Genomic DNA, 128,255 nt, shown 5'->3' with positions numbered 1-128,255 from the left:
CCGTATATAGGTAGGTATGGTGGACTCGTATGGAACAATTTTGGGTTTTATGGGATCGGATGCACAAGCAGTATTCCCGCTTAGTACAGGTGAAGGCTAGCAAAAGACTGGGAAGCGACCAGCTAGAGAGTGACAGCAGTCATGAACATGCATTAAAATTAATCAACACTGAATGCAAGCATGAGTAGGATATAATCCACCATGAACATAAATATCGTGAAGGCTATGTTGATTTTGTTTCAACTACATGCGTGAAAATGTGGCAAGTCAAGTCACTTAAATCATTCAGAGGAGGATACCACCCTATCATACCACATCACAACCATTTTAATAGCATGTTGGCATGCAAGGTAAACCATTATAAGCTCCTAGCTAATCAAGCATGGCACAAGAAACTATGATCTCTAGTTGTCATTGCAAACATGTTTATTCATAATAGGCTGAATCAGGAACGATGAACTAATCATATTTACAGAAATAAGAGAGGTCGAGTTCATACCAGCTTTTCTCATCTCAATCATTCCATCATATATCATCATAATTGCCTTTCACTTGCACGACCGAACGATGTGAATAATAATAGTAGTGCACGTGCATTGGACTAAGCTGGAATCTGCAAGCATTCAATTAACAGGAGAAGACAAGGCAATATGGGCTCTTTTGTCAGATCAGCAATAATGCATATGAGAGCCACTTCAACAATTTAATCATGGTCTTCTCCTATCGACCCCCAAAGAAAAGAAAAGAAATAAAACTATTTACACGGGAAAGAACCCAACAAGTAAAAGAAGAACAAGAAATATTTTTGGGTTTTCTTTTTTACTTACTACTACAAGCATGGAAATTAAAACTAGCTAAAAGCTACAACTAATTTTTTTGGTTTTTCTTAAGGTTTATTAAACACACAAGAAGAAAGCATAAAAAGAAAATAAACTAGCATGGATGATACAATGAAAAAGTATGAGCACCGACATCTAGCAATGAGTGTGTGAACATGAATGTAATGTCGGTGGGAAATACGTACTCCCCCAAGCTTAGGCTTTTGGCCTAAGTTGGTCTATGGCCACGGCTGCCCTGGCGGATATCCATAGTAATAGCTTGGGTCGTACTGAGATGCAGCGGCTATCGCCTCCTGAGCTGCAGCGTGGCGACGAGCGGCCTCCGCCCTCCTCTCGTACTCATCTGCCTCCTCTCTGGTAATAACATATCTTCCTTTTGCTTGTTAATCAAAGAAGCCAGGAGCAGAGAGTAATACGGACAGCACGACGTCTGTCAAAGATTAAGCGATATTAGAGAGGTGATTCATTCCTCTCGACAAACTGATGGTGAACCATAGCCTCATAATCCAAATAAGCAGGAGGCAACTCAATATCATCTTCACGTATGGCTATACCAAGAAAATTAGCTATGCGGGTTGCATAAATTCCACCAAAGAAATCTCCATTAAATCTATTAAGATGCAACCTATGTGCAACAATGGCTCCCAAATTATAAGATTTATCTCCTAACACAGCACTCCTAAGAATACTGAGGTCAGGGACACACATGTGACATGCCTCATCTTTACCATTAATGCATCTACCTATGAAGAGAGCAAAATAATGTATAGCAGGAAACTGAATGCTCCCCATGGTAGCTTGTGTTATATCTCTAGATTCCCCCACAGTTATACTAGCAAGAAAATCTCTAAATTCAGATTTGCGAGGTTCCCTGACACTACCCCATTGTGGAAGCTTGCAAGCAGTGGTAAAACCCTCTAAGTCCATAGTGTAAGAATTTTCATAAAGATCAAACAGGACAGTTGGAGAATTATGTGAAGATGAAAATTCAAACCTCCTCACAAAGGAACTAGTGAGATAGTGATACTGGCGGCACTTTTCTTCCTCGAAGCTCACAAGATCAGCGTTACGCAAATATGCGTTGAATTCTTCCTTAATTCCCGCTCGATCCATAAAGTTTTCCGGAGGCCATTCACAAGGACGCACTGGAGCGTCTCTTGGTGGCTCATCATCAGCATCACACATTGCAAGCCTGGGCTCTTGTTTCCTTGAAGAGCCACCTTGGTACATTTTCCTAAACATATTTCTTCCTCTGAAAAATTTCTAAAATTTTTAGTAACTTCAAATAAAAGTGAACCAAACTCAATAAAATTGATAGCAACTACTCCTACAAGTGCCTAGAGCCTATATTATGCATCAAAACTACCTTTGACCATATAAATTTGACATGCAAGCTGAAGAACAGGGTCACCTAAGCAGCAAAAATTTGCAATGAATAAAGCACTAGAACAAAAACTAATTGGACCAATGGAGGAGTCACATACCAAGGAACAATCTCCCCAAGCAGTTTTGTGAGAGGTGCTTTGAGCAAGGAGATCAAAAATGGCAGCAAAATGAGCTAGAACTCATGCTTGAGCTGGATATTCGTGTTTGTGGGAGGAAGAAGAAGTGTGTGGGTGCAGGAATAAGTGGAGGGGGGCCACCGTGGGCCCACGAGGCAGGGGGCGCCCAGGGGGTAGGGCGCGCCCTCCACCCTCGTGGCTAGGTGGATGCCCCCCGTGATGTGTTCTCGGTTCCAAATATTCTCAAATATTCCAGAAAAAATCATATTTAAATTTCAGGGCATTTGGAGAACTTTTATTTTTGGGGTATTTTTATATTGCACGGATAAATCAGATAACAGACATAAAATACTTATTTTTATTTTATTTAATATAAATAACAGAAAGTAGAAAGAGGGTACAGAGAGTTGTGTTTTCTAAATTCATCCATCTCATGATCATCAAAAGGAATCCACTAACAAGGTTGATTGCTACCTCTTGAGAACTGCATTGGTTTTCCCCGAATAGGAAGGGATGATGCAGCAAAGTAGCATAAGTATTTCCCTCAGTTTCTGAGAACCAAGGTATCAATCCAGTAGGAGGCTACGCGCGAGTCCCTCGCACCTGCACAAAACAAATAAATCCTCGCAACCAACGCGATAAGGGGTTGTTAATCCCTACACAGCCACTTACGAGAGTGAGATCTGATAGATATGATAAGATAATATTTTTGGTATTTTTATGATAAAGATGCAAAGTAAAATAAAAGCAAAGTAAAAAAGCAAAGGAAATTACTAAGTATTGAAAGATTAATATGATGAAGATAGACCCGGGGGCCATAGGTTTCACTAGTGGCTTCTCTCAACTGCATAGGTATTCTACGGTGGGTGAACAAATTACTTTTGAGCAATTGACAGAATTGAGCATAGTTATGAGAATATCTAGGTATGATCATGTATATAGGCATCACGTCCGAGACAAGTAGACCGACTCCTGCCTGCATCTACTACTATTACTCCACTCATCGACCGCTATCCAGCATGCATCTAGAGTATTAAGTTCATGAAAACAAAGTAACGCCTTAAGCAAGATGACATGATGTAGAGGGATAAACTCATGCAATATGATGAAAAAACCCCATCTTGTTATCCTCGATGGCAACAATACAATACGTGCCTTGCTACCCCTACTATCACTGGGAAAGGACACCGCAAGATTGAACCCAAAGCTAAGCACTTCTCCCGTTGGAAGAAAGATCAATCTAGTAGGCCAAACCAAACTGATAATTCGAAGAGACTTGCAAAGATAACCAATCATACATAAAAGAATTCAGAGAAGATTCAAATATTGTTCATAGATAGACTTGATCATAAACCCACAATTCATCGGTCTCAACAAACACACCGCAAAAAATAAGATTACATCAAATAGATCTCCACAAGAGAGGGGGGGAACATTGTATTGAGATCCAAAAGAGAGAAGAAGCCATCTAGCTAATAACTATGGACCCGAAGGTCTGAGGCAAACTACTCACACTTCATCGGAGGGGCTATGGTGATGATGTAGAAGCCCTCCGTGATCGATGCCCCCCCCCCCCGGCGGAGCTCCGGAACAGGCCCCAAGATGGGATCTCATGGATACAGAAAGTTGCGGAGGTGGAATTAGGGTTTTGGCTCCGTATCTGATCGTTCAGGGGTACGTAGGTATATATAGGAGGAAGGAGTACGTCAGTGGAGCAACAGGGGGCCCACGAGGGTGGAGGGCGCGCCTGGGGGGTAGGCGCGCCCCCTACCTTGTGGCCTCCTCCTTTGTTTCTTGACGTAGGGTCCAAGTCTCCTGGATCATGTTCGGTGAGAAAATCACGTTGCCGAAGGTTTCATTCCGTTTGGACTCCGTTTGATATTCCTTTTCTTCGAAACCCTAAAATAGGCAAAAAAAATAGCAATTCTGGGTTGGGCCTCCGGTTAATAGGTTAGTCCCAAAAATCATATAAAAGTAGATAATAAAGCCCAATAATGTCCAAAACAGTAGATAATATAGCATGGATCAATCAAAAATTATAGATACGTTGGAGACTATCATTGATCAAGTCTTGTTAACGAACTCATTCTGAATAACATGGAACTGGAGAAATTTCGAATAATACTATGTTACCTCAACGGGGATATGCACATCCCCAATAATAAGAATATCATATTTCTTCTTGACAGTAGGAAGAGGAAATTCAAAACCTCCAAATATAATCGATGGAATTTTTCCAATAGAGTTGATACTATGAACTTCAGGTTGTTTCCTTGGAAAGTGTACCATATGCTCATTACCATTAACATGAAAAGTGACATTGCCTTTAGTGCAATCAATAATAGCCCCTGCAGTATTCAAAAAGGGTCTTCTAAGAATAATAGACATACAATCGTCCTCGGGAATATCAAGAATAACAAAGTCCGTTAAAATAGTATCGTTTGCAACTACAACAGGAACATCCTCACAAATACCGACATGTATAGCAGTTGATTTATCAGCCATTTGCAAAGATATTTCAGTAGGTGTCAACTTATTCAAATCAAGTCTACGATATAAAGAGAGAGGCATAACACTAACACTGGCTCCAAGATCACATAAAGCGGTTTTAACATAGTTTCTTTTAATGGAGCATGGTATAGTGGGTACTCCTGGATCTCCAAGTTTCTTTGGTATTCCACCCTTAAAAGTATAATTAGCAAGCATGGTGGAAATTTCAGCTTCCGGTATCTTTCTCTTATTTGTAACAGTTTCTTTCATATACTTAGCATAAGGATTCATTTTAAGCATATCAGTTAATCGCATACGCAAAAAGATAGGTCTAATCATTTCAGCAAAGCGCTCAAAATCCTCATCATCCTTTTTCTTGGATGGTTTAGGAGGGAAAGGCATGGGTTTCTGAACCCAAGGCTCTCTTTCCTTTCCGTGTTTCCTAGCAACAAATTCTTCCTTATCATAACGTTGATTCTTTGATTGTGGGTTATCAAGATCAATAGCAGGTTCAATTTCTGTATCATTATCATTACTAGGTTGAGCATCATCATGAACATTATCATTAATATTATAACTAGTTTCAGGTTCATTACCAGATTGTGTTTCAGCATCAGAAATAGAAATATCATTTGGATTCTCAGGTGGTTGAGCAATATGTTCACTAGAGTCATGCAAAGTCCTATCATTTTTCTTTTTCTGCCTTTTAGAAGGACTAGGTGCATCTATATTATTTCTCTGAGAATCTTGCTCAATTCTCTTAGGATGGCCTTCAGGATACAGAGGTTCCTGAGTCATTCCACCAGTTCTAGTAGCCACTCTAACAGCATAATCATTATTCTTACTATTCAATTCATTGAGCAAATCATTTTGAGCTTTAAGTACTTGTTCTACTTGAGTGGTAACCATAGAAGCATGTTTACTAATAAGTTTAAGTTCACCTTTAACATTAGGCATATAATCACCCAAGTGTTCAAGCATATTTGAATTGTATTTCAATTGTCTACCGAAATAAGCATTAAAATCTTCTTGCTTAACCATAAATTTATCAAACTCATCTAATCATGGGTTAGCAAACTTAGTAAATGGGATTTCAGCTTTATCATATCTATAGAGAGAATTTACCGTTACTACCTGTGTCGGGTTATCAAGACCATGCATTTCTTCAATAGGTAAGGGATTAAGATCATGTGTTTCTTCAACACGTGGTAAATTAAGACCGTGTATTTCTTCAATAGGAGGTAAATTCTTAAAATCTTCGGCTTTAATACCTTTTTCTTTCATAGATTTCTTTGCCTCTTGCATATCTTCAGGACTGAGAAATAGAACACCTCTTTTCTTCGGAGTTGGTTTAGGAATAGGCTCAGGAAGTATCCAATTATTTTCATTTGTCAACATATTATTCAATAGAATTTCAGCTTCATCCGGTGTTCTTTCCCTGAAAACAGAACCAACACAACTATCCAGGTAATCTCTGGAAGCATCGGTTAGTCCATTATAAAAGATATTAAGTATTTCATTTTTCTTAAGAGGATGATCAGGCAAAGCATTAAGTAATTGGAGAAGCCTCCCCCAAGATTGTGGGAGACTCTCTTCTTCAATTTGCATAAAATTATGTATATCTCTTAAGGCAGCTTGTTTCTTATGAGCAGTGAAATATTTAGCTGAGAAGTAATAAATCATATCCTGGGGACTACGCACACAACCAGGATCAAGAGAATTAAACTATATCTTAGCATCACCCTTTAATGAGAACAAAAATATTTTAAGGATATAAAAGTAACGAGTTCTCTCATCATTAGTGAACAGGGTAGCTATATCATTTAATTTAGTATCAGATTCATAGCCATGAAAAGTATCAGATTCATAGCCATGAAAAGTATCAGATTCAACCAAAGTAATTATATCAGGATCAACAGAGAATTCATAATCCTTATCAGTTACACAGATAGGTGAAGTAGAAAAAGCAGGGTCAGGTTTCATTCTAGCATTAAGAGCTTGCTGCTTCCATTTAGCTAATAACCTCTTGAGCTTGTATCTATCTTTGCAAGCTAAAATAGCTAAAACAGCTTCCTTTTCATAAACATAACCCTCAGGAATAACAGGTGATTCATTATTAGAGGAAGAGTCTTCATCATCACTTTCATCAATATTATAAGTTTCAATAATTTCATTCTCTCTAACCCTAGCAAGTTGTCCATCAAGAAATTCACCAAGTGGCACAGTAGTATCAAGCATAAAAGTAGTTTCATCATAAGTATCATGCATAGCAGAAGTGGCATCATCAATAACATGCGACATATCAGAACGAATAGCAGAAGCAGGTTTAGGTGTCGCAAGCTTACTCAAAACAGAAGATGAATCAAGTGCAGAGCTAGATGGTAGTTCCTTACCTCCCCTCGTAGTTGAGGGATAAATCCTGGTTTTTGGATCTCTCAAGTTCTTCATAATAATAAGCAGATATAAATCCCAAGTGACTCAAAGAATAGAGCTATGCTCCCCGGCAACGACGCCAGAAAATAGTCTTGATAACCTACAAGTATAGGGGATCGCAACAGTTTTCGAGGGTAGAGTATTCAACCCAAATTTATTGATCCGACACAAGGGGAGCCAAAGAATATTCTCAAGTATTAGCAGCTGAGTTGTCAATTCAACCACACCTGGAAACTTAGTATCTGCAGCAAAGTGTTTAGTAGCAAAGTAATATGATAGTAGTGGTAACGATAACAAAAGGTAACGATAGCAAAAGTAATGTTTTTGGTATTTTGTAGTGATGATAGCAATATCAACGAAAAAGTAAATAAGCGAAGAACAATATATGGAAAGCTCGTAGGCAATGGATCGGTGATAGAGAATTATGCTGGATGTGGTTCATCATGTAACAGTCATAACCTAGGGTGACACAGAACTAGCTCCAATTCATCAATGTAATGTAGGCATGTATTCCAAATATAGTCATACGTGCTTATGGAAAAGAACTTGCATGACATCTTTTGTCCTACCCTCCCGTGGCAGCGGGGTCCTAGCAGAAACTAAGGGATATTAAGGCCTCCTTTTAATAGAGTATCGGCCAAAGAATTAACACATAGTGAATACATGAACTCCTCAAACTACGGTAATCACCGGTAAGTATCCCGATTATTGTCACTTCAGGGTTAACGGATCATAACACATAATAGGTGACTATAGACTTGCAAGATAGGATCAAGAACTCTCATATATTAATGAAAACATAATAGGTTCAGATCTGAAATCATGGCACTCGGGCCCTAATGACAAGCATTAAGCATAGCAAAGTCATAGCAACATCAACCTCAGAACATAGTGGATACTAGGGACCAAACCCTAACAAAACTAACTTGATTACATGATAAATCTCATCCAACCCATCACCGTCCAGCAAGCCTACGATGAGATTACTCACGCACGGCGGTGAGCATCATGAAATTGGTGATGGAGGATGGTTGATGATGACGATGGCGACGGATTCCCCTCTCTGGAACCCCGAACGGACTCCAAATCAGCCCTCCCGAGAGGTTTTAGGGCTTGGCGGCGGCTCTGTATCATAAAAACGCGATGAAACTTTCTCCTTTATTTTTTTCTCCCCGAAAGCAAATATATAGAGTTGGAGTCGAGGTCGGAGGAGATCCAGGGGGGCCACGAGGTAGGGGGGCAGGCGCGTCCCCACCCTTTTGGCTAGGGTGTGGCCTCCTGGTCTTCATCTTTTGCAAGGATTTTTTATTATTTCCGAAAAGATGTTCCATGAAGTTTCAGGTCATTCCGAGAACTTTTTTTTTCTGCACATAAATAAGACCATGGTAATTCTGCTGAAAACAGCGTCAGTCTGGATTAGTTCCATTCAAATCATGCAAGTTAGAGTTCAAAATAAGGGCAAAAGTGTTTGGAAAAGTAGATACGACGGAGACGTATCACCCTCCTTGAGCCAATATATTCTTGAGTCTTGACCTGTGAAGCCACATCATCTCCTCTTGGTATAATAAATCATTCATCTTATATGTTACTTTCCTTATATCTTGTCTATCCGCATTCATATTCATAAGCTCCTCTAGTTGAGATCGAAACTTGGCAAGCTCCCTCGTAATGTTGCCGAATTTTCTACTCCACGACCCAAGGCAGATCATGGTTTTTGATAGAGCATCTCTCAGCTGCGCGAAATTCTGAACCACACCTACCGCAGCCCGTGCCTCCTTTACGACTTCTGGTAGTGCTGAATCCCTTTCCCAAAAAACCTCATACCTCCTGCTCTTGGCACCTAAAGGCCCTGGGTGTAAGTACATCTAGTTGAGGGACTAATGTGTTTGTGAGAATTGCAGGATAACACAGGTAGAAGTCCCTCATTGATTCGGTTTTGCTACCAGAGATGACCCCTAAAAATGTATGAAGACATTGATGTCAAAGGTGGTATATGAAGATATTCACATTGAAGACTATGACAAGAGAGGACATTGCATGAAGCCTATGGAGCTCGAAGACTTAGATCTTTAGTAGTTCTTTTTCTTCTGTGTTGAGTCATAGGAACCACCGTACTGTTAAGTGGGGTCCAAGAGAACCAGTCAGAATGACTGAAGTGATGCCTAACCAAAACCTATGTCTTCGAGTGAAGACTATGAGAGCGAATCTTGTCCAGAGTCGGACAAGTCAGCTTTGCTTGTAGCCCAAGTAAAGTTGCCGTGTGAGTTTGAAATCTGACCGTTCTAACACGTGTCAGTTCCTTAGTGACCCAGGGTCATTTTGGACAAATCAGGTCGGGTTGCCTAGTGGCTATAAATAGCCCACCCCATACAACCATAAAGGGGTGGCTGCTCAGAGTTAGTGTACGGCTTTTGTCGTTTGAGAGCAACCCACCTCGAAGCCTTTGAGAGAGAATTCCTTGCGAGGATAAAGCCCTAACCACCTAGAGCCAAAGAGAATTAGGCATCACTTAAGTCTTCTTGTCTGTGTGATCTGAAGACTTATTACACTTGAGGATTGTGAATCCTCCAGCCGATTAGGCGTCGCGTTCTGAGCATCCAAGAGACATTGTGGATCGCTGGTGAACAAAGTCTGTGAAGGTTTGGGAGTCTACCTTGAAGACTTACCAGAGTGATTGGGCGAGGTCTGTGTGACCTTAGCTCAAGGGGAATACGGTGAGGATTGGGTGTCTTGAGCTGCGTTTTCAGGACTGGGTGTCCGGGACTTTGTGTCCTCAGGTTTAAATACCTAGCCGCCCTAACCAGACGTACAATTGTCACAGCAACTGGAACTGGTCCAACAAATCATTGTCTTCAACGAGTCATTGGTTTCATCCTTCCCTTCCCTCTACTTACTGTTACTCCTTGTGAAGTCATTGTATGATTGCACTATCTTTTGTCTTCACTGAGTGACTGCGTGTTCTATTTGGCTTCATAATATCTTCCTACCTAGCCTTACTACATTGCTGCTATTAGTCATTGTGCTCTCACTCCATTGAATACTTGACTATGGCTTGCCTAGTGTAGTCTACCTTCCGCTGCATGGTAATAGGTTTATTTCTATCGTTTGTCTTCGAAACTTCCACGTTTTGAAGACTTTCATAAAAATCGCCTATTCACCCCCCCTCTAGTCGATATAACGCACTTTCAATTGGTATCAGAGCAAGGTACTCCCTTGTTCTGTGTGATTCGGTTTAACCACCTGGAGTTTTAGCTATGTCGACTACAGGGATAATTAAAGTCTCCGCTGTGTGCCCCGTCTTCGATGGAATTGAATATCCCTACTGGACGAATAAGATGCGCATGCATCTTGAAGCCATTGACGTCGACCTATGGTATGTCGTCAAGAACGGCGTTCCCAAGGCTGGAGAAGGTGTCACTGTTGCTGATGTCAAGAAGTTCGTTCAAATGGACTCTACTACCAAGAATATCATCTGTGGTCATCTGACCAAAGGACAGTATGGCCGTGTGAGTGCTTTGGAAACATCTAAGCTGGTCTGGGACTGGCTCTCCAAGGTCAACGAAGGCGTCTCAACCCAGAGAGATCAGAGAATCAGTGTCCTTCGCAATCTCTTCAACCGCTTCAAGCGAAATGACAATGAGAATGTCCAGCTCACGTTTGATCGACTCACTGACATCAAATGAGCTTCAAGCCCTCGGCGCTACAGAGATCACCAAGCATGAAGTCATCAAGACACTACTGAGATCACTTGACAGTTCGTTTGACACCCTAGCCCTGATGATTCAAGAGCGACTTGATTTCAAGACACTCGATCCGTCCGACATACTTGAGAGGCTCAACACACATGAGTTTCAGCTTTCTAAGAAAAGAGATATCTGCGGTCCAAACTATGGGCGAACTCATGCCTTGAAGGAAAAAGCTGTCTCCTCATCTGAAGAAGAATCTGACAGCAGTTCTGATGATCCTGAAGACATTGGAAAGGAACTTGCTATGCTTGTGAAGAAGTTCCAAAAATTCACCAAGAAGAAAGGCTTCAGAAAGTCTTCACGATCAAGCTCAAGGAATGATGAAGCTTCTGCTCATGACTACAAGAAGAAAACATGCCACAAGTGCAAGAAAACTGGCCACTTCATCTCTGAGTGTCCACAGTGGGACAATGAGAACAGAAAGAAGAAGAAGAGCAAGGAATATGACTCTGACGACAAGAAGAAGAAGAAATACTCAAAGTCTTCTTCCAAGTCTTCCTCAAAGTCTTCATCACACAAGAAGAGCTCATCTGGCAAGGCACGTGCGTTTGTTGGCAAGGAAATGGATTCAGAGGAGGAGTCCGCTTCTGAGGAGGCGGAGGTGGAGTCTGAGGAGGAGTCCGATTCTGGCGTTGCAAGTCTGGCTACAGCATACGTTGCCAAGTCCATCTTCAACACTGAAGACAATGACTTCACCACCGACACCGATGCAAATGACAAGGACTACTCTGCTCCTACCTACTGCTTCATGGCACCCGGTGCCAAGGTAAACTCACGCACTACTCACTATCAAACATCTAGTGACGATGACTCTGATTGTGGTTCAAAACCTAGCTACAAAACACTTGCTAAAATTGCAACTGAACAACAGAAAGCCATGGAACATATTCAAAAACTGTTAGACAAAAGCGATGATCTATTAGGCGCTGAAATGACTCGATCTGAGTCCTTAATTGAAGACATAAAAAATCTTCACGTTAAGTATGAGGAACTTGAAAGTCGTCATGAAACGCTCTCAACAACTCATGAAAAGCTTTCCTATGATTAACTTCAAAGGAAGCAAGATCTTGAGAAATTGAGAGCGGCTCATGAAGATCTTCAAAAAGAAAATGAGTCACTTCGCGCCAAACAGATCAGTTGCGCTCAGGAAGGATTTGAACCACCATGTCTTAAATGCATTGAGCGTGAAAATGCTACTTCTGTTGCTGAATGTTCTACTACTGCTACTGTTGCAATATCTTCAACTGTTGATGTGGGAACTAACCCCTCTACTGAGGATACCACTGCTATTGCTGATGAGAATGCTAGGTTGAAGACATTGCTTGAAACAGGGATGTACAAAAGTCTCAAAGGGCATCAGACACTATGTGATGTCCTCAAAAGACAGATCCTAAACCGAAACCCTAGGAAAGAGGGTGTTGGGTTCGTAAGGAAAATGAATGCTGATGGCTCTTACTGGAAACCTGAGCAGTACCCCAAAACCACATGGGTTGCTGCAAAGGAACCTTCAGTAGATCCATCCAATCTATCTGGCTTCACTTGTGCTAACCCCATTGTCATTGATGAATCCTTTGATGCAAACTATAAACTGTTTAAGAATCAGAATGGTGAAGTGTTTGCCAGGTACATTGGTACTAACTGCAGGAATGGACCGCCTATGAAGAAGATCTGGGTGCCGAAAAAGTGTTTGGAAAATCTTCCTGTGAATGTCATCATGACACCACAGATGAAGAAGACAAACCCCAGACCACAGGCTTCATACGGCCCAAAGGCTTCATACAGACAGAGGACTCATCTGAGTCGCACTAACGCAAATGTTTTGCAGGGAAACCATACTCAGGCCTATGAATATGAGCGCGGTTTATCGAACCGCCATGTTCATAAGACCAAGAACTATTCTGCTTATTCTTATGAGTACTATTGTCCGCCTGCAAGACTTTTTGCTAGGGCTCCAAAGCCAAAGTTCTCAGACGCTGCACTTAGACTTATTGCTTCTAAGCCACCCTTGAAGATGTGGGTGGCTAAGAAAGCTTAACTCTCTTTTGCAGGGAAAGGTCTCCAGCAGAAAACCAAAATCGTCTGACGCTATTGCTGGGGACCTTGAACATCTTGTAGGGCGCAAGATCAAATGCCCGAATGGTCTTACTATGTACTTCGTTCCTGAATCGCTTGCTACTCTCCCTATTAGTCCTAATCTGGATCTAAGCTTTCATAACCCATTGGTTTGTCAAATGTTTTTGCTTCACAATTCTCTTCGTGAAGCCTATCCCCCTAACTGCACTATAGGGTACGACACCAGCATCTTCAGAATGGATTATTGATAGTGGGTGTACCAATCACATGACTGGCAAAAGAAGCCTTCTTATGGACTCAACCTTACATCCATCCGACAAGAGTCACATCACATTTGCTAACATTGGTAAAAGTAAGGTATTGGGTCTAGGTAGAGTTGCAATCTCAAAGGATCAACACATGGATAAAGTCATGTTTGTTGAATCCCTTGGCTTCAACTTAATGTCTGTCTCAATGCTTTGCGATTTGAACATGATCGTAATATTTGGAAAATACCACTGCCTTGTTCTAATGGAATCTGACAAGTCTCTAGTGTTTGAAGGGTATCGGAAAGATGACTTGTACGTGGTAGATTTCTCAGCAGGACCACAACTTGCCGTATGTCTTCTAGCAAAAGCTTCAGAATGCTGGCTCTGGCATCGGAGGCTAGGGCATGCTGGCATGATGAACCTTCACACTCTTGCAAAGAAGAAGCATGTCATAGGCATCGAGGGCGTCAAGTTCAAGAAAGATCACTTATGCGGTGCTTGTGAAGCAGGAAAGATGACGAGGGCCAAACATCCCTCGAAGACAATCATGACAACTACTCGACCCTTCGAACTGCTCCACATGGATCTTTTTGGTCCCACTCATTACTCAACTCTTACTACTACTGCTTGTCTCTATGGCTTTGTCATTGTTGATGATTATTCTAGATATACTTGGGTGCACATAATCCTCTACAAGACTGAAGTGCGGGATGTCTTCAGACGCTTCGCCAATCGAGCAATGAACAACTATGGCGCCAAGATAAAGCACATCAGAAGTGACAATGGCACTGAATTCAAGAACACTGGCCTTGATACATATCTTGATACCTTGGGCATCACACATGAATTCTCAGCCCTGTACACGCCACAGCAGAATGGCGTCGTCGAACGCAAGAACAGAACACTCATTGAGATGGACAGAACGATGCTAGATGAATACAAGACTCCAAGAAAATTCTGGCCTGAAGCCATTGATACTGCATGCCATACAATCAATCGTGTTTATCTTCACAAGCTTCTGAACAAGACATCTTATGAGCTCCTTACTGGCAAGAAGCCAAATGTCAGTTACTTCAGAGTATTTGGCACCAGGTGCTGGATCAAGGATCCACATCACACTTCAAAATTTGCACCAAAAGCACATGAGGGTTTTATGCTTGGATATGGAAAGGATTCGGACTCCTACAGAGTCTTCAATCTCTTTCATTATAAAGTGGTTGAAATAGTGGATGTGCGATTTGATGAGACTAATGGTTCACAAAGAGAACACCTGCCAAATGTGCTAGATGAAGTTCCATCCAGCGAATCAATCAAGCTGATGGGAACTGGAGAAATCATGCCCTCTGAAGCTCAACCTGAAGAGGAACTCATCATCTCCGCACCTGATCAACCTGAAGACAATCCCTCTAACAACGACAATGATTAGCAAGAGCAAAATCTTCGTCCTGTATATCCTCGCGTTGCCAGTGAAGTGCAGATTGAGAGAATAATTGATAGCATCAATGCACCCGGTCCGCTCACTCGTTCAAGGGCAACTCAGCTAGCAAATTTTTGTGGGCACTTCGCATTCGTCTCAATAACAGAACCCAAGAAAGTTGAAGAAGCCTTCATGGAACCTGAATGGATTCAAGCTATGCAAGAAGAGCTTCAACAGTTTGAGCTGAATAATGTATGGGAACTGGTTAAGCGTCCTGATCCTCGGAAGCACAACATAATAGGCACCAAATGGATATACCGCAACAAGCAAGATGAGCATGGTCAAGTTGTCAGAAACAAAGCTTGTCTCGTTGCTCAAGGATATACTCAAGTGGAAGGCATTGACTTTGACAAAACATTTTCTCCTGTGGCTAGACTTGAAGCCATACGCATACTGCTGGCCTATGCAAATCATCATAACATACTTCTATATCAAATGGATGTGAAGAGCGCCTTTCTCAATGGCAAAATTGAAGAAGAAGTGTATGTTGCACAACCGCCTGGCTTTGAAGATCCAAAACATCCTGACATGGTATACAAACTCAACAAGGCACTGTATGGCCTCAAACAAGCCCCTCGGGCCTGGTATGACACACTCAAATACTTCCTGAAGAGCAAAGGCTTCATACCTGGTTCCCTCGACCCCACTCTCTTCACGAAGACATATGATGGTGAACTGTTTGTGTGCCAAATATATGTGGATGACATTATCTTCGGCTGCACCAATCAGAAGTACAGTGAAGAGTTTGGATATATGATGCAAGAGCAATATCAGATGTCCATGATGGGAGAGTTGAAGTTCTTCCTCGGTCTTCAAATACGACAGCAATGCAACGGCTTCTTCATATCTCAAGAGAAGTATCTCAAAGATTGCCTGAAGAAGTTTGGTATGCAAGACTGCAAAGGCTTCACGACTCCAATGCCAGCCAAGCATCATCTGGGTCCTGACGACAATGGTAAAGAGTTCGATCAAAAGGTATACCGCTCCATGATTGGTTCTTTGCTTTATCTATGTGCATCTAGGCCAGATATTATGCTTAGTGTTTGCATGTGTGCTCGATTTCAAGCGGCACCAAAGGAGTCGCATCACTTAGCTGTGAAGCGAATCCTTCGATATTTGGCTCACACCCCAACTCTAGGATTATGGTATCCAAAGGGCTCAGAGTTTGATCTGGTTGGATTCTCGAATGCTAATTATGCTGGTGACAAAGTGGATCGCAAGTCTACATCAGGCACATGTCATTTTCTGGGACGATCACTTGTATGTTGGTCTTCAAAGAAGCAGAACTGTGCATCTCTCTCCACTGCTGAATCTGAATACATTGCTGCTGGATCTTGCTGCGCTCAGCTTCTATGGATGAAGCAAATACTCAAGGACTATGGCATTCATCGGAAGCAAGTGCCACTCTACTGCGACAACGAAAGCGCCATCAAGATTGCCAACAACCCAGTTCAGCACTCGAAGACAAAGCACATTGAAATTCGTCATCACTTTCTCAGAGATCATGTTGTGAAGGAAGATATTGATATCATACACGTCAACACTGAAGAGCAATTGGCAGATATCTTCACCAAGCCCTTGGATGAGAAGAGATTTTGCAAGTTACGGTGTGAGCTAAATATCTTGGAATCCTCAAATGTCCTGTGATCAGGCACACATCCTAACACTTATGCATATTGATGACTTAGATGTGCAACACACGAAGTAAAGTATATCTTCAATCAATGAAGACATACATTCTAAGTGTGAATACATTAATGTGGAATTTGACTTCGGAGCGCCATGATAATTGTGCGCCGTGTCTGGGTCTAATACTTCCTATACGGTGGGTAACGCCACCACCAAATGTTCTGTTTGAAGTGTTTCACTCATAGAGTTACATTTGCTATGTCCTCACATTTGGTTTGGCTTCAATTTCAACATGTCTTCATGATTATCTTCACTATGTTGATTATATATATATATATATATACTAGTGTTCTGTCCTCTACAGCATTCACTTATAGCTATGTCTGAAGGAAATATGCCCTAGAGGCAATAATAAAGTTATTATTTATTTCCTTATATCATGATAAATGTTTATTATTCATGCTAGAATTGTATTATCCGGAAACATAATACTTGTGTGAATACATAGACAAACCAAACGTCACTAGTATGCCTCTACTTGACTAGCTCGTTAATCGAAGATGGTTATGTTTCCTAACCATAGACATTTATTGTCATTTGATTAATGGGATCACATCATTAGGAGAATGATGTGATTGACATGACCCATTCCATTAGCTTAGCACCCGATCGTTTAGTATGTTGCTATTGCTTTCTTCATGACTTATACATGTTCCTATGACTATGAGATTATGCAACTCCCGTTTACCGGAGGAACACTTTGTGTGCTACCAAACGTCACAACGTAACTGCGTGATTATAAAGGAGCTCTACAGGTGTCTCCAAAGGTGAATGTTGGGTTGGCGTATTTCGAGATTAGGATTTGTCACTCCAATTGTCAGAGAGGTATCTCTGGGCCCTCTCGGTAATGCACATCACATAAGCCTTGCAAGCATTACAACTAATGAGTTAGTTGCAAGATGATGTATTACGAAATGAGTAAAGATACTTGCCAGTAACGAGATTGAACTAGGTATTGAGATACCGACGATCGAATCTCGGGCAAGTAACATACCGATGACAAAGGGAACAACGTATGTTGTTATGCGGCCTGACCGATAAAGATCTTCGTAGAATATGTAGGAGCCAATATGAGCATCCAGGTTCCGCTATTGGTTATTGACTGGAGACGTGTCTCGGTCATGTCTACATTGTTCTCGAACCCGTAGGGTCCGCACGCTTAAGGTTTCGATGACAGTTATATTATGAGTTTATGAGTTTTGATGTACCGAAGTTAGTTCGGAGTCCCGGATGTGATCACGGACATGACGAGGAGTCTCGAAATGGTCGAGACATAAAGATTGATATATTGGATGGCTATATTCGGACACCGGAAGTGTTCCGGGTGATTTCGGAGAAAACCGGAGAGCCGGAGGGTTACCGGAACCCCCCGGGAGAAGTAATGGGCCATATGGGCCTTAGTGGAGAGAAAGAGGGGCAGCCAAAGGTGGGCCGCGCGCCTCCTCCCCCCTGGTCCGAATTGTACTAGGAGAGGGGGGGCAGCGCCCCCCTTTCCTTCTCCCTCCCCACTTCTTTCCCCAGGAGTCCTACTCCTACTAGGAGGAGGACTCCTCCTTGGCGCGCCATAGGGGCCGGCCGGCCTCCTCCCCTTGATCCTTTATATACGGGGGTAGGGGGCACCCCTAGACACAGAAGTTGATCCACGTGATCATATTCTTAGCCATGTGCGGTGCCCCCTTCCACCATAATCCTCAACAATATTGTAGCGGTGCTTAGGCAAAGCCCTGCGACGGTAGTACATCAAGATCGTCACCACACCGTCGTGCTGACGGAACTCTTCCCCGACACTTTGCTGGATCGGAGTCCGGGGATCGTCATCGAGCTGAACGTGTGCTAAAACTCGGAGGTGCCGTAGTTTCGGTGCTTGATCGGTCGGGCCGTGAAGACGTACGACTACATCAACCGCGTTGTGCTAATGCTTCCGCTGTCGGTCTACAAGGGTACGTAGATCACACTCTCCCATCTCGTTGCTATGCATGATCTTGCGTGTGCGTAGGAATTTTTTTGAAATTACTACGTTCCCCAACAATGTCTACTTGTTGAATCTTTTGAACTAAGTGAATGTGATCGGACCCTAACCTCTCTATGCTTTCTATCTCAAACTCTATCTCTCCAAATCATATGCATTCTATTGAAACTGTCGAATGTCTTCTCTGCGTCCTTGTCAGCAGATGATACAGAGACAACCATTAAGTCCGTTTTCAATGCTCATTCCTTCACCTGAAACCCGGAGAAGTGGGAACGACCACCCGACAATCCAGGCGTGCATGGGACGTGGAACAACCCCCGATATGCTGCATGACAGCCACGTGTCCCTCAGATGTGAATCGCCAGGGGCACCTGTGTAATAACGCAGTGCTGCCCATGTACCTATAAATACACGCCTCGCAGCAGTCATTATCTCTTCTTCCACTCTCGCACGAACCCTAGTGCCACCGCTAGCCCTCGACGACGCCGGCGACGAAGCGCTTCGCTGCCGCAACCTCTCCGACGTCGTCTTCACGCCGACCGCGGACATCGTCCTCTCCACCGTCGCCGTAGGTGTCCTCCTACGCCAAGTTAGGGCACGGAAGATCGAACTGCTCGGCCTCCTCTTCCACTTCGTCTAGCAGTTCTTCGTGTGGTAAATAAAACTTCCTTTTTACGGCCCCTTTGATCCTATAGCGTTATCACTTTCTACCACAAACAGTTTCTATTCACACAAGTTGGATCTCTTTCATACTGCATCTCATAACATGCCTAGTATATTCACTTATGCTTCACAAGTAGTTAGATTCCTCACTTGTACTGATCCGTGGATTTGTACAAATCTGGAACCAACTCCTTATCTATGCGTGAATGGCTTCGCACGATGAGGTCAATGTCTTCTAAACAGATTTATCTTCAAAATCTTCTGAGAATGCATATGACCTCTTCCCCTTCCCTTGCACCTTAATGCTGTCACAGGTACATGTCCGTGGGAGAATCCCTTGGTTCTCATAGTCTGCATTCATTTGCAGAATTCTTACAGCATCACATAAATTCTCCCGAAACTAGTTCCTGTTTGTCCAGCAAGCGAAAACCTTTGAAGCCTTTGAACGTATTGAAGCCTTTCAGTTTAAAGTTCATGGCTTCAGAGAAATCAGTAAGGAAGGGTGGTAGAAAGCGTCGAGGAGAAACATCAAGAGATCTGCCTGATGACCTCTCAGAGCTGTACAAGACAGATCCTGAAGAGGATTACAATCAGCGCAAGACACGAATCTAATGAATTCGATGCTATTGGGCAGAACAGTGGTTCAAGTACAGATTTGTGACAAAGGAATATGCTGAAAAGAATGCCATCAAGCGACCATGGGGAGACATCCTCTACAAAAATCTTCAACCCAGGACCGGAGATGAAGCCATTGTAGACTTCAACCCTGGTCCTTCTGCTCCAAGGGCTGACGGCACACGTGATGCAGAACCCAATGTCGTCGGTCCTTTCTACAACCTTGAAGGTCTCATCACCCATATCTTGGTTCAAGGGACAGCCGTGAATGAGCCTGCAAATGACGCTGAATCAGATGAAGCGCCTGCAGCGCCGAAGCCAAAGAAGCAGCCTAAAGCTTCAAAACCTGCCTCTGCCCCGAAAATCTCACGGGCGAAGCCACTGGCAACTGCACCTCCTGAAGACAGTGTGCAGTCTAAAGATTTGTCACGCATCTCCAAGCCACAGAAGGTCAAGATGCCTCTGCCACACACCGGCCAAGAACTGACAGCTGCTGTTGTTCTGCGTAATGATGCCATTGATCTGTCCAGCGATGAAGACCTTGCAGATGACGCTCTTGAGCAACTGATCAAGAGCAAAGAAGAAGCAGAAATCCTCAATAATCTGCCTCTCTTTGACGTGGCAATCATCCATAACTTCATTGATGAATGGTTTGACACGCCCAACATCAGCTTCGACGATCTGCAACTTCCCATTGGCCTTAGTGTCGCCTTCCATGGCGCCATTGCTTCAGAGTTAGCTATCGCCCAGCGCATTGTTGAACTGAAGCAAAAAATTGACTTTGAGAAATCTCAGTTCAAGAAGCATATGGCCAAGCTTAGCGCGCAAGAGGTGAAGAACTTCAAGATTATGCTGCACGAGCTCAAGGAAGCCTTTCTCACGAAACGTGCAGAAGCTCAGGGTTCTCGTGAGCGCATGAAGGTTCTGGCTGACAGGTGTGTGCAAGCCTACAATGAGGCTGAGAAGCGCAAGGCCCTTGGGCGTCCTGGCATCGACCCCAGGATGGCTGCAAAGAAGAAGAAGAAGCCCGCTACGGCTGAACCCGATGCACCAAGACAGGAAGCAGATCCCATTGTCTTCCCAACCAGCATGACTGGCTCGAAGCCAAAAGCCTGGTCAACCACTTCAGAGCTGAAGAAGACAAGGACTGCTGAGGCTGAAGCCAGGAAGAGGAAACATCCTGAAGCCTCTCCTACTGCCCCCTCGAAGAAGAAGAGGAAGACCAAGAAAGAACGGGCTGCTCACACAGAGCCCTTGATTGTTGAACCCATTTCCATGGTTCACCATGACGCTGAACCACAAGAACGTCAACTGACTGTCCATGAGCCTGCTTTCACAGAGGCTCATGAAGCTGAAGACTTTCCAGCAGCTGATCCCATCGCTGCTGAAGACATTGGTCACCATGACCATGTTGAAGATGATGCAGTCCTTCCTCAGCTCGAGCACCAACAGGTATCATCGCCTGTGCTAACGCACAACGAACTCATCAGCATTGGTCGTCCTCTGACGCCAATTGCTCAGTATGCTTCATGGGCTGATCGCCCACAAGAGGAAGAAGACTTTGAGGCCCAGCCAACACCAACTCCACAGGCGTCGTCAGCGTTACGCAGGCTTCGCAAAGGACCAAGGCCTCCAGTCTTTGAGTCTGAAGCTAAAGCTGCTGAAGACATTCCGGCTGCATCAGCCGATGAAGAAGAAACCCCAGAAGCTGCTACTCCCCCGTCCCACCAAGAAGCTGTTCTCGAGGAGAACGTGATTGTGACCGACCCTCCAGCTCGTCAAGTGGAGGTTGAAAATCTTGAGGCTGCCACCACCAACACCACTGAAGCCACTGACGCTGTCATGGCTGAAGCTAATGTGGAGCCCTCACCCACAAAAGCACCAGAAGTCAGCGAAGCCACTGATCCCACTGCTTCTGTTCCTGCGCCTGCTGCCGGTCCCCAGTTCAACTATCATGTTGAGCACAGGCCTCAGGTACAGAAGCCAATCCCAAGATTGCCCAGGTTCCCAGGTCCTGCATCAGCACCTGGATCCTTCAATATCAATGGCTTTAGAGCAGACAACACATTCTTCAATAGCTCCAGGAACCCCTACTCAAGGGAAAGAATATCATCTGATCGGTTCTGGAGCTATCCACAGCGAAGCTATTACTCCTGCATTCTTTACAATCAAGGTCGCATCTTCCCACACAAGCGTCTTGACATTGAAGCAATAGCTGGTCTGCCCTGTCTGGAAGAGGCTCTGGATTGCTTCAAAGAGGTTGGATTGCTGCCGTTCATCACTGACCAAGAGCATTGGAATGAAGAGTTGCTGCTCCAATTCTATGCCACACTTCACATCCGCGGGTATAACAGAGATCCGAAGACTTGGGTCCTGGAGTGGATGACAGGAAATGTTCATCATGAAGCCAAAGCCTTTGATATCATTGAGCTCACTGGTCTACCCACTCCTGGCGATCTCTACGAATCTGGCTGTCAACTTCACAGTGAAGCTGTGGAGAGCATCTTTCAGAAGCCTGAACCTAACATGAGTCAGATGCTCAGTATGATGAAGCCATTGCCCCAAGATGCTGCATATCCCAAAGAGTTCTTTGTTGAAGACCTAGAGTATCTGCCAAGGACTATTTATCACATCATAAGGCGAACTCTCTGGCCCATCAAAGGACACTCTCCACATGCCAAGCTGGAAGGTGCAATGAAGACTTTGGTCTTCTATATTCTTCATGGCAAATGCTTCAATGCACAGGACTTCTTCATTCGCCAACTTGCTGCCTCAGGCTCTGATCTTTTTGGCTTGAAGTTCTACGCCCCATGGGTAATGCGGCTGATCAAACTTCACTCCGCTATCTCATATCAGCCATCTGCTCGCAATCATCGGATCTTTCTGCCTGATGTGGATATGTCTATTGAAGCCATCTATCCTGAGCCTGCCAAGGAACCTCTAAGTCTTCAGAATGCAGAGCATCAAAGTTTTTCTCAGAACATTGAAGGAGTTGAAGCAGTAACTCGTGTGTATCCTTTGGCTGGCACTACACGTGCAACTCATCCTGCTCTCACTGAAGCCACTGATAGCACCATTGCCCAATGACCCTACTCGTGTTCTCAATGACCGAGAGCTTCTTGTGGCTCTTCATCAGAAACAGGATAGGCATCATGACTGGCTGAAGCGTCAGATGCAAAGCCTCTTGGTGGATGTTAATCGCATTTGAAATCTTGCCACCAAGAATGCCTTTGTTGCCCATGAAACCTCTCGACGCACATGGAAAGGGCTGACGCTGATGTGCTCTGAAGATGATCTTCAAGAGGATGGCTTCTCTGAGCGCTTCAAGTTTGACTCCACACCTCCTCGAAGGGCAGTGCTGCAACGAACTCCATCTCGTGAAGACTCTGAGTTCTCTTCCTCTGCTGCAACTGTGAATGCCAGAGTGATAGAGGATGAAGACGATGCTACTTCACCGCCACCTCCTTCAGCATGCTTCGACACTGCTCCAAGTTCTTCTGCACTGCCGAACACCACCGACGACCCTGCTGCTTCACCTACTCTTCATGGGAATGAGTAGAGGCTCTATGTCTTCAAACCTTTTTGGTCCTTACTGACAAAAGGGGGAGAAGCATATGAGTTTGATAGTCTTCAAGCGGGTCTATATGGGCGGGTGCTTCATGTTTTGCTTCGTGTTTACAACTCTCGTTTTGATACATTTGGCTCTTCGAATTGTAACACTTAAACTCGATGGTCGTCTGCTACTTATTTGCCATTTTGTGATGCGATGATAAATTCCGCATGTGTGACGATAAATTCCGCACTTAGATCATTTTGCAGACGTCCATTTTCCATTATGCATGTCATTATCTTCACATACCTTCACATGCATAGTGGATTGTCATCATAAGTTGAAGAGGATCTCCACAAGCACAACCTGCCATGTGCATTTGCATTCCAAAAGCAAATTACTCATATGCACATCTTTAGCGGGAGCCCTTGCAACTTATGAAGACAATTCCTTATCCTTTACAATTTCACATATTATATTCCTTGTTGAAAACTTCAACTAGTTTGTCATCAATCACCAAAAAGGGGGAGATTGTAAGTGCATCTAGTGCCACCCCTAGTTGGTTTTGGAGTATTGACGACAATCCTAGTTGAGGGACTAATGTGTTTGTGAGAATTGCAGGATAACACAGGTAGAAGTCCCTCATTGATTCGGTTTTGCTACCAGAGATGACCCCTAAAAATGTATGAAGACATTGATGTCAAAGGTGGTATATGAAGATATTCACATTGAAGACTATGACAAGAGAGGACATCGCATGAAGCCTATGGAGCTCGAAGACTTAGATCTTTCGTAGTTCTTTTTCTTCTATGTTGAGTCATAGGAACCACCGTACTGTTAAGTGGGGTCCAAGAGAACCAGTCAGAGTGACTGAAGTGATGCCTAACCAAAACCTATGTCTTCGAGTGAAGACTATGAGAGCGAATCTTGTCCAGAGTCGGACAAGTCAGCTTTGCTTGTAGCCCAAGTAAATTTGTCGTGTGAGTTTGAAATCTGACCGTTCGAACACGTGTCAGTTCCTTAGTGACCCAGGGTCATTTCAGACAAATCAGGTCGGGTTGCCTAGTGGCTATAAATAGCCCACCCCCTACAACCATAAAGGGGTGGCTGCTCAGAGTTAGTGTACGGCTTTTGTCGTTTGAGAGCAACCCACCTCGAAGCCTTTGAGAGAGAATTCCTTGCGAGGATAAAGCCCTAACCACCTAGAGCCAAAGAGAATTAGGCATCACTTAAGTCTTCTTGTCTGTGTGATCTGAAGACTTATTACACTTGAGGACTGTGAATCCTCCAGCCGGTTAGGCGTCGCGTTCTGAGCATCCAAGAGACATTGTGGATCGTCGGTGAACGAAGTCTGTGAAGGTTTGGGAGTCTACCTTGAAGACTTACCAGAGTAATTGGGCGAGGTCTGTGTGACCTTAGCTCAAGGGGAATACGGTGAGGACTGGGTGTCCTGAGCTGCGTGTTCAGGACTGGGTGTCCGGGACTGTGTGTCCTCAGGTTTAAATACCTAGCCGCCCTAACCAGACGTACAGTTGTCATAGCAACTGGAACTCGTCCAACAAATCATTGTCTTCAACGAGTCACTGGTTTCATCCTTCCCTTCCCTCTACTTACTGTTACTCCTTGTGAAGTCATTGTATGATTGCACTATCTTTTGTCTTCACTGAGTGACTGCGTGTTCTGTTTGGCTTCATAATATCTTCCTACCTGATCCTTACTACATTGCTGCTATTAGTCATTGTGCTCTCACTCCATTGAATACTTGACTATGCCTTGCCTAGTGTAGTCTACCTTCCGCTGCATGGTAATAGGTTTATTTCTATCGTTTGTCTTCGAAACTTTCACATTTTGAAGACTTTCATAAAAATCGCCTATTCACCCCCCCCCCCTCTAGTCGATATAACGCACTTTCACTGGGTCGACATCTCCTTTTAACAGTAACATAACATGATCCAAACATGGTGAGGGGACATGCTCAACACATACAAAAGCAAACATATTTCTCCATGAACTTGTAGCAACTGCCTGATCCAAACGAACTCTGACATTACGTGTGCCATTACGCCTGTTGTTATATGTGAATGGGACTCCAGAAAAACCGAGGTCCACGAGGTCACAAATTTCAAGTACATCACAGAAAGCTAACATCTGAGCCACAGTCCTAGGGGTGGCCGAAAAATCCTCGAAATCCCACATCGCTTCATTGAAATCACCGAGAACAAGCCAAGGCAAGTTGCTAACAGTTTTCAGGTTATGTAGCTTTGTCCACATGAGATGCCTATTTTCAACGCGGGGTTCACCATAAACGAAAGTAATCCGCCATTGACTTACACCTTCATGGATCCGAACGAGAGCATCAATGCGACGCTAGTCTTTGTCCACAATCTCAACGACACAACTTTCATGCCAATAGACTGCTAGCCCACCAGTCCACCACTCAAACCATTGTTGTCAACACCACAGAAACCTTTCAATCCCATGCGATTGTGTATCATTTTCATCTTAGCTTCCTTCTGCCGAGTCTCACCTAAAAACACAAACATGGGGGAATGCGACTGACATACCATCGCTAATTCTCGAACTGTCTAGGAGTTCCAACTAAGGCAATTCATTGGGACCGGCGGTCCTCCGTCTCGGAGGCCACCTCATTTGAAGTGTCCATATCAATCTGACCTAACTCACCATCCACTCCTTCCTCCTGCCTCCTCCTCTTCACAATTGGTACTTTCCCTGGGGTGGAATTTGGGTTCACATCAGCAGCGGTCACCTCCGCTGCCGCCCCACCCTCGAGCAAGAGAACAATATTTGGGTTCATGATTTTAAAAAATGTTCAGAAAATCATAAAATGTTTGCAGATAGGAAAAAAAACATGATTTCGATAATACATATTCATGGTTTAAAAAAAGTTCGGGAAATAAAAAATGTTCATAATTTTGGGGGAAAATGCTCATTTATTCAAAATAAGTTCATGAATTTGAACAAATGTTTGCGAATTGAAAAATGTTCATGATTTTTTCTTAAAAAGTTCATTGATTTGAAAAAAAAATCATTCTTTAAGAAAATGTTCATGCATTTCAGAAAATGTTAGTAAAACAATCATGAACTTGTTTTTTTTGCGGTTAAGCAATCATGAACTTGTTTCCGGATTTCAAAAAATACTCATTGATTTAAAAACAATCACGAGTTCCAAATCATGAATTTATAAAATGTTTGTGCATTTGAAATATGCTCGTGATTTCAAAAATTGTTCACAGCGGTTTCTAAAACTAGGGAGGAAAACTGACGTTTGCGAGCAGGAACCGCGGAGGATACTCACCGCTCAGCTCGGGCGATTCTGTCGCCGCCATCATAATGCCCTGAAACACTACAGCGGCAGAGCAGGTGCGTAGGACGATCGAGTCGCTCTCACTACAGCGGCCAACAGCACCTACACGACACACCAACACCAAAACCAAAAACCAAACAGGAAAAGGTGCTCTGCACCGCATCGCAATACCGAGCGCATGGATGCATGATTGCTGATCCTGCCGTCACGCCACTCACCTCACCTCATCTCACCTGCCATCGCCCCCCTTATCCCGAACCCCAAATCCCTCTCTGTTCTCGGGTCTCTCTCGCCTCGCCGAACAACATGGGCTCCGACTTCAAGGCCATCCCTCTGATCGGTATGTCACCTGTTAATAAATTCTTTTATCTCTGGAAAGTTGTTGCTCCGTGCAAGATTCGGATTCTGAGAATCCGGGGTCGATTCCCCATCCCTTCAGAAAGGGAAATTCTGAGGTGCCGGAATTCAGAATGAATCCTGCCGGCCTCGCAGTCCCGGCCGTAGCAACAGCCGAGTGATCGCGGGTCATTCGGAACTCTGCATCCTGTCTGAAGCGGCGAAACAGAAATCTCTCACTCTAAATCAGATGATGAAAGGTTGCGTTCTCCTCTTTGCATGATCAGATATCAGCCCGCTCGTCGAGAAGATCGATGACCCTGCCATGGCCGGCGACGAGGGTCTGCTCGACGTCGTCCGGATGCTGGACGACGCTTGCAGGGAGGCCGGGTTCTTCTATGTGGTAATGATCATTCGTTCAACTTTCTGATGGCAATTGATTTGGACCTCTAAGCAGACTATATAAACAAGAAAGTGATTGCTTATACTCTGTTGTTGTGTTGTTGTGGTACCTCAACTGAATGTGGAAATAAATAGTTTCATTAAGTGGTAGCTAAAATGGTGTGCTGTCATCAATAAAAATGTGTGTGTCATGTTCAGTTGTTTTGTGCAGCTGGCCTTTCCCATTCTGTTTTATGAACAGAATTGGTTCTGGATGCTGCTCAACTCATCGGTTGAGTGCTAATTAACCATGCTGAAAATGATGTCTGCATTATTAACAGAAAGGCCATGGGATTTCAGAGTCGCTAATGACGGAAGTCAGGGATATCACACGCAAATTCTTTCACCTCCCTCGTGAGGAAAAACTGAAGATCAAAATGACACCTCAGAGTGGATATAGGTGTGATGTCTAAATAATAACTTAACTTTTCTTGTAGCTTGTAGTTTGGTCCTTGAAAAACATCTACATATGCAAATGAACTTTCTTATCATCTATCGTCAGAGGGTATCAGAGAGTGGGAGAAAATGTTACCAAGGGTAAACCTGATATGCATGAAGCAATTGATGTAAGTTTTACCACCGTCCGAGTACTCTCACCGTCCCTACAATTTCTTATCTTTCTTGTTTACATTGTTCTGTTTTTTGAGATAAATCATTAGAACAACAATTGCAGTGCTACATGCCTATCGAACCGGGCAGATATGGAGATCTTGCTAAACCAATGGAAGGATCTAATTTGTGGTATGTTTGCAACTTCCATTCTCTGTTTTTCTTTGGAGATCCCTTTTCTCAGTTTTTCTTTAGGGATCCTTTCTCTGTTCTTTGTTCTGAAGATACATCTTAGAGCGCCGTTATTGCATTTTTAAACAGTTTGCTGCCTACTTTTTCTTTATAAATCAGAAAATCCTGTAATTTTTTTATACACCTATCGACTTCTAAACTTTTACTGATGTCAATATGTTCACAATAAAGAATCCCCCTTTACTACTTAATACTCCCTCCGTCGCATAATATAAGACATTTTTTGACACTACACTCAGAGGGAGTGCGTTTTAAAGAACTGAATAGTTTATCTTCCATGCAGGCCAGATTACCCATCAAATTTTGACGCGCTGCTGGAAAACTATATAAGCCTTCTACGAGGTCCACTTATCTGAATCATTTTGCTTATTCTTTTATGCTCGTCGATCGTCCCTAACAGTGTTTGTGACGCCATTCTTCAATTCAGATCTTTCAAGGAAGATCATGAGAGGCATAGCCTTGGCACTGGGTGCGCCGTTGGATGCCTTCGAAGGCGGAGTGGCGGGCGATGCTTTCTGGGTTCTCAGGTTAATTGGCTATCCAATCTCAGATGACATCCCACAAGAGGAGCGCACTGATATTGGATGGTAAGCACACATACACCCTAAAAAGGAAGTTATCTTGTGGCATATGTGGATACATCTCACTCTGTTTTTCTTCTCTATTCCAGTGGAGCTCATACAGATTATGGTGAGTACACCTCTCTTGGTTTTACATCAGTGTCTTGTGTTTAAGAAAAGTCAATACCAGTATAATCTGCTTGCTTCTTAGGAAAACCATCTATAGTATTCTTAGGAAAATTATAGAAAAATCCTGCAAATATTTTTTTTCTCATTCTATTAAACTGCAGGTCTTCTGACATTAGTGAATCAGGATGATGATATCTGTGCTCTTCAGGTACATGTTCCTTCACTAGAACACATATCTTGTATTATCCATTTATGCCCTCTCCTTCCTCTGTAATGAAGCAAAGGAGTTGATCTGCTGAAACTGTTTGGCAATTGGGTATCAGGTCAGAAACCAGTCTGGTGAGTGGATATACGCCAAGCCGGTCCCGGGAACCTTCGTTTGCAACATCGGGGACATGCTGAAGGTTTCTTTATTTGCAACTACACTAACATTTTATCTATTTTGGCATTGATTATTTTCTTTTAGCAACCTTATTAATTATAAATCATCTTATGTGCTTTCAGGTTTGGTCGAATGGGATATACCAGCCCACGCTCCACAGAGTCGTCAACAACTCCCCTCGCTACCGTGTATCTGTCGCCTTCTTCTATGAGGTATATGCAGCCGAACTTCGACTGAGTTGCTTATACTTAATTTTCCCTTTTTTCTAAAACAAATTGCACGTATTGACGTATATGCAGTCGAACTTCGACGCTGCGGTGGAACCTGTAGAGTTCTGCCGGGAGAAGACGGGCGGCGTTGCCAAGTATGAGAAGGTGGTGTATGGGGAGCACCTAGTGCAGAAAGTCCTCACCAACTTCGTCATGTAAACAGTTTGGGGAAAAAAAATTCTGTAGCTGTACTGAAAATGATCCATCAATAAAACCCATCGACAAATCAGCCTCCTTTCTGGTCGGACAAACTAACTGTCCCGGTGTATCGTGACCAGGCAAGGCAGCGCATGAGGATTTCCTCTCATCTGGCTTTCTCCCTTTGCTTGCGTTCTGCGGATCGAACCCTCACAAGTGGTTCACAATCCGTAAGCACACAATCCTCCGTGTAATTTTGTGACGACAATGGAAATGCAACCACCAATATGTCTTCTTGTTACTCCACTCTGCTCATCCTGAAACGCTTTCAATCTCTGAGTTATGTTTTGAGTTCAGAAACAAAGTTCAGAACCAAATCACATGACGACATGCACAAGAAAAAAAATTGCATATTTGTGCCAGTGAGATACCGAGAATTCAGACATCATTCAATTCCATCTTGTTTGTTGGGGGCCGACAGATGTGCTTTGGCCGCGGTACAGAAACGGACAACGGTGGGTGGCCATCATGTTGCATACCAACCACCACATTCAACATGAACAAGGTACATTTCTCCAGGAATTCAAGTAAATTAAGTTGATGCGCTTCGGTTAATTCATCTTCCGCTGTTTCGTTTGGGTTGCTGATGTGATGTTTCTTTTGCTGGATTGCCTTCCATCTTCGTCAGTGTGTGTGTGTGCTCTCTAAATTTAACTGCAGCAGCAGAAGAAACAAATCAAATATAGCTGTGCTGTTCCTGACCTACAAACAGTTTGGTAGGATTCAGAAATGAAAATTTTAAACTTGATTTGGTTGGGGTGAGCCTGCCCAGGCAGTAGTGCAACATACTGGGCGACACATAAGGGACCCAATGGCAAGCCATTATGGTGGTCCCTCCCCCACAAAAAATAAATTTAATATCACTATGGGCACATGGCCCACATATCAGATATTAAACTGATAAGAACAGATACTACACTTGATCTTAGCCAAAAGGCCGAGAAAGGTATGATTTGCAACGTTGCCCTGCCCCTCTATTTGTAGCCTCCTACCCTCCTGTCCTCTCCTCGCCTAGCGAGGTGGTACTAAACGAGCTGCTCACGCCTGACGGTGCAATGCCACCAAACCAGCCTCTTGCGTGGGCCTGGCCTTTTTGCCGAGGCCTATATTCCGGGCCTGATTTGCGCCTGGCTAAACGAGTAACTCGCGCCTCTTGCTGTTTTGCGAACGCCACGGCTCGAGGGGCAACTGCGGAGCTATGTATGTACAGCGGCTCAATTCCCCATCCTTTCTGAAAGGGAAATTCTGCAGTGCATTCATGAGTTATTCAGAATATATGTTGCTGCAGCCTTCTCTGAATTCACGAGTTATTATTCAGAGATTCCCCACCCCCTCTGAACTCAGCAGACCGGATGTTGGAGCTTGGCGGAACAAGTAGTTCTCCTTGAGGACATGCAGCTGATCGATATATGTTTATCCTTGGAAATTTCTCTTTTCGGTACCAGCCGTGTATATCTGAAAAGTGAGTTCTCTTTTCCTCTTTGCATGATCGGATATAAGCCCGCTCGTTTACAAGATCGATGATCTTGCACGGCCGACGACGAGGGTTTGCTCGACATCGTCCGAATGCTGGACGACTCTTGCAGGGATGCCGGATTCTTCTATGCGGTAATCACTCGTTCAACTTTGTGATGCCAAGTAATTTGGACCTCTAAGCGGACTATGTAAACTGGAAAAGGCTTGTTCATACTCATTTTTTATGTTTCTGTGGTATCTCAACTGAATAAGGAAAATGGAAATAAACAGCATCAATGTTGTGCTGCCATCAATAGTAGAGTGTAAAATGCTCTCTGTGTGTGCGTGTGTGTGTGATGTTCAGTAGTTCTGTGCAGCTGGTCTTTCCCCTTCTGTTTTATGAGCAAAACTGGTTCTGGATGCTGCTCAACTCATCTGTTGAGTGCTAATTAACCATGGAAAATGATGTCTGTGTATTATCAACAGAAAGGCCATGGGATTTTGGACTCACTAATGATGGAAGTCAGGGACGTCACACGGAAGTTCTTTCAGTTCCCTCACGAGCTATAAAAACTTGACTTTTCTTGTAGCTTGTTGTTTGGTCCTTGGAAAACCTCTGCATATGTAAATGAACTTTCTTATGGTCAATTGTCACTTCGTCAGAGGATATCAGAGAGTGGGAGAAAATGTTACCAAGGGTAAACCTGATACGCACGAAGCAATTGATGTAAGTTTACATCTGTCTCTGAATTTCTTGTCATGATTGTTTAAATTATTCTGTTTTTTTAGCTAAACCATTAGAACAAAAAATTGCAGTGCTACACACCTATAGAACCGGGCAGATATGGTGATCTTGCTAAACTAATGGAAGGATCTAATTTGTGTGTTTTCAACTTCCTTTTGTCTGTTCTTCTTTAGGGGTCCCTTCTCGGTTCTTTGTTCTGAAGGTATATTTTAGAGCACCGTGATCGCATTTTTTGAGAAAACCGTTCACTACCTGTTTTTTTTGTGCATTAGAAAATCCTGTAACATTATTATACACCTATCAATATTTATTGATGTTAATGTTCACAATGCAATGAAGTACTTAATTTTTTTGACCAATAAGAAGTACTTAATTAATGTGCTTTAAAGAAGTGAATTGTTTATCTTCCATGCCGGCCAGATTATCAATCAAGATTGTACGCGCTGCTGGAAAACCATATAAGCCTTCTACGAGGTCGACTTATATGAATCACTTTGCTTTATTTTTTTAGAGGAATCTGAATCACTTTGCTTATTCTTTTATGCTCGTCAACCGTATCTAGTAATGTTGATCATGCTATTTTTCATTTCAGATCTCTGAGTTATGTTTCAATTTCTGAAACATGTTCAGAACCAAATCACATGATGATATGCACAAGAAAAACAGTCGGACATTTCTGGCAGTCAGATGCCGAGAACTTAGACAGTATCCAGTCCCATTTTCTTTGTTGGGGAGCCACAGGTGGGTTTTGGCCGCACTACAGTTACGTATGGTGGGTGGCCATCGTGCTGCAGAAGTGCAGAGTGCAGACTTCAGACCAACCACCACAATCATCAAAAACTCATCGCGCTGGGCTCATTTTTTCGCTTCGGCCGTACGTCCACAAGGTAATGCTAGCAGTTAACCGGTGACTTTCCGAGACCTGATTGTTGAGCGGAAACAGGCGACACTGTTACTTACTCACGGGCTCATTTGTTGCCTTCCACCTTTGTCAGTGGGTTATTCATGTGCTCTCTGAATGTAATAGCAGAAGAGGGGCTGACGAGGTGTTGTGGTCACCGTCCTGTGCTACAAACTGGCAGCAACAAACAACAAACCGAATGCTTCACCTCAAAGGCTGGAACACAGATTGAGTTTCAAGCATCTTCATCTCAAATCTCATCTCAAGATATTTAAAATTTAAACTTAATTTGGTTGGGGTGCGCCTGCCCAGGCAGTAGTGCAACACACTAGGCGACACCTGAAGGACCCAATGGCAAGCCATTGTGGTGGCCCCTCCCCCATAAAAAATAAATTTAATATCGTTGTGGTCACATGGCCCACATATCAGATATTAAACTGATAAGAACAGATACTACACTTGATCTTAGCCAAAAGGCCGAGAAAGGTATGATTTGCAACGTTGCCCTGCCCCTCTACTTGTACCCTCCTCGCCCTCCCGTCCCCTCCTCGCTAAGCGAGGTGGTACTAAACTAACGACCTGCAGCGGACGTTGCAATGCCACCAAACCAGCCTCTTCCGTGGGCCTAAACAAAGAAGGCCTTTTGGCAAAGGCCTATATAACCGGCCTGATTGCGCCTGGGTTGCTGTTTTGCGATCAGAGTTGGCGAACGCTGTCGGACTGCTGACAGTGACGGGAGGAATCCAGGCTCAGTTCCCCATCCTTTTTGAAAGAGAAATTCTGCAGTGCGTTCGTGAGTTATTCAGAACATAGGTTGCTGCAGACTGGATGTTGGAGTGTGACGGAAGAAGTTGTTCTCCTTGAGGACATCCGGCTCTGATCGATACATGTTTATCCTTGGAAATTTCTCTTTTCCGTGCCAATCGTGTTACGGAGATTTCTCGCCCTAGGCAGGTGATACAGCAGATGCACTGTTTGTTTATCTAAAAAGTGAGCTCTGTTTTCCTCTTTGCATGATCAGGTATCAGCCCGCTCGTCGACAAGATCGACGACCCTGACATGGCCGAGCAAAAGTATGCTGGACGACGCTTGCAGGGAGGCCGGATTCTTCTATGTGGTAACCGCTCGTTCGACTTTGTGATGCCAAGTAATTTGGACCTGTAAGCAAACTATGTATACTAATTTTTATGTTGTTGTGGTATCTCAACTAAACATGGAAATAAACAGCATCAACAGTTTACAAACAAAATACTGTGCTGTCACCAGTAGTAGAGTGTAAAATACTCTCTCTCTCTCTCTCTCTCTCTCTCTCTCTGTGTGTGTGTGTGTGTGTGTGTGTGTGTGTGTCATGTTCAGTTGTTGTGTGCAGCTGGTCTTTCCCCTTCTGTTTTATGAGCAAAACTGGTTCTAGATGCTGCTCAACTCATCTGTTGAGTCCTAATTAACCATGCCAAATGATGACTGTGTATTATCAACAGAAAGGCCATGGGATTTTGGACTCGCTAATGATGGAAGTCAGGGACGTCACATGCATGTTCTTTCAGCTCCCTCGTGAGGAAAAACTGAAGATCAAAACGACTCCTCAAAGTGGTTATAGGTGTGATATCTAAATAAAAACTTAACTTTTCTTGTAGCTTGTTGTTTAGTCCTTGGAAAACCACTACATATGTAAATGAACTTTCTTATGGTCTATAGTCACAGGATATCAGAGAGTGGGAGAAATTGTTACCAAGGGTAAACCTAATGTGCACGAAGCAATTGATGTAAATTTACCCCTGTCTCTGAATTTCTTGTCATGGTTGTTTAAATTATTCTGTTTTTTAGCTAAACCATTAGAACAAAAATTGCAGTGCTACACGCCTATAGAACCGGGCAGATATGGTGATCTTGCTAAACTAATGGAAGGATCCAATTTGTGTGTTTTAACTTCCTTTCTCTGTTCTTCTTTAGGGGTCCCTTCTCGGTTCTTTGTTCTGAAGGTATATCTTAGAGCACCGTGATTGCATTTCTGAGAAAACCGTTCACTACCTGTTTTTTTGTGCATTAGAAAATCCTGTAACATTATTCCCTATCAATATTTATTGATGTTAATGTTCACAATGCAAAGAAGTACTTAATTAATGTGCTTTAAAGAACTGATTGTTTATCTTCCATGCAGGCCAGATTATCAATCAAAATTTGACGCACTGCTGTGAAACCATATAAGCCTTCTACGAAGTGGGCTTATCTGAATCACTTTACTTTACTTTTTTGAGAGGAATCTGAATCAATTTGCTTATTATTTTATGCTCGTCAACCGTATCTGACCTGGTGCAGAAAGTTCCCATAAAAAATAAATTTAATGTCATTGTGAGGATGTACCCCACATATCAAATATTAAACTGATAAAAACAGATACTACACTTGATCTTAGCCAAAAGGCCGAGAAATGTATGAGTTGAACCGCTGCCTTGCCCCTCTACTTGTACCCTCCTCGCCCTCCCGTCCCTTCTTCGCCGAGCGAGGTGGTACTAAACTAACGACCTGCGGTGCGGAGTGCGGACGGTGCAATGCTAGCCTCTTGCGCGTGGGCCTTAAACAAGGAAGGCCTTTTCGGCAAGGCCTGATTCACGCGCCTCTTGCTGTTTTTTTTTTTTGAAGGGAACGCGCCTCTTGCTGTTCTGCGATCACCGCCCTCTTGTTTTCGGCAAGGAGGGGCAGACTGCGGAGAACGCGAGCCGCGTGCACACGGTTACGGGCGGAGCTATGTCGGACTGCTTCAACCAAAATATGTATGTACTGCTGACAGTCACGGGCGGAATCGGGGCTCTATTCCACATCCTTTCTGAAGGAGAAATTCTGCAGTGTGTTCATGAGTTATTCAGAATATATGTTGCTGCGGTCTTCTCTGAATGCACGAGTTATTATTCAGACATTCTCCGCCCTTTCTGAACTCAGCAGGCTGGATGTTGGAGTGTGACGGAACAACTACTTCTCCTTGAGGACATGTAGCTGATCGATACATGTTTGTCCTTGGAAAGTTCGCTTTTCCGCACCTGTCGTGCTAAGGCGATTTCTCGCTCTAAGCAGGTGATATGGTTGATGCACTGTTTGTTTATCTCAAAAGTGAGTTCTCTTTTCCTCTTTGCAGGTGATATCAGCACGCTCGTCGACAAGATCGACGACCCTGACATGGCCGCCTACGAAGGTTTGCTGGACGACGCTTGCAGCGACGCCGGATTCTTCGGTGTGGTGATCACTCGTTCAACTTTGTGATGGCAATGTGGACCGCTAAGCAGGCTATGCAAAACTGGAAAGACTTTTTATGCTTTTGTGATATACTGATATTTGAACTGAACATTTCCCAAATTAAAAATAGCGAACTACAGAAAATCAGTTTTTGGGGAAATGTGACACATGAACTCCACTTGGGTGTCCCTGCGCACTACTAGTCCGGGATACCATGACTGCAAGGGGAGGAGGGCAGCTCATCGAGTCGTACTACATGGACGTGCGGTGATGATCAGTGGACTGCACGTGGCGCGCCTCCGAGCTGCACATGAATAAAAGGGGGTGGAGGTCAGCAAGATGTGGCGCTCACCAATCCAAGCCGAACTGCATGGGAGGGGTAATCGAATCGCCTGCAAATCCAACATGAACCTCGGCAGAGTCAAGGTGGAGTTCCTGTCATGGTTTTGTCATGGCAGATGTCCTCGTGAGAAGACTAAGTTGTGAGGACATAACCTCTAGGTGGAAGCTTGGATGGGATTAATCGAAATACGAGAAGACGCGAGTTTATCCAGGTTCGGCCCCTCACGGTGGAGGTAAAATCCTATATCCTGCTTGATTGCTATTGATTGCAGTGGCCTCGATTACAAGGGCACTATTTTGCTACCTCTATCTTGAGAGCTATCAAAACATGTGTCTCGAGACCTATCAAAACATCTGTCTCGAGACTTGTTTGTCTAAAAACATGTCCTTTTGATGACCCAGGGACTCGCTTTATATAATAGCTGAGTCCATGGGGTTACAAGAGGTTTCGGGTTATACCCGCAGTTGGAGTCCTACTCCAAGTCCTCTAAATCCTCCGTGCTTTCAAAGTTGGGGGACTCCGTCTTGTATTTGGACTCGTTGGCAGAATTTCGTGTAAGTCCAAGTCCTGTAGCAAGCCGGGTCAAGATTGTAGCCAGTTCATGATTGTAACCAGCCGACTTAACTCCAGAGATGACTTATCCTCAGAGTCGTGTCTAGCCACAGGTAACTCCCCGACAGTTCCTCCCCCTGCCTGTATAGGGGTGCTGGAGGCACGCTGGCCATCGACGCATTTTTGGAGGCAACCTAGGATCTGTGATAGCTTGCACACGCAGCAGGATCCACTGGAGAAGGGGGAACTGGAGAAGGTTGAGGGGAGATTGGGCCGATGGTGGGAGGCGGTCTCGGATCCGCGCCGGCAGCTGCGTGGGGCGCCTAAGGGCGGCACATCAGGATCCACACTGGCAGCCGTGTCGGTCGCCTTGGGGAGGCGCCAACTGGGTCCATGTTGGCAGCCGTGCGGGGCGCCTGGGGGCAGCACACCTAGATCCACGTCAGCAGCCACAGAAGATGCCTAGGATGGTGTGGCCGGATCCACACTAGTAGCCGTGGGAGGCGCCTGGGATGGTGCAGCCGGATCCGTGCCGGCAGCCTAGAGGGGACTGTTAGTGGTGGGGCGGCAGTGGAAGGTTGGGGTGGGCGGTGGGGGAGGGGTCGGATCTAGTTGCTTGGGTGACAGGGGGCGCTAGATGGCTGGGAGCGTGGGTGGACTGCCAGAGGCGAAGAAGATGGCAGGGATCTGGGGTGCGGTTGCGGGGGTCTGTGGGGAGTGGGGCTTGGGGACGACCGTGCGGGGGGGGGGGGGGGAGTGAGATAGTTGGAGGAGTGGGTCATGTGGGATGTTATTTCTCTTTCCATGGTGCGCCTCGGGGGTCGGTTCGGTGTGTGTATGTGAAGAATAAGGTTTTTGTTGTTAGAATAAGGTCTTAAGGGGTGTTGTTAGAATAGACCCACCCTATATATATGGCATGTTCCCTATAATGACTATGATTCTATGGCTTGTTCCATAGTGTTGTGAGACTTCCAATGGTTCTCCTGTAACTGGATTCCCCGGAACCACAAGAATCCTTAGAATGGGATTCCAACTCAGCAAGAATTCTTGGGGTCCCTTGGGGATTCTTGATTGGAGCTGAGCTAACCATAGCCCAAAGTCGTATCTCTTTGGTTAATAAAATCCAAAAGGTTTATCGATCCCAAGGGGGATTAGGATTCCTTGTGTAATTTTATCCATCTCTTAGTTTTTTTTTTGAATCATTGAGTTCATCACTCAACGTAGTCTAGCAGTTCAGTTCGACTCTATTTGAGAGATCTTGATTAATTTCTCATTATTTGACGTGATAATAATGATTTATTTTCATATGTCATGGCGATAAAATAATTTAGGGCCGCGATGGAAAAACATATACTAAAACAATAATTATCAATAGCTTATTATTAATTGCTTTGTATGAACTGAATCAGGTTTCACACAAACAATATAAGCATTCACCTTCATGCAAATATTTCTAGTACATATATAAACTCATTTCATGGTACTCAGTTCTTTCCGCAACAGCATGTGCCACTACTGCCTTCAAGGCAACTGCTCTTATCCTTGTCATAACCTCGGTTAACACAGTTAGCCTTGCACGCAATGTTGCCACTAGCTCGGACTGGTGGCGAACAATACTCCACAGGTGTACACAGGTCAGTATCTGTGCACAAAGCATAATAGAGATACATATAACCCACCAGGAAAATATATGTTTGTGTATCAAAATACGAGTGAAAAGATCAGGAAAGGAAGAAGAAGACCATACCTATGTAACGCGCTGCTGCATGATCTGAGAAGACAGTGGTGGCCATGGCTACAAGAGCTACGAAGCACAGGGCCCGTGTGTAGTTCTGCATACGTGCCATGGGAGATAGTTAGCTATTCCTTTTCTTCTAATGTTGTTCGTTGATTTTGCCGAATGCATGTTCTTTGTGTGGGTGCTTGTGTTTATATTGAGGGAAAGCTAGCAGTCTTCGAGATTAACATGGAAGAAAAATTTGGAGTGAATTTATTTCTTGCCTTCTATAGTTTTGTAGTAAATAAATGCCACATTGTATAGATGCTTGATATAATCTCCATAATAAATTCTTGCCTTTTAATCGTATTATGTATTAATGCATCCTTATCTGCATTGTGTTAATGCTTCCTTATCCTCATTAATCTCTATTTCTAATGGGGGAGTTGGTACTCTCGCCTCACTCCCATCAACTACAATGCGAACCTTATATTATGCCTGCGACCATCATACAAACGACCTTTTGCTGAAGCGTAACCAAGTTGGGCTAGCCCATTTGACGTGTGCATTAACTCAATCAAATCGGCACTTTCCAAAACAACTTCATGTGTTAACTCATTCAAATCAAATCATAAAAAAATCTCAACGAAATCCAAATTTTACTTGCCTTCCACTACTCATATCCAAATCAAATCAAATCTTACCAAAACATCGGCTATAGTCAAAATTGGTTGCCCAGTTGGCACATTCACACCTTTTTTGTTCTATGTTTTGTTTTTTGGTTTTCCTTTTTTATACTTTGTTTTTATAAGACCACCATATTATTTTGTTCTCGACACTTTAGATGGTCTTATAAAAAAATGAAGTATAAAAATGTTGATTTTGTTTTATAAGACCAATAAAGTGTTGATTTGAATTGTCATGCTGGTCTTATAGTATGTCAAAAAGTGTAAAATGGGCAGTCAATTTTGACTATAAAGCCAATAAAGTGAAGATTTTTTATAGTCAAAAAGTGTTGATTTTGTTTTATAAGACCAACATATTATTTTTCTTCTATTTTTTATAAGACCAACATACTATTAGAATCAACACTTTCCGAAAACAAAATCCAAACAAATCGGCACTTTCCCAAAATAATGTCATGCATTAACTCAGTCAAATCAAATCTTAAGAAAATCTCACTGAAATACAAACTTCCACTACTCATACCCAAATCAAATCTTGCCAAAACATCAACTATAGTCAAAATTGGCCAGCCCATTTGAGACATGCCCGTGTATTTTTTTTCATTTTCTACTATGTTTTATTTTTTTCGTTTCCTTTATTATGTTTCTTTTCTTATGACCAACATATTATTTTGTGCTCGGCATACTATTAGAATCGACACTTTCCGGAAAAAAACAAAACGAATCAGCACTTTCTGAAAACAACGTCAAGCATTAACTCAATCAAATCAAATCTTAACAAAATATTAACTAAAACCAAACTTTCCTTGCCTTCCATTACTCATAACCAAATCAAATCAAATCTTATGAAAAAATAACTATAATCAATGTTGCTGACCCATTTTACGTGTGCATGTATTTTTTTCTTCAAAGTTTTCCTTTTTGGTTCCTTCTTTATTCGGTTTTTCTATGACCAACCTATTATTTTGTGCTCGACATGTTATCAGAATCAACACAGACCTATATGCCATGGTGAGTTGGTAGGGTCGCCTCCATTCCGGTTAAACCTCCACCACCATTTTTTTAAACCAGCTTTTAGCCCACTTACGTACTTAATCTGGTTTTTACCTTCCAATTCTACACAAGTAATGTAGATCAATCTTCGATATATTTAGTAGATTTTTTATCAAAAGAAATCAATCTCGCTAATCATTCTTTAAAGACCAAATCTACAGAAAAGAATCAATGTTTGGTAAAACAATGCTACACTGATGGAAAGGAATCAATCACATGTCTATAATCTCTCTCTTTATTATTAAGGGCAATCTATTATTAAATGGCAATGCATAGTAGTCCTCGTTGGTTCACACAACTCCCATCAAACGAAGGGATACCCCGCCGATTTTTTATTGTTCCCCTCCCATTGGTTTAACTGAATTTTTTATTCCTAATTTAGCATGCATCGCATGAGCCTATCTTTCATCTATCTTCAGCGGTCGATTCCCCACCGTGTAGGGATCCTCCTACAGAATGAGGTTGCGGCTCCGCCGCTAGATCCTCCTTTCCCTTGACTAGGGTTTCTATATCAAGCTGCCTACACTACCATGTGCGCCTACCAATGGATGTCTGATGTCTACTACACAACCTTCTTCTTTTAGACGTTGTTGGGCCTCCAAGTGCAGAGGTTTGTAGGACAGTACAAATTTCCCTCAAGTGGATGACCTAAGGTTTATCAATCCGTAGGAGGCGTAGGATAAAGATGGTCTCTCTCAAGCAACCCTGCAACCAAATAACAAAGAGTCTCTTGTGTCCCCAACACACCCAATACAATGGTAAATTGTATAGGTGCACTAGTTCGGCGAAGAGATGGTGATACAAGTGCAATATGGATAGTAGATAATAGTATTTGTAATCTGGAATAATAAAAACAGCAAGATAACGAATGATAAAAGTGAGCGTAAACGGTATTGCAATGCGTTGAAACAAGGCCTAGGGTTCATACTTTCGCTAGTGTAAGTCCTCTCAACAATACTAACATAATTGGATCACATAACTATCCCTCAACATGCAACAAAGAGTCACTCCAAAGTCACTAATAGCGGAGAACGAACGGAAGAGATTATGGTAGGGTACGAAACCATCTCAAAGTTATTCTTTCCAATCAATCTGTTGGGCTATTCCTATAAGTGTCACAAACAGCCCTAGAGTTCGTACTAGAATAACACCTTAAGACACAAATCAACCAAAACCCTAATGTCACCTAGATACTCCAATGTCACCTCAAGTATCCGTGGGTATGATTATACGATATGCATCACACAATCTTAGATTCATCTATTCAACCAACACAAAGGACCTCAAAGAGTGCCCCAAAGTTTCTACCGGAGAATCACGACGAAAACGTGTGCCAACCCCTATGCATAGGTTCCCAATGTCACGAAACCCGCAAGTTGATCACCTTAACATACATCAAGTGGCACGTGGTATCCCATTGTCACCACAGATATCCACGGCAAGACATACATCAAGTGTCAAATCTTTAAAGACTCAATCCGATAAGATAACTCCAAAGGGGAAACTCAATTCATTACAAGAGAGAAGAGGGGGAGGAGAAACATAAGATCCAACTATAATAGCAAAGCTCGCGATACATCAAGATCGTATCATCTCAAGAACACGAGAGAGAGAGAGAGATCAAACACATAGCTACTGGTACATACCCTCAGCCCCGAGGGAGAACTACTCCCTCCTCGTCATGGAGAGCATCGGGATGATGAAGATGGCCACCGGTGAGGGTTCCCCCTCCGGCAGGGTGCCGGAACAGGGTCCCGATTGACTTTTGGTGGGTATGGAGGCTTCTGGCGGCGGAACTCCCGATCTATCTTGCGTTCTGGAAGTTTTAGGGTATATGGACTTATATAGGCAGAAGAAGCACGTCAGGGAAGCCACGGGGCCCCACGAGGCAGGGGGCGCGCCATAGGGGGGGCGCCCCCCCACCCTCGTGGGCAGCTCCCGTATCTTCTGACGTGGGTTCCAAGTCCATCAAGTGTGTTTCCTTCGAAAAATAACTTCTCCAATTGATTTCGTTCCGTTGCGACTCCGTCTGATATTCCTTTTCTTCAAAACACTGAAATAGGCATAAAACAGCAAATCTGGGCTGGGCCTCCGGTTAATAGGTTAGTCCCAAAAGCAATATAAAAGTGGATAATAAAGCCCAATATTGCCCAAAACAGTAGATAATATAGCATGGAGCAATAAAAAATTATAGATACATTGGAGACGTATCAATGCCATCCTTCTTCCACCATGTTGAGCGACCCCGACCCTCGACAGTGACTTTTGCCCGCTCTGCAGCTGGTTGAGGACCAGGCAGGAAGGAGGAGGTGGAGGAGTTGTGGCATCACACTCTCCCCGGGCGATTTAACACTAGTAGAAAACAGGGCTTTGGTCCAGGCCGGGTCAGCCCATTAGTCCTAGTTCAGTCAAGAACTGGGACTAATGTGAGAATTTATCTCGGTTCGTGCGGCTAAGGCATTAGTCCCGGTTCACCTGGGCCCTTTAGTCCCGGTTCGTGCCATGAACCGGGACTAAAGGGTGCGATGCCCATTTGTCCCGGTTGGTGGCACCAACCGGGACTAAAGGTTAGACCTTTAGTACCGGTTGGTGCCACCAACCGGTACTAATGGGTTTTGAGGCATTAGTACCGGTTCATGGCACGAACCGATACTAAAGGCCCCATTTTCAAACTCCACCCCCCCGGTGGACCGCCTTTTCAGTTTTAGAAGAAACAAAAGAAAATGATGGAAATGTCAAAAAAATAAAATAAAATAAGTTTCCCATGTGATATGTGGTCTACTTGTTGGGAAAATTTACAAATATGAATTTCGACTTTATTTGCAAAATCTCTCTGGAATTTGTAAAATGGGCATAACTTTTGCATACGAACTCGGATTAAAAAGTTTTTTATATGAAAAATCATCTACTCAAAAAGTTACATCCGAAACATTTTCAAAATCCTCAAAAACCTAACAGAAAAAAAAGTTATGGGGCTTTTAAGATCTAGAGTGGAAAAAATCGAAAAAATTACTAGTCAAATCTGGTCACACAGTGGTCAAACTGTCGTCAAACAATGGTCAAACTAATTATTCTAGAATATTAGTGTTACTAAATAATTATTTCAGTTATTTTGAATTTTGGTCAAATCTGGTCAAACTGTGGTCAAACTATGGTCAAACAATGGTCAAACTAATTATTCAAGAAATATTAGTGTTACTAAATAATTATTGTTTTTTAAAACAATAGTTTTAAACTCAAACAGTGAAATGTGTCACTTCATGCTAAAGAAAAATTCATGAAGGTTAATAGGATTGACATCTTACTATTGTCAGGAAAACAACAAGTGCAGACTTGGAAACGAGAGAGAATAGAACCCAGAAGTTAAGCGTGCTCAGGCTGGGGGAGTGGGAGGATGGGTGACCGTTTGGGAAGTTAGATGATTTGGAATGATGAGGGGTGATTAGAGGATAAATTGAGCAGTGATGAGGGGTGGTGATTACACACTAGAGGTTAAAATAATTCAGAAATTTGAAAATAAAAAAAAATTCAAAAAAAATCATAAAATTTCCTTTAGTCCCGGTTGGTGTTACCAACCGGGACTAAAGGTGGAGCTCCACGTGGCCGCGCCCTTACCAACCGGGACAAAAGCCCCTTTTTCTACTAGTGTAAAGTCAAATGCTCTACAGCACCCGCTCGATTCGGGTCGTCCACACTCAGTCCTTCTGTTCTTGATTTGTGACAAGAGCCTCCATGGAAGTGGCATTTGGAGAATATTAAATTTGATGTATTACCGTAATAGGATTATTGTTGATTAAGCCTATTTATGTTTTTTGAAATTAAAGCAATAGAATATGAAATTTGAGTATGGCGGTTGTTCAACCAAAAATAATCTGGCGAGCAATAATAAAATGAAGAATGGCTTCCCGGACATTCCTCACGGTGGTGGTGGCCACAGCGGCATCGCTAAGCAACGGGTGGCGATTGCGAGGACCACAACATCTCGGAGCGGTAGGTGGTGATGGCGTCCCTGGGCCAGTGCATGGGTGGAGATGCCCCTCATAGCCGACATCTGAATCTGCTCCATTCAGCTATGCCCGAGCTTCCAGGTCATTCCTCGTGACATGGGTGGTGACCTACCCATGGATGTCACCCTTCTTCTGCCATGGTGAGCGACCTTGATCCCCCCCAACAGTGATGTCAGCCTGCTCTGTGATAGCTCAAGGACAAGGGGGGAGGAGGTGGTGGAGCATTTGCGGCGTCACGCTCTCCCCCAACAATTTAAAGTCGTCCGCCCTATAGCACCCGCTTGATTTGGCTCCTCCACACTCGGTCCTTCTGTTGTTGAGGTGTCACAGGAGCCTCCACGGACGCAGTGACCGGCAAATATGAACTTTGATGTATGACGATAATAGAACTGTTGTCGATTAGACCTCTTTGTGTTTCTTGAAATAAAATGGTTTGTGCTAGAATATGAAATTTGAGTATGATGGTTGTTGAGCTGAAAATAATCTAGCGAGCAGTAATAAAATGAGGAATAGCTTCTTAGATATTCCTTGCGGTGGTGGCAGCCATAGCATCGTCGAGAAGCAGTGGGTGGCACCGGCGGCGACCGCAACATCTCGGAGCTGTAGGTGGCGGCGTCGGTCATGGGCTAGCGCTTGGGCAGAGATGCTCCTCACAGTAGGCGTCTGGATCCACTCTATTCAGTCGTACCCGAGCTTCTTGGCCGTTCTTCGTGACAGAGGCAGCGACCGTGGCATCGTGGAGCGGTGGCTGTGACTGAGGAGAGACAACATACATCTCATCAAAATATCAAACGAATACCAAATTCACATGACTACTAATAGCAAGACTTCTCCCATATCCGCAGGAACAAACGTAACTACTCACAAAGCATATTCATGTTCATAATCAGACGGGTATTAATATGCATGTAGGATCTGAACATATGATCTTCCACCAATTAAACCAACCAGCATCAACTACAAGGAGTAAGGGCGTGTTCCGTACTCCTCCAACTCTCAACTCCTCAAACTCCCAGCCAGGAGTCCAACCGAACGGCTCCACTCCAGGATTTAGACAAAAGAAGCTGGCTAAAAACGTAGTACAAATTTTGTGGAGTCGTGGAGTTGGGAAATCACAGCTCCTCCAAAATTGGGAAGTCAGAGTTGAGAGATAATTACTAGTCCCTGCCACCGCCAAGTGAATCCTTCTCGTACCGGTTCGCTGCCAGTATCACGAGTCGTCGCTCCCCACACCATTCCCCTCCTGTCCGCCACCAGGCCTTTGGCCCAGTCCATATTTTCCCAACCCTTTGCATTACCAGCCTGCTCTTGCTGGGCCACAAAGGGGCAATTTTGTGGGCTTCAGGTTCGCTCCTGGAGCGACCGAGAAGCGGTGACGCCGAACGGATCGATGACTCCAAGATCGATAGTGAGAAGCTGGCACTGGATTCGTAGCGTTGGAGTTGAGGATTTTTTGGCCATGGAGGGATGCCGAACACGCCCTAATTAACACTACTAGCAACCCACAGGTACCAATCCCGGACTTGAAGACAAGAATTGGATACAAGAGATGAACTAGGGTTTTGAGAGGAGATGGTGCTGGTGAAGATGTTGATGGATATTGCCCTCTCCCAATGAGAGGAGCGTTGGTGATGACGATGGCGATGATTTCCCCCTCCCGGAGGGAAGTTTCCCCGACAGAACAACTCCGCCAGAGCCCTAGATTGGTTTCGCCAAGGTTCCGCCTCGTGGCGGCAGAGTTCCGTCTGAGAAGATGGCTTATCATTTTTTTCATCATCGAAAGACTTCATATAGCAGAAGATGGTCATCGGAGGGCCACCAGGGGGCCCACGAGGTAGGGGGCGCACCCAGGGGGGTAGGGCATGCCCCCACCCTCGTGGGCAGGGTGTGACCCCCCTGGTGAACTTCTCGCGCTTGGTATTTTTTATATATTCTGAAAACGTCTTCCGTGAAGTTTCAGGACTTTTGGAGCTGTGCAGAATAGGTCTCTAATATTTGCTCCTTTTCCAGCCCAGAATCCCAGCTGCCGGCATTCTCCCTCTTTATGTAAACCTTGTAAAATAAGAGAGAATAGGCATAAGTATTGTGACATAATGTGTAATAACATCCCATAATGCAATAAATATCGGTATAAAAGCATGATGCAAAATGGACGTATCAACTCCCCCAAGCTTAGACCTCGACTGTCCTCAAGCGAAAGCCGAAATCGAAAAGTATGTCCACATGTTTAGAGATAGAGGTGTCGATAAAAGTAAAATACGGACATGAGGGCATCATGATCATTCTTAGAACAACAACTTACATAATACTTGTCATATGATTTCTTATGCTAGAGTAATAATTCAATCACAATTTCAAGTATGAATCGTAAACTTCATTGAAAACTAACAAACTATAATCCCAGTCATTGGAGCAATTGCAATTTATCATAACATAGGAAAGAGTCAATATATAAGAGCTTTTCAGCAAGTCCACATACTCAACTATCATATAGTCTTTCACAATTGCTAACACTCATGCAATACTTATGGGTATGGAGTTTTAATCAGACACAGAGAAAGATAGGGGCTTATAGTTTTGCCTCCCAACGTTTTACCTCAAGGGTAATGTCAACAATAATAGTTCATGAAAACTCACATCCAATTAGCCATATATACCAGGATCTTTCCAACATGTTGTGCTTGCCAAAAGATAAAATGTAAAAAGGAAGGGTGAAGATCACCATGACTCTTATGCAAGGTAGGAGATAAAAGTAAAAGATAGGCCCTTCGCAGAGGGAAGCAGAGGTTGTCATGCGCTTTTATGGTTGGATGCACAAAATCTTAATGCGAAAGAACGTCACTTTATATTGCCACTTGTGAGATGGACCTTTATTATGCAGTCTGTCGCTTTTATTTCTTCCATATCACACGATCGTATAAAGCTTATTTTCTCCCACACTAATAAGTCATACATATTTAGAGAGCAATTTTTATTGCTTGCACCGATGACAACTTACTTGGAGGATCTTACTCAATCCATAGGTAGGTATGGTGGACTCTCATGGCAAAACTTGTTTAAGGGTATTTGGAAGCACAAGTAGTATCTCTACTTGGTGTGATGAATTTGGCTAGCATGAGGGGGAAAGGCAAGCTCAACCATGTTGGATGATCCATGACAATATAATTTATCTCAGATGTAAGAAAGCATAACCCATTACGTTTTCTTCCTTGTCCAACGTCAACTTTTTAGCATGTCATATTTTAATGAGTGCTCACAATCATAAAAGATGTCCAAGATAGTATATTTTTATGTGAAGATCTCTCTTTCTTTATTACTTCCAATTAATTGAACGATGACCAAAACTATGTTTGTCAACTCTCAACAATTTTTATTCATCATACTTTTTCTTTGTGAGCTCATTACTCTCCATAAGATCCTTATGATCTCTTTGTTTCCCTTTTTTATTTATTTATCTTTTCTTTTATTCACTTAGGATCATGGCAAAATAATGAAGCCCTTGACTCAACACTAATCTTTATTATATAGCTCACGGACTCGATTACATAGAAGGATCATAAAGCAAAACTCAAAACTAGATCATGCCATAAACTTTATTCTACTAGATCAAGATATTACCAAAAGGATTGAACTAAGAAAAACGGTAAAGATAAAAGTGATGGTGATATGATACTGGGGCACTCCCCCAAGCTTGGCAGTTGTCAAAGGGAGTGCCCATACCAGATACTCAATTCTTCTTTGTTGGTGGAGAAGGTGATGGTTTTGTTGATGGCGTAGGCTTGTCGTCCTTCTTCCAAGGCATAGGCTCACCATCATAGAAGGATGATCGAGTCTCCTGAAACCTCAAATCTGCAGCCAAACTCATCCTCTTGAATCTATATTCATACTCACAGTTTTGATTTGGCAGGTCATAGATCTAGGCTTGGAGGTGCTCGATTTTCTCATGAAGCTTGAAGATGGCCTCCCCAATGTCCTTGACGTCCAACTTGTGGTTGTTGGTGAACTCCGTGATCATAATGTGATCGGAATCGAGTCCATGCTCCACCATCTCCTGACACTTGAAAACTTCTTGCTCCAATGCCTCAAGCCTTGCCTCCGTGCTTCAGGTCTTCCTTGGTCCCTCAACATCGCGGATGTGCAACAACCCCTCACGCATCTCAATGGTTTGAGGGTGTTGCAGCACCTCCGCGAGGTAGGGGCTGATGACCTTCTCGAAGAACTGGTCCTTGGGGGCACTTGACGACGACATGACGTCCTGGATCTGTCAGAAAAACAGCTCGAAATAAAGACATGAGATTTTTGAGTGATACGGGAGTCAAAACCTCCGGGAGATTATATAATGAATTTTTACCGACCAAAATACGTGTCGTGTAAGAAAACGGAGTCCGAAAAGCGCACGAGGTGCCCACGAGGTAGGGTGGCGTGCCCAGGAGGGTAGGGCGCGCCCTCCACCCTCGTGGAGCCCTTGTGTCCTTCCCGGACTGCTTATTATTTTTCTATTTTTCTAAATATTTCAAAACGGAGAAATACTGCCTTAAAACTATTTTGGAGTCGGTTTACTTACCGTACCACATACCTATTCCTTTTCGAAGTCTGAAACGTTCCGGACAGTGTCCCTTATGTATTCCTCCGGGGTTACGGTTTCAATAACATTGGTTTCAACATTTATGGGATTACCTGAGATATAATGTTTGATTCTTTGACCGTTCACCACCTTTGGATTTGTTCCTTCGAAGTTGTTGATTTTTATGGCACCGGAACGATAGACCTCCTCGATAACGTAAGGACCTTCCCATTTAGAGAGAAGTTTTCTTGCAAAAATCTTAAACGAGAGTTGTATAGCAATACATAATCACCTACATTAAACTCACGCTTTTGTATCCTTTTATCATGCCATCTTTTAACTTTTTCTTTAAACAACTTGGCATTTTCGTAGGCTTGGGTTCTCCATTCATCGAGTGAGCTAATATCAAATAACCTCTTCTCACAGGCAAGTTTAAAATCATAATTGAGCTCTTTAATAGCCCAATATGCCTTGTGTTCTAGTTCGAGAGGTAAGTGACATGCTTTTCCATAAACCATTTTATACGGAGACATACCCATAGGATTTTTATATGCAGTTCTATAGGCCCATAATGCATCATCAAGTTTCTTGGATCAATTCTTTCTAGACCTATTGACAGTCTTTTGCAAAATTAATTTGAGCTCTCTATTACTCAATTCTACTTGACCACTAGACTGAGGGTGATAAGGAGATGCAATTCTATGATTAACATCATATTTAGCAAGCATTTTATGGAAAGCACCATGAATAAAATGTCAACCACCATCAGTCATTAAATATCTAGGGACTCCAAATCTTGGAAAAATAACTTCTTTAAGCATTTTAATAGAAGTGTTATGATCAGCACTACTAGTTGGAATAGCTTCTACCCACTTAGTAACGTAATCAACAGCAACTAAAATATGTGTATATCCATTAGAGGCAGAAAAAGGTCCCATATAGTCAAAGCCCCAAACATCAAATGGTTCAATAACGAGTGAATAGTTCATAGGCATTTCTTGACGTCTACTAATATTACCAATTCTTTGACATTCATCACAAGATAAGACAAACTTACGGGCATCCTTGAAGAGAGTAGGCCAATAAAAACCAGATTGCAATACCTTATGTGCAGTTCTATCTCCAGCATGGTGTCCTCCATAAGCTTCGGAGTGACACTTGCGTAGGATCTGTTCCTGTTCATGCTCAGGTACACAACGTCTAATAACACCATCTACTCCTTCTTTATAAAGATATGGGTCATCCCAAAAGTAATGTCTCAAATCATAGAAGAACTTTTTCTTTTGCTGGTATGTGAAACTAGGTGGTATAAATTTGGCAATAATGTAATTAGCATAATCAGCATACCATGGAGCAGTATGAGAAGCATTTATGACATTTAATTGCTCATCAGGAAAGCTATCATCAATAGGTAGTGGGTCATCAAGCACATTTTCTAACCTAGACAAGTTGTCTGCAACGGGGTTCTCAACTCCCTTTCTATCAACAATATGTAAATCAAATTCTTGTAGCAAGAGAACCCATCTAATAAGTCTAGGTTTAGCATCTTTCTTTTCCATAAGATATTTAATAGCAGCATGATCAGTGTGAATAGTTACTTTAGAATCAACAATATAAGGTCTGAACTTATCACAAGCAAATACAACTGCTAAGAATTCTTTTTCAGTAGTAGCATAATTTCTCTGAGCATTGTCTAGAGTTTTATTAGCATATTGAATAACATTTAATTTCTTATCAACTCTTTGCCCTAGAACATCACCTACATCATAATCACTAGCATCACACATAATTTCAAAGGGTAAATTCCAATCAGGTGGGTGAACAATAGGTGCAGAGATCAATGCTTTCTTAAGTATTTCAAATGCTTCTACACAATCATCATCAAAGACAAATGGTATATCTTTTTGTAATAAATTAGTCAGAGGCCGAGAGATTTTTGAGAAGTCCTTAATGAACCTCCTGTAAAATCCGGCGTGACCAAGGAAACTTCTTATACCTTTGATGTCCTTAGGGCATGGCATCTTTTCAATAGCATCAACCTTGGCTTTATCAACTTCAATACCTCTTTCAGAAACTTTATGCCCCAAGACAATACCTTCATTAACCATAAACTGGCACTTTTCCCAATTCAAGACAAGATTAATTTCTTCACATCTCTGCAAAACTCGATCAAGGTTGCTCAAGCAATCATCAAAAGAAGATCCATAGACGGAAAAATTGTCCATGAAAACCTCACAAATCTTTTCACAAAAGTCAGAGAATATAGCCATCATGCATCTTTGAAAGGTAGCAGGTGCATTACATAAACCAAAAAGCATACGTCTATAAGCAAAAGTACCAAAAGGGCAAGTAAAAGTAGTCTTTGATTGATCCTTGGCTGACACAGGTATTTGAGAGAAACCAGAATAACCATCTAGAAAGCAAAAATGTGTATGTTTGGATAATCTTTCTAGCATTTGATCGATAAAAGGTAAGGGGTAATGATCCTTTTTAGTGGCCTTATTTAATTTGCGGAAATCAATTACCATCCTATAACCTGTAATAATTCTTTGAGGAATCAATTCATCTTTATCATTAGGAACGACAGTAATACCTCCCTTCTTAGGGACACAATGAACAGGACTTACCCACTGACTATGAGCAACGGGATAGATTATACCTGCCTCAAGGAGCTTTAGTATTTCCTTTCTTACCACTTCTTTCATTTTAGGATTCAGCCGTCGTTTATGATCACGAACTGGTTTAGCATCTTCTTCCAAATTTATTTTATGTTGACATAGAGTGGGACTAATGCCCTTAAGATCATCAAGAGTATACCCAATAGCAGCACAGTGCTTCTTCAGAGTTTTCAATAATCTCTCTTCCTCATGCTCTGAAAGGTTAGCACTAATGATAACAGGATATATCTTTTTCTCATCAAGATAAACATATTTAAGAGTATCAGGCAACGGTTTAAGCTCAAACACGGGGTCACCCTTGGGTGGAGGAGGATCCCCTAGGATTTCAACAGGCAAATTGTGTTTCAGAATAGGTTCCTGTTTAAAGAATACTTCATTTATTTCCCTTTTTTCATTCATAAAATATCATTTTCATGGTCTAATAAATATTGCTCTAAAGGATCACTAGGAGGTACGGCAATAGAAGCAAGACCAATAATTTCATCCTTACTAGGTAATTCTTCTTCACGGTGTTGTCTACTAAATTTAGAGAAATTAAATTCATGAGACATATCATCTAAACCGATAGTAACAACATCCTTTTTGCAATCTATCTTAGCATTAACAGTGTTTAAGAAGGGTCTACCAAATATAATGGGACAAAAGCTATCTTGTGGGGAACCAAGAACAAGAAAATCAGCAGGATATTTAGTTTTCCCACACAAGACTTCAACATCTCTAACAATTCCCATTGGTGAAATAGTATCTCTACTGGCAAGTTTAATTTTGACATCAATATCTTCTAACTCAATAAGTGCAATATCATGCATAATTTTTCTATATAGGTTAATAGGTATTGCACTAGCACTGGCACCCATATCACATAAGCCATGATAATAATGATCTCCTATTTTAACAGAAATAACAGGCATGCCTACCACAGGTCTAGGTTTATCTTTAGCACAAGGTTTAGCAATTATAGCAGTTTCATCACAGAAATAAATAACATGCCCATCAATATTATCAGCCAAAAGATCTTTAACAATAGCAATATTAGGTTCAACTTTAACTTGCTCAGGAGGTGTATATGTTCTAATATTGCTTTTACGAACCACAGTTGAAGCTTTAGCATGATCCTTTATCCTAACAGGAGAAGGTGGTTTCTCAACATAAGAAGTGGGAACAATAGGATCATTATAAGTGATAATCTTTTCTTCAACTTTAATAGGTGCAGCTACTTTTACTTCTATGGGAAGATGATATTTAAACCACTTCTCCTTGGGGAGATCAACATAAGTAGCAAAAGATTCACACAAAGAAGCTACTATCTCAGAGTCAAGTCCATATTTAGTGCTAAATTTACGAAAAACATCGATATCCATAAAAGATTTAACACAATCAAACTTACGTGTCATACCTGACTCCTTACCTTTGTCGAGGTCCCAATCTTCAGAGTTGCGCTTAATTCTTTCCAATAAATCACATTTGAATTCAATAGTCTTCGTCATAAAAGAACCAGCACAAGAAGTATCGAGCATGGTGCGATTGTTATCAGAAAGCCGAGCATATAAATTTTGAATAATCATCTCTCTTGAGAGCTCATGATTGGGGCATGAATATAACATTGATTTAAGCCTCCCCAAGCTTGAGCGATGCTTTCTCCTTCGCGAGGTCAAAAATTATATATATAATTGCGATCACGATGAACAAGATGCATAGGATAAAACTTCTGATGAAATTTCAATTTCAATCATTTGTAGTTCCATGTCAATGCATTTTCCTTCAAAGATAAAGGGAAGACCTTCTTCTTAACAACATCTCCGGGTACACCTGCAAGCTTAAATAATCCACAAACTTCATCAACATATATTAGGTGCTCATCAGGATGCATTGTTCCATCTCTTGCAAAAGGATTAGCTAGCAGTTTTTCTATCATACCCGAAGGAATTTCAAAGCAGACATTTTCATTTTCATTTTCAGTAGGTTCACTAGGTTGAGGGGAAACTCTTTACTCTACTGGTCGGGGTGAAGATACCCCAAACAAGCCCCTCAGAGGATTACTTTCCATAGTAACAAGTGACAATAAATTTCAACACACTATATAAAATTTTCCTTACCAAATTCCACCTACCAAAGGCGCTTCACTCCCTGGCAACGACGCCAGAAAAGAGTCTTGATGACCCACAAGTATAGGGGATCTATCGTAGTCCTTTCGATAAGTAAGAGTGTCGAACCCAACGAGGAGCGGAAGGAAATGATAAGCGGTTTCTAGCAAGGTATTCTCTGCAAGTACTGAAATAAGTGGTAACAGATAGTTTTGTGATAGGATAATTTATAACGAGCAACAAGTAACAAAAGTAAATAAAGTGCAGCAAGGTGGCCCAATCCTTTTTGTAGCAAAGGACAAGCCTGGACAAACTCTTATATAGAGAAAAGCGCTCCCGAGGACACATGGGAATATCGTCAAGTTAGTTTTCATCACGGTCATATGATTCGCGTTCGGTACTTTGATATTACTTCCCAATGCCTTCCTCTAGGCCCAAATAATGGTGAAGTGTTATGTAGTCGACGTTCACATAACACCACTAGAGGAGAGACAACATACATATCATCAAAATATCGAACGAAAACCAAATTCACATGACTACTAATAGCAAGACTTCTCCCATGTCCTCAGGAACAAACGTAACTACTCACAAAGCATATTCATGTTCATAATCAGAGGGGTATTAATATGCATATAGGATCTGAACATATGATCTTCCACCAATTAAACCAACTAGCATCAACTACAAGGAGTAATTAACACTACTAGCAACCCACATGTACCAATCCCGGACTTGAAGACAAGAATTGGATACAAGAGATGAACTAGGGTTTTGAGAGGAGATGGTGCTGGTGAAGATGTTGATGGAGATTTCCCTCTCCCAATGAGAGGAGCGTTGGTGATGACGATGACGATGATTTCTCCCTCCCGGAGGGAAGTTTCCCCGGCAGAACAGCTCCGCTAGAGCCCTAGATTGGTTCCGCCTCGTGGCGGCGGAGTTCCGTCCGAGAAGATGGCTTATCATTTTTTTCCTCATCGAAAGACTTCATATAGCAGAAGATAGTCATCGGAGAGCCACCAGGGGGCCCACGAGGTAGGGGGCGCGCCCAGGGGGTAGGGCGCGCCCCCACCCTCGTGGGCAGGGTGTGGCCCCCTGGTGAACTTCTTGCGCTCGGTATTTTTTATATATTCTGAAAACGTCTTCCATGAAGTTTCAGGACTTTTGGAGCTGTGCAGAATAGGTCTATAATATTTGCTCATTTTCCAGCCCAGAATCCCAGCTGCCGGCATTCTCCCTCTTTATGTAAACCTTATAAAATAAGAGAGAATAAGCATAAGTATTGTGACATAATGTGTAATAACAGTCCATAATGCAATAAATATCGATATAAAAGCATGATGCAAAATGGACGTATCAGGATGTGGGAGAGGAACTTTAGTGCTTGTTGTAACGTGCTTGTGGCATTTCACGCCTTCTGCCCATAGTAACACATGGTCATTTCTTTGCCACTGTAGACCCATGGTGAAGGTGAGGTGGACATCATCCGGATTTAAAGAAGAGGGCTCCAGCAAGAAATGTCCTGCTACGGTAGGAAACTAAGCAGGCAGGGGAGTCCGGCAAGAAAACAAAGGGTGCATTGTGGGGTGGGGTTTTTGTGTACATCGGGCCCGTGTGGTCTGGATTTGGGGAAGCCCAGGATGTCCAAATATTGAATTTTAAAGAGCCTACTAGATACTCACAGGCCTTAATCATTTATTTAATTCATTTATATGCATTATAGTACGTAGCAAGGCACGGGCGTTCTATTAGTAATATATAAAGTCAGGTCCAGTAATTGTAATAGACAGGTTATATTTTCTACAGGTTAGACAACATGTATATCAAATATTAAGCGGCCCTCTTTGGGTGCCGTCTATAGCTATTTTGTGTGAATTTTCTACTTGAAAGTTGCACTTGGCTTGAGGTCTGTCGTCATCGGCGGGTTGCGTGTTGGTTACGTCTATTTCGGCGGGAGATTTCTCGTGTGTCCAGGGGTTGTCCGTTGGTCGCTGTTACCTTTATCTTAGGTTACGCGTATTGCTCGTGTAATTGGGAGTATTTTTTATTGGTGAATATTGGCGAAGTTCGTTGCATCGTAAAAGATCAAGCCAAATCAGCGGCGCATCCAAGCTCGTGTACTCATCAGTTGGTATCAAATTTCTGGGTTTATTATGATGTAAATTTTTCCCCATCAATTTAGTGGTACAGATTCTAAAATTGCAATGAGGACGGAGTACTACTTGGACGGTGAGATGTCACAATGTGAAAAGGACCCATTGCGTCCACTTTCATGGTTACAAATCTACACAAGAGTGGAGGTTGGAGCAACTACTTGTGCTACAATGTTGGATCGTTCTTCAAAAATAAATTCGGTGAGTAAATCTTTGGTTGATGCATTACAATTATCAACGACCGAACATCCAGAACCATATAGACTTTTGTGGCAAGGGAATTTTGTGACTATATAAAATCAAGTAGAGGTGTGTTTCAGATTTTGTGGCCACACGGATTTTGTACTGTGTGATGTTCTTCCTCAGCATATGTCTGTGTGTACCTTTATACTTGGTCAATCTAGGACAGAAAAGAGAGCTGCAGACTGATAAATCTGGCACATTTTCTTGGAGGAAATTTAAGTTTGTTTGTCAAGGATAGTGGTCTTATTTTGAAGCATATTCTTCCGAATAATATTTGGAGGACCGTAAGAGGCGAGATCATGCACATGCTGCAATTGATGCAAAGAAACACGAATCGAATCCGCCGCTTGTTTTTCTAGCTATCAAATCCCTTGCCCAACAGGAACAGGATCTCTTGCCGGCACCGGCACGAATCGAACTGCGGAACCAAGAGAGGATGAAAGAGTTGGGAGGAAGAAAAGTTAAGGAAGGCCGAGACTGCTAATTTTTTCACCTCAAAAACCACGATTGATGCAACTGCTCGGGTGGAGGACTCACAACTGAGAACGGTTTTGTTTCAAGGAGAGGATGATATGACCAGCTTTATTAATGTTCATACTGACAATGATAATGTACAAGCTGCTGGTCAGTATCAAGTCATTGTTGCTCCATTAGTTACTGTTAACAATACATATGCTGGAACAGATCTGCGGCTGAGTTAGGAAGGCAAGTATGGGCTAGTTAATATAACATGTACGCATGCTGATACAATTCATGGTTTGACAAGAAGTCTTCATGGCTTTGGCTTGGATCGGAAGAAAAGGAATTAAGATGGAAGTATCTATATCTATACTACTATTAAACAATCAAACTGATTCTTTCATAAAGCCACACGACAGATGTACACAGCTTGATTAGCACCGTTAAATTAGCCCCACTAATGGTTAGGATTAATTTAACTCTGTGTCAGTGTGCAATTAACAATTTATCACGACTGAACGCACTCCACCCGCGAAGAAATATTCCACGACGCGTCCGCATACGACGCTTCCTCAACGCAAAAATGGTACTAAACCAGAGGGGAAAAGCACTCTCCAACTCGCGACCCGTGCAGCAGCGCGCCAAGCGGCCCCTATACGACGCTTCCTCAACGCAAAAATGGTACTAAACCAAAGGGGAAAAGCACTCTCCAACTCGTGACCCGTGCAGCAGCACTAGTAGAAAAAGGGTCAAACGTGAAGCACATTAGTGCCGGTTTGAATTTGAGCCGGTACTGGCGTCAGGCCGGGGCCCCACGATCACCTTTAGTATCGGTTCGTGTCACAAACCGGTACTAAAGGGCTAACCTTTAGTACCGGTTTGTGCCACGAACCGGTACTAAAGGGGTCTGACTTATAGTACCGGTTTGTGACACAAACCGGCACTATAGGGCAATTTTCAAACTCTACCCCCCCCCCCCCCCCCCCCGTGTGTCGCCATTTCAGTTCTGAAAAATCAAAAGAAAATGATAAAAACTTCAAAAAATAAAATCTTTCGAGAGGTAGTTATATTACTACATCTACTAGTTAGAAAAATTTGAAAACTTAAATTTGGACATGTTTTGCAAAAAGTGTAGGGAAAATGTAAAACGGCTATAACTTTTGCATACGAGGTCGGGAAAAAACGTATAATATATCAAAAAAAATCAGCACGAAAATCCGCATCCGATGGAGACCGCCTACGACCTGTTTGCAATTTTTTAGAATCCTCAAATTCCAAAAGGAAGAAAAGATATGGTCAAATTTAAGTTTTTTTTAAAAAAATTGTTAAATCTAGTCAAACTACTTATTCAAGAAGTATTAATGTTACTACATAATTATTCAAGAATATTAGTGTTACTAAATAATTATTTTAATTTTTTGAATTTTGGTCAAATCTGGTCAAACTATGGTCAAATTGTGGTCAAACTGTAGTCAAACTATGATCAAACTTATTCAAGAAATATTAGTGTTACTAAATAATTACTGTTTTTTAGAATAATAGTTTCAGTGAAATGTGTGACTTCATGCTCAATCTAAACTCCTGAGGGTTAATAGGATTGGCATCTTACTATTGTCAGGAAAACAATAAGTGCAGACTTGGAAACGAAGGAGAATAGAACCCGAAAGTTAAGCGTGCTCGGGCTGGAGTAGTGAGAGGGATGGGTGACCGGTCGGGAAGTTAGATGATTTGGAATGAGTGATCCACACTTGAGCAGTTAAGAGAGGTGATTAGAGACTAAATCACCAAATAATTTAGAAAAATTAAAAATCGAAAAAATAAAAATTAAAAAAATTCCAAAATTTTCAAAAAAAAATTTAAAAAAAAATCTTTAGTACCGGTTGGTAACACCAACCGTCCCCCATACCAGGGCGCGAGCTCACGCCACGTGGTGGCACTTTAGCGCCGGTTCATGCCGAACCGGTACTAAAGGGGGGGGCTTTAGTGCCCACCAATTAGTGCCGGTTATGGAACCGGCACTAAAGGCCCTTACGATCCGGTTTTAAAGCTCCATTTTCTACTAGTGCAGCGCGCCAAGCGGCCCCTATTAGCCCGACTGTTGGAACCGCCCAGTCCGCCTGGGCGCTCCGGTGCCGTGGCCTGCCTCTGCACGCCCGCCCGGCTGATGCCCGCGCACCACCGGCCAGCAGCGCATACCCTGATCCCCAATTCCCCCATGGGTGCTTACTTTCTCTGAATCTCTGGTTTAGATAAATTTACATCGAATTCGACAAGATTTTCGGTACAAATCTGAATTTGTCTAGACCCGGAAGCTCCTCCTGTCCTTCATGCTACTTCAATTCAGTGGAGTCTCGAGACTGCAGGCATGCGGCAGCCCCGGTTTCAATTTGTCCAGAGACAGGAGTCAGGCAGCCATGTAATTCTTTATTTGTACAACACTACACCAGCGCGTAGTATGTTCAATTATTACCCATACCATATAGAAATACATATGGGCAGTAGGCACTACATTGATTTTTATTTCAGAATTATTGAAGAATTTTTATTGTACAGCAACACAACTAGAACTTCTTAAGGTTTTCAGTATGTTTGTAAGATCACATTGATCTATTTCTATATGGTATTGGCAACCATGACACAATGTGCGTACGCAGCCTGGTGGTGACAAACTGGTTGTTTGGACATCTTCATGTATTCCATGATTCTATCTTGCAGGTGCACGTCAACAAAGGTGCCTACAGCCGGTGGACGCTTGGGTCCTTTGCCAAAAGTGAATCCCATATCCAGGTAAAAAAATAGGTGTTTTGTGAATTTTCATGTGTTTATAGCACCTCAATTTTTCGTAATTGCTCATTGGTGTATAGTGATGCACTATGAAGTAAGTTATCCGCCCCCCACAAAGACACGTCAAGCCTGCAAAGGTAGTTTCACCGCCAAAACCACATTTTTTTTCTACCATATGCACTCAAATATTTTGTATTTCCCTTGGGATTTCGGTGGATTTGAACATAACGTTTGTTTGTACTGAATCGTGCTGCATAAGAGGTAGGAGAAAATTAGCGAGTGGCTTCAGACCATTGGTTAGTGGTTCATGATTCGTTCGGCTGCAAGATGTTCTGAAAAGACCATTGGTCATTACTCATTAGGTGTTGTCTCCATCGTTATTTTACTGTATGATAACATAATTATGGATTTTTCTTACAAATACTTGGTCATTAGCTGTGACAGTTCTTAATTTACTGTTTGGAAGTAACCAGGGATACTAAAATTATCATCAAGCGTTGTTTTCATTCTTTATTGTTCATATGAAACCCACCCACCTTTTCTGATTTCCGAAAGTCTATGATGATTTTGGGCATACCAAGCTAAAAGAAGATATCTTCCATGTAAGTTTGATATACTCGCGATACATCCTTGCTGCTTTTAGGATGACAGTGTGGACTTGGGATTTTTGGATGGAACAAAGAGTTCGAAACCAACACCATTTATTATTATGGATGTATGAGCCATCTCACTGTAGGTGGACCTTTTCTCAGAAGCACAACTTACTTTATTTTATGCTTTATGAGTGTAATCTCCAATTTCGTTTGCAGGTATACCATTACTCTTCTCACGCTCTTGCAGATGCACCACATGTAGCTTTTCAGCCTTGCAAATTAGAGATTTTGATTGATACATGCATATTGTTGGGCGGCCGCTCCTGATCTGTTGTTGGGTGGCTGGCATCCTTCATGTTCTTGCCCAAATTCAGATTGGGGTGGTTCGGTTGTGGTGATCAAGATCAGGTCAGACGGTGGTGGTAGTTGTAGACCTGTAGTGGCCCACCATGGCTCCATGACGTTGAAGGTCAGATGCGGCGGAGTTCATCCCTCCAGATCTAATGGTTGACTTCAGTGTGAGATGCAGATTAAGGAGGACCACTTGATACAGAGGGATGGTTGTGTAGCGGTGGCGGTTGCAAATCTCATGTAGCTGTCAGGATCACGGAGAAGTCGGTCTCGACCTTCGGGGTGAAGAGCCCAGGTCTGACCCAAGGTGGTCATACCTAGCAATGGCGATATTTTTTTCTTATGTTTTACCTTGTTGAAGGCATTGCTGGATATGCTCGGACTGGTTCTTTAGGGTGAAAATATAGATTCTTGCCTTGTTGGTTGGATCTGGTGACAACGGTGCTTGAGCGTCGCTCCCTTCTCGAAGGCGTTGCTGTTAAGAGCATCATCGTCCATATGATGTCATGAGATGGTTGGTGCGGATATGGTCATTGTTGTAGTTTGCCGATTCCTGATCTAATTGTTAGGGTTTTATTTTTTATTTTTGTCTACGCATAGCTTCGGTCTTATATGACCGCTATTTGTCGGTGAGCATAAGCTAGCCTTGACTTTTTTGTTCGAATCAAATTTGTTGGTTCTGAGTTTTTCACCAATATACGAGCCATCGTTGCCTTCATGGTTATAGGTGGGGGTAGCTTGGGCTTCAAGCCTGGGATCAAGCATGCAAACCCGTCGGACGATATTCGAGGGGAATGAAGCAAGAACTTCATGTGCTTGTTCTCTTGGGCCTTTTTTTTGCCCAATAGCATGAGTAACCACTCGCTCAGTCACTACATAATACAGCCTCCGTTCCTAAATATTTGTCTTTTTAGAGATTTTAAATGGACTGCCATATACAGATGTATATAGACATATTTTAGAGTATAGATTCACTCATTTTGTTCTGTATGTAATCCCTTGTTGAAATCTTTAGAAAAACAAATATTTAAAGACGGAGGGAGTATGTGTGTTATTTTAATACGTGCATTGCACATGCATGATTACTAGTGCATGTACAAGGAGTCCAATACATGCATGTGCATGCAAATGATACATACACTAGCACGTTCGATCAAGGTGTGTATCAATTTGGTTGTTTCTTTTGGTTGCCACGTCCAAAAGTAGTCCAAGTTGTACACGCACTTGAGTACTACTTTCTTGAGATTAACCGAAGAATCCTAAGCTGCTACTAGAGGCGCTCCAAGTATGCAGTCAACTTGTTAGGCAAGTTTCTAGAGGTCGAATAATATATAAAGTCAGGTCCGGTCATTTGGTCATTGTAATAGACAGGTTAAACAATATGTGTATCGAATATTAAGCGGCCCTCTTTAGGTGCCGTCTTTAGTTATTTTGTGTGAATTTTCTACTTGAAAGTTGAACTTGGCTCGAGGTCCGCCGTTACCGGCTGGTTACATCTATTTTGGCGGGAGGTTTCTCGTGTGACGAGGGGTTGTCTGTTGGTCGTCGTTGCCTCTACTTTAGGTTACGCACATTGCTCATGTAGTTGGAAGTATTTTTTATCGATGGATATTGGAGGAGTTCGTTGCATCGCCAAAAGTCAGATAGAGAGTTCTACCAGCAGTTTCGTAGGAACAAATTCACATCTTGCTACCGAATGCTTCACCTGATACATTGATCTAAGGGAAACGTCGCATACCGTCGGACCGGCCGAAGCTTCGGCCGGTCATGCGCGCACCGCTCGATCGTGTAGCCATCCCGCTCAGCATCTCCCGGATCCATGTTTGCATGGTTGGTTTTCCCTTTCTCAGCCCATCACGTGCCCTTGTCCCATCACGGCCGCTCGTTCAGTCTTCAGCCCTTTCTCTTACCTTCTTTCACACAAAGAGCCCATCTGATTCTTGAAAAAAAAATGAGGAGCACACACAGGTGGTCTTCGATACTTTATCTTCACCAACTGCTCGCTGAAGCTCCGAGGTGGGTTGGGGAAAGAGCTGCTACCACAGACTGCATCTGTTTGTCCGCTATGTTGTAACCGTGGTGACCATGGCCATGCCCACACCATCACGGTTCTGCGAGCTCAAGGGCAGGCGGGGGTGCTGCATGTTGCGACCGTGGTGATTGCATGCTGGAACCAACGTCGCGGCATGCTGGAACCGGCGACAATTTTTGCACCGTCGACTCATGGTGGAGCTACGACGCGACGACGGGGACAAGAATTTCTGTTGCAACCGTCGTTGAATTTTTCTACAACCGACGTGAAAATTTGTTACATAAATTCATGGCAGAGATGCAACCCGAGACAACGGCAACGGCAATTTTTGTTGCAACCACCGTTGTCTTTTGCTACAACCAGCGAGTTTTTTTTACATCCATTTTAATGGTGATGACTGGTGGCAATCGTTCATGCAACCATGTGCAGCAAACGTCGGCGATGGGAAAAAGCTTCAACCGACACCAAAAAGAAAACTTCAACCGACAAAAAAAAAAAGCTTCAACGGGTGTGAGTGGTGACGCTGAGAGCTGCGGCCGAAGCTTCAACGGGTGTGAGTGGTGACGCTGAGAGCTGCGGCCGGCGACACGGGTGGTGCTGCGATGGACGTGCTACGGCGGCGGCATGGTGGTGCTGCAATTTTGTTGCGGCGAGTTTCTTTTGCTGGAACCAGTATAAGTGGTACTGCTACAACAATGATTTGATGCAACCATGTTCACTTTTTGCTACCACGTGACGGCAATTTGCTACATCCATCCACGGCCCATGACGGAGTTATGACCCATGACGACGGAGATGACTTTTTTGCTGCAATCGTCGTCAATTGTTGCTACAACCGGCGATGATTTTTGCTACATCCATTCATGATAGAGATACGACCCGGCCGGGACGGCGAACGATGCCTCATTTTGCTATAAACCATCACCGGCGTCGACCCTGTGCTACAACCGCGTTGCTTTTTTGCTTCAATCGGCATCACAATTTGCTACAGCCGGTGTCTCCATTTGCTACAACCGGTGTGGCATTTTTTGCTACATTGCACAAGCCAATGTCGGGAATTTTGCTACAATCGTGTCAGGCCATGCTACAACCAGCGTTTCAAATTGCTACAGCCGGTGGCAGTGCAAGCGGCAACCGGCATTGCGACTCAACGGCGAAGATGATTTTTTGCTGGAACCGTTGCTTGATTTTGCTGGAGCGGGCGCTCATTTTTTGCTGGAACCTGTGATCGGGATGTTACGACTGTGATTACATGATAAATCTCATCCAGACACCGGCTGTCCTCCAAGCTTAGACCTCGACTGTCCTCAAGCGAAAGCCGAAATCGAAAAGTATGTCCACATGTTTAGAGATAGAGGTGTCGATAAAAGTAAAATACGGACATGAGGGCATCATGATCATTCTTAGAACAACAACTTACATAATACTTGTCATATGATTTCTTATGCTAGAGTAATAATTCAATCACAATTTCAAGTATGAATCGTAAACTTCATTGAAAACTAACAAACTATAATCCCAGTCATTGGAGCAATTGCAATTTATCATAACATAGGAAAGAGTCAATATATAAGAGCTTTTCAGCAAGTCCACATACTCAACTATCATATAGTCTTTCACAATTGCTAACACTCATGCAATACTTATGGGTATGGAGTTTTAATCAGACACAGAGAAAGATAGGGGCTTATAGTTTTGCCTCCCAACGTTTTACCTCAAGGGTAATGTCAACAATAATAGTTCATGAAAACTCACATCCAATTAGCCATATATACCAGGATCTTTCCAACATGTTGTGCTTGCCAAAAGATAAAATGTAAAAAGGAAGGGTGAAGATCACCATGACTCTTATGCAAGGTAGGAGATAAAAGTAAAAGATAGGCCCTTCGCAGAGGGAAGCAGAGGTTGTCATGCGCTTTTATGGTTGGATGCACAAAATCTTAATGCGAAAGAACGTCACTTTATATTGCCACTTGTGAGATGGACCTTTATTATGCAGTCTGTCGCTTTTATTTCTTCCATATCACACGATCGTATAAAGCTTATTTTCTCCCACACTAATAAGTCATACATATTTAGAGAGCAATTTTTATTGCTTGCACCGATGACAACTTACTTGGAGGATCTTACTCAATCCATAGGTAGGTATGGTGGACTCTCATGGCAAAACTTGTTTAAGGGTATTTGGAAGCACAAGTAGTATCTCTACTTGGTGTGATGAATTTGGCTAGCATGAGGGGGAAAGGCAAGCTCAACCATGTTGGATGATCCATGACAATATAATTTATCTCAGATGTAAGAAAGCATAACCCATTACGTTTTCTTCCTTGTCCAACGTCAACTTTTTAGCATGTCATATTTTAATGAGTGCTCACAATCATAAAAGATGTCCAAGATAGTATATTTTTATGTGAAGATCTCTCTTTCTTTATTACTTCCAATTAATTGAACGATGACCAAAACTATGTTTGTCAACTCTCAACAACTTTTATTCATCATACTTTTTCTTTGTGAGCTCATTACTCTCCATAAGATCCTTATGATCTCTTTGTTTCCCTTTTTTATTTATTTATCTTTTCTTTTATTCACTTAGGATCATGGCAAAATAATGAAGCCCTTGACTCAACACTAATCTTTATTATATAGCTCACGGACTCGATTACATAGAAGGATCATAAAGCAAAACTCAAAACTAGATCATGCCATAAACTTTATTCTACTAGATCAAGATATTACCAAAAGGATTGAACTAAGAAAAACGGTAAAGATAAAAGTGATGGTGATATGATACTGGGGCACTCCCCCAAGCTTGGCAGTTGTCAAAGGGAGTGCCCATACCAGATACTCAATTCTTCTTTGTTGGTGGAGAAGGTGATGGTTTTGTTGATGGCGTAGGCTTGTCGTCCTTCTTCCAAGGCATAGGCTCACCATCATAGAAGGATGATCGAGTCTCCTGAAACCTCAAATCTGCAGCCAAACTCATCCTCTTGAATCTATATTCATACTCACAGTTTTGATTTGGCAGGTCATAGATCTAGGCTTGGAGGTGCTCGATTTTCTCATGAAGCTTGAAGATGGCCTCCCCAATGTCCTTGACGTCCAACTTGTGGTTGTTGGTGAACTCCGTGATCATAATGTGATCGGAATCGAGTCCATGCTCCACCATCTCCTGACACTTGAAAACTTCTTGCTCCAATGCCTCAAGCCTTGCCTCCGTGCTTCAGGTCTTCCTTGGTCCCTCAACATCGCGGATGTGCAACAACCCCTCACGCATCTCAATGGTTTGAGGGTGTTGCAGCACCTCCGCGAGGTAGGGGCTGATGACCTTCTCGAAGAACTGGTCCTTGGGGGCACTTGACGACGACATGACGTCCTGGATCTGTCAGAAAAACAGCTCGAAATAAAGACATGAGATTTTTGAGTGATACGGGAGTCAAAACCTCCGGGAGATTATATAATGAATTTTTACCGACCAAAATACGTGTCGTGTAAGAAAACGGAGTCCGAAAAGCGCACGAGGTGCCCACGAGGTAGGGTGGCGTGCCCAGGAGGGTAGGGCGCGCCCTCCACCCTCGTGGAGCCCTTGTGTCCTTCCCGGACTGCTTATTATTTTTCTATTTTTCTAAATATTTCAAAACGGAGAAATACTGCCTTAAAACTATTTTGGAGTCGGTTTACTTACCGTACCACATACCTATTCCTTTTCGAAGTCTGAAACGTTCCGGACAGTGTCCCTTATGTATTCCTCCGGGGTTACGGTTTCAATAACATTGGTTTCAACATTTATGGGATTACCTGAGATATAATGTTTGATTCTTTGACCGTTCACCACCTTTGGATTTGTTCCTTCGAAGTTGTTGATTTTTATGGCACCGGAACGATAGACCTCCTCGATAACGTAAGGACCTTCCCATTTAGAGAGAAGTTTTCTTGCAAAAATCTTAAACGAGAGTTGTATAGCAATACATAATCACCTACATTAAACTCACGCTTTTGTATCCTTTTATCATGCCATCTTTTAACTTTTTCTTTAAACAACTTGGCATTTTCGTAGGCTTGGGTTCTCCATTCATCGAGTGAGCTAATATCAAATAACCTCTTCTCACAGGCAAGTTTAAAATCATAATTGAGCTCTTTAATAGCCCAATATGCCTTGTGTTCTAGTTCGAGAGGTAAGTGACATGCTTTTCCATAAACCATTTTATACGGAGACATACCCATAGGATTTTTATATGCAGTTCTATAGGCCCATAATGCATCATCAAGTTTCTTGGATCAATTCTTTCTAGACCTATTGACAGTCTTTTGCAAAATTAATTTGAGCTCTCTATTACTCAATTCTACTTGACCACTAGACTGAGGGTGATAAGGAGATGCAATTCTATGATTAACATCATATTTAGCAAGCATTTTATGGAAAGCACCATGAATAAAATGTCAACCACCATCAGTCATTAAATATCTAGGGACTCCAAATCTTGGAAAAATAACTTCTTTAAGCATTTTAATAGAAGTGTTATGATCAGCACTACTAGTTGGAATAGCTTCTACCCACTTAGTAACGTAATCAACAGCAACTAAAATATGTGTATATCCATTAGAGGCAGAAAAAGGTCCCATATAGTCAAAGCCCCAAACATCAAATGGTTCAATAACGAGTGAATAGTTCATAGGCATTTCTTGACGTCTACTAATATTACCAATTCTTTGACATTCATCACAAGATAAGACAAACTTACGGGCATCCTTGAAGAGAGTAGGCCAATAAAAACCAGATTGCAATACCTTATGTGCAGTTCTATCTCCAGCATGGTGTCCTCCATAAGCTTCGGAGTGACACTTGCGTAGGATCTGTTCCTGTTCATGCTCAGGTACACAACGTCTAATAACACCATCTACTCCTTCTTTATAAAGATATGGGTCATCCCAAAAGTAATGTCTCAAATCATAGAAGAACTTTTTCTTTTGCTGGTATGTGAAACTAGGTGGTATAAATTTGGCAATAATGTAATTAGCATAATCAGCATACCATGGAGCAGTATGAGAAGCATTTATGACATTTAATTGCTCATCAGGAAAGCTATCATCAATAGGTAGTGGGTCATCAAGCACATTTTCTAACCTAGACAAGTTGTCTGCAACGGGGTTCTCAACTCCCTTTCTATCAACAATATGTAAATCAAATTCTTGTAGCAAGAGAACCCATCTAATAAGTCTAGGTTTAGCATCTTTCTTTTCCATAAGATATTTAATAGCAGCATGATCAGTGTGAATAGTTACTTTAGAATCAACAATATAAGGTCTGAACTTATCACAAGCAAATACAACTGCTAAGAATTCTTTTTCAGTAGTAGCATAATTTCTCTGAGCATTGTCTAGAGTTTTATTAGCATATTGAATAACATTTAATTTCTTATCAACTCTTTGCCCTAGAACATCACCTACATCATAATCACTAGCATCACACATAATTTCAAAGGGTAAATTCCAATCAGGTGGGTGAACAATAGGTGCAGAGATCAATGCTTTCTTAAGTATTTCAAATGCTTCTACACAATCATCATCAAAGACAAATGGTATATCTTTTTGTAATAAATTAGTCAGAGGCCGAGAGATTTTTGAGAAGTCCTTAATGAACCTCCTGTAAAATCCGGCGTGACCAAGGAAACTTCTTATACCTTTGATGTCCTTAGGGCATGGCATCTTTTCAATAGCATCAACCTTGGCTTTATCAACTTCAATACCTCTTTCAGAAACTTTATGCCCCAAGACAATACCTTCATTAACCATAAACTGGCACTTTTCCCAATTCAAGACAAGATTAATTTCTTCACATCTCTGCAAAACTCGATCAAGGTTGCTCAAGCAATCATCAAAAGAAGATCCATAGACGGAAAAATTGTCCATGAAAACCTCACAAATCTTTTCACAAAAGTCAGAGAATATAGCCATCATGCATCTTTGAAAGGTAGCAGGTGCATTACATAAACCAAAAAGCATACGTCTATAAGCAAAAGTACCAAAAGGGCAAGTAAAAGTAGTCTTTGATTGATCCTTGGCTGACACAGGTATTTGAGAGAAACCAGAATAACCATCTAGAAAGCAAAAATGTGTATGTTTGGATAATCTTTCTAGCATTTGATCGATAAAAGGTAAGGGGTAATGATCCTTTTTAGTGGCCTTATTTAATTTGCGGAAATCAATTACCATCCTATAACCTGTAATAATTCTTTGAGGAATCAATTCATCTTTATCATTAGGAACGACAGTAATACCTCCCTTCTTAGGGACACAATGAACAGGACTTACCCACTGACTATGAGCAACGGGATAGATTATACCTGCCTCAAGGAGCTTTAGTATTTCCTTTCTTACCACTTCTTTCATTTTAGGATTCAGCCGTCGTTTATGATCACGAACTGGTTTAGCATCTTCTTCCAAATTTATTTTATGTTGACATAGAGTGGGACTAATGCCCTTAAGATCATCAAGAGTATACCCAATAGCAGCACAGTGCTTCTTCAGAGTTTTCAATAATCTCTCTTCCTCATGCTCTGAAAGGTTAGCACTAATGATAACAGGATATATCTTTTTCTCATCAAGATAAACATATTTAAGAGTATCAGGCAACGGTTTAAGCTCAAACACGGGGTCACCCTTGGGTGGAGGAGGATCCCCTAGGATTTCAACAGGCAAATTGTGTTTCAGAATAGGTTCCTGTTTAAAGAATACTTCATTTATTTCCCTTTTTTCATTCATAAAATATCATTTTCATGGTCTAATAAATATTGCTCTAAAGGATCACTAGGAGGTACGGCAATAGAAGCAAGACCAATAATTTCATCCTTACTAGGTAATTCTTCTTCACGGTGTTGTCTACTAAATTTAGAGAAATTAAATTCATGAGACATATCATCTAAACCGATAGTAACAACATCCTTTTTGCAATCTATCTTAGCATTAACAGTGTTTAAGAAGGGTCTACCAAATATAATGGGACAAAAGCTATCTTGTGGGGAACCAAGAACAAGAAAATCAGCAGGATATTTAGTTTTCCCACACAAGACTTCAACATCTCTAACAATTCCCATTGGTGAAATAGTATCTCTACTGGCAAGTTTAATTTTGACATCAATATCTTCTAACTCAATAAGTGCAATATCATGCATAATTTTTCTATATAGGTTAATAGGTATTGCACTAGCACTGGCACCCATATCACATAAGCCATGATAATAATGATCTCCTATTTTAACAGAAATAACAGGCATGCCTACCACAGGTCTAGGTTTATCTTTAGCACAAGGTTTAGCAATTATAGCAGTTTCATCACAGAAATAAATAACATGCCCATCAATATTATCAGCCAAAAGATCTTTAACAATAGCAATATTAGGTTCAACTTTAACTTGCTCAGGAGGTGTATATGTTCTAATATTGCTTTTACGAACCACAGTTGAAGCTTTAGCATGATCCTTTATCCTAACAGGAGAAGGTGGTTTCTCAACATAAGAAGTGGGAACAATAGGATCATTATAAGTGATAATCTTTTCTTCAACTTTAATAGGTGCAGCTACTTTTACTTCTATGGGAAGATGATATTTAAACCACTTCTCCTTGGGGAGATCAACATAAGTAGCAAAAGATTCACACAAAGAAGCTACTATCTCAGAGTCAAGTCCATATTTAGTGCTAAATTTACGAAAAACATCGATATCCATAAAAGATTTAACACAATCAAACTTACGTGTCATACCTGACTCCTTACCTTTGTCGAGGTCCCAATCTTCAGAGTTGCGCTTAATTCTTTCCAATAAATCACATTTGAATTCAATAGTCTTCGTCATAAAAGAACCAGCACAAGAAGTATCGAGCATGGTGCGATTGTTATCAGAAAGCCGAGCATATAAATTTTGAATAATCATCTCTCTTGAGAGCTCATGATTGGGGCATGAATATAACATTGATTTAAGCCTCCCCAAGCTTGAGCGATGCTTTCTCCTTCGCGAGGTCAAAAATTATATATATAATTGCGATCACGATGAACAAGATGCATAGGATAAAACTTCTGATGAAATTTCAATTTCAATCATTTGTAGTTCCATGTCAATGCATTTTCCTTCAAAGATAAAGGGAAGACCTTCTTCTTAACAACATCTCCGGGTACACCTGCAAGCTTAAATAATCCACAAACTTCATCAACATATATTAGGTGCTCATCAGGATGCATTGTTCCATCTCTTGCAAAAGGATTAGCTAGCAGTTTTTCTATCATACCCGAAGGAATTTCAAAGCAGACATTTTCATTTTCATTTTCAGTAGGTTCACTAGGTTGAGGGGAAACTCTTTACTCTACTGGTCGGGGTGAAGATACCCCAAACAAGCCCCTCAGAGGATTACTTTCCATAGTAACAAGTGACAATAAATTTCAACACACTATATAAAATTTTCCTTACCAAATTCCACCTACCAAAGGCGCTTCACTCCCTGGCAACGACGCCAGAAAAGAGTCTTGATGACCCACAAGTATAGGGGATCTATCGTAGTCCTTTCGATAAGTAAGAGTGTCGAACCCAACGAGGAGCGGAAGGAAATGATAAGCGGTTTCTAGCAAGGTATTCTCTGCAAGTACTGAAATAAGTGGTAACAGATAGTTTTGTGATAGGATAATTTATAACGAGCAACAAGTAACAAAAGTAAATAAAGTGCAGCAAGGTGGCCCAATCCTTTTTGTAGCAAAGGACAAGCCTGGACAAACTCTTATATAGAGAAAAGCGCTCCCGAGGACACATGGGAATATCGTCAAGTTAGTTTTCATCACGGTCATATGATTCGCGTTCGGTACTTTGATATTACTTCCCAATGCCTTCCTCTAGGCCCAAATAATGGTGAAGTGTTATGTAGTCGACGTTCACATAACACCACTAGAGGAGAGACAACATACATATCATCAAAATATCGAACGAAAACCAAATTCACATGACTACTAATAGCAAGACTTCTCCCATGTCCTCAGGAACAAACGTAACTACTCACAAAGCATATTCATGTTCATAATCAGAGGGGTATTAATATGCATATAGGATCTGAACATATGATCTTCCACCAATTAAACCAACTAGCATCAACTACAAGGAGTAATTAACACTACTAGCAACCCACATGTACCAATCCCGGACTTGAAGACAAGAATTGGATACAAGAGATGAACTAGGGTTTTGAGAGGAGATGGTGCTGGTGAAGATGTTGATGGAGATTTCCCTCTCCCAATGAGAGGAGCGTTGGTGATGACGATGACGATGATTTCTCCCTCCCGGAGGGAAGTTTCCCCGGCAGAACAGCTCCGCTAGAGCCCTAGATTGGTTCCGCCTCGTGGCGGCGGAGTTCCGTCCGAGAAGATGGCTTATCATTTTTTTCCTCATCGAAAGACTTCATATAGCAGAAGATAGTCATCGGAGAGCCACCAGGGGGCCCACGAGGTAGGGGGCGCGCCCAGGGGGTAGGGCGCGCCCCCACCCTCGTGGGCAGGGTGTGGCCCCCTGGTGAACTTCTTGCGCTCGGTATTTTTTATATATTCTGAAAACGTCTTCCATGAAGTTTCAGGACTTTTGGAGCTGTGCAGAATAGGTCTATAATATTTGCTCATTTTCCAGCCCAGAATCCCAGCTGCCGGCATTCTCCCTCTTTATGTAAACCTTATAAAATAAGAGAGAATAAGCATAAGTATTGTGACATAATGTGTAATAACAGTCCATAATGCAATAAATATCGATATAAAAGCATGATGCAAAATGGACGTATCAGGATGTGGGAGAGGAACTTTAGTGCTTGTTGTAACGTGCTTGTGGCATTTCACGCCTTCTGCCCATAGTAACACATGGTCATTTCTTTGCCACTGTAGACCCATGGTGAAGGTGAGGTGGACATCATCCGGATTTAAAGAAGAGGGCTCCAGCAAGAAATGTCCTGCTACGGTAGGAAACTAAGCAGGCAGGGGAGTCCGGCAAGAAAACAAAGGGTGCATTGTGGGGTGGGGTTTTTGTGTACATCGGGCCCGTGTGGTCTGGATTTGGGGAAGCCCAGGATGTCCAAATATTGAATTTTAAAGAGCCTACTAGATACTCACAGGCCTTAATCATTTATTTAATTCATTTATATGCATTATAGTACGTAGCAAGGCACGGGCGTTCTATTAGTAATATATAAAGTCAGGTCCAGTAATTGTAATAGACAGGTTATATTTTCTACAGGTTAGACAACATGTATATCAAATATTAAGCGGCCCTCTTTGGGTGCCGTCTATAGCTATTTTGTGTGAATTTTCTACTTGAAAGTTGCACTTGGCTTGAGGTCTGTCGTCATCGGCGGGTTGCGTGTTGGTTACGTCTATTTCGGCGGGAGATTTCTCGTGTGTCCAGGGGTTGTCCGTTGGTCGCTGTTACCTTTATCTTAGGTTACGCGTATTGCTCGTGTAATTGGGAGTATTTTTTATTGGTGAATATTGGCGAAGTTCGTTGCATCGTAAAAGATCAAGCCAAATCAGCGGCGCATCCAAGCTCGTGTACTCATCAGTTGGTATCAAATTTCTGGGTTTATTATGATGTAAATTTTTCCCCATCAATTTAGTGGTACAGATTCTAAAATTGCAATGAGGACGGAGTACTACTTGGACGGTGAGATGTCACAATGTGAAAAGGACCCATTGCGTCCACTTTCATGGTTACAAATCTACACAAGAGTGGAGGTTGGAGCAACTACTTGTGCTACAATGTTGGATCGTTCTTCAAAAATAAATTCGGTGAGTAAATCTTTGGTTGATGCATTACAATTATCAACGACCGAACATCCAGAACCATATAGACTTTTGTGGCAAGGGAATTTTGTGACTATATAAAATCAAGTAGAGGTGTGTTTCAGATTTTGTGGCCACACGGATTTTGTACTGTGTGATGTTCTTCCTCAGCATATGTCTGTGTGTACCTTTATACTTGGTCAATCTAGGACAGAAAAGAGAGCTGCAGACTGATAAATCTGGCACATTTTCTTGGAGGAAATTTAAGTTTGTTTGTCAAGGATAGTGGTCTTATTTTGAAGCATATTCTTCCGAATAATATTTGGAGGACCGTAAGAGGCGAGATCATGCACATGCTGCAATTGATGCAAAGAAACACGAATCGAATCCGCCGCTTGTTTTTCTAGCTATCAAATCCCTTGCCCAACAGGAACAGGATCTCTTGCCGGCACCGGCACGAATCGAACTGCGGAACCAAGAGAGGATGAAAGAGTTGGGAGGAAGAAAAGTTAAGGAAGGCCGAGACTGCTAATTTTTTCACCTCAAAAACCACGATTGATGCAACTGCTCGGGTGGAGGACTCACAACTGAGAACGGTTTTGTTTCAAGGAGAGGATGATATGACCAGCTTTATTAATGTTCATACTGACAATGATAATGTACAAGCTGCTGGTCAGTATCAAGTCATTGTTGCTCCATTAGTTACTGTTAACAATACATATGCTGGAACAGATCTGCGGCTGAGTTAGGAAGGCAAGTATGGGCTAGTTAATATAACATGTACGCATGCTGATACAATTCATGGTTTGACAAGAAGTCTTCATGGCTTTGGCTTGGATCGGAAGAAAAGGAATTAAGATGGAAGTATCTATATCTATACTACTATTAAACAATCAAACTGATTCTTTCATAAAGCCACACGACAGATGTACACAGCTTGATTAGCACCGTTAAATTAGCCCCACTAATGGTTAGGATTAATTTAACTCTGTGTCAGTGTGCAATTAACAATTTATCACGACTGAACGCACTCCACCCGCGAAGAAATATTCCACGACGCGTCCGCATACGACGCTTCCTCAACGCAAAAATGGTACTAAACCAGAGGGGAAAAGCACTCTCCAACTCGCGACCCGTGCAGCAGCGCGCCAAGCGGCCCCTATACGACGCTTCCTCAACGCAAAAATGGTACTAAACCAAAGGGGAAAAGCACTCTCCAACTCGTGACCCGTGCAGCAGCACTAGTAGAAAAAGGGTCAAACGTGAAGCACATTAGTGCCGGTTTGAATTTGAGCCGGTACTGGCGTCAGGCCGGGGCCCCACGATCACCTTTAGTATCGGTTCGTGTCACAAACCGGTACTAAAGGGCTAACCTTTAGTACCGGTTTGTGCCACGAACCGGTACTAAAGGGGTCTGACTTATAGTACCGGTTTGTGACACAAACCGGCACTATAGGGCAATTTTCAAACTCTACCCCCCCCCCCCCCCCCCCCGTGTGTCGCCATTTCAGTTCTGAAAAATCAAAAGAAAATGATAAAAACTTCAAAAAATAAAATCTTTCGAGAGGTAGTTATATTACTACATCTACTAGTTAGAAAAATTTGAAAACTTAAATTTGGACATGTTTTGCAAAAAGTGTAGGGAAAATGTAAAACGGCTATAACTTTTGCATACGAGGTCGGGAAAAAACGTATAATATATCAAAAAAAATCAGCACGAAAATCCGCATCCGATGGAGACCGCCTACGACCTGTTTGCAATTTTTTAGAATCCTCAAATTCCAAAAGGAAGAAAAGATATGGTCAAATTTAAGTTTTTTTTAAAAAAATTGTTAAATCTAGTCAAACTACTTATTCAAGAAGTATTAATGTTACTACATAATTATTCAAGAATATTAGTGTTACTAAATAATTATTTTAATTTTTTGAATTTTGGTCAAATCTGGTCAAACTATGGTCAAATTGTGGTCAAACTGTAGTCAAACTATGATCAAACTTATTCAAGAAATATTAGTGTTACTAAATAATTACTGTTTTTTAGAATAATAGTTTCAGTGAAATGTGTGACTTCATGCTCAATCTAAACTCCTGAGGGTTAATAGGATTGGCATCTTACTATTGTCAGGAAAACAATAAGTGCAGACTTGGAAACGAAGGAGAATAGAACCCGAAAGTTAAGCGTGCTCGGGCTGGAGTAGTGAGAGGGATGGGTGACCGGTCGGGAAGTTAGATGATTTGGAATGAGTGATCCACACTTGAGCAGTTAAGAGAGGTGATTAGAGACTAAATCACCAAATAATTTAGAAAAATTAAAAATCGAAAAAATAAAAATTAAAAAAATTCCAAAATTTTCAAAAAAAAATTTAAAAAAAAATCTTTAGTACCGGTTGGTAACACCAACCGTCCCCCATACCAGGGCGCGAGCTCACGCCACGTGGTGGCACTTTAGCGCCGGTTCATGCCGAACCGGTACTAAAGGGGGGGGCTTTAGTGCCCACCAATTAGTGCCGGTTATGGAACCGGCACTAAAGGCCCTTACGATCCGGTTTTAAAGCTCCATTTTCTACTAGTGCAGCGCGCCAAGCGGCCCCTATTAGCCCGACTGTTGGAACCGCCCAGTCCGCCTGGGCGCTCCGGTGCCGTGGCCTGCCTCTGCACGCCCGCCCGGCTGATGCCCGCGCACCACCGGCCAGCAGCGCATACCCTGATCCCCAATTCCCCCATGGGTGCTTACTTTCTCTGAATCTCTGGTTTAGATAAATTTACATCGAATTCGACAAGATTTTCGGTACAAATCTGAATTTGTCTAGACCCGGAAGCTCCTCCTGTCCTTCATGCTACTTCAATTCAGTGGAGTCTCGAGACTGCAGGCATGCGGCAGCCCCGGTTTCAATTTGTCCAGAGACAGGAGTCAGGCAGCCATGTAATTCTTTATTTGTACAACACTACACCAGCGCGTAGTATGTTCAATTATTACCCATACCATATAGAAATACATATGGGCAGTAGGCACTACATTGATTTTTATTTCAGAATTATTGAAGAATTTTTATTGTACAGCAACACAACTAGAACTTCTTAAGGTTTTCAGTATGTTTGTAAGATCACATTGATCTATTTCTATATGGTATTGGCAACCATGACACAATGTGCGTACGCAGCCTGGTGGTGACAAACTGGTTGTTTGGACATCTTCATGTATTCCATGATTCTATCTTGCAGGTGCACGTCAACAAAGGTGCCTACAGCCGGTGGACGCTTGGGTCCTTTGCCAAAAGTGAATCCCATATCCAGGTAAAAAAATAGGTGTTTTGTGAATTTTCATGTGTTTATAGCACCTCAATTTTTCGTAATTGCTCATTGGTGTATAGTGATGCACTATGAAGTAAGTTATCCGCCCCCCACAAAGACACGTCAAGCCTGCAAAGGTAGTTTCACCGCCAAAACCACATTTTTTTTCTACCATATGCACTCAAATATTTTGTATTTCCCTTGGGATTTCGGTGGATTTGAACATAACGTTTGTTTGTACTGAATCGTGCTGCATAAGAGGTAGGAGAAAATTAGCGAGTGGCTTCAGACCATTGGTTAGTGGTTCATGATTCGTTCGGCTGCAAGATGTTCTGAAAAGACCATTGGTCATTACTCATTAGGTGTTGTCTCCATCGTTATTTTACTGTATGATAACATAATTATGGATTTTTCTTACAAATACTTGGTCATTAGCTGTGACAGTTCTTAATTTACTGTTTGGAAGTAACCAGGGATACTAAAATTATCATCAAGCGTTGTTTTCATTCTTTATTGTTCATATGAAACCCACCCACCTTTTCTGATTTCCGAAAGTCTATGATGATTTTGGGCATACCAAGCTAAAAGAAGATATCTTCCATGTAAGTTTGATATACTCGCGATACATCCTTGCTGCTTTTAGGATGACAGTGTGGACTTGGGATTTTTGGATGGAACAAAGAGTTCGAAACCAACACCATTTATTATTATGGATGTATGAGCCATCTCACTGTAGGTGGACCTTTTCTCAGAAGCACAACTTACTTTATTTTATGCTTTATGAGTGTAATCTCCAATTTCGTTTGCAGGTATACCATTACTCTTCTCACGCTCTTGCAGATGCACCACATGTAGCTTTTCAGCCTTGCAAATTAGAGATTTTGATTGATACATGCATATTGTTGGGCGGCCGCTCCTGATCTGTTGTTGGGTGGCTGGCATCCTTCATGTTCTTGCCCAAATTCAGATTGGGGTGGTTCGGTTGTGGTGATCAAGATCAGGTCAGACGGTGGTGGTAGTTGTAGACCTGTAGTGGCCCACCATGGCTCCATGACGTTGAAGGTCAGATGCGGCGGAGTTCATCCCTCCAGATCTAATGGTTGACTTCAGTGTGAGATGCAGATTAAGGAGGACCACTTGATACAGAGGGATGGTTGTGTAGCGGTGGCGGTTGCAAATCTCATGTAGCTGTCAGGATCACGGAGAAGTCGGTCTCGACCTTCGGGGTGAAGAGCCCAGGTCTGACCCAAGGTGGTCATACCTAGCAATGGCGATATTTTTTTCTTATGTTTTACCTTGTTGAAGGCATTGCTGGATATGCTCGGACTGGTTCTTTAGGGTGAAAATATAGATTCTTGCCTTGTTGGTTGGATCTGGTGACAACGGTGCTTGAGCGTCGCTCCCTTCTCGAAGGCGTTGCTGTTAAGAGCATCATCGTCCATATGATGTCATGAGATGGTTGGTGCGGATATGGTCATTGTTGTAGTTTGCCGATTCCTGATCTAATTGTTAGGGTTTTATTTTTTATTTTTGTCTACGCATAGCTTCGGTCTTATATGACCGCTATTTGTCGGTGAGCATAAGCTAGCCTTGACTTTTTTGTTCGAATCAAATTTGTTGGTTCTGAGTTTTTCACCAATATACGAGCCATCGTTGCCTTCATGGTTATAGGTGGGGGTAGCTTGGGCTTCAAGCCTGGGATCAAGCATGCAAACCCGTCGGACGATATTCGAGGGGAATGAAGCAAGAACTTCATGTGCTTGTTCTCTTGGGCCTTTTTTTTGCCCAATAGCATGAGTAACCACTCGCTCAGTCACTACATAATACAGCCTCCGTTCCTAAATATTTGTCTTTTTAGAGATTTTAAATGGACTGCCATATACAGATGTATATAGACATATTTTAGAGTATAGATTCACTCATTTTGTTCTGTATGTAATCCCTTGTTGAAATCTTTAGAAAAACAAATATTTAAAGACGGAGGGAGTATGTGTGTTATTTTAATACGTGCATTGCACATGCATGATTACTAGTGCATGTACAAGGAGTCCAATACATGCATGTGCATGCAAATGATACATACACTAGCACGTTCGATCAAGGTGTGTATCAATTTGGTTGTTTCTTTTGGTTGCCACGTCCAAAAGTAGTCCAAGTTGTACACGCACTTGAGTACTACTTTCTTGAGATTAACCGAAGAATCCTAAGCTGCTACTAGAGGCGCTCCAAGTATGCAGTCAACTTGTTAGGCAAGTTTCTAGAGGTCGAATAATATATAAAGTCAGGTCCGGTCATTTGGTCATTGTAATAGACAGGTTAAACAATATGTGTATCGAATATTAAGCGGCCCTCTTTAGGTGCCGTCTTTAGTTATTTTGTGTGAATTTTCTACTTGAAAGTTGAACTTGGCTCGAGGTCCGCCGTTACCGGCTGGTTACATCTATTTTGGCGGGAGGTTTCTCGTGTGACGAGGGGTTGTCTGTTGGTCGTCGTTGCCTCTACTTTAGGTTACGCACATTGCTCATGTAGTTGGAAGTATTTTTTATCGATGGATATTGGAGGAGTTCGTTGCATCGCCAAAAGTCAGATAGAGAGTTCTACCAGCAGTTTCGTAGGAACAAATTCACATCTTGCTACCGAATGCTTCACCTGATACATTGATCTAAGGGAAACGTCGCATACCGTCGGACCGGCCGAAGCTTCGGCCGGTCATGCGCGCACCGCTCGATCGTGTAGCCATCCCGCTCAGCATCTCCCGGATCCATGTTTGCATGGTTGGTTTTCCCTTTCTCAGCCCATCACGTGCCCTTGTCCCATCACGGCCGCTCGTTCAGTCTTCAGCCCTTTCTCTTACCTTCTTTCACACAAAGAGCCCATCTGATTCTTGAAAAAAAAATGAGGAGCACACACAGGTGGTCTTCGATACTTTATCTTCACCAACTGCTCGCTGAAGCTCCGAGGTGGGTTGGGGAAAGAGCTGCTACCACAGACTGCATCTGTTTGTCCGCTATGTTGTAACCGTGGTGACCATGGCCATGCCCACACCATCACGGTTCTGCGAGCTCAAGGGCAGGCGGGGGTGCTGCATGTTGCGACCGTGGTGATTGCATGCTGGAACCAACGTCGCGGCATGCTGGAACCGGCGACAATTTTTGCACCGTCGACTCATGGTGGAGCTACGACGCGACGACGGGGACAAGAATTTCTGTTGCAACCGTCGTTGAATTTTTCTACAACCGACGTGAAAATTTGTTACATAAATTCATGGCAGAGATGCAACCCGAGACAACGGCAACGGCAATTTTTGTTGCAACCACCGTTGTCTTTTGCTACAACCAGCGAGTTTTTTTTACATCCATTTTAATGGTGATGACTGGTGGCAATCGTTCATGCAACCATGTGCAGCAAACGTCGGCGATGGGAAAAAGCTTCAACCGACACCAAAAAGAAAACTTCAACCGACAAAAAAAAAAGCTTCAACGGGTGTGAGTGGTGACGCTGAGAGCTGCGGCCGAAGCTTCAACGGGTGTGAGTGGTGACGCTGAGAGCTGCGGCCGGCGACACGGGTGGTGCTGCGATGGACGTGCTACGGCGGCGGCATGGTGGTGCTGCAATTTTGTTGCGGCGAGTTTCTTTTGCTGGAACCAGTATAAGTGGTACTGCTACAACAATGATTTGATGCAACCATGTTCACTTTTTGCTACCACGTGACGGCAATTTGCTACATCCATCCACGGCCCATGACGGAGTTATGACCCATGACGACGGAGATGACTTTTTTGCTGCAATCGTCGTCAATTGTTGCTACAACCGGCGATGATTTTTGCTACATCCATTCATGATAGAGATACGACCCGGCCGGGACGGCGAACGATGCCTCATTTTGCTATAAACCATCACCGGCGTCGACCCTGTGCTACAACCGCGTTGCTTTTTTGCTTCAATCGGCATCACAATTTGCTACAGCCGGTGTCTCCATTTGCTACAACCGGTGTGGCATTTTTTGCTACATTGCACAAGCCAATGTCGGGAATTTTGCTACAATCGTGTCAGGCCATGCTACAACCAGCGTTTCAAATTGCTACAGCCGGTGGCAGTGCAAGCGGCAACCGGCATTGCGACTCAACGGCGAAGATGATTTTTTGCTGGAACCGTTGCTTGATTTTGCTGGAGCGGGCGCTCATTTTTTGCTGGAACCTGTGATCGGGATGTTACGACTGTGAGATGTGACCGATAAGCAAGAGCTGTGGCATCAGCCGTGATCGACGACGAGCACGCCGGCAAGCTGCTACCGGCCATGGAGTTTTGCTGGAACCGGCTGCTTGGCATGCTGGAAACGGCTAAGCGGCGAGCTGCAACCATGATGATGTTCTCGACTGCGGCGGTGCCTACGTGAACAGTAGGGATGCTGGCACCACGTGTTTGTGGAGCTGCGATCGAGTTCGTGTTTTGCCGGAATCAAGTCTTGTGGACGCTACAATGGTGACCACGGCGTTTTGCAACAACGGGCGCAGCGAGCTGGATTCCTACAAAGCAGGATGTTGCGACCATGCCTGCGGCGTGCTAGAACCTTATCCCTGTGATGCTACAAGGGCCTCCGCAGCGAGCTGCAATGATGGCGACGGTGAGACTAGTTTTTCTCTGGACGTGGGGGGAGATGCTACAACGGTGTCGATGGCGAGCTGGAACCGCGTCTGCGAGATGCTACAATGGTGACCGTGAAAGAGTTCAAAGCTTCGACCATGGGGGAGTTGCTGGGCTGCCGCCGGCGAGTTGGTCGGCGCTGCAATAGAAGCATGCGGAGGATATAGGAAGGAGGAGGTGGTGCAGGGGCGCAGGAGATGGACACGGGGGAGACGGGGGGAGCAGAAGTGGAGACTGTTGGGGAACGTAGTAATTTCAAAAAAATTCCTACGCACACGCAAGATCATGGTGATGCATAGCAACGAGAGGGGAGAGTGTTGTCCACGTACCCTCGTAGACCGAAAGCGGAAGCGTTAGCACAACGCGGTTGATGTAGTCGTACGTCTTCACGATCCGGCCGATGAACTACCGAACGCACGGCACCTCCGAGTTCAGCACACGTTCAGCCCGATGACATCCCTCTAACTCCGATCCAGCCGAGTGTTGAGGGAGAATTTCGTCAGCACGACGGCGTGTTGATGATGTTGATGTTCTACCGACGTAGGGCTTCGCCTAAGCACCGCTACAGTATTATCGAGGTGGACTATGCACTAGTGCAGAACCGGACAATAGCATCGGTTCGTAAGGCCCTTTAGTGCCGGTTCCATAACCGGCACTAAAGTGTGGGCACTAAAGGCCCCCCTTTAGTACCGGTTCAGCACGAACCGGTGCTAAAGGGAAACCACGTGGCACGAGCCAGCTCCGGGGGCCGGGAGCCCTTTAGTACCGGTTGGTAACACCAACCGGTACTAATTGTTTGTGGGTTTTTGTTTTATTTTGTATTTTTTAATTAAATTTGTGTTATCAATTTAATTTAGGATTGTTTTACGTTATAATGAGTTGTAGTCGTCATCATCATCATCATCATCGCATATTAATAAATAAATAAACTCTAGCTAGCTAAAAATCATCGTAGTCGTCTAATTACCACTATTTAATCATCATAGTCATTACCTCTAGCTATCTAATCATCACCAACACTGGCTAGCTTAAAGAGGAAACATTCACTTTGTAATAGAAGCAAAGATATCATCGAGTTCAACATAATCATCACCAACATCGAAGTTCAGGACACGGACATGAGACACTAATTAAGAGCATGAACTAGTGCTGCTCCCTCTCAGGTAGAATAGCATAGAACATGTATAGCTCTCCTGATTCATCATACTGGAGCATGCAGATGAATCTGTCTCCTAATCTTGGGTTGCGCTTCTCTGCGATCGTTAACAATTTTGCTCCAATCTTTCACTATTAAGCATTCTTCGCTTTCAGAAATCCTGAATGCACTCATGTGCAATGTAGGATATCTTGGCCGTAAGCTAACCATTGACATGTCACCTTTAGTCTCGACCCACTGAGGCACAACTGTCATCGTAAGTCCCTGTTGAAGAACATCGTATAGTAATTAATATACTAAGCAATGAAAGTTTAGCTTCAAAAATAATGTATGCAAAAGATGCACTAATTAAGAACAAATATCTAAAATCTTACCATCTTTCGATTATAGATGTGACGGTAGTTCAATACGATCACCATTGGTCGCACGTTTTGAGTACTAACATTTCGAAGTTCAGGAAAAAAATTTGTCTTGACAGTATTAAGATCCTCAAGCCATGAAACATAATGACTTATCTTCTTGCAGTTTAGTTGAGCCCCGGGGCAGTAGTAAGTCATGTCTACCAAGCGCCGGACATGTTTGCTTGAACCGAAATAAGCTGACAATACAAATTAGTTGTCAACTATTTTTGAATAAACTGTATCAAAGACATAAACATATGCATGCATGGTTGAGAAAAACTCACATAATGGTAGAACTGGAGGCGTTTGCACATCGACCCAGATGTCTATATTACCTTCAATATTATCTTCCGGACGAATATCAAAGGTGACAACCATACCAGGCTCAAATGCATAAGCCTTGCATAGTGCTTGCCAAGTTTTGCATTCAAAATGGGTGTATGTGTCTTCATTATATAATTTGACGTTGAAAGTATACCCATGCTCCGTCTTCAAGTAAACTCTCTTTACCTCCATATCATCTATAGCACTAAAACATATCTTACAAGACAAAAATTCTTGCATGGCAGGGGATGCGCTAGTAGAATAATGAAAATTTAAAATTATAAGTTGAAGCAAATGAAGCATAAGTTTTGTATTCAAATAATAATTGACAAAGTGACTTACTGTATCAACTTCGAATGTCTCATCCAGCTTGATGCTGAAGCGCCTACCATCAACAAGAAAATTTCTGTCGCACAGGCCGTGCTGGTCTTCACAGTGTTCGCACATAATGAAATCTTTTTCGTTGTCAGATGACATTTCCTATGTTCATATAGGTGAAACATTAAACACCTATTACTATCTAACATTAATTAATATCTAGCCAAATATATATTCATCTAACATTTGACATTAATATATCTAACTATATTCATCTCTAACAATTGACATTACTATATATTTAACTTTTCTATCTAATTCATCTAACATTCGACATTAATCTAATATTTATATAAACTCAAAATATATAAAAAATTAAATAAACAGAAAAACTCATTAACAAATAATATTTTAATTAGATCATCAAATCTCAGATACCTAATTTTTCTTACTAAAAATAAACTAGTTATATTAATTATTGAACTAGTTCAAATCTCATATACCTAAATAAACTAGTTATATTAATTATTGAACTAGTTCAAATCTCATATACCTAAATAAACTAGTTCGACAATTTTCTTACTAAAAATAAACTAGTTATACTAATTATTGAACTAGTTCAAATCTCATATACCTAAATAAACTAGTTCGATAATTTTCTTACTAAAAATAAACTAGTTATATTAATTATTCAACTAGTTCAAATCTCTAGTTCGACAATTTTCTATCTAGCTAATTCATCTAACATTCGATATTAATCAAACATTCGATCATCTAATTAACTTTTCTAAAAAACAGAAAATAAGTAAAAAAATGTGTGTGTATGTGTGTGTGTGTAGTGTGTATGTATATATGCATGTGTGTGTATGTGTGTATGTGTGCGGCCCCGTACGCCGCCGCCCCGTACGTACGAGCGGGGGCGCCGGCGTACGGAGCGGGGGCGGCGGCGTACGTACGGGCGGGGGCGCCGCCATACGGGCCGTGTGCGACGACGACGGACGGCGGCGCGGCGGGTATACGCGAGAGCGAGAGACGTACGGGACCGCGGCGGGACGACGACGGACGGCGGCGCGCGGCGTTCGGGGTGGCGGCGCGAGACGGCGACGACGACGGGCGGCGGCGGGGACAGCGACGACGACGACGGACGACGGGCGACGGGCGGCAAGGACGGGTTCGAGCGGCGCGCGAGAGGTTGGAGACGAAAGAAGTGGGGAGATCTAACTGAATTTTCGTAAGTGTTGTATATATAGGAGAGGCCTTTAGTGCCGGTTGGAGCCACCAACCGGTACTAAAGGCCAACTTTGGCCAGGCCAAGAGGCGGGAAGAGCAGGCCTTTAGTACCGGTTGATGGTTCCAACCGGTACTAAAGGATGGTCTTTAGTACCGGTTGGAGCCACCAACCGGTACTAAAGGCCTCGTGCTGCCACCCCAAAGTTTAGTCCCACCTCGCTGGGCGAAGGGCAACCGCACTGGTTTATAAACCCAGCGTGGCTACCTCTTCGAACTCCTCTATATAGCAGGCTTCTGGGCCTAATTAATTAGGGCGTGCTGCCCTGTGAGCCAGTTGGCCCTTTTGGGCCTGCATTTGCACACCCTAGGTCTGGCAGGCCCACTGGTGTAACACCCTCGATGCGACTATAGCTCCCACGTGTCGAGGCACGACTTAGAGACATAATCGCATTGAAGGCATATGTCGCAAGTTAGGCAATCTTCACAACATCCCATGTAATATGATAATAAAAGGGAGATAACATAGTTGGCTTACACTCGCCACGTCAATCAAGTACATAAATAACATTACATCAACCAAACACTCATGGCCCGACTACGGCACCAAAATGAAAGATAACCCAACATGCGACACGGTCCCAATCATCCCCAACTGGGCACCACTACTGATCATCGGGAAAGGAAACATAGTATCGTTGAGAGTCTTCGTCGAACTCCCACTTGAGCTCATACGCGTCTTCTGGAGCGGAATCATCAGGCCCTGCATCTGGTGTAATAGTAATCTGTGAGCCACAGGGACTCAGCAATCTCGCACCCTCACGATCAAGACTATTTAAGCTTATAGGTAAGGCAGGGTAAATATATGTGGAGCTGCAGCAAGCGACTAGCAAATATGGTGGCTATCTTATTCGCAAAAGAGAGCGAGAAGAGGAGGCAAAGCGCGAGCGAGAAACTAGAGAGCAACCTGCGCAAACATTACTCCAACACCGTGTCCACTTCCCGGACTCCGCCGAGAAGAGGCCATCACGGTAACACACTCGGTTGATTCATTTTAATTAATTTAAGGTTCAAGTTATCTACAACCGGACATTAACAAATTCCCATCTGCCCATAACCGCGGGCACGGCTTTCGAAAGTTCAATCCCTGGAGGGAGTCCCAACTTAGCCCATGACAAGCTCTCACGGTCAACGAAGGAATAGACCTCCTCCCAAGACGTTCCGATCAGACTCGGTATCTCGGTTACTCAAGACACTTCGACAGATTAAAACAAGACCAGCAACACCGCCCGAATGTGCCGACAAATCCCGATAGAAGCTGCACATGTCTCGTTCTCAGGGCACACTCAGATGAGCCAGACGTCGGGTAGGCCAGGCCAGAGTTGCCCCTGGTAGCCCCGGACATCGCTCGGTTGGACCAACACTCAGAGGAGCACTGGCCCGGGGGGGCTAAAATAAGATGACCCTTGAGTCTGCAGAACCCAAGGGAAAGAAAAGGCTAGGTGGAAAATGATAAGACCAATGTTGGGCATTGCTGGAAAAGTTTTAATCAAGGTGAAATATCAAGGGGTTCCCATTATAACCCAACCGCGTAAGGAACGCAAAATCCGGGAACATAACACCGATATGACGGAAACTAGGGCGGCAAGAGTGGAACAAAACACTAGGCGAGAGGCCGAGCCTTCCACCCTTTACCAAGTATATAGATGCATTAAGATAACATGGCAATATAATGATATCCCAACAAGTAAATAAATGTTCCAACCAGGAACAGCCTTCAATCTTCACCTGCAACTAGCAACGCTATAAGAGGGGCTGAGCAAAGTGGTAACATAGCCAATCAACGCTTTGCTAGGACAATGGTGGGTTAGAGGTTTGACATGGCAATTTGGGAGGCTTGAAAGCAAGTGGTAACTAGCATAGCAAAGATAGTAGTGATTTCGAGGGTATTATCATCTTGCCTGCACAGTTGTTAGAGTTGACTGGATCCTCGAAAGCAAACTCAACGGGCTCCTCGTTAGCGAACTCGTCTCCCGGCTCTATCCAAACAAGACAAACAAGCAACAAGGATACAATCAACCACGTGCAAGGATCAAGCAATATGATGCAATGATGATATGCTATGCGGGATGCGATGCGGGATGCAAAATGCAAGATATGACAGGAAATGCATGAACCTGGCCTCAACTTGGAAATCCAAGTGTGCCACTAGAAAGATGAGATGAAATCGCTTGAAAATGATATAAAGAACGCCGGAACCGGAGTTACAGTTTGGAAATGGCAAGCGATTCAAATATGACACCGGTCTGCGATTTACAGCAATTAGGCATCTAAATGCAATGAAATGAACATGCTACAGCAACCAAACATGACAACAAGATACATGACAGGGATGCACACAACATGCTTAACAAAAGTCTAGCACTGAGCTACGGCCAATTCATCCATTAACAGGTTCAAACAAGCATGGCAAAAATGCATATGACAAACAGATCTCAGACTTAGTGAAATTAACACTTGTCTGGAATTTCAGATCAGGTAGCCCTCTTCGGAGCAGCAAAACTACATGCTACAGGATCTGAACATGGCAAAGTAAAGCATGGCATGGAGCTAATCAAAGAGCTTAACAAAAGTCCCTTAGTGACCTTGAGCCAAAAGGGATCAAAAAATACATTTGCAAGCACGTGAACATAGCAAAAACATAATCAGTTCTCAGACTTAGTGAAAACTGGCACATGCTGAAATATAACTCAAGTAGGCATGTTTACGAGCTCGATGCACTCACTACAGAGCAAGTCATGGCAAGACGAGCATACACCCATCAAGAAGGCACAAAATGCAATCTAGACATGGCAATAACAATAGCATAGCATGCACGGATCAACTACAACATCACCGGAAAAATTGCAAACAAGTTGACAATCTGCCCAGATTCACAAAGTAGCAAAAGTAGAGCTCGATTGACTCAAGTTAGGGTGCTCCACAATTGCAAACAAAGACATGGATGGATAGAGTACTACAAGATTAACAAAACTCCCTTACTGATCATCCTCAAAAGAGGCACGGATCACTAGGAAACAACAAGAACATATGGCAACATGAGATAAACAGCTCCAAGACTTAGTGAAATCACCAAGTCCCTGAAAACAGAATTAGCAAGTGCACCACTTTGCAAGCTTGCACAAGTCACCACACACATCACAAAAATATATGGGTTACACCTCTAGAAAGATGACAAAACCCTTAACAAAACATATGTAGAACTCATGGGCATAGCATGCACACAATAATCATGGCGAAAATGACAAAAACCTAAACGGAGTAGTAGATCTGACAATTATCTCAAGTAGCCCGCTTCTAAGAGCATTTCGGGCATCAAGATGAACTCAAATGAAAATGATGCAATGGAATGAAATGATGTACTCTCTAAGATGAACATTTTGATATGCTATATGCATGAATCGGAGCTACGGATGCAAAGTTATGGGGTCACGAACAGGAGCACTTGGATCGGAAATTCTGGGACTTACACGAAATTTTACCCCTAGGGTTTACTGTTCATCCGAGATCCGGATCTGCACGTTGCACGAGGTTCGACGCCGGGGTCCTGTTCGCCGGAGTTGGGGGCCGCGGTGGCCGAGGAGGGAGGAGGAGGCCGGAGCCGGGTGGTGGCGCGGCGACCACGGCGAGGAGGCGGTCGGCGGCGGCCGGCGTGCGAGCAGAGAGGCGGCGGCGGCGGCCGGCGTGCGGGCGGAGAGGCGGCGGCGGCAGCTTGGCACGGCGGCGGCGCGGGGGCAACCCGGCGTGGCGGCGGCGGCGGCTGGCGGCGCGAGGCGGCGGCAGCGCGGGAGGCGGCGGCAGCGCGGCGCGGGCCCGAGTGGCGGCGGGGAGGGCCCGCGATGGGCCGCGGCGGGACCACGGAGGAGGCGGCACGGGGAGGCCACGTGGCAGCCCCTCAGTGGCTGCGGGCGGCGGCGGAGTCCGTCCGGCGAGAAACGGACACGTCCGGTGCGCGCGAGGGGATTTTTTTAGGGTTTCGGGGAGGAAGGAGATCCGAAAACGGAGGGGTGTTTAAATAGGCATAGAGGGAGCTAGGAGAGTCCAAATGAGGTGCGGTTTTCGCCCACGCGATCGTGATCGAACGCTCTAGATGATGGAGACGGTTTTGGTGGATTTTGGGCCAAATTAGAAGGGTGTTGGGCTGCAACACACACGAGGCCTTTTCGGTCCCTCGGTTAACCATTGGAGTATCAAACGAAGTCCAAATGATACGAAACTTGACAGGCGGTCTACCGGTAGTAAACCAAGGCCGCTTGGCAAGTCTCGGTCCAATCCGGAAATGTTTAATCCCCACACACGAAAGAAAGGTAGGAATGACCACCGGAGGAGAAGAAGCGCCGGAATGCAAAACGGACAACGGGGAAAATGCTCGAATGCATGAGAAGAACACGTATGCAAATGCAATGCACATGATGACATGATATGAGATGCATGACAATGATAACAACACACGGAGACAAATACCCGAACCCGAGAAAATAAAATAACTTAACGCCGGAAACGGCAAGAGTTGGAGTACAAATTGGGAAAGTTACATCCGGGGTGTTACAACTGGGCAGCGCGCCAATAAATTTTTTATATAGTTTTTCTTTTCTGCATTATTATTTTTTTCTATTTATTTTTGAGTAGTTTTTTATATAGTTTTTTCTTTTCTGCATTATTTATTTTCTTCTATTTATTTTTGAGTAATTTTTTTGTTAGTTTTTTTATTTTCTGCATTATTTATTTTCTTCTATTTATTTTTGAGTAATTTTTTTGTATAGTTTTTTTATTTTCTGCATTATTTCTTTTCTTCTATTTATTTTCTTTTGGAAATTGAATGTTGCATACTGAACAATTAGGTAAATGACCGAAAAACAACAAATGATGTCAGAACATGTTGGAAATTGATGACGTCGCTTTGAATGCTGCATACTGAACGCAAAAGAAGTCCGGAGTTCAAATAAGTTTAAAAAACATTGAAGTGGCCGTGTAATAGATGAGTTCTCGTCCGAAACCCTGATACTCCGAAAGAGTATGTCCAGTTTGTACACGAAGTGCGTCCAGTTTTTGCCGTGACCCTCTCTACTCTTTCGCGCATGCTATGCGGGTGATATGATGATACCATGCCAAGTTTCAACATTTTCAGAATTCATTTTGTAGTGATTTTCAATTTTACGGTCATTTAGCTCTCTAAACAATTAGGTAAATGACCGAAAAACAACAAATGATGTTAGAACATGTTGGAAATTGATGACGTCGCTTTGAATGCTGCATACTGAACACAAAAGAAGTCCGGAGTTCAAATAAGTTATTAAAAATAAAAAAAGAGGTGCAATGCTGGTTAATTTGCTTCAAGCCATTCGGAATAGTGTAGACTGCACTGCACATAGCTTAGTGCAATCTATGCTATCCCGCAAGGCTTGAAGCTAATCAACATGTAGGTGAGCATTGCAACTCTTTGTCATTGTCTGTGCACTCACGGCTTATAAACCACTCATACTGCCTCTCTCTTGGCGAGGTGGGACTAAAAATCAGCTTACAAAGAAACTCTAGTACCGGTTCATGGCATGAACCGGTACTAAAGGTCTTCGTGGGGGCCCCAGACTGACCATAGCCAGATACAGCCTCATTAGTACCGGTTCGTGGCATGAACCGGTACTAAAGGTTACCCACGAACCGGTACTAATGATGCCCGCCCGCCTAGCCGTTGGAACCGGCACTAATTGTCACATTAGTGCTGACTCAAATTCAAACCGGCACTAATATGCTTCACATTTGACCCTTTTTCTACTAGTGATGGTGGAGGGGGGCACCGCACACGGCTAAGAGACGATCAACTTGATCAACTTGTGTGTCTAGAGGTGTCCCCTGCCCCTGTATATAAAGGAGCAAGGGGGAGGCAGCCGGCCTTGGAGAAGGGCGCGCCAAGGGGGGAGTCCTGCTCCTACCGGGAGTAGGACTCCTCCTTTCCTAGTTGGAGTAGGAGAGAAGGAAAGAGGAGGAGAGGGAGAAGGAAAAGATGGCTGCACCCCTTGTCCAATTCGTACCAGAAGGGGGGCGCAGGCCTCCTTCCTTTTGGCCTATCTCCTCTATTCCCGTATGGCCCAATGAGGCCCATATACTCCCCGGCGAATTCCCGTAACTCTCCGGTACTCCGAAAAATACCCGAATCACTCGGAACCTTTCCGAAGTCCGAATATAGTCGTCCAATATATCGATCTTTACGTCTCGACCATTTCGAGACTCCTCGTCATGTCCCCGATCTCATCCGGGACTCCAAACTCCTTCGGTACATCAAAACATATAAACTCATAATATAATTGTCATCGTAGCGTTAAGCGTGCAGACCCTACGGGTTCGAGAACTATGTAGACATGACCGAGACACATCTCCGGTCAATAACCAATAGCGGAACCTGGATGCTCATATTGGATCCTACATATTATATGAAGATCTTTATCGGTCAGACCGCATAACAACATACGTTGTTCCCTTTTTCATCGGTATGTTACTTGCCCGAGATTCGATCGTCAGCATCTCAATACCTAGTTCAATCTCGTTACCGGCAAGTCTCTTTACTCGTTTCGTAATACATCATCTCGCAACTAACTCATTAGTTGCAATGCTTGCAAGGCTTAGGTGATGTGCATTACCGAGAGGGCCCAGAGATAACTCTCCGACAATCGGAGTGACAAATCCTAATCTCGAAATACGCCAACCCAACAAGTACCTTCGGAGACACCTGTAGAGCACCTTTATAATCACCTAGTTACATTGTGACGTTTGGTAGCACATAAAGTGTTCCTCCGGTAAACGGGAGTTGCATAATCTCATAGTCATAGGAACATGTATAAGTCATGAAGAAAGCAATAGCAACAAACTAAATGATCAAGTGCTAAGCTAACGGAATGGGTCAAGTCAATCACATCATTCTCCTAATGATGTGATCTCGTTAATCAAATGACAACTCATGCATATGGTTAGGAAACATAACCATCTTTTATCAACGAGCTAGTCAAGTAGAGGCATACTAGTGACACTCTGTTTGTCTATGTATTCACACATGTATTATATTTCTGGTTAATACAATTCTAGCATGAATAATAAACATTTATCATGATATAAGGAAATAAATAATAACTTTATTATTGCCTCTAGGGCATATTTCCTTCAGTCTCCCACTTGCACTAGAGTCAATAATCTAGTTCACATCGCCATGTGATTTAATACCAATAGTTCACATCACCATGTGATTAACACCCATAGTTCACATTGACATGTGACCAACACCCAAAGGGTTTAGTAAAGTCAATAATCTAGTTCACATCGCTATGTGATTAACACCCAAAGAGTACTAAGGTGTGATCATGTTTTGCTTGTGAGAGAAGTTTAGTCAACGGGTCTGCCACATTCAGATCCGTACATATTTTGCAAATTTCTATGTCAACAATGCTCTGCACGGAGCTACTCTAGCTAATTGTTCCCACTTTCAATATGTATCCAGATTGAGACTTAGAGTCATCTGGATCAGTGTCAAAACTTGCATTGACATAACCCTTTACGACGAACCTTTTGTCACCTTCATAATCGAGAAACATATCCTTATTCCACTAGGGATAATTTTGACCAATGTCCAGTGATCTACTCCTAGATCACTATTGTACTCCCTTGCCAAACTCAGGGCAGAGTATACAATAGGTCTGGTACACAGCATGGCATACTTTATAGAACCTATGGTTGAGGCATAAGGAATGACTTCCATTCTCTCTCTATCTTCTGCCGTGGTCGGGTTTTGAGTCTTACTCAACTTCACACCTTGTAACACAGGCAAGAACTCCTTTTTGACAGTTCCATTTTGAACTACTTCAAAATCTTGTCAAGGTATGTACTCATTGAAAAATTTATCAAGCGTCTTGATCTATCTCTATAGATCTTGATGCTCAATATGTAAGCAGCTTCACCGAGGTCTTTCTTTGAAAAGCTCCTTTCAAACATTCCTTTATGCTTTGGAGAATAATTCTACATTATCTCCGATCAATAATATGTCATTCACATATACTTATCAGAAATGCTGTAATTCTCCCACTCACTTTCTTGTAAATGCAGGCTTCACCGCAAGTCTGTATAAAACTATATGCTTTGATCAACTTATCAAAGCGTATATTCCAACTCCGAGATGCTTGCACCAGTCCATAGATGGATTGTTGGAGCTTGCATATTTTGTTAGTACCTTTAGGATTGACAAAACCTTCTGGTTGCATCATATACAACTCTTCTTTAATAAATCCATTAAGCAATGCAGTTTTGTTTATCCACTTGCTAGATTTCATAAAATGCGGCAATTGCTAACATGATTCGGACAAACTTAAGCATAGATATGAGTGAGAAACTCTCATGGTAGTCAACACCTTGAACTAGTCGAAAACCTTTTTTGCGACAATTCTAGCTTTGTAGATAGTGACACTACTATCAGCGTCCGTCTTGCTCTTGAAGATCCATTTAATATCAATGGCTCGCCAATCAATGGGCAAGTCAATCAAAGTCCATACTTTGTTCTCATACATGGATCTCATCTCAGATTTCATGGCCTCAATCCATTTCGTGGAATCTGGGCTTATCATCGCTTCCTCATAGTTCGTAGGCTCGTCATGGTCAAGTAACATGACCTCTAGAACATGATTACCGTACCACTCTGGTGCGGATATCACTCTGGTTTACCTACGAGGTTCGGTAGTAACTTGATCTGAAGTTACATGATCATCATCATTAGCTTCCTCACTAATTGGTGTAGTAGTCACAGGAACATATTTCTGTGATGAACTACTTTCCAATAAGGGAGCAGGTACAGTTACCTTATCAAGTTCTACTTCCCCCCCACTCACTTCTTTCGAGAGAAACTTCTTCTCTAGAAAGGATCCATTCTCAGTAACGAATATCTTGCCTTCAGATCTGTGATAGAAGGTGTACCCAACAGTTACTTTTGGGTATCCTACGAAGACGCACCTCTCTGACTTGGGTTTGAGCTTATCAAGATGAAACTTTTTCACATAAGCATCACAACTCCAAACTTTAAGAAATGACAACTTTGGTTTCTTGCCAAACCATATTTCATACTGTGTCGTCTCAACGGATTTAGATGGTGCCCTATTTAACGTGAATGCAGCTGTCTCTAATGCATAACCCCAAAATGATAGTGGTAAATCGGTAAGAGACATCATAGATCGCATCATATCTAATAAACTACGGTTACGACGTTCAGATACACCATTACACTGTGGTGTTCCAGGTGGCGTGAGTAGTGAAACTATTTCACATTGTTTTAACTGAAGGCCAAACTCGTAACTCAAAAATTCTCCTCCACGATCAGATCGTAGAAACTTTATTTTCTTGTTACGATGATTTTCCACTTCACTCTGAAATTATATGAACTTTTCAAATGTTTCAGACTTTTGTTTCATCAAGTAGATATACTCATATCTGCTCAAATCATCTGTGAAGATCAGAAAATAATGATACCTGTCATGAGCTTCAATATTCATCGGACCACATACATCAGTATGTATGATTTCCAACAAATTTGTTGCTCGCTCCATTGTTCCAGAGAACGGAGTCTTAGTCATCTTGCCCGTGAGGCATGGTTCGCAAGCATCAACTGATTCATAATCAAGTGATTCCAAAAGCCCATCAGCATGGATTTTCTTCATGCGCTTTACACCAACATGACCTAAACGGCAGTGCCACAAATAAATTGCACTATCATTATTAACTTTGCATCTTTTTGACTTGAATACACTACTAGGAAAACGGCTATAGATGAACGGACACTAATGGCGCACCACGTGTGTGGTGCCCCATTAGAATATAGCAATGGCGCACCACATACAGGTACGCCATTAGTAATATATTACTAATGGCGCACCTGGTGTGCGGTGCGCCACTAGAAGTTTTGAAAAAAAAAATTATTACTAATGGCGCACCGTGGGTGTCGTGCGCCATTACTAGTTGACATAGTAATGGCGCACCACACCCACGGTGCGCCACTAGAAGTTTTGAAAAAAAAGTAAAAAAAAATTTGTTAGTAATGGCGCACCAGTGGACAGTGCGCCATTACTAGTTTTTAACTAGTAATGGCGCACTGTCCACTGGTGCGTCATTACTAAGTTTTTTTCAAAAAAAATTCAAATTTTTTTATATTTTTTTTCAAAACTATTATTGGCGCACCGTGGGTGTGGTGCGCCATTACTAGTTTAACTACTAATGGCGCACCACCCCACGGTGCATCATTACTAGTTTGTCCGGCTTCCACCGAATGCACCCCCCGTGTGGACCGCCTTTTCAGTTTTAAAAAAAATAAAAAAATGATAAAAATGTCAAAAAAATAAAAGAAAATAAGTTTGCCATGTGATATGTGGTCTAGTTGTTGGGAAAATTTACAAATATAAATTTTGACTTTATTTGCAAAATCTCTCTGGAAATTTGTAAAATGGGCATAACTTTTGCATACGAACTCGGATTAAAAAGTTTTATATATGAAAAATCATCTACTCAAAAAGTTACATCCGAAACATAACAGGGGGAACCCCGTTAAACATTTTCAAAATCCCCAAAAACCTAACACAAAAAAAGTTACGGGGCTTTCAAGATCTAGAGGCAAAAAAATTCAAAAAAAAGGTTTTGAAATTTTTTTATTTTTTTTTTCAAAAAATGATACGTAATATGACCGGGAAGTTTGAAATATTTTTCAAAATTTCATCATAGTCATGAACATGAACAAAGTCCTAGACATCAACAAGGTATAATAGGATTGATATGCTAAATATATCAATAAGTGTGTGTGAAGTGAGCTGTTGCTGGGGTTGGATAGAACTCTAAAGTTAAGCGTGCTTGGGCTGGAGTAGTGTGAGGATGGGTGACCTTTCGGGAAGTTTGACCACGGAGTGCGATTTGACCTGAGATTAAGCATATTGATCCGAGATTAAGACATAATGACCTGAGATTAAGAAAAAAACGAAAAAAAATTGAAAATTTTTGAAAAAAAAATAAAAAAAATCTGAAATAAAAATTTGAAAAAAAATTGTTACTAATGACGCACTTCTATGTGATGCGCCATTAGAATACCAGATTCTAATGGCGCACCACAGGTGCGCCATTAGAAAAAAATTCTAATGGCGTGATGCTAGTGGCGCACCAGTAGTGCGCCATTAGTAGCGAAAATAGGTGCACCACTAGCAGCCCTTTTTCTAGTAGTGATATTATGAATATGTGTGTCACTACGATCGAGATTCAACAAACCATTTTTGTTGGTGTGTATGAACATCGAAGGTTCTATTCATGTAAACAGAACAACAATTGTTCTCTAACTTAAATGAATAACCGTATTGCAATAAACATGATCAAATCATATTTATGCTCAACGTAAACACCAAATAACACTTATTTAGGTTCAACACTAATCCCGAAAGTATAGGGAGTGTGCGATGATGATCATATCAATCTTGGAACCAATTCCAACACACATCGTCACTTCACCCTTAACTAGTCTCTGTTCATTCTGTAACTCCTGTTTCGAGTTGCTAATTTTAGCAACCGAACAAGTATCAAATACTCAGGGGCTACTATAAATACTAGTAAGGCACACATCAATAACTTGTATATCAAATATACCCTTTGTTCACTTTGTCATCTTTCTTATCCACCAAATATTCAGGGAATTTCCGCTTCCAGTGATCATTTCCTTTGCAGTAGAAGTACTCAGTTTCAGGCTTTGGTCCATCTTTGGGCTTCTTCACGGGAGTGACAACTTGCTTGTCATTCTACTTGAAGTTCCCTTTCTTTTCCTTTGCCCTTTTCTTGAAACTAGTGTTCTTGTCAATCATCAACACTTGATGCTCTTTCTTGATTTCTACCTTCGTCGATTTCAACATCACGAAGAGCTCGGAAATCGTTTTCGTCATCCCTTGCATACTATAGTTCATCATGATGTTCTAGTAACTTGGTGATGATGACTAGAGAACTCTGTTAATCACTATCTTATCTGTAAGATTAACTTCCACTTGATTCAAGCGATTGTAGTACCCAGACAATCTGAGCATATGCTCACTGCTTGAGCTATTCTCCTCCATCTTTTAGCTATAGAACTTGTTGGAGACTTCATATCTCTCAACTCAGGTATTTGCTTAAAATATTTAACTTCAACTCCTAGAACATCTCATATGTTCCATGGCGTTCAAAACGTCTTTGAAGTCCCGATTCTAAGCCGTTAAGCATGGTGCGCTAAACTATCAAGTAGTCATCATATTGAGCTAGCCAAACGTTCATAACGTCTGCATCTGCTCCTGCAATAGGTTTGTCACCTAGCGGTGCATCAAGGACATAATTCTTCTGTGCAACAATGAGGATAAATCTCATATCACGGACCCAGTCCGCATCATTGCTACTATCATCTTTCAACTTAGTTTTCTCTAGGAACACATATAAAACATAGGGAAGCAATAACGCGAGCTATTGATCTACAACATAGATATGCTAATACTACCAGGACTAAGGTCATGATAAATTAAAGTTCAATTAATCATATTACTTAAGAACTCCCACTTAGAAAGACATCCCTCTAATCTTCTAAGTGATCACGTGATCCAAATCAACTAAACCATAACCGATCATCACGTGAAATGGAGTAGCTTTCAATGGTGAACATCAATATGTTGATCATATCTACTATATGATTCACGCTCGACCTTTCGCTCTCAATGTTCCAAGGCCATATCTGCATATGCTAGGCTCGTCAAGTTTAACCCGAGTATTCTGCGTGTGCAAAACTGGCTTGCACCCATTGTAGATGGACGTAGAGCTTATTACACCCGATCATCACGTGGTGTCTGGGCACGACGAACTTTGTCAACGGTGCATACTCAGGGAGAACACTTTTATCTTGAAATTTAGTGAGAGATCATCTTATGATGCTACCGTCAATCAAAGCAAGATAAGATGCATAAAAGATAAACATCACATGCAATCAATATAAGTGATATGATATGGCCATCATCATCTTGTGCTTGTGATCTCCATCTCCGAAGCACCGTCATGATCACCATCATCACCGGCGTGACACCTTGATCTCCATCGTAGCATCGTTGTCGTCTCGCCAATCTTATGCTTCTACGACTATCGCTACCGCTTAGTGATAAAGTAAAGCATTACAGGGCGATTGCATTGCATACAATAAAACGATAACCATATGGCTCCGGCCAGTTGCCGATAACTCGGTTACAAAACATGATCATCTCATACAATAAAATTTAGCATCATGTCTTGACCATATCACATCACAACATGCCCTGCAAAAACAAGTTAGACGTCCTCTACTTTGTTGTTGCAAGTTTTACGTGGCTGCTACGGGCTTAGCAAGAACCGTTCTTACCTATGCATCAAAACCACAACGATAGTTTGTCAAGTTGGTGTTGTTTTAACCTTCGCAAGGACTGGGCGTAGCCACACTCGGTTCAACTAAAGTTGGAGAAACTGACACCCGCCAGCCACCTGTGTGCAAAGCCCGTCAGTAGAACCAGTCTCGCGTAAGTGTACGCGTAATGTCGGTCCGGACCGCTTCATCCAACAATACCGCCGAACCAAAGTATGACATGCTGGTAAGCAGTATGACTTATATCGCCCACAACTCACTTGTGTTCTACTCGTGCAAATAACATCAACGCATAAAACCTGGCTCGGATGCCACAGTTGGGGAACGTAGTAATTTCAAAAAAATTCCTACGCACACGCAAGATCATGGTGATGCATAGCAACGAGAGGGGAGAGTGTTGTCCACGTACCCTCGTAGACCGAAAGCGGAAGTGTTAGAACAACGCGGTTGATGTAGTCGTACGTCTTCACGATCCGACCGATCAAGTACCGAACGCACGGCACCTCCGAGTTCAGCACACGTTCAGCCCGATGACGTCCCTCTAACTCCGATCCAGCCGAGTGTTGAGGGGGAGTTTCGTCAGCACGACGGCGTGTTGACGATGTTGATATTCTACCAACGCAGGGCTTCGCCTAAGCACCGCTACAGTATTATCGAGGTGGACTATGGTGGAGGGGGGCACCGCACACGGCTAAGAGACGATCAACTTGATCAACTTGTGTGTCTAGAGGTGCCCCCCTGCCCCTGTATATAAAGGAGCAAGGGGGAGGCGGCCGGCCTAGGAGAAGGGCGCGCCAAGGGGGGAGTCCTACTCCTATCGGGAGTAGGACTCCTCCTTTCCTAGTTGGAGTAGGAGAGAAGGAAAAAGGAGGAGAGGGAGAAGGAAAAGGGGGTTGCACCCCTTGTCCAATTCGGACCAGAAGGGGGGCGGAGGCCTCCTTCCTTTTGGCCTATCTCCTCTATTCCCGTATGGCCCAATAAGGCCGATATACTCCCCGGCGAATTCCCGTAACTCTCCGGTACTCCGAAAAATACCCGAATCACTCGGAACCTTTCCGAAGTCCGAATATAGTTGTCCAATATATCGATCTTTACGTCTCGACCATTTCGAGACTCGCGTCATGTCCCCGATCTCATCCGGGACTCCGAAGTCCTTCGGTACATCAAAACATATAAACTCATAATATAACTGTCATCGTAGCGTTAAGCGTGCAGACCCTACGGGTTCGAGAACTATGTAGACATGACCGAGACACGTCTCCGGTCAATAACCAATAGCGGAACCTGAATGCTCATATTGGCTCCTACATATTCTACGAAGATCTTTATCGGTCAGACCGCATAACAACATACGTTGTTCCCTTTGTCATCGGTATGTTACTTGCCCGAGATTCGATCATCGGCATCTCAATACCTAGTTCAATATCGTTACCGGCAAGTCTCTTTACTCGTTCCGTAATACATCATCTCGCAACTAACTCATTAGTTGCAATGCTTGCAAGGCTTAGGTGATGTGCATTACCGAGAGGGCCCAGAGATACCTCTTCGACAATCGGAGTGACAAATCCTAATCTCGAAATACGCCAACCCAACAAGTACCTTCGGAGACACCTGTAGAGCACCTTTATAATCACCCAGTTACGTTGTGACGTTTGGTAGCACACAAAGTGTTCCTCCGGTAAACGGGAGTTGCATAATCTCATAGTCCTAGGAACATGTATAAGTCATGAAGAAAGCAATAGCAACAAACTAAATGATCAAGTGCTAAGCTAACGGAATGGGTCAAGTCAATCACATCATTCTCCTAATGATGTGATCCCGTTAATCAAATGACATCTCATGCCTATGGTTAGGAAACATGACCATCTTTGATCAACGAGCTATTCAAGTAGAGGCATACTAGTGACACTCTGTTTGTCTATGTATTCACACATGTATTATGTTTTCGGTTAATACAATTCTAGCATGAATAATAAACATTTATCATGATATAAGGAAATAAATGATAATTTTATTATTGCCTCTAGGGCATATTTCCTTCAGAGACACGGCGACGGCAAACTCCGACCCGCGGCGAGGGCGGCGACCTGCGTGGTGGGGGTGGGGCAGGTGGTCGGGGATTGACCGGAGGCGTGGGTGCATGCGGGCTGCATGCGGCGCTCCCCTTTTTTCTTTTGACGAGGATTGTGTGCGTGAGGAAGGAGAGAATTGACTTTTGTGCGAAGGGATACCCCTCTTTTTTCTTCTGACGAGGAATGCGTGCGTGAGGAAGAAGGAGAGAGTTGACTTTTGTGCGAAGGGATAAGGCTAATCTGAGGGCCTCTGGCTTGATCTAATTACAAGCATCCCATCTCAAGAAATGAAAATTTTAAGTTGATGGGCAACACCTGAGGGACCAAATGCCAAGCCATTCTGGTGGTCTCTCTCCCATAAAAAATAAATTTAATATCATTGTGGGCACATGATTCACATATCAAATATTAAACTGATAAGAACAAATATTACACTTGATCTTAGCCAAAAAGCCGAGAAAGATATGAGTTGAACCGCTGCCCTACCCCTCTATTTATCCCCTCCTACCGGACGCAGCTTCGGTGCCTTAAAGGCACCTGCCTTTGGGTCACTGACATGTGGGCTAGCCACTTGTTGGGCCCACATGTCATAGACACAAAGGCAGGTGCCTTAAGGCACCGAAATATAGTCCCCTCCTACCCTCCTGTCCTCTCCTCGCCTAGCGAGGTGGTACTAAACGAACTGCTCGCGCCTGACGGTTCAATGCCACCAAGCCAGCCTCTTGCGTGGGCCTAAACATAGAAGGCCTTTTGCAAGGCCTATTTTACGATCACAGCGCTGGCTAATGAGTTGCTCGCGCCGCTGTTTTGCGATCACAGCGCTGGCGAACGCCACGGCTCGAGGGGCAGTCTGCCGAGAATCAGCCGCGTGCACACGCCCGGAGCTATATATATCTACAGCTAAGAGCATCTCCAACCGCGCCCTCAACAAGACCCCCTAGGCGACTTTTCGGCCACCGGTGCTAAAAAATCGGCCCAGTCACGTCCAAGGACCCAATTTTCGTCGGCTCGGACTGAAATTGGCGCCGGCGGACCCAACCCAAATCCGGCGTGCTGGGGGGCGCTCGGGGGCGCTGGGCGAATCGTTTTTGGCGCGAAAGAGCCACGGGCCCTTCTTGCCAGCGACTCGTCTCGCTTCTCGCCGCTTCATCGTCCTCATCGCCTCGTTTCCCGCAGCGAATCAATGCCAAAGCTGCCGCGCGCTGCCGCGCCGGTCAGCCTCCGCCATTGATGCCTCACGGGCGGCGTAGTGAAGGCGTGACGACGCGTGTCCCCGCGCATGCCACGCGTAGACGCGGCGGCCACGCGTGCTCGCGGCGCCTCCACCTATATAAGCCGACCCCCAGCGCGCCGGTGGCACGCACAAAGTCTCCACCGCTGACGCACCCTCTCTCCCCTTCCTCCCTCTCCCCTCGCCGTCCCAGTTCAAAGAAATGGCCGAACGATTCCCAGGCGACGGCGCGGCGGCGAACGGCTTCAGCCGCCGCCACCTTCACGAGGACGAAGCTTGGCTCCTCTTCGAGGCCGAGTACCCGGTCCTGCCGGACATGCGGGTGCCCGGGGCGTGGAGAATCAGCGCCGGCGGGGTCCCGGTGCCACCACCGCCCACCGGGGTGGCACGGCGTGCGGAGATCGCACGTATCCGCGCCTCCCTGCCGCTGGCGGCGAGGGAGGGGCCGCGCTACGTCCCCGACACTCCGCTCTGGGAGCCGTACTTCCGCCGCCGTCACGCCGAGCAGCTCGAAGTCACCAACGCTGGAGGCCGTCCTCGAGTACATCGAGGGCGGCAACACGCCGAGGCTGGAGTACCCCGAGCCCCCGTCCTTCTCTCGCCGCTGTGGGAGCTCGTGAACGCCGATGCGCATGGACCCTGGGGCGTCCTCCTCCTCGTCCGGTCGGTCGACCGGCTCTCCCTGCCTCCGCCCCGTCAAGCCGGAGCCCCAGGACACGCCTGTCAGCCGGCGCACCCGCCGCTCCGGTGTCCGCATCGCCGACTCCACCCCCGCCTCTGGCCGCCTCGTCTTCGTCGCGCCCAAACCGGAGCCCAGCCTCCCCCCGGAGTACGAGGAGCTAGCTCGGCGCGGCTTCTCCGACCGTCGACGACGACGAGGACGCCGCCGGACCGTCCAACCCGCCGCGCCAACCGGGGGAGGGTTGCAGCAGGGATGGCGGCCGCGGCGGAGGCGACGACGACGACGACGGCGGCGACTACACACGATTCTATAGCCTCCTCGGCATGTAGAACGGCGACGAGCGGCGAGGCGAGGGAGACGGCGGGCCTAGTAGTGTGTTTTTTTTTGTAAAATATTTTAAATATGTATAAACTCTCGCCGTGTTTGGTTGAATTTGGTTTGAACTTGCCGAAATATGTATGAACTCGGCGAAAATGGTTGAATTTGCGCCATGTTTGTGCCTCATTTTAATTTTCACAAAAATTTGTGGGCGCCGCGACTGGGTGGCATCACACCCCAGCGCGCGTTTTGCGCCGGTGCGCCCGCAGGGGCGATTTTTAGCGCCTCCTTGGGGGCCAACGGCTGGAGATGCTTTAACCATCACGGGTCACGGCCGAGCGCTGTTGTCAGTAGCGGGCGGAATCCGGGCTCAGTTCCACCATCCTTTCTGAAAGAGCAATTCTGCAAGTGCGTTCATGAGTTATTCAGAACATAGGTTGCTGCAGTCTTCTCTGAATTCACGAGTTATTATTCAGACATTCTCCACCCTCAAAGAACTCAGCAGACCGGATGTCCATTATTAACAGAAAGGCCATGGGATGAGTCGCTAATGATGGAAGTCAGGGACGTCACACAGAAGTTCTTTCAGCTCCCTCACGAGGAAAAATTGAAGATCAAAATGACACCTCAGAGTGATTATAGGTGTGATATCTGAATAAAAACCCAACTCTTCTTGTAGCTAGTTGTTTGGTCCTTGGAATATCTCTACATAAGTACATATGCAATGAACTTTCTTGTGGTCTATCATCAGAGGGTATCAGAGAGTGGGAGAAAATGTTACCAAGGGTAAACCTAATATGCATGAAGCAATTCATGTAAGTTCATCTGTCCCTCAATTTCTTGTAATACTTGTTTAAATTGTTCTGTCATTTTTAGCTAAACCCTTAGAAAATTTTTGCAATGCTACATGCCTATCGAACCGGGCAGATATGGTAATCATGCTAAACCAATGGAAGAATCTAATTTGTGGTATGTTTTCAACTTCCCTTCTCTGTTTTTCTTTAGGATCCCTTCTCTGTTCTTTTCTCTGAAGGTATATTTTAGAGAGCCGTCGTCACATTTTTTTCAGAAAACGGTTCACTGCCTGCTTTTCTGAAGGTAACACTGTTAGACACCTATTGATGTCAGTATGTTCACCATGTAAAAAAATGCTCCTTTACTACTTAATACGCTTTAAAGAGCTGAATAGTTTATCTTCCATGCAGGCCAGATTATCCATCAAATTTTGACACGCTGCTGGAAAACTATATAAGCCTTCTACAAAGTCCACTTATCTGAATTACTTATTCTTTTATGCTCATCGATCGTATCTGACAGTGTTTATCATGCCATTTTTTATTTCAGATCTTTCAAGGAAGATCATGCGAGGCATAGCCTTGGCACTGGGCGCGCAGTTGGATGCTTTCGAAGGCGGAACAACAGGAGATGCTTTCTGGGTTCTCAGATTGATTGGCTATCCATTCTCAGCTGGCATCCCACCACGCATTGATATTGGATGGTAAGCACACAAAAAAACATATTTGTCTTATGCTTACTTGGGTGGATACATCTGACTGCTTTTCTTCGATACACCATGCATCCTATGATCAATTCAGTGGAGCTCACACAGATTATGGTTAGTACATTGTATCGTGTTCTTTAAGTCAATACTAGAACACTGTATCGTGTTCTTTAAGTCAATACTAGAATAATATGTTTGCCTTTTTAGGAAAAACGCATATGGTATTTTTCAAAACATTAAACCAAAAATCCTGGGGGGAATACTTTTCCTCATTTTGTTAAACTGCAGGCCTTTTTGACACTGGTGAATCAGGACGGTGATATCTGTGCTCTTGAGATACTTATTACTTCACTAGCACACATATCTTGTACTATTATCCATCTATGCCCTCTGTTTCCTCTGTCAAGAAGCAAAGAGATTGATCTGCTGAAACTCTTTAGTAAATTTGGTATCAGGTAAGGAACCAGTCTGGTGAGTGGATATAAGCCAAGCCCGTACCCGGGACCTTCGTTTGCAACATCGGAGACATGCTGAAGGTTTCCTTGTTTGCAACTTCACTGAATTTTATCTGTTTTGTCCGCCTAATTCAGTCTTTTCTTGTAGCAACCTTATCAATTGTAAATCATTTTCTTGTAGCTACCGTGTATCTGTCGCATTCTTCTATGAGGTATGTATGTATGTATAGCCCTCTCGCGGACGAACATATTTATGATATGTATGGCTGTACCGATTGAGTTGCTTATACTCGATGTTTTTTTCTGAAACAAATGGCCTGTATATGCAGTCGAACTTTGACGCTGCGGTGGAGCCCGTGGAGTTGTGCCGAGAGAAAACCGGCGGCGTTGCCAAGTATGAGAAGGTGGTGTATGGGGAGCACCTGGTGCAGAAAGTTCTCACCAACAACTTCGTTATGTAACAGTTTCTGTAGCATTAGCATGTACTGGAAACGTTGGGGACCGGCCACGGCGCTTCGTCAATAAAACATGTTGACAAACTATCCCGGTGTGTTGTGACCAGGCAAAGGAGTGCCATGGCAAAGCGCTCACTTTGCAGGCACAATGAACAGTCACTCTATTTGTTATGCTCATACGTAGAGATCTTTTTTTCAACGAAAAGGCTAGAAACTCCATCAGTTTTTCTATAGAAGGTGATTATGTCGGTTCGAGCCTCCCGGGCGTCTCGGTCCTTTGCCATCTCAAGAACAACCTACCAACGGCTCAACCTCCCGTCCTACAAGCATTTTGGGGGTTCAGAATGAACATATCTACTCACTCACAAACTGGATGCAGACTGAACTTCAAAGCACTTTGGCAGAACAAATCAAATTTAAAATTGTTTTGGTTGGGGTGTGCCTGCCCAGGCAGTAGTGCAACGCACCGGGCGACACCCAAGGGACCCAATGGCAAGCCATTGTGGTGGTCCTTCCCCCACAAAAAATAAATTTAATATCACTATGGGCACATGGCCCACATATCAGATATTAAACTGATAAGAACAGATACTACACTTGATCTTAGCCAAAAGGCCGAGAAAGGTATGAGTTGAACCGCTGCCCTGCCCCTCTATTTGTACCCTCCTCGCCCTCCCGTCCCCTCCTCGCCGAGCGATGTGGTACTATTAAACGAGTTGCTCGCCCCTCGCGCTGCTGAGTGCGGACAGTGCAAGCAATGCCCCCGAGCCAGCCTCTTGCGTGGGCCTCAAACAAAGAAGGCCTTTTCGCCGATATATACTACACTTAATCTTAACATCAGCCTGATTCGCGCCTGGCTAAACGAGTTGCTCGCGCCTCCTGCTGTTTTGCGATCACCACGGATGGGCGGCCTAGGGAGAACGAGCCGCGCGCACTGTCGAGCCTCTTCCTGTCACGGGCGGAGCTATGTATGTACAGCTAACATTCACGGCCGAGCGCTATTGGACTGCTTCAACCAAAATATGTATGTACTGCTGACAGTCACGGGCGGAAGCCAGGCCTGATTCCCCATCCTTTCTGAAAGAGAAATTCAACAGTGCGTTCATGAGTTATTCAGAAATATATGTTGCTGCAGTCTTCTCTGAATTCACGAGTTATTATTCAGACATTCTGCGCCCTCTCTGAACTCAGCAGACTGGATGTTGGAGTGTGACGGTCTGACGGAACAAGTAGTTCTCCTTGAGGACATGCAGCTGATCGATACATGTTTATCCTTTTAAATTTCTCTTTTCCGCACCAGTCGTGTTAAGGTGATATGGTTGATGCACTGTTTGTTTATCTGAAAAGTGAGTTCTCTTTTTTCTTGAAAATATGAAAAGTGAGTTCTCTTTTCCTCTTTGCATGATGAGATATCAGCCAGCTCGTCGAGAAGATCGATGATCCTTCCATGGCCGACGACGAGGGTTTCCTGGAGGACGCTTGCAGGGACGCCGGATTCTTCTGTTTGGTGATCACTCGTTCAACTTTGTGATGGCAATTTGGACTGCCAAGCAGACTATACAAAACTGGAAAGACCTTTTTATACTCATTTTTTATGTTGTTGTGATATTTCAACAGAAAATGAAAATAAAATAGTATCAGCAGTTTGCAGACAAAATGCTGTACTGTATCAATAATAGAATGTAATAAAACGTCATGTGTGTGTCATGTTCAATTGTTCTGTGCAGCTGGTCTTTCCACTTTGGGTTTTTGAACAAAAACTGGTCTTAAATCATCGGTAGCGTGTTAATTAATATTTAATAATGTGTTGTTGTCTAGACCAACTATGGTAAATGATGTATATGTGCGTTATTAATAGAAAGATCATGGGATTGCGGAGTCGCTGATGATGGAAGTCAGGGATGTCACACGCAAATTCTTTCAGCTCCCTCGCAAGGAATAACTGAAGATCAAAATGGCACCTCAGAGTGGTTATTGGTGAGATTGCATAAACTTTTCAACCTGTCTTGTTTCCTTTACTTGTAGCTCGTTGTTTGGTCCTTGCAAGCCTTCGCTTATTAACTTATGTTATAACCCTGATACATGAAGCAATTGATAAGTTCACCTCTGTCTCTGAATTTTTCTTGTCGCATGTTTAAGTTGTTCTATTTTCTGACTACATCATGAGGATAAAAATTGCAGTGCTACACACCTATCGAACCAGACAGATAGAGATATTTTGCTAAACAAATGTTAGTATATAATTGGACTTTTATAACTACCAAACGTTCGGATTTTAGCAATAGGCAAGAACAATCCTTACTCCACTTTAATTATATTAATGCATGCATTAGAATGACTAATTTTTCTAGAACGTGCACTCCTCCCTCTAATTACATGCATATATGCATCAAATGATGAAAAGTTGATGTCATCCTAGATTTTTTTTTACTTTTTTCAAATTTCAAAATGTTTTGTAGCTCAAACCGTTGCCCCGATTGAAAAACCGTCTTCATAAAAAAAAACATCTCGACGAGATCTTCGAAACTAGATCCCATGTTGATATGTTCTGATAATTTTTTTTGAGACCAAAAGTTACCACATCTGGACTATGTAAGTTAGCACGTCTGTCATACATAAGTTACCGTGTCATTTACACAAAAGTATTCGGGGGTGTGTTTTCGACAAACTTTTATCCCAGTGTCAAACGGTGATTATAGTGTTTGCAATGAGTTATCAACTTTGTTGTGTATATTACCATGTTGCACAAAAGTTATCGGGTTATGTTTTTCAACAATTTTTATCAACTCAGTCAAAAAATTACCACGATATTTGTATGAGTTATTAGCTCTCATGTGCGTGCATTATCATTTTGTTTACACATGAGTTATTGGGAGGTGTTTTTTAACAATATTTTTCCTTGGTCAAAAGTTACCGTGTATGGACTACGTAAGTTATCAGCTTTGTTGTATGTATATTGTCATGTTATCTACACACAAATTATCAGGGTATGTTTTCAACAAACTTATATCCCGGGGTCAAAAGTTACCGTGGGTTTTGTGGTGAGTTATCAACTTCATTGTGTAACTTGGTATCAGGTCTGACGAATGTTTTCAATAAAAAATTTCTCTCGAGTCAAAGTTATCATGATATTTATGCGTGAGTTATCAAGTCTATAGTGTGTAAATTATCATGCTATCTATACAGAAGTTATCGGAGGATGTTTTCAACAATTTTTTCCTCTCGTGTGAAAATTATCACGATGTTTGTGCATGAGTTATCAGGTTTATAGTGTGTAAATTATCATGCTATTTACACCAAAACAAACGGGGCTGTATTATACCACAAGTAGCCCGATAACTTATAATCATGCTGATAACTATGGTACATCTAGTCCGATAACAAAATAATAACCATGTTGTAACTATAATACATCTAGTCCTGTAACTAGTTATACATAAGTTATAGGGTATGTGGTATGTGTACTATTATGCTATGTACACAAAAGTTAACGTGGTATGTTCAAATCATTTTTTTTCGAATTAAAATTACCACGGTGTTTGTACGTTAAGTTATTAGGTATGTCAAATTACCGTGCTATTTACACCAATGTTATGGAGTGTGTTTCAAACAACTCTTTTATTCTTCCATTAGATCAAATAGCTAGCGATCGAGTGATGCGGAACCTGCTCGACAGAAAACCAAGACAAATTAGTAATGCAATGTGGAATGTGTGGGGCAAAAGAAAAACCAAAAAAGACCGAGTAGGGAGGAGTGTATCGAGGGATGAGAATCAACAATAAGTGGGTACTCTGTTAAAAAAACCACATACATGTTAGATAGAAAATCATAGGTCTGTACCTACATAACACAAATCTAGTTTTTGTACGTAGTATAGCAACCAACGATAGTTCAGGTGGTTTGAGCACTTGTTTTATTTCCTCAGTTGTGTTCGGAAAAAAAAATTCAATAAAGCCTCATATAGACAATCCTGGAAAGTAATAACTACTAGCAGTTTTTTTCTCGCCCATGACAGGGGTTTGGTTGGTGCATGTGCACAATCGATCGTTCGGATTTCATCTAATTAAAATTTCAAATTCTTTTGGTTGGGGTGCGCCTGCCCAGGCAATAGTGCAACGCACTGGGCGACACCCGAAAGACCCAATGGCAAGCCACTGTGGTGGTCCCTCCCCCATAAAAAATAAATTTAATATCGTTGTGGGCACATGGCCCACATATCAAATATTAAACTGATAAGAACAGATACTACACTTGATCTTAGCCAAAAGGCCGAGAAAGGTATGAGTTGCAACGTTGCCCTGCCCCTCTATTTGTAGCCTCCTACCCTCCTGTCCTCTCCTCGCCTAGCGAGGTGGTACTAAACTAACGACCTGCGGTGCAGAGTGCGGACGGTGTAATGCCAGCCTCTTTCTTGCATGGGCCTCAAACAAGGAAGGAGGCCTTTTTGGCGAGGCCTGATCCGCCCCTGGCTAAAACGAGTTGCTCGCGTCTCTGGCCGTTTTGCCATGACGGAGTTGGGGAACGCCACTGCTCGAGGGTTGCCTCGAAGAGGTTGACCTGAAGGTGCATGTAGCTCCACTCGGAACAACTTGACGTCGCAATCTTGTGCGTGATGTCTCTCAGCATAGCCACGTAGAGTAGATGTGAAGATGGCATCAAGGAACGAATATGGTAGTGCTAGCGTATCCATACGCGAGATCAAGCATAGCAGCCGTGGCTGTCACTTCTGTCGATGCTGCTGTGGGTCTTCTTTTTTACGGGACTAGCTGAATGGAACCCGTGTTCATTACCATACGTTCCGCTCGTACGCGGTTGCTGACCTGTCTCTTTCTCTGGTGTTTAATGATGGCAAAGGATATTTCGGAAAACAGCCGCCGCCAGTGCTGCACCTCACCGTCATGTCCTTCCGTTGCCGCCGCGCGGCGAGGCTACAGGGGCCCTTTCCTCCTCGTGCTCGGGGTTGAGCGGCATGGACCGATCTCTTCGGTGGGAGCTCGAGACGGTTCTCGCGCCGGCATGTGGGCTGGCTTGGGGCGGCGCATGGAGGCGCGCAGGGGAGTGGGCAGCGCGGGTGCAGGTGCGCTAGGTGTGGCAAGGGTGCACAGGGAGCGGGGCGACGTGGTTTTGCCATGTCAGGGTCACGCGTTCGCGTTGGCGCGCGGCTACGCAGGAGGGCCTACATGAGTGCACATGGGCCAGGCGACACGGATCTGCCGCAAGGAGGTCGCGTGGTGGCGCTGCTGCTCAGGTGGAGCAGCTCGATGGCCTGAGATGGCGCAGAAGACTGGCTTCATGGCGCGAGTCTACGAATTTGGTCCCCGCCGGGCGGGTGGGAGCCCAGTGTTAGAAGGGAGAGATATCTGATGAAATAGTTCGTTGTTGTTTTACTTGAGCCTCATGGACATATATATATAGGAGTACATGATCATTTTGAAGTACAAGGCAAGGTAGAATAATATCCTACGCTATCCTAGCTTTCCTAATAATCACGATACTCAACATCCCCCGTAGTCACAACGGTAGCGACGTCGATGGTGAGACTGAAGAAGAATCCAAAGGGAAGCCGACGAACACTCCTCCACAGTTGTAACGGTCGATGCATCGTGGAGTCGTGGTTGGAGTGAAAACCGACAAGGTTGCTCAAGCAAGGCGGTAGCCCTTTGTACTGTTTGTCGAGGTAGCCGAGAGCGTAGGTGGTGTAGCCGTGCGAAGAACGTTGTGGTCGGTGTCGAGTCGGGGGTCGCCGGTGTCGAGGTAGTCGTCGTGGAGCCGCGGAAGAAGAGCGGCGGCGGCGGCGGCCTAAGGAGGCGGCGGCGGTGCTCGAAGTAGGCGATAATGAACCCGACAGCGTGACGAAGACCGGCGCAGACGGTGACGCTCCCGCGCCAAGAGAGGCGGCGCGGCGCATATCACGTGGAAGTCCACGCGCGTGGACGGCGGTGGACCGTGGGCCGCAGCGTTACGGCCCGAAGAGGCGACGCAACGGCGGCGAGCAGGTCGGGGCGACGGTAGGGAAGACCTCAGGGCGGTTGCAGGGATCGCGCGCCACGCTCGCTACGACCCGACGGGGCAACGCAGCGGCAGCGCGAGGGTCGGTGCAGCCTCGGGGACGGCCTGGAGCGGACGGTCTCGGTGCGGTGGTGGACCGCGGGCCGCGGCACTATGGCCCGAAGGGGCGATGCAGCGGCAGTGCGCGATGTGGTGCAACCACGGGAACAGCCTCAGGGTGGCGGCGGCGGGGACCACGTGCCGGCGCTATGGCCCGAAAGGGCGACGCAACGGCGGCGCGGATCAGTGCAGCCACGGGGAGAACCGCGGGGCGGCGGCACTGTGGCCCGATGGGGCGACGCAGCGGCAGCCCGTAGCTCGATCGATGGAGGGGCGTGCTGAACTCATGGACAGGGCGGTGACGGCCGGCGTAGGTCGACGAGCAGGCCGACGTGCAGACGATGGCCGTGAGGGGCCGCCTTTCGCATGAGGCCGCTGGGTTGGAGCGACGGGCGGGAAAACGCATGGACGGCGGCCGTTAGGGACCGCCTGTCGCGCGAGGCCGCCGGGTCAGTGAAGAGGCCGGCCGGTCGTGCCGGTGTCGGAGTAGAGGCGCACGGTGGTCGACGGCGGCGGCGGGCGATGCAAACCGATCAAGTATAGATTGGAAAACCAAAAAAAAAAATCCGATCAAAACGACCGGCGAGAGAGCAAAAAAAGCCGGAGCAAAGGCTCGAAAAAAGACTCGCTAGGACAGCTGATCAACACGACCGGCAAACGAGTCCTAGGTACGGGGGGTGCGGCCCCCAGCGGCGGTCATGGAGGTCGATCGCCCCGGGGGTGGCGCACGGGTGCGGAAGCGGCGACGGCTAGGGTTTAGAATCCGGAAACTGATACCATGTTAGAAGGGAGAGAGAGATTTGATGAAATAGTTCGTTGTTGTTTTGCTTGAGCCTCATGGACATATATATAAGAGTACATGATCATCTTGAAATACAAGGCAAAGTAGAATAATATCCTACACTATCCTATCTTTTTTAATAATCATGATACTCAACACACAGCGTTGAGCATGTCGGTGCGTCTAGTGCATGGTTGCTATCCGGAACCATGACGGTTCTTGGTCTTGCTCAACGCTCCGCCCGTTGGTCCTGCGTCCCGTTGGTCGGTGATGGATTTGGTGGCTAGTCATAAAGTTTGGGCATCGGTGGTCTTCGTGTGGTGCGATTGGCCGTGACGGCTATCTGTGATTCGCAGCCGTGGGCTGGTGAGGCGGTGGTAGTAGCTGTGGGCTTGTCAGCGCTCAATGTTTTGGCTTCAGGCTTGTGACCAGCGATGCGGCGACCACATGCATCATTGACTTTTTTTTTAGATGCATCAATGCATTGTTGTCGCACCCCTCGCGCATGGATCAGATGCCACTTCAACTCTAGGAAAACCCTAGAACTTCGTCAATTTGGCTGCAATCGATCCAAAAGAAACTGGTCAAATTCAATTTGTGAATCATTGACATCGTTTCTGTGTACGTGATCTGGCTGTTATCGATACCAACTGTTCATCCAACAATTATATATTGTGCGGCAAAGTTCCACTATGGTTGATTATTTTGATAAGTTTGGACTTCTTATATACCGTTTGAGCCCATATTCAGATACAATTCATCCATACTACTTTCTTACTCGTTTCGTGGAGAGATTGTGGGCAGACATACGGGCGGGGGTACTCATTCAACGTCCTCACATGCACAGTGATATTAATTGCTTCCGAAGGAGGTGGACGATGGCGCCTAAGGCAATCTTCCCCGAGAACACTTACCACGACCGTGTGACACACTAGCCAAGGCGGGTGCACATCTACCATTTCCCCCACCGCCGACACGCCTCGCTGCACCATCAATTACGACGGACCAACGTGTTACCGAGGGCGTGCGGGACGAATCAACCAAACTCAATATACTACGGCACTACCTGTGCACCCGTGTCTATGCTTCAAGAGTGGTGAATGATAGGGGGACAACCATGTTTGCCCTATGTCAGTTGAGCTGCATGTCATGGAGGAGATCTTGGAGTTGTTCGGCATGACATTGTCTTTGACACGCTGCATCGCCAGACAACGATATGATTGACGCGGTCATGGCGATATCTTGCTCGGCTATCTCTGAGGAAGTTGTGTCCAAGGCTTTCCAGTGTGGATTCAAGGCCGAGAGGTACTGGTGCTGGTTGATTCCGGCAGCTCAACTTCCTTCATCAACCAACAGTTGGCCAACTACATCGACGACGTCCAACCACTCCAGAGGACATACATGGTGTGTCTGGTGGTCGGCGGCGAACTCATTTGCTCATCTGTTGTCCCACAATGCATCTGGTGCTCGCAAGGACACGAATTCGCCACCGACATGAAAGTACCCACACTCGACACCTACGACTCAATAGAGGTACGTCTTCTTGAATAAAGTTATTCCGGTTTTTGTGGTGATGCCATGGAGCTATAGAGGTATGTGTCCTTGTGTATCTGATTATTGGGAACACGTGAGTTTACGTGTCATGTTACTTTTGTTAGTTTAATTATTTGTGGGATTGGAATTTTTCCTCGATGTTATGCTGAAGATTTTATGGTTCAACGACCTACACTTCTAGGGGTTCATCCTCGGCCAAGTACATTCATCGCCGCCGGCTTCCCATCATTTTAGATGGGCGCTCAAGGAGATTTCAAAAACCTTTGTTGGTAAATTAACTTCATGCAAATGAATGAATGTCAATATTGATGCTCGAGCCCAACTGTAGTATGAAGTCTTGTCAGTTTTTCGTCTTACAAAGATTAATGCTACGAAGAAGATATCTGCAAGATTATTTTTTTGTAATTCTTAGTTGTGGGAGTTAGTAATTTTTTGGATCATGGATCTAAAGCAATGTACCTATAATGATTGTGAGTATTGATATTTCTTTCTACAAGAAACATCACAGCTCCTATTTGGTGTGTAGGTCGCTACTCATCTTTTTCTTTGTCTCTTCTTCTAGTTTTTCTTTATTTTTTATTTTTTCCATTTCCTTTTCTCTTTTTTTCCTTTCCCTTTTTATTTTCGTTTTTTGATTTTTCTTTGAATATTTTCTGAATCGTGAATTGTTTTTGGATTTACGGACATTATATTGAACCGTGAACATTTTTGACAAATTTGCAAACTTTTTTGAAATCATGAACATTTTTAAATTTGATACTAGTTTTACAAATTCATGATTTTGTTGAAATTCTGAACATTTTTTGAAACTCGTGAACCTTTTTTGAATCGGCAAGCTTTTTTTAATCTATGAACATTTTCTTAAAATTTATGAACATTTTTTTGTTTTGACAGACATTTTTGAAATGAATAAAAAATTAATCAGCAAACATTTTCTGAATTGATGAAATATTTTTGAAATTTGTGAAATTTTTTTGAAACTCACAAAATTATGAATATTTTTTGAATTCATGAACATGTTTAGAATACACAAACATGTTTTCAAAATATTGAACATCTTTTGATTTCCCTTACGGTTTAAAAAAAATCACAACCATTTTTGAATATGCGAACATTTTTTGAATCCACAAACATTTTATTAGCTCTGAACATTTGTCAAAATCATATACATTTTTCACGAGCTTTTTATGATTTCTCGAACAATTTTTTTCAAAACTCGCAATATTTTTTCAAAAAGCGTGACTAGTGGTTGCTTACTGAATAGGTTAACTTAAATTGTTCCAAACCCAAGGTGCAAATAGGATAACTAAAGGCGACCGTCGGCCTGTCGGACCAAGGGAACACGCCGGAACGAGATACACAGCTGTGTCTTGCTGCTCCTGCTGTGGTATACTTTGTCAACTGGATGGACATAAATTTCGAACTATCCCAAGTTGACTTTACTCTCCATGGACGCAAGCATACTACCTAGACTAGTCACAATAGGTAGTAACATAGAGTAATAACATGGGCATGTTACTACTCTATGTTACTACCTCTATAGTGAGGAGTAACATATGTATGGTAACATGCAACACTTCATTTATTATGCTATAGACTCATCTTGTCTTGATATGTGTGATGTTACTCATACTAGTAGTAACTAATTATGTTACTACATACATCTCTTTCTTCATTTATTGTTTGCCACATCATTTATTTTTATCTAGAAATGTGTGATGTTACTATCTATGTTACTCTCACTATGGGTAGTCTAAAACGACGTTAAGCTAATCAAAAGTTGACCAATCAAACATAGCCTGGCATGTACCCCGAGCCAGACCTACCACTGTTGCGCCTCCAACGGTCGCTACCAGTCGATGCCCACTCGCTTTCACTCCTTCCCTTACTCACGCGATGTCCCCTTCTTGAGAATTCCCTCTGATCCAGCTTTCTCCCATTGCTGTGTTCTGCAGATCAAACCCTCTCAACTAGTTCACAATCCGTAAGCACACGATCCTTTGTGTAAGTTTATGATGATAATGAAAATGCAGCCACCAATCTGTCTTGTCATTACTCCACTCTGCTCACCCTGAAACGCTCATCTATCTGCATAACATGACTCATGACCTCGCGGACAATTGCCGACGCGCTCAGCAATGGGGAGTGGGCAAGAAACATTGGGCCAAATCTATCTGCCACGGAGCTGATGCAGTTCTTGGCTTTGTGGCAAAAGATTGAAGACACGCAACTAGTGGAAGGAAAAGATGACAAGAACTATTTGGGCATGGGAGAAAGATGGAAACTTCTTGGCTCGATCTGCATATGCGGCTATGTTCATGGGCCTAGAAGTGTCACGAACGGCCGTGTTCATCTGGAAGTCAAAAGCGCCACTCCAATGTCACCTTTTCCTTTGACTCGCAATCCAAAATAGATGCTGGACTTCGAATCGTTTGGCCAGAAGAGGCCTACCGCATCAGGACTCCTGTCCCTTCTATGACCAGCATGAGGAGTCAATACAGCACCCCTTGCTAGGTTGTGTCTTTGCAAGACAAGTCTGACATGAGTTGGGAAGATGACAGAACAACACGAGTTGAAGCCACTACAAGATGAAACGTTGAGTGCTTGGTGCTTAAGGCAGGATCATGATCCGCGGCACCGGAAAGCCACTCGGGCAAAGTGTCTCCTTGTCATGTGGACGATTTGGAAGCATCACAATGACATCATCTTCAATGGGGCGCCACTTTCTCTCTCAAGGGTCAAGGAACAACTTCGTGAAAAAGAAAAGCTCTGGGCAAAGGCCGGCATGTTCATGAATGAAGACAGAGGGTTTGAGGAGTTAGGTAGCGGGTGGACGGGTCGCAAGTAATCCGATACAATGTACGGTGAAGTGGGTGTGTAAATATTATAAACCAAGTGGATATTTTGGGAGTCTCTCTCCCCTCATTCTATAAATGAATGATATGCACTCTCGTGCGTATTCAAGAAAGAAAAAAACATGACTCATGACACGTGTGTGAAGCTAGTAGTGTCAACGAATCCAACATACGCAGAGAGTTTGTAGGAACAAGTTAACACACCTCTTTGCAAACCCATTGCTTCATCCCAAATCTATACTAGGTATATTTTATTACTATATAATGTACCAGTTTTTTTTAAAAAAAATCCTAAGTCTAATATGCAATTTCAGCCGTTGATGACATCAATCCTATGGTCCAAGGTGAAGGGATTCGCCTCTACAGTATTCACTGTGCAACTGCACTTCATTCTATAGAAATCTAGACCCCTCTTGAATTGTTTATTCTAGGACGTGGTGCTTCACAACCTCCACAGTGTGCAGCTGCTACAAACTTTGTGCGAGGGTGGTCGGACGGAGTGAGCGGAGGATGGTGTGTGTGGCGAGGCTTTCCACGTGTGCCCAAGGCAACACTGGATTTATGTGGCCCGTTTGCGTGGAATATACTAGCATATTTGTAGAGAATTAGTAGAGTTGGTAGTACATTAGTTAAGTCACCTTGTGATTAAAGTATAGCACAGTACAACTATTTGAGACTCACAAAGATTATTTTTAGGGAACTCAAAAATAGTTTAGTGTGTACGTTTTCTTGCAAGTTTTGCAACCATAAAATAATTCCTCCAAAACAAATGTGACTATAAGATAATTCCCGTTTACGCTATGCATCACTAAGCATAATTTTATCACGTTGCGTCAGAACCACCCGCTGTAGAAGTGATAGGTAAAATTAGGATAACTGTGAGAACAACCTTTTGTTTTGGGAAACTATCTAAATCAACCGACTGATTGCACCCCGCACATCAGCCGCCTCGTTTGTTGGCCACGTGTCCCTGTGCCTCGTGCCCTCGTGCCCTGGTTCACCCATATCCTATCCGGAAGCCCTCCATTCCTTCGCAAACCTCATCCTCTCCTCTGCTCCTCAGATCGATACGTGCAGCTTCACATCCGCACCATCTCGCCGGAAAGCCTCCCCGCGTCGTGCTGCTTTTCCTCGCGCTCTTGCTCTCACATGTGTGTTTACGTCGATGCAGCGTTGCTGCTTGGCGGCGCCATGCAGCTGCAGGCCGACGAGTGACGCTGGTGCAGGCTGGTCGTTAGGGGGCGGGTGCTGCAAGTCGGCGTTGACTACCGGTTGCCGGTTGCCGCACCACAGCAAGGAGAACGAGCGACGCTGCTGCTGAAGGGGTCAACGTGCTGTAAGCCGGTGCCGGCTGGCCGTGGATCTCGCCGGGCGGCGGAGCTTCGGTGGCGTTGGATGGCTGCAGCAGTGCGTCGGAGTCGACACCGCCGGAGCTGCGCCCGTCGGAGTTGCAATGCAGCGGTGCGTCGGAGTCAACGCCACCGAAGCTCCGCCGCCCGGCGAGATCCACGGCCAGCCGGCACCGGCTTACAGCACGGTGACCTCTTCAGCAGCAGCGTCGCTCATTCTCCTTGTTGTGGTGCGGCAACCGGCAACCGGTAGTCAACGCCGACTTGCAGCACCCGCCCCCTGACGACCAGCCTGCACCAGCGTCACTCGTCGGCCTGCAGCTGCATGGCGCCGCCAAGCAGCAACGCTGCATCGACGTAAACACACATGTGAGAGCAAGAGCGCGAGGAAAAGCAGCACGACGCGGGGAGGCTTTCCGGCGAGATGGTGCGGATGTGAAGCTGCACGTATCGATCTGAGGAGCAGAGGAGAGGATGAGGTTTGCGAAGGAATGGAGGGCTTCCGGATAGGATATGGGTGAACCAGGGCACGAGGGCTCGGCGGCGTCGACTCCGACGGTCGCTGCATCGCAGCTCCGGCGGTGTCGTGGCCGCTGCATTGCAACTCCGACGGCCGCTGCATCGCAGCTCCGACACTGTCAACTCCGACGGCCGCTGCATCGCAGCTCCGGACTGTCGACTCCGACGGCCGCTGCATCGCAGCTCCGGCGGCGTCGTGGCCACTGCATCGCAGCTCTGGCGGCATCAACGGCCGCTGCACCGCACCTCCGGCGGCATCGACTCCGACGACGGCGTCGCAGCCACTACCGTTGTGCTAGTTGGTGTGCTTGGAGCGCGAGTGGGCGTTGCATGGGTTTTTTCTCTGTTGGAGCGAAGAGAGTGGGTTGAGGGGAAGTACGTTTCGCGGGACAGCAAGCAACCGGCTACGATGTACACGATCGGACTGTTATCAAGGCGGCTTATAACTACGAACTATCAACCGACTTACGCCTAGCACCCGCCTTTGTTTTCGCAGGTAACTGCCACAACAACTTTTTATGCAAACAAAATAGAATACTAGTTGATTTGTTAGACTTTTCTACAGCCATGTGATTGTTTCTTTCTTTTGGAAAAGTTGTATTCATAAATTGAACATTGCTGTGCACGTACACATGTACTATACAGATTGAGTTTCAAAGCAATGAAAGATATAATAAAAAATTAGCTTGATTCTGTAAGATATAATAAATTCTTAACTTGATTTGGTTGGGGTGCACCGGGCCAGGGCAGCAGTGCAACGCCCAAGCAACACGTATGGACCCCAGCAGCAAGCTACTATGATGGACCCACCTTTATAAAAAATAAATTTAATATCATTGTAAGGATGTATCCCACATATCAGATATTAAACTGATAACAATAGATACTACATTTGATCTTAGCGAAAAGACCGAGAAAGGTATGAGTTGAACTGCTGCCATGCCCCTTTGTTTGTACCCTCCTCGCCTGGTCGTCCCCTCCTTGCCAAGTGAGGTGTTACTAAACGAGTTGCTCGCCCCTCGCGCCTGTGGTGCGTAATGCGGATGGTGCTATGCCATCGAGCGAGCCAGCCCCTTGCGTGGGCCTAAACAAAGGAGGCCTTTTTGCCGAGGCCTGTATTACCGGCCTGATCAGCGCCTGGCCGAGGCCCGCTCCTCTTGTCTCAAAAAAGGAAATCCAAGTGGTGCTCTGCTTCCTCTGCCTCGCCATGTCGTTCCCCGGCGCGGTGCTGGCGTCGCTGGTGACGGTGAGGAAGCAATGGCAGGCCGGGTCAACCAGGAGTACGTGCTAGCGCTACAATGGCCGGGCACCATTTGCCGCCAGACCAACCACTGCTGCCGATCGGTGCCCATTCACTTCCCTTCCTTCCTTACTCACGCATTCTCCCCTCATAGAGAATTTCCTCTCTTCCGGCTTTCTCCCTTTGTGTGAGTTCTGCAGATCGGACCCTCTCAACTGGTTCACAACCCGTAAGCACACGATCCTTCGTGTAATTTTGTGATGATAATGAAATCGTAGCCACGAATATGTCTTACCATTGCTCCACTCTGCTTGTCCTGAAACACTTTCAATCTCTCGAGTTATGTTTCGAGTTCAGAACCAAATCACATGAAGATACTCACAAGAAAAAAACGGTTGCATGTTTGATACCGGGAATTTATATAGCATGCAATTGCTTTTCTGTTGTTGGCGACCGACATATGGGCTTTGGTGGCAGCAACTACGCCCTACGATGGACCAAAGGTGCTACAAGGCTACCACAAAGCTAGTAGTGCAGACCGTGCCAATGCCAATGAATTTGTTTGCACAACATATACATCATGCTGAGATAAACAATTGGTTCGCCTGACAAACAAACCTAGTTTCAAAATCAGTTGAAGACGATAAAAATTTGAACTTGATTTGATTGTGGTGCGTCAGGCTAAGGCAGTAGTGCAACACCCAGGCGACGCATGTGGACCCCAATAACAAGCTACTGTGATGGGCTCACCCTCATAAAAAATAAATTTAATATCGTTATGGGCACATGGCCCATATATCAAATATTAAACTGATAAGAACAGATACTACACTTGATCTTAGTCAAAAGGCCGAGAAAGGTATGAGTTGAACTGCTGCCCTGCCCCTCTATTTCTATCCTCCTCGCCCTCCCGTCCCCTCATCGCCGAGCAAGGTGGGACTAAACGAGCTGCTCGTCCCTCGCGCCTGCGGTGCCGAGTGCGGACGGTGCAGGAAGACTGAGCCAGCCTCCTGCGTGGGCCTAAACAAAGGAGGGCTTTCTGCCAAGGCATGTGTGTTACCGGCCTGATTAGCGCCTGGCCGAGGCCCGCTCCTTTTGCTGTTCCCATCCAATCCAAGTGTGTACTACCGCTCGCGGAAAAGACACCTGGAGCAAGAGATCCATGGATGATGGTGCTTCAGGATCGGTCACGACCGCTTCCGATCTGGAGGCAATGATGGAAGAACCTGGCTTAAAGGAAGGCGATCTTGAGGATGTCGTGATCGAAGATGAGGAGCTTCTGGCGGAGGCAACGCGCTTGATGGCCATTGCTAGGGTTCACACGGAGAAAACATACAACCAGTACTGGTTCTATAGGAACATGAGAGCTGCTTGGGACTTGGCAAAGGAGGTAAAGATCAGGCCGCTTGAGGAAAACTTGTACACTATGCAATTTGGGTGTTTGGGTGACTGGGAACGGGTGATGGAGGACGGACCATGGACCTTGAAAGGAAAAATTGTAGTTCTAGCTCATTACGATGGATTCACAAAGCCATCGTCAATCGAGCTTAATAATATCGATATCTGGATACAGATCCACGATCTTCCGGATGGCTTCTACCCCAAGATCAAAGCACCGTCAGCTACGGTAGGAGAATTCATCTTTGCTGAACCAAAATCCCAGGACTTCAAAGGGAATTTCGCCAAGGTTCGAGTAAGGATTGATGTGACAAAACCTCTCAAGAATGCAGTCTCACTTGTGATCAAGAAGAAATACATCCTCCAGAGAGTAATATTCAAAGTTAAATACGAACGGCTACCAGATTGGTGCCCATGTGTGGATATCTTGAACATCTGTTTAAAGAGTGTGGCGATGGGGTTCACCCACCGAGGGCATTGGTTTTCAAGGATCTCAGAGCATCATGGTTCAGAGGACCAGGAAGAGGCCTAGGGGAGGGAAGAGGACAAGATGATAGTAATGGCGGGAGAGGAGGCCGTTCTGGTAGAGGACACGGTAGGGGCTCTTCTCAGGCGAATTCTGTTGAAGATGACAGCGAGGAAGACACAGCCAACCCTGCTTCTGATGTGTCCATGAGCGATGTAGACAATAATAGGAAGAGGGGTTATTGCAAGTGACCCCAATTCATCCTTGACATTGGCGCATGCTAGCAGTAATGCAGACAACCCGTTGTTGCTTCCTCCCCCACAGATACTGCCAAGCCCTTCTTCAGTACAAGAGCCGAAGAGAACCAAGCAAAACTCGAGCACAACTGACAAGAACAGTGGAAAGAACACAATGGTGACCAAAAATCTTGATGCGCATTTGGCGGGCTCCCATGGGGGGTCACGCCTAGCGCAATGAGTCTCATGTGCTGGAACTGTCGCAGGATTGGCAAACCTGCGACAGTTAAAGAGCTTCATGAATTAGCGAAGCATTTTTCCCCCTCTGTACTTTGTATCCTTGAAACCCAAATAGAGGGAACTAGAGTCGAAAATATGGCTGGTTCTTTAGGTTATGATAAGAGTTTTGCTGTTAGTAGTTCTGGAAGAAGTGGTGGACTAGGAATTTTTTGGAATGAAGAAATAAAGCTTGATGTTATCGGGTACTCTAAGTATCACATTGATGCAGTCATTAACGATCTAATGGATGTTAAAACAAGGGTTACATTCGTCTATGGAGAAGCCCAAGTGAGCGAAAGATACAAGACCTGGGACACGCTCAGGGGAATTGTCGGCTCTAACAATATACCCTGGCTAGTCTTAGGTGACTTTAACGAGGTGCTCCATGCACATGAACATGATGGAGTTGGAAACAGAAGTCAGGAACAGATGGATGCTTTTAGGAATGCTCTGGATACGTGTGGTCTATTTGATATAGGTTACACTGGAACGGACTGGACCTTTGAACGGAAGGTGGTAGGTGGGTCGTTTACCAAGGTGAGACTGGATAGAGGCGTGGCGAACCCAGCCTGGTCCATCGCTTTCCCCACAGCCACGCTTAAGCACAAGCTAGCAGCAACAAGCGATCACGTTCCACTTCACGTGCAGTACGTGCATGGGGCTGCATGCGAATGGGGCCCGCGCTCCTTTAAATACGAGTTGGCTTGGGAAAGGGACCCCGACTTGGCGCCGCTGGTGCAATCCGCTTGGGCAGTTGGAGCGGGAGATTTTGTGAGTTCCATAAGCGACAAACTCCGGTCGCTTTCATCTGGTTTGGCCAGATGGGACAGAACACATTTTGGCAATGTACGGCGCGAGATCCAACAGCTCCAGCGACAGCTATAGGAGTTATGGGAGATCCCAGGGAGATCGAGTCCTAGTCATGTGGAATTGAAAATAGTTGAGAGATTAACTGAATTATTTCACAGAGAGGAAATCCTTTGGAGACAGCGTGCGCGTATTTAATGGCTAACGTATGGGGATAAGAACACATACTTTTTTCATTTACGGGCGAGTAGACAGAGGAGGAAAAATCAGATAAAATCCCTTTTAAAAGAGGATGGTGTTGCAACAGAAAATGTTCTTGAGATGGAGAGCTTGACCACATCCTTTTATCAGCAGTTGTACACATCGGAAGGAGTCCAAGATATGGCGCAGGTCTTGGACACAGTACCAACCGAAGTTACGCAAAACATGAATGACATGTTAAACGCTCCGTATAGCCATAAAGAAGTGAAGACTGCCTTGTTTCAAATGTTCCCGACAAAGGCACCCGGGCCAGATGGCTTTCTGGCTCATTTTTTCAGCACCATTGGGAAACATGTGGAGATGATGTAACCAAGGCAGTTCTGAAAATTGTGGAGGGCACTGAGTCAGCAGAATGCATCAATGAGACTATTTTGGTCCTCATACCCAAGGTGAAAAATCCTACACACTTGTCTCAATTCCGCCCAATTAGCTTGTGCAACGTTCTATACAAAATTGCTTCGAAGGTGATTTCTAACAGATTGAAAATAGTCCTACCTGATATCATATCAGAAGAACAGTCTGCTTTTGTGCCAGGGAGAATGATCACAGACAACATTATTACAGCCTATGAGTGCTTGCATTTTATGAAGCGCAACAAGGCTAAGAAGAACCAATCTTGCGCCCTCAATCTTGACATGATGAAAGCGTATGATAGGGTGGAATGGTCTTATCTGAGGGCAGTTATGTTGAAGCTGGGTTTCAATGCTCGTTGGGTTGATATAGTGATGAGCCTTGTAACCATGGTCAAATTCTCAATGATGTTCAACGGCAAGAAACTGCAACAATTTGAACCATCTAGAGGAATCAGACAAGGGGATCCAATTTCTCCGTACTTGTTCTTGATAGAAGCAGAGGGCCTTTCGTGCCTCCTCAAATCAAAAAGTGAGTCATCAAATCTAAATGGTTTACAGGTGGCACCTATGGCGCCTCCGGTGAACCATCTCCTATTCACAGATGACAGCCCGTTGTTCTTCAAGGCAAATAGCACGGAGGCAAATGAGGTGTACCATGTTTTGAATACCTACTGTCACGCAACCGGACAACGTATTAACTATGACAAGTCATCTATCTATTTCAGCAAAGGAGTGCCAGACTCGATCAGACAGGAGATAAAGGATACTTTACATGTGCCAAATGAAACCCTTAATGAGAAGTACTTAGGAATGCCGTCTGACATTGGCAGTTCCAAGAATGGTGCTTTCAAGTATCTAAAAGATCGGCTTTGGAGTAAGGTGCAAGGTTGGATAGAGCGCACAATGTCCACGGCAGGAAAGGAGGTTATGGTAAAATATGTGGCACAAGCGGTACCGGTGTTTTCAATGTCATGTTTCAAGCTCCCGAGGGGACTATGTGAACATCTAAACATGCTTATTAGAAAATTTTGGTGGGGGAGTAAAGAGGGCAAATGAAAGCCTCATTGGGTATCATGGGAGACCATGACTCAACCCAAGGGCATGGGGGGTCTAGGATTCAAGGATTTTGAACTTTTCAACCTTGCCATGCTCGCCAGGCAAGCATGGCAACTGCTTCAACACCCTGATACTTTATGTGCCCGAGTTCTCAAGTATATACCACCGAGCGACTAACATCCTTGAAGCGGAACTAGGAAGGTACCCGAGCCAAGTTTGGCGAGCTATGATCGAGGGAAGGGATACTTTAAAGCAAGGTCTTGTCAAACGGATTGGCAATGGTGCAACCATGCACATCTGGGAGCAGAATTGGCTTCCTCGGGCGGAGTTCCTTCGGCCCCTTGGTTGTCGTGTTCAGAATCCACCCACAATGGTATCTGAGCTGATCGTTACTGCCACGGCGTCATGGGATAGAGATCTAGTTCAGGCAAATTTTTTGCATATGGATGCAGAGATCATCCTTGGCATTCCACTCTGCACGCGCAACTTACCTAACTTCTGGTCATGGCATCACGAAAAGCATGGATCCTTCACGGTAAAGTCACCTTACAAAATGCTTGTGGCGACAAAACAGAGAAGAGAGGCGTGGTTAGATGGAGAAGCTGGCCCATCACACACAAGGGAAGAAGAGGGGGCGTGGAAGTATCTATGGAAAACAACAGTCCCTGGTAAGATCCGTATGTTCCTTTGGAGATTGTCGATACATTCGCTACCAACAAATGATGTGTGAGCACATCGTCATATGGCCGACTCAAGCACATGCGGATTATGCGGAGTTCAGGATTCGTGGCGGCACTCTCTCTTGGAATGTACATCTTCAAGAAGTGTTTGGGCGCTCGCGGATGAGGAGATTACACATAAAATCACATCGAATACCGAACCAAAGGCAAAAAACTGGCTCTTTACAGTTATGGGATTGTTGACACATGACCAATTTATCACTATGGCAGTAACTCTTTGGTCCATTTGGCATGCCCGAAGGAAAGCTATCTATGAAGCAATATTTCAGAGCCCTCAAGCAACCCACTGCTTCATCGAAAGGTACATGCAAGACCTGGCGATCATAAACAAGCCAGTGCAGAACCAAAACAAGAACGGATCGGCGCCACGGCCAGGCCATGCAAAACCAAAAAAGCCACCTCTTGGTCATCACAAGATCCATGTTGATGCGGGCGTCCGTGTAAGGAGGGGTGGTTCAGCGGTGTGTTGGGGAACGTAGTAATTTCAAAAATTTCCTACGCACACGCAAGATCATGGTGATGCATAGCAACGAGAGGGGAGAGTATTGTCCACGTACCCTCGTAGACCGAAAGCGGAAGCGTTAGCACAACGCGGTTGATGTAGTCGTACGTCTTCATGGCCCGACCGATCAAGCACCGAAACCACGACACCTCCGAGTTCTAGCACACGTTCAGCTCGATGACGATCCCCGGACTCCGATCTAGCAAAGTGTCGGGGAAGAGTTCCGTCAGCATGACGGCGTGGTGATGATCTTGATGTTCTACCATCGCAGGGCTTCGCCTAAGCACCACTACAATATTATCGAGGATTATGCTGGAAGGGGGCACCGCACACGGCTAAGAGATCAATGATCAATTGTTGTGTCTATGGGGTGCCCCTTGGCCACGTATATAAAGGAGTGGAGGAGGGGGGAGAGGGCCGGCCCCTATGGCGCGCCCTAGAGGAGTCCTACTCCCACCGGGAGTAGGATTCCCCCCTTTCCAAGTAGTAGGAGTAGGAGTCAAGGCAAGGGAAGAGGGAAGAGAAGGAAGGAGGGGGCGCAGCCCCTCCCCCTAGTCCAATTTGGACTAGGCCTTGGGGGGGGGGCGCCCAACTTCTCCTCTCTCTTGCCCCTAAAGTCCAATAAGGCCCATATACTCCGCGGCGAATTCCCATAACTCTCTGGTACTCCGAAAAATACCCGAATCACTCGGAACCTTTCCGATGTCCGAATATAGTCGTCCAATATATCGATCTTTACATCTCGACCATTTCGAGACTCCTCGTCATGTCCCCGATCTCATCCGGGACTCCGAACTCCTTCGGTACATCAAAACTCATAAACTCATAATATAACTGTCATCGAAACCTTAAGCGTGCGGACCCTACGGGTTCGAGAACAATGTAGACATGACCGAGACACGTCTCCGGTCAATAACCAATAGCGGAACCTGGATGCTCATATTGGCTCCCACATATTCTACGAAGATCTTTATCGATCAGACCGCATAACAACATACGTTGTTCCCTTTGTCATCGGTATGTTACTTGCCTGAGTTTCGATCGTCGGTATCTCAATACCTAGTTCAATCTCGTTACCGGCAAGTCTCTTTACTCGTTCCATAACACATCATCCCGCAACTAACTCATTAGTTGCAATGCTTATAGTGATGTGCATTACCGAGTGGGCCCAAAGATACCTCTCCGACAATCGGAGTGAGAAATCCTAATCTCGAAATACGCCAGCCCAACAAGTACCTTCGGAGACACCTGTAGAGCACCTTTATAATCACCCAGTTACGTTGTGATGTTTGGTAGCACACAAAGTGTTCCTCCGGTAAACGGGAGTTGCATAATCTCATAGTCATAGGAACATGTATAAGTCATGAAGAAAGCAACAGCAACAAACTAAACGATCAAGTGCTATGCTAACGGAATGGGTCAAGTCAATCACATCATTCTCCTAATGATGTGATCCCGTTAATCAAATGACAACTCATGTCTATGGTTAGGAAACATAATCATCTTTGATCAACGAGCTAGTCAAGTAGAGGCACACTAGTGACATACTGTTTGTCTATGTATTCACACATGTATTATGTTTCCGGTTAATACAATTCTAGCATGAATAATAAACATTTATCATGATATAAGGAAATAAATAATAACTTTATTATTGCCTCTAGGGCATATTTCCTTCAGTCTCCCACTTGCACTAGAGTCAATAATCTAGTTCACATCGCCATGCGATTTAACATCAGTAGTTCACATCACCATGTGATTAACACCCATAGTTCACATCGTCATGTGACCAACACCCAAAGGGTTTACTAGAGTCAATAATCTAGTTCACATCGCTATGTGATCAATACCCAAAGAGTACTAAGGTGTGATCATATTTTTCTTGTGAGGGAAGTTTAGTCAACGGGTCTGCTACATTCAGATCTGTATGTATTTTGAAAATTTCTATGTCAATAATGCTCTGCACGGAGCTACTCTAGCTAATTGCTCCCACTTTAAATATGTATCCAAATTGAGACTTTGAGTCATCTGGATTAGTGTCAAAACTTGCATCGACCAAACCCTTTACGACGAACCTTTTGTCACCTCCATAATCGAGAAACATATCCTTATTCCACTAAGGATAATTTTGACCAATGTCAAGTGATCTAATCCTAGATCACTTATTGTACTCCCTTGCCAAACCCAGGGCAGGGTATACAATAGGTCTGGTACACAGCATGGCATACTTTATAGAACCTATGGCTAAGGCATAGGGAATGACTTTCATTCTCTCTCTATCTTCTGCCGTGGTCGGGTTTTGAGTCTTACTCAACTTCACACCTTGTAACACAGGCAAGAACTCCTTCTTTGACTATTCCATTTTGAAGTACTTCAAAATCTTGTCAAGGTATGTACTCATTGAGAAACTTATCAAGCATCTTGATCTATCTCTATAGATCTTGATGCTCAATATGTAAGCAGCTTCACCGAGGTCTTTCTTTGAAAAACTCCTTTCAAACATTCCTTTATGCTTTGCAGAATAATTCTACATTATCTCCGATCAACAATATGTCATTCACATATACTTATCAGAAATGTTGTAGTGCTCCCACTCACTTTCTTGTAAATACAGGCTTCACCGCAAGTCTATATAAAACTATATGCTTTGATCAACTTATCAAAGCGTATATTCCAACTCCGAGATGCTTGCACCAGTCCATAGATGGATCGTTGGAGCTTGCATATTTTGTTAGTACCTTTAGGATTGATAAAACCTTCTGGTTGCATCATATACAACTCTTCTTTAATAAATCCATTAAGGAATGCAGTTTTGTTTATCCATTTGCCAGATTTCATAAAATGCAGCAATTGCTAACATGATTCGGACAGACTTAAGCATAGATACGAGTGAGAAACTCTCATCGTAGTCAACACCTTGAACTTGTCAAAAACCTTTTTGCGACAATTCTAGCTTTGTAGATAGTAACACTACTATCAGCATCCGTCTTCCTCTTAAAGATCCATTTAATCTCAATGGCTCGCCGATCAATGGGCAAGTCAATTAAAGTCCATACTTT

The 128,255-nt window shown here is 43.8% G+C and overlaps 1 protein-coding gene, 6 non-coding genes and 3 pseudogenes across 8 annotated transcripts; 2 read left to right on the top strand and 8 right to left on the bottom strand.

Moving 5' to 3' along the window:
- The first annotated feature begins 26,701 nt into the window (after positions 1-26,701).
- Positions 26,702-29,976, top strand: LOC147960904 (homoarginine-6-hydroxylase 2-ODD-233). Of its 2 annotated transcripts, XM_087534594.1 has the most exons (12): positions 26,709-26,959; positions 27,243-27,358; positions 27,678-27,796; positions 27,899-27,962; positions 28,070-28,137; positions 28,481-28,539; positions 28,625-28,784; positions 28,868-28,887; positions 29,048-29,094; positions 29,210-29,290; positions 29,391-29,480; positions 29,568-29,976. In XM_087534594.1, exons 1-12 carry the CDS (start codon positions 26,806-26,808, stop codon positions 29,694-29,696), a joined length of 1,107 nt encoding a protein of 368 aa, XP_087390720.1. In that variant the 5' UTR covers positions 26,709-26,805; the 3' UTR covers positions 29,697-29,976. The 2 variants fall into 2 exon arrangements, with proteins under 2 accessions (XP_087390721.1, XP_087390720.1); XM_087534595.1 differs by lacking the exons at positions 27,678-27,796; positions 27,899-27,962 and having other exon boundaries at positions 26,702-26,959.
- A 512-nt stretch (positions 29,977-30,488) lies between these two features.
- On the bottom strand, positions 30,489-30,685 carry LOC147960903 (U2 spliceosomal RNA). Its single transcript, XR_015612449.1, has one exon. It is a non-coding gene; the product is annotated as a U2 spliceosomal RNA (small nuclear RNA).
- A 2,444-nt stretch (positions 30,686-33,129) lies between these two features.
- On the bottom strand, positions 33,130-33,326 carry LOC147960902 (U2 spliceosomal RNA). Its single transcript, XR_015612448.1, has one exon. It is a non-coding gene; the product is annotated as a U2 spliceosomal RNA (small nuclear RNA).
- On the top strand, positions 33,250-104,698 carry LOC125527759 (homoarginine-6-hydroxylase 2-ODD-233-like; annotated as a pseudogene).
- LOC147960901 (U2 spliceosomal RNA) lies at positions 35,152-35,270 on the bottom strand (annotated as a pseudogene).
- On the bottom strand, positions 100,342-100,516 carry LOC147960900 (U2 spliceosomal RNA; annotated as a pseudogene).
- A 425-nt stretch (positions 104,699-105,123) lies between the features above and the next one.
- On the bottom strand, positions 105,124-105,320 carry LOC125527760 (U2 spliceosomal RNA). Its single transcript, XR_007292261.1, has one exon. It is a non-coding gene; the product is annotated as a U2 spliceosomal RNA (small nuclear RNA).
- A 3,457-nt stretch (positions 105,321-108,777) lies between these two features.
- Positions 108,778-108,974, bottom strand: LOC125527762 (U2 spliceosomal RNA). The gene has a single exon (XR_007292263.1). It is a non-coding gene; the product is annotated as a U2 spliceosomal RNA (small nuclear RNA).
- A 9,610-nt stretch (positions 108,975-118,584) lies between these two features.
- LOC125527764 (U2 spliceosomal RNA) lies at positions 118,585-118,781 on the bottom strand. The gene has a single exon (XR_007292265.1). It is a non-coding gene; the product is annotated as a U2 spliceosomal RNA (small nuclear RNA).
- A 983-nt stretch (positions 118,782-119,764) lies between these two features.
- On the bottom strand, positions 119,765-119,961 carry LOC125527763 (U2 spliceosomal RNA). The gene has a single exon (XR_007292264.1). It is a non-coding gene; the product is annotated as a U2 spliceosomal RNA (small nuclear RNA).
- Positions 119,962-128,255: the final 8,294 nt, after the last annotated feature.

Source organism: Triticum urartu, chromosome 7A (assembly GCF_056163025.1).
Source record: "Triticum urartu cultivar PI428250 chromosome 7A, HENAU_Tu73, whole genome shotgun sequence".
Lineage (NCBI taxonomy): Eukaryota > Viridiplantae > Streptophyta > Magnoliopsida > Poales > Poaceae > Triticum > Triticum urartu.
The sequence above is the reverse complement of the archived record's forward strand: the minus strand, read 5'-3'. Positions and strand labels throughout refer to the sequence as shown.

Bases quoted from the DNA above. Each gene is read 5' to 3' on its own strand.
- LOC147960904 (XM_087534594.1), top strand. From the start codon at position 26,806: ATGATTGCTGATCCTGCCGTCACGCCACTCACCTCACCTCATCTCACC. The intron at 27,359-27,677 runs GTAATGATCATT...CATTATTAACAG, and splicing joins AGGCCGGGTTCTTCTATGTG to AAAGGCCATGGGATTTCAGA. The intron at 27,797-27,898 runs GTGTGATGTCTA...ATCTATCGTCAG, and splicing joins ACACCTCAGAGTGGATATAG to AGGGTATCAGAGAGTGGGAG.